The sequence below is a fragment of the Phoenix dactylifera genome, chromosome 10 (genome assembly GCF_051530095.1).
Source record: "Phoenix dactylifera cultivar Ajwa chromosome 10, Ajwa_hap1_PhDact_Kaust_v1.1, whole genome shotgun sequence".
NCBI classification, from domain to species: Eukaryota; Viridiplantae; Streptophyta; class Magnoliopsida; order Arecales; family Arecaceae; genus Phoenix; species Phoenix dactylifera.
This window is the reverse complement of record NC_143199.1, coordinates 25,210,733-25,346,402: the sequence shown is the minus strand read 5'-3', so window position 1 is coordinate 25,346,402 and position 135,670 is coordinate 25,210,733. Positions and strand designations below refer to the sequence as shown.

At 41.6% G+C, this 135,670-nt stretch overlaps 8 protein-coding genes and 1 long non-coding RNA gene across 18 annotated transcripts; 4 read left to right on the top strand and 5 right to left on the bottom strand.

Annotated features, from left to right (window-relative positions):
- Nucleotides 1-20,159: 20,159 nt before the first annotated feature.
- On the bottom strand, nt 20,160-22,019 carry LOC103699757 (benzyl alcohol O-benzoyltransferase-like). Its single transcript, XM_008781762.5, has 2 exons — nt 21,442-22,019; nt 20,160-21,218 (listed from the first exon to the last, which is right to left on the bottom strand). The coding sequence occupies exons 1-2, from the start codon at nt 21,877-21,879 to the stop codon at nt 20,274-20,276; spliced, it is 1,383 nt and encodes a 460-aa protein (XP_008779984.4). The 5' UTR covers nt 21,880-22,019; the 3' UTR covers nt 20,160-20,273.
- A 470-nt stretch (nt 22,020-22,489) lies between these two features.
- Nucleotides 22,490-44,739, bottom strand: LOC103707460 (beta-amylase 8-like). 4 transcript variants are annotated; one of them, XM_088705652.2, is made up of 10 exons: nt 44,179-44,739; nt 42,937-43,161; nt 42,238-42,312; nt 34,884-35,087; nt 25,966-26,160; nt 25,365-25,529; nt 24,168-24,428; nt 23,449-23,661; nt 23,104-23,326; nt 22,490-22,801 (listed from the first exon to the last, which is right to left on the bottom strand). In XM_088705652.2, exons 1-10 carry the CDS (start codon nt 44,596-44,598, stop codon nt 22,773-22,775), a joined length of 2,010 nt encoding a protein of 669 aa, XP_088561778.2. In that variant the 5' UTR covers nt 44,599-44,739; the 3' UTR covers nt 22,490-22,772. The 4 variants fall into 4 exon arrangements, with proteins under 4 accessions (XP_088561778.2, XP_088561779.2, XP_038971507.3 ...); XM_088705653.2 differs by lacking the exon at nt 42,937-43,161; XM_039115579.3 differs by lacking the exon at nt 34,884-35,087 and having other exon boundaries at nt 22,637-22,801.
- Nucleotides 44,740-48,633: 3,894 nt separating this feature from the next.
- Nucleotides 48,634-49,408, top strand: LOC120103652 (uncharacterized). Its single transcript, XM_039122368.3, has 2 exons — nt 48,634-48,848; nt 48,961-49,408. The coding sequence occupies exons 1-2, from the start codon at nt 48,716-48,718 to the stop codon at nt 49,158-49,160; spliced, it is 333 nt and encodes a 110-aa protein (XP_038978296.3). The 5' UTR covers nt 48,634-48,715; the 3' UTR covers nt 49,161-49,408.
- Nucleotides 49,193-53,612, top strand: LOC103717385 (uncharacterized). Its single transcript, XR_015969386.2, has 3 exons — nt 49,193-49,251; nt 50,139-50,271; nt 53,135-53,612. It is a non-coding gene; the product is annotated as an uncharacterized LOC103717385 (long non-coding RNA).
- Nucleotides 53,613-53,764: 152 nt separating this feature from the next.
- On the bottom strand, nt 53,765-56,103 carry LOC103717386 (uncharacterized). The gene has a single exon (XM_008805747.5). The coding sequence runs from the start codon at nt 54,824-54,826 to the stop codon at nt 54,080-54,082; it is 747 nt and encodes a 248-aa protein (XP_008803969.1). The 5' UTR covers nt 54,827-56,103; the 3' UTR covers nt 53,765-54,079.
- Nucleotides 56,104-59,994: 3,891 nt separating this feature from the next.
- Nucleotides 59,995-61,714, top strand: LOC120104427 (trihelix transcription factor GT-3b-like). Its single transcript, XM_039115582.3, has 2 exons — nt 59,995-60,417; nt 60,932-61,714. The coding sequence occupies exons 1-2, from the start codon at nt 60,088-60,090 to the stop codon at nt 61,499-61,501; spliced, it is 900 nt and encodes a 299-aa protein (XP_038971510.3). The 5' UTR covers nt 59,995-60,087; the 3' UTR covers nt 61,502-61,714.
- Nucleotides 61,715-67,931: 6,217 nt separating this feature from the next.
- Nucleotides 67,932-91,326, top strand: LOC120104428 (peroxisomal acyl-coenzyme A oxidase 1-like). The gene is made up of 14 exons (XM_039115583.3): nt 67,932-68,417; nt 69,041-69,149; nt 73,514-73,575; nt 75,595-75,804; nt 76,055-76,142; nt 76,225-76,387; nt 77,622-77,820; nt 81,014-81,211; nt 84,767-84,898; nt 89,206-89,326; nt 89,535-89,645; nt 90,100-90,169; nt 90,649-90,832; nt 90,925-91,326. The coding sequence occupies exons 1-14, from the start codon at nt 68,280-68,282 to the stop codon at nt 91,132-91,134; spliced, it is 1,995 nt and encodes a 664-aa protein (XP_038971511.3). The 5' UTR covers nt 67,932-68,279; the 3' UTR covers nt 91,135-91,326.
- A 13,173-nt stretch (nt 91,327-104,499) lies between these two features.
- Nucleotides 104,500-109,757, bottom strand: LOC120108697 (uncharacterized). Of its 2 annotated transcripts, none has more exons than XM_039122374.3 (4): nt 109,392-109,751; nt 107,354-107,618; nt 106,736-106,829; nt 104,500-104,915 (listed from the first exon to the last, which is right to left on the bottom strand). In XM_039122374.3, the coding sequence occupies exons 1-4, from the start codon at nt 109,667-109,669 to the stop codon at nt 104,662-104,664; spliced, it is 891 nt and encodes a 296-aa protein (XP_038978302.1). In that variant the 5' UTR covers nt 109,670-109,751; the 3' UTR covers nt 104,500-104,661. The 2 variants fall into 2 exon arrangements, with proteins under 2 accessions (XP_038978302.1, XP_088561777.1); XM_088705651.2 differs by lacking the exon at nt 104,500-104,915 and adding an exon at nt 105,105-105,359 and having other exon boundaries at nt 109,392-109,757.
- Nucleotides 109,758-111,024: 1,267 nt separating this feature from the next.
- LOC120108696 (Oxidoreductase family protein) lies at nt 111,025-124,690 on the bottom strand. 6 transcript variants are annotated; one of them, XR_015969382.2, is made up of 8 exons: nt 124,425-124,674; nt 122,363-122,533; nt 119,986-120,150; nt 119,699-119,863; nt 115,888-116,022; nt 115,379-115,476; nt 111,567-111,895; nt 111,025-111,471 (listed from the first exon to the last, which is right to left on the bottom strand). XR_015969382.2 is itself a non-coding variant. In XM_088705650.2 (8 exons), exons 1-8 carry the CDS (start codon nt 124,611-124,613, stop codon nt 111,424-111,426), a joined length of 1,068 nt encoding a protein of 355 aa, XP_088561776.1. In that variant the 5' UTR covers nt 124,614-124,690; the 3' UTR covers nt 111,025-111,423. The 6 variants fall into 6 exon arrangements, 5 of the variants coding, with proteins under 5 accessions (XP_088561776.1, XP_088561774.1, XP_088561775.1 ...); XM_088705650.2 differs by having other exon boundaries at nt 111,718-111,895; nt 115,379-115,432; nt 115,888-115,985; nt 124,425-124,690; XM_088705648.2 differs by having other exon boundaries at nt 111,718-111,895; nt 124,425-124,677.
- Between the last annotated feature and the right edge of the window lie 10,980 nt (nt 124,691-135,670).

Genomic DNA, 135,670 nt, shown 5'->3' with positions numbered 1-135,670 from the left:
GCTGCTCTCGGCCCGTGAGGAACGCAGGGGGCTCGACGGAAGCGTCAGGGACGGCCGTCGTAAAGAGGCAGAGGGTCGGCAATGTAATCACCTTTTCTGATGAGGATGTAAAGGGGGTTCAGACTCCCCACGATGACGCCATGGTGATCTCCCTCACTATGGCAAACTATGATGTAAGGCGTGTTCTTGTGGATAGTGGAAGCTCAGCTGATATTTTGTTTTACGAGGCCTTCCAAAAGATGAGCTTGTCCAGACAGTTGTTGCACAAAATGTCCACCCCCCTCGTAGGATTCACCGGTGACGCTGTCCCGGCGGAAGGCGTCGTTGAGCTGCCTGTGACTGCGGGCGTCGCACCCGCAGAAGCCACGGTTCGACTCGGGTTCTTGGTCGTCCGTGTTCCCTCGGCCTACAACGCTATCCTCGGGCGACCCGGGCTGAACGCCCTTCGCGCGGTGGTCTCCACGTACCACTTGCTCATGCGGTTTTCCACGGCGGTCGGGATCGGAGAGGTCCGAGGTGACCAACCGACCGCACGGCAATGTTTTCTAGCAATCCTCAAAGGGAAGAAGCCCGTGGAAGCCCTAAGCGTCGAGTCCCTTGATGCCAGAGACGAGGTGGCCTTGCGGCAGGGGGAGCCGGCCGAGGGTGTGGTCGAAGTCCCCCTCGAGGAAGGCCGCCCCGACCGGGCGGTTCGGGTCGGCGCCAATCTCGATCCGGGAGCTCGGGCCCGGTTGGTGGAATTCCTCCGAGCCAATACCGATGTATTTGCCTGGTCGGCGGCCGATGTACCTGGGATCGACCCGGAGGTCATTTCTCACGCCCTCAACGTCGACCCGACCCACCGACCAATAAAGCAGAAGAAGAGACACTGTGCCCCGGATCGGATCCGGGTGGTCGACCAGGAGGTAGACAAGCTCTTGGAGGCAGGATTCATAAGGGAGGTAAGCTACCCCGAGTGGCTGGCAAATGTTGTACTTGTCCGGAAGGCGAGCGGGAAGTGGAGGATGTGCGTCGACTATACCGACCTGAACAAGGCGTGCCCTAAGGATAGCTTTCCACTTCCGCGAATAGACCAACTGGTCGACGCGACTTCCGGATATCAGCTGCTGTCTTTCATGGACGCCTTCTCCGGTTACAACCAGATAATGATGGCCCCACAGGACGAGGAGAAAACTGCCTTTATAACAGACCGGGGGCTGTACTGCTACAAGGTAATGCCCTTCGGTCTGAAGAATGCTGGCGCCACTTACCAGCGCCTCGTCAACAAAATCTTCAAAGAGCAAATCGGCCGGAACATGGAGGTGTACGTGGACGACATGCTGGTGAAGAGCCGCCATGCAGACCAGCACATCGCGGATTTGGAGGAGACTTTCACCACCTTGCGGAAGTTTCGCATGAAGCTGAACCCAGCGAAGTGCGCCTTCGGCGCTTCGGCCGGGAGGTTCCTCGGTTTCATTGTCAACCAGCGGGGTATCGAAGCCAACCCGGACAAAATCAAGGCCATCCAAGGTATGTCCCCTCCGACCAAAGTAAAGGAGGTTCAGGAGCTCGCTGGAAGGGTCGCCGCGCTTGGACGATTTGTGGCAAAATCGGCCGAACGCTGCCAACCATTCTTCAAGGTGTTAAAACGCCCGAAAGACTTCCTCTGGACGGCCGAATGTCAAGCAGCATTCGACCAGCTCAAGGAATACCTGGTGTCTCCTCCCCTACTGTCCAAGCCGCAAGAAGGGGAGATGCTCTACCTCTATCTGGCGGTCTCCCCAACCGCGGTCAGTGCGGTGCTGGTTCGGAAAGAGGCAAAGCTCCAGAAGCCCGTGTACTACATCAGCCGGGTCCTACGGGATGCCGAGATGCGGTATACGAAGGCTGAGAAGATCGCCTTCGCGCTGCTGACCGCGACCAGGAGACTTCGCCCCTATTTCCAAGCCCATTCTGTCACCCTCTTAACTGATCAACCACTACGACAGATCCTCAGCAACCCCGGGAATGCGGGACGGCTGGTGAAGTGGGCAATAGAACTCGGTGAGTTCGACATCCGCTACCAGCCTCGACCCGCCATCAAGGCCCAGGTGCTCGCAGATTTCCTCGCTGAGTGCACGGTGCAGGAGGCGGAACCTAGACCGCCGGAAACGCCCAGCCTCGACCTCCCGACCTGGACGCTTCACATCGATGGGTCGTCGAACCCCGAGGGTGGAGGAGCCGGGCTGGTCCTTACCAGTCCTGATGGAGTGATAGCCGAGTATGCCTTGAGATTTGGATTTCCAGTGACCAACAACGAGGCGGAGTACGAGGCCCTAGTCACGGGACTCAAACTCACCAGGGAGCTCGGCATCCGGCGTTTGAAGGTCTTCACCGACTCCCAGCTGGTGGTCGGGCAGGTCCGTGGGGAGTTCGAGGCCCGGAGCCCGACCATGCAGAACAACGTCCGGAAGGTGCAAGCACTCATTCCCGATCTCGGCAGTGTCGACATCCAGCAGGTCCCCAGAAGCGAAAATGCTAGGGCCGACAGGTTGTCCCGCTTGGTGAGCGCAGAGGCGCACAACTTGTCGAGGGCAATCTACCTGGAGACCCTGGAGGCCCCGAGCATCGGCGAGGCTGGAGCGGTGATGGCGATTGATCCGGAGCCGTCTTGGATGGACCCGCTCGTCGCCTACCTCGCCGAAGGGATCCTCCCTGAAAACGAAGATCAAGCTCGGCGACTTGTCAAGAAGTCCGCCCACTACGTACTCTATGAAGGGAGGCTGTATCGGACCTCGTTTACCGCCCCCCTCTTAAGGTGCCTCCGCCCCTCGGAGGCGGCCTACGTCCTTGGCGAAGTCCACGAGGGCGTTTGTGGATCGCACTTGGGGGCTAGGTCCTTGGCGCACAAGATCATGAGGCAAGGCTATTATTGGCCTACCTTGTTGGAGGACTCAAAGGATCATGTACGGAAATGCGACGCCTGCCAGCGCCACGCCAACGTCCAGAGAGTCCTTTCTGTCCCCTTGGCACCAATCACCGCACCCTGGCCCTTCGCACAGTGGGGAATGGATATCCTCGGACCATTCCCCGTCGCTTCAGCCCAGCGGAAATTCTTGATTGTTGCAATCGACTACTTCACCAAGTGGGTGGAGGCAGAGCCGCTGGCCACTATCACGGAGGCGCAAGTCCGGAAGTTCGTGAAGAAAAACATCATTGTCCGATTTGGGGTACCCCGAGTCCTCATCTCGGATAATGGTCGACAGTTCGACAACAAGCATTTCCGTGATTTCTGCGAGGAGTTCGGGATCGAGCATCGGTTCACATCTGTGTCGCATCCCCAAACCAACGGTGAGGCCGAGGTCACAAATCGGACAATCCTCCAAGGAATTAAGGCGCGAATCGGTCGGACGGGGCAAGCTTGGGTCGAAGAACTCGAGAATGTCCTTTGGGCGTATCGGACCACGCATCGGACCCCTACCGGGGAGACACCTTTCAGCCTAACCTATGGCACGGAAGCGGTTGTTCCCGTGGAGCTCGGACTCCCCTCGCCCCGGGTGGCCGCGCACCGACTCGAGGCCAATTCGGAGCAACTCCGAGGGAACCTGGACCTCTTGGAAGAAGCAAGAGAAATGGCGCAGGTTCGGATGGCGATGTATCAGCGGAGGGTGGCCCGATATTATAACTCCAAGGTCCGACCGAAACTTTTCAGAATCGGAGATCTGGTGCTAAGGCGAGCCAAAGCATCTCAACCCGCGGAAGGTGGGAAGCTGGCGCCAAATTGGGAAGGCCCGTATAGGGTTCGCTGGGTAAACCGACCTGGCTCCTACCAGTTGGAGGCCCTAGATGGTCGAGAAATTTTGAGGAGCTGGAATTCCGCTAACCTGCGGGCGTATTACCAGTAGAACGACAAAGCCAGGAAGACAGTTCGAAAAATATACAATTCTTTTCATTTCAATAATTCCTGGTTACAACGGTGTGTTCGTGTGATTACAAAGAATTCCCAGTAAAACAAGGAAGAGGTGGAGACTCCGTAGAGTTGAAGATCCGGGATCCCGAACTCTCCACCCGAAGCAGCTGCAATCCCACCGGGCGTGGGTGCTTCTCCCCGGAGGCGTCATCGACGCCTCACGCAAAGGACGAAGAGCCGGCGCGGACGAAGAAGAAGTGGACGAAGGAGGAGTTCACACTGCTCCTAGAGGAACGCCACCTCCAAAGGATATTCCGGCCCTCCCCAAGAGAAGGGGAGGGAAGGAATACAAGGGAGGAGAGCGCGAGGAGGCGAGATCCCGGATGAAGCGTCTGGCGCAGAGCTCAATCGGGAGGCGGGGCTGAAAGGAGGGGGGATGTGATCCCGGATGAAACGCCTAGAGCGGAGTTCCGCCGGGGAGAACCTCCTTGTTGATCCCAGATGAAACGGCTAGTTGGCGGAAGTCGCGAGGGGCGCGCCTCCCGTTCCTCCGGCAGGGGTTTCCCAGCCACACGCCGGAGAGGAGGTCCACGATCCATGGCAACCTGAATAGCTCCGGCTTGGGAGGCTCCACCGCACCTGCACTTATATTTATAGCCAAACTGTGGCCCCCCGGTCGTTCCGATGCGGGTGGCTCCAATAAAGGCGGGCGCACCGAATCCGGAGCCGTTCCAGCTCTCGAGGCATATCCTCCCACGATCTCCTAAGCGTCGTTCTCCTTAATTGCATTCTTCATGCAGGACACTCCGGGCGGTGTGTATCCCACGGCCCACGTATCTCCGCTCGCGCCCAGGCCGCATCCGCCTTGAAGAGCGCGCGTATCGCGGCCGCTTAACTGACACTCCTTGCAAGCAGCAACTGGCGATCCGATTTCCCAGGTAACGCCTCAATTAGCATTTAATACCCTTCTGGTGTTCCCCAGGCGACGCTTGGAGAATAGGAGAAACACGATCGTAGCTGGCCACGGAGAAATCCCCTCGAGCGGCAAGCGACAGGCGCGTGGCCAACGAGCGGAATTTCCCGAGGCTCGGCCCTCGGATGCCAGGCTAACCCGATGATCATCCCGGGAGCAGACTAGCCTGAAGCCCCGACCGGTCGCCTCGGCTTGCGCCAGCCTTGGCCGACCAACGAGCGAAATTTTCCGAGGCTCGGCCCTCGGATGCCAGGCTAACCCGATGATCATCCCGGGAGCAGACTAGCCTGAAGCCCCGACCGGTCGCCTCGGCTTGCGCCAGCCTTGGCCGACCAACGAGCAGAATTTCTCGAGGCTCGGCCCTCGAATGCCAGGCTAACTCGATGATCATCCCGGGAGCAGACTAGCCTGAAGCCCCGACCGGTCGCCTCGGCTTGTGCCAGCCTTGGCCGACCAACGAGCGAAATTCCCCGAGGCTCGGCCCTCGGATGCCAGGCTAACCCGATGATCATCCCGGGAGCAGACTAGCCTGAAGCCCCGACCGGTCGCCTCGGCTTGCGCCAGCCTTGGCCGACCAACGAGCGGAATTTCCCGAGGCTCGGTCCTCGGATGCCAGGCTAACCCGATGATCATCCCGGGAGCAGACTAGCCTGAAGCCCCGACCGGTCGCCTCGGCTTGCGCCAGCCTTGGCCGACCAACGAGCGGAATTCTCCGAGGCTCGGCCCTCGGATGCCAGGCTAACCCGATGATCATCCCGGGAGCAGACTAGCCTGAAGCCCCGACCGGTCGCCTCGGCTTGCGCCAGCCTTGGCCGACCAACGAGCGGAATTCCCCGAGGCTCGGCCCTCGGATGCCAGGCTAACCCGATGATCATCCCAGGAGCAGACTAGCCTGAAGCCCCGACCGGTCGCCTCGGCTTGCGCCAGCCTTGGCCGACCAACGAGCGGAATTCTCCGAGGCTCGGCCCTCGGATGCCAGGCTAACCCGATGATCATCCCGGGAGCAGACTAGCCTGAAGCCCCGACCGGTCGCCTCGGCTTGCGCCAGCCTTGGCCGACCAACGAGCGGAATTTTCCGAGGCTCGGCCCTCGGATGCCAGGCTAACCCGATGATCATCCCGGGAGCAGACTAGCCTGAAGCCCCGACCGGTCGCCTCGGCTTGCGCCAGCCTTGGCCGACCAATGAGCGGAATTTTCTGAGGCCTAACCCTCGGATGCCTGGCCTAGCGCCGGAAGAATTTCCTGAGGCCTAACCCTCGGATGCCTGGCCTAGCGCCGGAAGAATTTCCTGAGGCCTAACCCTCGGATGCCTGGCCTAGCGCCGGAAGGATTTTCTGAGGCCTAACCCTCGGATGCCTGGCCTAGTGCCGGAGGAACTTCAAGAGTCAGGAGTCGGCGAGACGCTACCAAGAGTTAAAAAGAGGAAGGACGACAGTGAAATGAGGAAACACTTTGTTTGCATTAACTTTCGTTGCATCAGGGCCGAGACCCATACAACATAGCAAAACGCCAACATACAAAGAAAAGAACAAAGAAAAAGTACAGAGGGTCAGCTTGGAGGAACCCCTGGATCGGGAACGGCGAGCACGTCCGCGAAGGGTAGGGAGACGGTTGGAGAACCGGCAGGCAATGGCATCGGAGGGGAGTCGAGGAGGGAGACCCCACTCAGGTCAATTCCGGGGTATTTAATGGACACCCTTGCCAGGCCTTCATCGAAGCCTAAGGCAAAGGAGTCGGACCCCGCATCCGACATGTCACGGATGAACTCGGCGGACTGACGATAGGCCTGTACCGCCTGACGCCCGATTTCCGTGCTCTTCTCGGCCAGTGCCGCCTCCGCTCGCTCCGTAATCTGAGCTTTCGCCTCCATGACCTTCGCCACAATCCGGTCGTCCGCCTCGGAGGAGACCCTCAGCAGATCGGCCCGAGCCTCCATGCGCTTCGCCTCGGCAGCAACGCGAGCAGCCTCGGCCTCCTCCAGGCGCGAATGAAGCTCCTGGTTGCTCGCGCGGGACTCCTCCAAGGCCGATTCCAATTCGGCCAGCTTGGCTTCAAGAGATCGGGCTCGGTTGCGGGCGTTGTCGGCTGACTGCTGGGCCTTCTCCCACCTCTCCCGGAAGTCGGCAGGCTTCCGGGACTGCTCTTCGGCCCGCTCCTACGCCTTCCTGATCTCGCCTTCGAGACCCGAGGCAACCTTGAGTTGCTCCTGAGTCTCCAACAGTTGCCTCTCGAGGGCGGCAAAGCCGAGTACCCGCTCTTCGGCCACCTGGAGCCTCGTCTCGACGTCCCTGGTCGTCCTCCCCGCCGCAGCCTGGCCTCCCTCCTCTACAGCTTTCAGTCGGCTCTCGGCCCTGGCCAGAAGCCTCGCCTGTTCCTCGTGGCTCTCCTCCAGACGGATCATGTACTGGGCGAACTAAGAGATAGGAAAAATGAGGGCGTCAGGCGGGGATCAATAGAGCCTATAAATGACGAAAGCGGCCAGAAGAACACTCACCGACATGAGACAGACGCAGCTGGCAGCTCCGACGTCAGGGATCCCCATCTGCCGGACCCGCCTACGGTCACTCTCCAGCAGCACCGTCTCGATGAGGTTTCGGGCGCCGGCGAAAGTGAAGGCTGACCCCGACTTCGCCCCGGAGCCGGACGGTGGTTCTGCGGCCTTACCCTTACCCATTGCTTGGGGGAGAGTCGTGCCGACCGTGCTCGAGGTGGGGGCCGCTCCAGAAATCGACAGGGTCCCGCTCGGCCGGGGCCTCGGCGCGCTCCTTCTCGTATCATCCGAAGCCGACCGAGTCGAAGGCCGGGCTGGGGACCGATCGCGTCCGACCCGGCCGTCTCGGGCGCGCCCGGGTGACGCCTTCGGAAAAGCGGTAGTCTCATCACCGGAGGGCTGATACGGCGTCAACTGTCGGTCCAAGCTCGCGGCGTCCCCCTGACCGGTGGGTCCGGACCCGTCTGTCGGCGTCGGAGTCGCCTGTTGGCGGGACTTCTTCGCCGGTGGGACCCCGCTCGGAGGAGTCCGTTTCTTCCTCCGGACCGCTTCCAGTAGAGACGCCCTACTGACAGCCGTCGCCTTGTCCGACCGCATGACGTCGTCGATTTCTGCAAAAAGGACGAGATGGTCGGAGACTGAGAAACTGATGGAAAGAAGAAACGAAAGAGGAGAAAAGAGCTAAAAAAGAAGTGGTGGCGGGCTCACGGTCGGCGGGGACCGAGCTCAGACCGACGTTCACCAAGGCATCCTCGGAAATAAGGCGGGCCACCCGAGGAAGCCGGCCCTCGGCAACCAGCCCTCTCAAGACGGCAACGCCATCGGACTCCTCCCTCGACAACCTCGATAAGCCGATCGGGGACTTCATCGGCGTCTCCCAGGTTGCCCCGATTCTCCAAGAGGGATCTACGTCAATGAAAAAAAAACGCTCCTTCCAGCCGTGAATGGAGGAAGGAGCATCCTTGACGAGGCCGCACCCTCGCCGCGCCGCGAAGCACCACCACCCTCTGTCCCGGGGGTGGCCGCTCAGGCCGTAGCATTCCCAAAAGACGTTCAGGGTGGCGGGAACCTCGTGCATGCGGCAGAGAACCTGGAAGGCCGTCAGGGTACGCCATGAGTTCGGCACCAGTTGCGTCGGCGCCATTCTTAAACCCCGAAGCACCTGCACGACTAAGTCCGAGGGGGGAAAGCGGAACCCAGCCCGAAGGATGTCCTCATTGATGGCGACCTTCCTTGGAGGAGGATGGGACATCCTCTCCTCAGGCCCCGGGAGCGTAATGTTGCAGGCTTCGGGAAGGTGGTACCGGGCCACGAACCTATCTAGGTCTTCAGGGACCAGCTCCGACCGAAGGCGGTCCGCCCTTACTTCGTCCATCCCTAATGGCCAGTGAACCTACGGTCAGGACGGGGTCAAGAGGGGGGAAGGCACCGGAACGACTGGAGTACACTAACACGAAAGGAGAAAGTACGGAGAGCCCTAAATTGAAGAGTGGGGCAACTCACCGGAAAGGGAGGAAGAACGGCTCCGAGAGCGTCAAAGGAGGAGCGAACGAACAGTTCGGCGGCAACGGCAGCGGCACAAGGGAGAAACTTGAAGATGCCTGTGAAAAGAAAGGCGGACGGGAGAGGGCCCCCGGTTAAATAGGCGGAAAGGCGGGTGACACCTCGGTGACGCCAGAGGACGCCTGGCTGCCGAAAGTTTGTTCGCGCCCCAAAGGCGAATCGACGCCATTAAGGAAGGATGTCCGCCGAAATCCGCAGACCGCCAGATCAGCGACAACTGCCATACGCCATAAAGAAGGCGGAAAGCTCGGAGCGCGCGCGCCTTTCCGAGGGATGGCGGCAATCTCAAAGCATCACTCCCTTCACCCGTTCCCCTCCTGGTTCCAGGCTCGGGAGTGGGGGGCTACTGTTACGGGGGAACTTAGCCACCATGCCCCACGTGACCGGCACGCGCGCCCAGGAAGACTACGGCTGCCCCTTGATCCAGCAATCCGACCTCGAGTCGGATATCTTCAGCTCCGCAGCCCGACCCCGAGTCGGCTGCCCCTTGATCCAGCAATCCGACCTCGGGTCGGATATCTTCAGCTCCGCAGCCCGACCCCGAGTCGGCTGCCCCTTGATCCAGCAATCCGACCTCGGGTCGGATATCTTCAGCTCCGCAGCCCGACCCCGAGTCGGCTGCCCCTTGATCCAGCAATCCGACCCCGAGTCGGCAATCTCTCGACAACAACAGACTGTTCCTCTGAGGCACGCCGCGGCCCCCTGCTCCACTACTCCCTGCAACGGCCGTATCCGGCGCTGCCCCACGATCCCCTGTAACAGCCGTACAAAGCGGAGCTCCACTATGCCCTGCCATGGCTGTACCCAGTGCTGCCCCACGACGCCCTGTAACGGCCATGTCAGTGGCAGCCCCATCGTGCCACACGATGACGAATCCCCGGAAAAACCCCCCAGCCTGATATATATGAGGCTGGGGGGGAAGGGGGAGGGTAAGATATATCTTCCAGAGTATCATCTCACCTGCTACCTTCTCCTTCTCCTTCTCCTTCGATCTCCTCTGACTTGATCGTCGGAGGGCCCCCACTACTCCGGTGGTGGTGCGAGGCTTGCTTGCAGGTTTCACGGCGGAGGGCGGAGCGCAACCAAAGCAACTCAAAGGGAACCCCGTTCACACCGCTGTGCCAATCGTTCTCAGTTTGGACCACCAGCAACAATTTTAATTAAGGTGAAAGCTATGTGAGAATTGATTCACCTAATTTGGGCAAGAATCTGGTGATGAAATCAAGTTCTTATCTTGCTGGGGTGATTGCCCTTACTATGTGCAGATTAATTGGTGTATGTGTATCAAGCATGCATTCACACTTTTGTAAAAAATTAAAATCAAACAGTCACCACAAAAAGGAAATTAATTTAAATAAGAAAGGTTAAGAGGTTACCAAAGAGAATTTTCCAGCAATTTTTTTTAAGCAAACCTCTACAGCATTTCTTTTCTAGTAGTTCCCTTTTGATCGTCCCAAATTTTCTCCTCGATTCTTGATCAAATCATACAAAAAGAAAAATCCAAAAATTAGTAAGAGAGAAAAAAGGGATAAGTAAAGTAACAAAAATAGAAAATATTTTTATTATTATTTTTTTTAGATATATATATATTATTTTATTTATTTTTTTTAAAAAAAATTTTATGAAAAGAAAAACAACTATGCTAGCAATCCCCGGCAACGGCGCCAAAAATTGATAGTCAACTTTAAAGACCACGCAATAGCACGTATCTAGTAGGATAGTGATTACGGATATCGATCCACAGGGATTGGGGTATAGTTGTTTTCTTAAAAATAAAAATTTTTAAAAGGCTGAATTTGTGAAGACTATTAAACTAAGCAATTTAATAAAAGAAAATGCAATTAAAATGATATCAGTTTGAGAGAAACCTAGGGCAAGGAATTCACCATTAACATCGGAACAAGGGTTATTTATAATTTATCTTATTCTTGGATTAACATGCAAATTGGCTACAAGCCTAATAAGCATTCGAATAGAAATTCACAGAAGTAATTTGGGCATAATCCATCTTCAGTTGGCATGAAATGTCTACCCTAATCTAAGGTGGTAGCAAACTGCATCTTCCTTAAGCATGGACTATCTTATATCTACCTAGTGATCATGAAGAACAGTTGTACGAACATCATATTTAAAATCACAGAAATTAAATATGATTCAAAAGAAGATATCCATTAGAAATAATAAGTTCATACAACCCCAAGAATATAAAATAAAAAATATAAAACCCGTGTCCCTTTTGTTAGGGCTGCATCCAGCCCTAGTGAGAAGATCAGCCTTCTATGGAAAATTGAACAGCTGCACTGCAGGGGGACTTCATAATGATTGGCTCCTTCCTCCCGTCGGCTCTCTCCTCCCTTCTCTGTCTCCCGTGAGAACTCCTCCGAAGGATGAATGGGATTCACCGGATCCCTTTGAATGGTTCCAAAAGAGAATACCCCCTCTGTTCACGTCTGGGCTTTTTATAGGCTGCAAACTCCCTCTTTCCTCCCCTGTTTCGAGTGCAGATAAGGATGAAGATGTGGTGGGATAAGGATGCGGTTGTTAACTTGATGTGGCTGAGAAGGAATCCAGATTGGGATGAAGGTGGATCACGGACGACAAGGATGATTTGTTAATACAAATGCTGGGAAGTTGGGGAGCAGAGGATGCTGGGAAAATCCGGAACGTTCGGAAAGCTCATCCCGCCTGACTATGGGATAAGGATGAAGCTTGGACGTGGAGTGCGGAAGAAACAGGAGAAGATATGTAATCCGAATGGGAGAAAATCTGGGAGTATTCCGGAAGGGAAGAAGCTGGGAATTCGGTTGGATTGGATGATGGGATGAATCCGTAGATGATTCGGCTGATGGTTGGGAGGAAACCGTGGACTAAGTTGGGATGCTCACGGAGGAGAATATCATGGGAGAGACGTTGGGAGGAGCTGGATCTTACGAACGGATTGAACGTGAAACAGGGGAGATAAGTTGGGATCTCGACTGGAGCTGGGAAGTCTGTGGGATTAATCTGGGAGTTTGGATTAAGCTCAATCTATTAGACGTTGGGAAGATCTCGGAGTAGATGATGGGTTGGTTCAGAAGCAGAGGAAATGGGCGAAGAAGATGGGCACAGGCGCAAGGGATTCGAAAGAGATGAAGCTACGTTCGGAAGATGAAGATAAGATCCACGATGCAGGGGAGAGAGAGCTCTTCCGTGATGCTCGAGGAAGGAGTGCTGGGAATAGGGGAAGTGAACCAGACGCTTGGGAAAAATCATGGGATTCGGCTGGCAGTTTAGATGAAACAGGGGATTCGGAGAGAGGATGCATGAGGTGCTGGGATTCCGTTCGTGGGATATTGGGAAGGATGCGGATGAGATCCTGAGATGGCTGGTTGCAAACGGGATTAGATTTGTCCCTTGGAGTTTGGTCACGATTGGCTTTGTTCATGGGATAAGCGTGGGATTTGTTGATAAATACTGAACGGTAATGAAGGGGATATGAGCTGGGAAGAAGAAGCTTGATCGCAGATGATTCGGGAGGATATGGCTCATGAACGGGATGCACGGAGATTCGTGAAAGGAATTTGTTCGGGATGAGCTCAATGTTGGAAAAGAAAATTAGGGTCGACTCTAATTGGTTGGAAAGATCCAATTCATTTGGTGCATGCGATTTGGATTCAGGGATTATCCCAGATGAATTTGATTCGACCTGCATACATTAGATGGACCAATAAAATCAAGCAAAATCGAATTATTTTTAATAATTCAATGATGAAGGGGAATACATTTTCTTATGTTAAATTTAAAATATGTGCAAAGAAAATAATGATAAGTGATGTGTAAAATATTTAAATATATACATTATTTAGTACTTATCATAGTTCTAGTCACATATTCATAATTTCTTAACGATCCAAGAATGCTACATAATCTCATGTGGAGTTTGTGTAGCTTTGATATTATTAACCGTTGATATCTAGTAAAAGATTATACATATACGGACATGTTGGGTTGCATAAATAAAATATGGAGATTTGCGAAGAGTCATGAACATCCAAAAAGAGAATTCATCATTCCTTAAGAAGGAAAGAATATTCAAGACTGTGTTCCTTACAATTGAATTTGAAACCCAACGGGTACAATTTTAAGATATTGTCTAATTCAAATTAAATAAAAGAACACACATGTGAATTACTAAAAGACAGTCTTGTGGTGGTTCCATATCAATTCAGTAGTTCATGTGGAATATTAGTTGGTGAAGAAAATTATGTGGAAATATAATGTGACAAGAGATACTCGCTACATGTTTTATTCTTTGGGTGAGACTGTAGTTTGCAAATAGGCATAATTGCAGTTGCCAAACCAAATTAGATTTTGGCTTACCAGAGAAAAGAATATCCCTAATGGATCCCACGCAACATGCTCATCCTCTTACTAACTGGCATCCAAAAGGTCGTAATATGAAGAGTCATATTATGAATAATCTCTTACTATTCATTAGACGAATGTTACTAAATTTGATTAATTTTTCATTCATTACAATGGAGTGAATATGGTAGACTAAACATTAGTATATGAAGAGACATGAATAAGAGAGGTTTCATTATAATGAATGCCATTGAATGAGATTTCTATTATGAATAGTATCTTACTATTCATTAGATGAATGTTACTAAATTTGATAATTTTTCATTCATTACAATGGAATGAATATGATAGACTAAATGCTAGCATATGAAGAGACATGAATAAGAGAGGTTTCATTATAATGAATGTCATTGAATGAGATTTCAATATACTTCCTCTATTAGAAAAAAGAAGAGAGAGAGCAAGTAGAGATGATATACGAGAATTTTTTTCTCATGAATTAAAAGGGATAGCAAAAGTTGTAGAAGAGGCATTGCGTGTGAACTTAGGAGGACTTTGCATTGTGAAGTCTTTTGTGAGTAATATCATCACTAAGGTATGTCCTATGATCACATAAATCCATGTACATCAAACAATGATCTAGACTCCACCAAATTCTCATATTATGAATATGGATAAAATAAAATTATTTTGAGCAAGATTCAAAATTCTGCTGCAAACTATCAATGGTATCAGAACAAGGTTATTCGTGAATAATTTTTGAATTATTCGTTCGTTGATTTTTGTTGATATAATTAGATTAGACTCATTTATCATATAATATGTTTCTTTGAATGTTAAATTCATGCCTTGCTTTGTATATCTAATGTGATCTTATTTTATTTGATTGAATGAGATTGTGATTTAGAAATTCTTTTAGTTTATATGTATTTGGAATACATTTTTGACTTGTGTAGCATTGCAAAATATGATTTTAAGAATTACACAAGTTTAGAGGTTTTTTTTTTTTATGGTGATGGATTTGTCTATAGGATAAACTAAACATCTATATCTAATTGTATGACAATTATATGTCCCCTTATTTTATTATATCAAGTATGGAGATCGAGATATAATCCTATGAAGATATTCTCTAAAGGTCTTCCATTGTTGTTAAATAATTGTGATGATTTTAGAAATGAGTCGATGCTAAAATGATAAGACTTATTTCAAAGAATCATTGTTACTATTTATTTTATTGGATAATAAATATGTCATGGCTAGTGTGAGCTGCAACTAAAATGGGGTTGCTACCTATAGTAATATGATATATTTAGACAAGGAGTTTGTACTTGAACAATGGGAGTGTGACAATCTAAAATGATAGTGGTCAACTCTGATTGGAGGCCAAATTATAACATGAGTCCTTTAATTGTTATTGGTAGATAAGTAGTATCTACTTCTTGTAAGAGATTTATATATCCTAAAATGGGTTATTGAGTTTTCTGAATAAAGTTCATGTTACTCACAAAAATATTTTATGCATATGAGGGAATTATTGTTGTAAGAAATAGTGAGTGCACCATTAACGTTAAAAATAAAAAATCCCAATTTTAATGGTTATATGCATGTATATGTTGTAGAGTTAATTTTTCTTTTATCTTATTGCATTGTGATGTAGATATCATGTCCAACTATACTCCTTTAACAAAGATGTTGGATAACAATCGTTTGAATGGTTCAAACTATAGTGATTGGAAAAGAAATCTGAATATTGTACTTACTTCTGAAAAATTGAGTTATGTGTTGACTAATGATGTACTCAAAAAACCCGAAGATAATGCTTCCCAAGAAGCACTGGATGCTTATGAGTATTGAAAAGAATATGATTCTTTGGCAAAGTGTTACATTCTTGCTTCACTTGAAAATAAATTTCAAAAGCAGATTGAAACTTTGCCAACAGCTAAAGAAATGATGAAAAGCTTGAAAGAAATATTTGGGCAGCAGAATCGTTCTACAAGGCAAAGTGCTATGAAGTCACTTATGTCTACCAAGATGCTGGAAGGAACACTAGTTCATGATCATGTCATGAAGATGATAGTATACATTAATGAATTGGAATCCCTTGGTTCTGTTATGGCCAATGAAACTAAGGTGGATGCCATTTTATCCTCACTATCTGAATCGTTCAATCAGTTTGTATTAAATTTCAATATGAACAATTTGGTGGTGAGTCTTCAAGAACTATGTAATATATTACAACGTGCGGAAGATTTGATGAAACAAAACAAACCAATCGTTATGGTATCTGAAAGAGGACTGTCCTCTAACCTAAGTCCAAACATAAGAAGAAAAGAGACCTTAAGAAAGTCCAAGATGAACATAGGAAGCGAGCGAAGAAGGACAAATCAAATGATGCTTACCATCATTATGGTAAACATGGTCATTGGAAGAGAAATTGTTTCCAATACCTGGCTTTTGATATTGCATGATTTTAGAACTAAATTATGAAACAGAGAACTAATCGAACTTCGACTTTGCTATGTTAAGGACCCCACCAATGGGGGCAGATAAGTTGGCAATTGACTGTCCTGAAGGACTTACCGCAAGAAGATTAGTCGGTGTTGATGACCCTGCTACAGGTAACATGTGGTCATAGTTCAGGATCGACAAGATGAATTGAATATTGGAAAGAATCCGAATTCGTGAAAAGAATTCTAAGAATTTAAGAAAAGAGTTGATTTCTATCTTAGTACTGCATATGCATTTAATTTCTGCATATTATTACTTGATTTATCTAGCTAGAGTATTCATTACTTACTGGGCTGTTAGCTCATTATATAATTTTTTCTTATTTTACAGATTCTGAGAATTAGCCTATCGGGGTTTCAAATTGGAAGAGCAACTAAAAGGATAGTGGCACAAACTATCTTAGATTGAGATTTGTTTAAGTTGAACTGTTGTCTTGGATAATTATTATGATTGTTAGGCATTGCAAGGTTTTGTTATTTAAAGAACTAAGTTTTACATGTTAGTAGTTTATCGTTTCACTGCGTATTTAGAATTGTGAGACTTTATAACTTGAGTTAGTTAATCAAATAAGGTAGCATAATATCGATTTAATTATTTCGCTGCATATTTGTGATATCACGTTGAGATGCCTTGCATGCTCGTTGGAAAAGCTCCCTATGGGTGTGCGGTGGTTGCCGCGACCTCGGGCCCGCGATTTCGGGTCGGGGGCGTGACACCCTCCCTCATACCAGCCAGAAAATCTTGGACTGGGAGTCTCGGAGAACACTTCCCCTAAGCAAATCGAAATCCCCTTGGACCCCTTTACTCCCCAGTGGCCAGTACTGCTTCCCCCTCCCTCATCGCTAGAAGATCTTGGACAGGGAGTATGGGAGAACACTTCCCCCAACCCCAAACAAGTCGAAAATCGAAATCCCCTTGGACCCCTTCAAGCCTGCTCGTGTCCTGCTTCAGGTGCTTGCCCCTCTCCACTTGATCTTTTTTTTTCTTTGCAAATGTTAAAACATTTTCAATTCAGAGTACTCTTAAATCATAATTTTTACTAGTTTAGTAGATCATATTACTCTGCTTCAATTTGAAATTTTTATTTTTCAAACCAAATTTCATTACTATTTGTTAAGTTGCCTCTTTCCCCTTTGTGGAATAACAAAGTGATCTAGTCAAGTCTCACGCTTTCAGATGTTCTCATCACCTAATTGATTCTTCAAATCTCTAAGTTTCTCATCATCTTCATTTATAACTCGCTGCACAAAAAAATAAACATGTCAGGATTGACATTTTATCTGAATATGCAAAGATTACAGTCTGGTTAGATTAATAAATAGGTGAAGAAATATTATGGAAGCTCTCAGTCTGGGCGACTTCTATCTGTACAAATGACACTCATATATCTGTACAAATGACACTCATATACTGTTTGAGCGACTTCTAAAATCTAAAACTACTGTCCATGTATCTAGTATCTACATACCCTGCATGCAGTGAGTGATCTTGCTTTCCTTTCCAATGACTTCAGAGTTCAGAATGTAGTTGTATTCTGTGATTATTATCAGTTGCATGCAGTGAGTGATCTTGTTTTAGCCTTCTGTGATTAGTCACTTAGTCAGTTGCCTCTATCAAGTCAATGTCCATCTACGCCAATGTCATGCCTGTTTTGACTGTTCTTATTTATGCTTCGCATATCATTTAATTCACTATATCAGTCTTTTGTAAAATTAGTAGCACCTATTAAACAGTTGGACATATTCAAGCAGATAACTGTGGAATCAAGAACCATTTTTCGGCTAAACAATTTGTTACCTTCTTTTAGTTGTAATTGTCTTAAGCATCAGTTAAAAATTGTTTCGTCTCAAGCATTGGATTTTTTTCTTTATTATTGTTCTTATTATAAGAAGTTGTTGTTTCATCCATCGTCCATACCTTACATCAGCAGACTTGAAAAACCAACCTATCAACTGGGAAGTCATTGTCGACGTCCTTATTTAATTCAGATTATTAGCCCTCTAAGTTTCTCATCATCTTCATTTATAACTTGCTGCACAAAAAAATAAACATGTTAAGATTGACATTTTATCTGAATATGCAAAGATTACAGTCCGCTTAGATTAATAAATAGGTGAAGAAATATTATGGAAGCTCTCAGTCTAGTTTCATGACTTATTAATTTTTTTTTTATTTTTTTTTAAAAAAAAGACTTTCTTTAGTGGGTTCGCCTTAGGTCTCTGAATACATTGGGCCGCCCCTGCGTGTGAACTTAGGAGGACTTTACATTTATGAAGTCTTTTGTGAGTAATATCATCACTAAGATATGTCCTATGACATGAATCCATGTATATGAAATAATGATCTAGGCTCCACCAAATTTTCATATTATGAATATGAATAAAATAAAATTATTTTGAATAAAATTTCAAATTCCGCTGCAAACCATCAAAAAAGGCGGACGTTCCCTCCCTGCAGGGGAAACTCCTCCTCCTCTCTACTGTAAGGATGCCCTCCACCACATCCTCGGTGATGCCATCTCCAATTCTATCCAATCACCATCGCCAGCCTATGCGCGTCGAGTCTTCCTGAATCCCATTACCCTTACTTTGGAGTCTGTGCTCAAGCTCATCTTTCCGAATCCCATCACCAAATCAAGCGTAAGATTTTTAGGATTTGTGCTTTTCTGCCAGCGAGATTTTAGAGAAGGGTACTGTTGATTGAAGGGTTCGCCTGAGAATAGGTGATCACGGGGTAGGAATGGACAAGTAGAGAGAAAGGGTTTTGCAGCATTGAGGGAGGGTCTGGAGAGGGAGGTAGAAGATCTGATTGTACTTCTTGCTGGCACAAAATATGAAAGAACCCAAAAAGAAAAGAACTCCGATCAAATAAATGATATACCAAGGGCATTTTCATTCTATAATCACTTCGTGCTGCGATGTGATAATCATGTGAGTTGATGATTATAGTTTCTTACGGTTCAACTTTTCATCCATAGCTTTCTTTAGTTGACGTGAGTTGATGAAGTCTCGTGGCCGTGGTTTATAGTTTCTCACAGTTCAACTTTTCATCCTCAGCTATCTTTAGTTGACGTGACTTGATGAAGTCTCTTAGTCGTAGTTTATAGTTTCTCTTGCGAATGAATGAATCATGGACGGTCTTCACGGTCGACCAACTAAACGCCCACTTCTTATTTGCCAAACACTACCATGCCATTCGCAAGTCAGTCGCTGTTCCCCCAATGGATTTATTGACTGTTGATTACGACTGGGGTTGCTCCATCCATAGCTTCCATCCTTCAGTCTGACCACAGTTGGTGGCAAAGATAAGTCCTCGGCTTATTGGAATTAAAATGCCGTTTTGACCCCCCCAAAAAAAAAAAGATAAGACCTCGGCCGGCAGCCCCGCGGCCAATCAGAGTGTAAACATTTTCTTAAATAATGTTTTCTTGACTAACCTTATGGTGAGATACTGACTTGCTACAATGGTTCCAAACTTTATTTCGAAATTCATATTTCTAACCACATCTAGATCATCTACTCTACTTTGACAATTTACCAATTTTTATGTTTACATCTTCAATATGATCATATTATACTCAAGGGTACTTCTTATTATCCAACATCACATTTAGAATAAAGAGTTTTATCATTATTTCCTATCTATTTGCAGCAAGTTGTAGTATGATTCAACGATCGCATACATTATTGTTAGTAATTAGTATTGTAAGTTAAATATTCCCTCAGATAAAATCGCTAAAAATTTTCTCGTACGCGTACCTTCACTTGTCTTCATCCATTAATATATTGTAAAATTATAATATCAAGCTGATCCAGCCGACATGCCTGAAAGATGATCTACATTGTATCAAAAAGAAAGCTTTATGGTCCTCTGGGTCCATCAAATTTGTCTCCAATTCATAAACAAAACTAAGTTATATCATGATAATGATATAGGTGCTTTTGGAAACAAAAATATGCACATAATTAATCTAAATCTTCTGTTATGCATCTTTCCACATCCGATGAGATCTCTCTAATGCCCCAGATGTATAATTTCTCTTTGACAAACTTATTTCTCCTCGACTTCTTTCCTTTCTAACAACTTCATCCTCTCCAATCTTAATTTATCTCCCATTTTAAGTTTTATTTTATATTTTATTTATATTTGATATTATTTATTATTTATTTATTTTTACTATGATGCGAGCATGCCCAAAAAATCAAAGGTTTTCCGATTTCGAGTTGAAGCCTAATCTTAAATATGCAAGCACGTACAGATGGTGTAGAACAACTCTTTTGCTAACTATTACCTTGTCAAATAATCACTAAGTTTACGGCGGGAACCTCCATTAAAATATTACAACACCAAGAACAAATGGTTTTGTGTTTTCACTGGAAATGGTCGGAACGGTCGAACAAATCTAATTCTGCACATATCCAACTTTCAGATTAAACTCTATCAATACGTGGACTCAACGAACAAATAAACCTCACACCGATTCGAGAGACCTCGCGCGAAGGTCTCGTCGTTACATGGGATGGCTAATAATGGATGAATATATTATTAATATTGGTATTGTTGTGGTAAGGATCGAAGGCGGGCTCCTCCGTCAAGCTCTCCATCTCCATCTGGAACCTCTCCATGGCGGGTCCCGGCAGACACATGGGCACCAGGATGCCTTCCTCCCCCTTGTTCCTGTGCCAGGTGTAGAAGCTGGCCACACCGGGGACGGCCCCGACCCCAGCACTGGCGGGGCCGCCGTAGACCCCCTCCCCCCAGCCGAAATCCACCGCCTCGAAGCCGGCCCGGGTCACGTCCGACACGAGGTAGGTCCGAGCCATGGCGAAGTGCGGCCTCCCGCGGAGCACCATCAGGTCCGCCACCGACTGCATGTACTCGTCCGTGACGCTGGCCTTGGCCTTCCTCACCAGCTCCAGTGCGTACCCCAGCGGGCTGCGGCTCAGCCTGCCCGCCGCCGAAGAGGCCACCGGGAATGCGAGCGCGTTCCCGTAGTACCCGGACGGCAGGGGCGGGTTGCGCCGCCCGCGGGCGTTCACGACGAAGAGGACGCGGACCTCGTCGTCGGGGTCGTAACCGAGGGCGGCGGTGCGGCTCCGCCAGACGGACGCGGTGATCAGATCGAACCTGGAGCTGGTGGAGCGCAGGTGCGGCGGCGCGTGCTTCCTCATCGCGGAGATCTCCTTGGGGCCGAAGAAGAAGGAGCGGTTCACCATGTCGGCCGGGGGGGAGGTCGTCAGCACGTCCGTGCCGGCCAAGCACTCGTACTCCGGGTGGGCGTGGGTGATCCGAGGGGGGCTGCGGGCGTTGAGCAGCTCTCTCTCCCACACCGGCGTCAAGGTAGGGGCAGCTGCACCGCGCGCCATCTCCCCCAGGCCTGTGAGGAACTGCACCACCCCCGGCGCGTCCACGAACGTGTGGTTGATCCGCAGACCGAAGATGAAGCCTCCGCATTTGAGTCGCGTCACCTGATCACGCATAATTAATTTCAGGAAGAGTAGCAGGGACTATTTAGAGCTCGCTCATTGGTTTCATGGAGGAACTCAACACCCTATCATTATCATTTAATTTGTAGTCATCTGCACACTTAACACTAATGTACATACTTATATTACTTCTTGCATGAGCTTCCAGTGCGTTCAATCTTTTTATATCAACCTCGGCATGAGCTTCGAAGATTTAATCATGTACCTGAATAAAGAGCAAGGGGCGGTCGAGGATGCTTCCGAAGCTCTCCGTATCGTAGAGCAGCTCCTCTACGCAAGGAAAGGGTGGACTGGGTGCATGGCCGAAGTCCTCGAGCCGGACGTCGGCGTCGGCCTCCACGAACACCACCCCTTCCCCGGTGCACTCCACCACGAGCTTCCTCCCGGGCCATTCCCGGAGCCGGCCAGCGATGGGATAGTAGTGCACGAGGACCTCCCCAAGGGTCTCCTTTATGACCGTTGCCGGGTCCCGGCCCTCCTTGGAGGGATCGTTGCGGTAGAAATGGATGCCAGAGCTGTAGAACCTCAGGCCTTCCTGGTCATCGATGTCCGAGAGGGGTTTGAACTCGTGCGGTGTGGACTTCGCCGGTGCAACGAGCACGGGCTCCCTCCGGCACACCGTGAAGCTCAGAGAGGATGCCATAACGGGGTTGCTACCTTAATTAGGAGGGGTTTGGGCTTAACTGCTGACGCTGAGAAGTTTGATTGCCTGGAGGTGGGAGGTGATGCGTGCTCCGAATCTACTAACTGCTTGTATTTATGGAGAGGAATTGGCGTGGTCGGGTAGGTAGAGCCATGGCTATTTCGACTGTAATTTTGACACCATGGCTTGGGCGTCTGCATGGAAGATACGCGCTAAGAGCACCACGTCAATGTGTTCTGATTGCTTTATTCTAGCAAATTATCGACGTCCGACTCGGTCGGGATGCCGGACTTGCTTTTCTGACCCGACTGGATGGGAAAAAGATGGTCCACCCGCGTGCCCGACCTTTCGGCTTAGCCCGGTCATAACGGTTGGTAGTATTGGTCCCGTTACGTGAAACATGCCCGCGGTTTTGAAGACATAAAAGATGCTGAGAAGAATTTTCAGTAGGGTTTCGGACAATAATTATTAAGAAATTTTAAGAAACTATTGTAATGACACTGAAATCTCCCTACCTATCTATCTTTTTATACACGCGCGTATGTATGTAAAGAGCATAACTCATAAAGAGCATATTCCATGCTCCGTTTCTAGAAAAATCCCAAGGACGGGGAAAAGAAATTTTCCTTTTGGTAGTATAGATGAGTAACTTGAAGGTACAACATAATTCCATGTTTAAGCGTCCTCAAGGAATCATGACAATATTTGGCTGGTAGAACGGAGAGCATCAAGAAATAATTGGGTTGATTGAATTACAAGCTTTTCAGGGCAGCCAACCAATATCAAGGATTGCACACCTGCAGGTGCTGTCGACTGTCATTACATTGGCAGTTAACTTTCCGTCTATCACCCTCCTTTAACCGCAGACAATCTGAAATATTGCAGCATGGAAATTAAGCTTGGACGTCACTGACAACTTCCCCTGCAGATCAATTGCTATCAAGTAAGGTTCTAAGTAATAAAAGGGAATTTTGTGCGCATTTTAAGTGCGAAGGTGAGATAACAGAGGTTAGTAAAATTCTAGGAGTGGGAAATCATGTGCCTAGAAATGCCTATTGCTAGCTGGCTGTTAAAAGTTAGACTAAATCCACCTAAACATAGAAGAGAATGAATGTGGTGACAGACGAGAACCGAATAACCCTTGCCATTTCTCAATAATTCTGACTACAAAAGCATCATATGCAGGGGGTTCCAACCACAGCCAGGATAGGCATCAGATCATACCATGCATGCATTTGATGAAACTGTCCAGTTCTGAGAAGCACATTTCTCTTTCCACGAATACAGGAGTCAGCTGTTGGTATGTGAAGAAAGAGAGGTGGCGATGGTCTGGATCATTTCTCGGTTTTGCATTTTCTATGATTCTAATGTATGTCTCTCGATCATGACATGGAAAAGTGCTCTGAGCAGCTACCGCCAAACCACGATCCCACGCAGAATTCATCACCTAGAAAATTAAATGCAAATTAAAAGCCATCCTTGATTCATAGCAGAAAAGGACTTACAGCACCCAGAAATAATGAAATGGCTGCAGAGATCCAGGAGAAAAGAATAGAAAATGGTTGCAACCTGCCAACTTAAACCTTCTAAGTCAGCCAATGCTTCATCACTTTCCTGAGCAGAATGCGGTGGCCCATAGCAGACAAATTTCATAGTTGCAGAATGTTTCTTGAGCATGTCAAAGATAGGAGAATAACCATCTTGGTTTGTAGGATTATAGAATCCTGCTGTAAGCTCTGCAGCATGGCTGGCAGTCTTGTACCACCAGTAAACAGCTGGAATCTGCATTAGTAATATAGTTAATATTATGCTTCCACAACCAAATTTCACAGTGGTCAGCAAAATATTTATGTTGGCTTCTACAGAATAACTTCGAGATATGATACAGGAGATTGTTTTCCCATGGATTCAGGTTAAAATTGACTCACACAGCGAATGGTGCCACATATGACAAGCATTAATCCATATATTTTAGGTCTTAATTTCTATTAATTTAGGAATAATCAGTTGGTGTAAACATTTTCACGCCCTTAAAACATATTATCAAGATATCAAATACATTGTAGCATTTATCAGTCTACTGTAGATGTATTTACTATTAATGTGGCAAGTAGCTTTAAATAAAGACCTGTGGATGATTAAAATATAGATCCCAAAGCCAAATGCCTACGACTTCAAAATGATCCAGATAATAAGCAATTAAACAAGCTTTACCAGATAAATTCCAGTAAGAGAAATGAGACACTTAGTTCTCTAGTAAAAGGATTACCAGAATAATTTAGAGATACCTTTACAATTATTTGTGTCCCTTCAAATGCAAGGTTTGCAAGCGATAATACTTGATCTGCATGGTCTATGAGGGTTTGTGCATACCAATGAAGGAAAAAGCGTCCATAGTAGCCGTCATAATCACCTCTATCACAGAAAAATCCAGTTTCATGTGGCCTTGAATTATAATGCCCAGCATTGTCAGCCCCCCTGGCCCAGAATGAATGTCCACGCGACTTTGCTGCTCGTCGCAGATTCTGCTGCATGTACTTGTCATAGCACTGCCAAAGACCAAATCAATGAAAAAAAAATAAAGATAACTCCAGTTTCTGATTAATACTTCAATATACTTTTGTAATGGAATACAATCCACTTAAAAAGACTTAAATCCTTTAATAAATTTTACCAAATATTAAAATCAAAACAATATGTTGAAATCTTATTCTAGGTGATGGTGTCTGTTTTTTCAATACTTTACGACTCACCTAACAAGAGCTTATATATGTTAAATGACTCAGAGGACATCTAGATGGTCACTCCACCGTTTACTTTAGTATACCTTAGGCATCTACAAGTACAATTTGAATTTTAGAAATGGAACCACTTCCTAAAGCTCTAATAAACACTCAACCGAGTTTCTAACCAAGAAGATATGGTTGTTTTATGTGGCATTAGCCTTTGCTATCTGTCAAACTTTATCCATGAGTTCAAAGAAGAAATTCTTTTTATCTGTTGATTACTTGACTTAGTTATGTTGTGGCAGGAGTTGGAGTATGCTCTAAGATCTAGTTGTAGTTACAGTCACATTGGCCTTGTTTCCTGGATGGCTAGGATTCATTATAGGATTGAGTTCTCTACCGGCAGGTAAACCTAATTATAGAGAGGATGGATCTAGCTCTTTAATGTGAACTAAATATTACAGAATAAAGTTTGTAACTGTGTATATTGGCTATCTTTTGATCTTTCCAATTACTAATTCATCTACAGTCATTAGATATCTGGTTTTGTGAAGAATTCTTGAATGTATGATAATGGGATTGAATTCTGTAATTTGTCTTTGCAAGAAAGCTTTAGTAGGAGATTTCTCACGGATTTTTTTTTACACTTGTCATGCATTTGGTAGAAAGTTATGAAAATTTAATAATTCTAAGGAATAACTAATCAAAATATTCACATAGAGGAGAAATAGAAATGAAGGTTAACCTTAAAACAGATACCTGAAACTCACCGATACCAGGGTACCTCCATCCAATTCTTTCTGGATGTGATGGGTATTTCAACTCCCCTGAAGCACCTAGTCCAATTTCAACAGCAGTAATGAAACCCTCTTCGAATAACTTATTGAATTCCATACGGAAGCTTCTCATGAAGTCAAAGCAAACCTGCATAAAATAGATTCAAATAGCACAAATGTAAAGACTCAAAACGTGTTCAACCTATCTACACCCAAACAATGTCATTTTATGTTAATAAGACGTCAAAATAGCCAGCTAAGAAAAATTGCACAAGTACAACATAAAGCTTAGAACTACAATGAGTGCAAAAATTATGATGGCTTCTTATAGAGGCCCCATGGCAGATGAAATAAAAAGGAGTCCATGCAAGCAGGTTTGTGGTAGCAAATAAAAATACAGAAAGAACATGCACAGATATGAAAAAATGCAAATAACAGACATCTACTCCTTATATTTTAATTAATCAGTTTAAGTTTCTCTTTCCATTTTCCTTGGATCAAATTTCAACCAAGAAAAAGAAAAATTAATAGAACCTACATGAAAAGATATATCAACCGTAAGTACAGTAATGGTAATCAAATACCTCAATGCCAGTTCTTCCTTTTAATACACGTTCCTTGTCAATACCCCAAGAAAGACATTCTGTGTTCCTCCTCCCTTCACGATCTGTGAAAAATATATCCTGATTATCTTTTCCAATCTCCAGAACCCACTTTGGAAGGGAAATTGGCATTTCACCAGATCCATTTCCTCCGCACTCATGAAATGCCATTACAACCTGCAAAAGTTTAGAAAGAGAAAAGTTACAAGCAATTTAAGGATATTCAGAACATGCCATCTATGGATTTTTAGATGAAAAATTAAAAATGATTCAGTAAAAAACATCAAAGTAGAGAACAATCCATTTAATGATAGGAATGTGTTTACACCAGATAGCTAGCTATCACTTAAATGTATGCTTGCTTACATCACTCTGCTCTAAATATTATGGACTAATAGAAAGTAATTTTTCATTATTTTTGTCTCAAGTTTATTTTTTTTCTTTTAGACAGATTTATTTCTTACAGAACAAAACAATAAGATATTTTTATGCTGAAAACAGCATCAGTCATATTGACTAAGGGTTTTGAAACATATTAGCAGGGTTTTTTTTGTGAGAGAAAAGAACATATTAGCATTCATTAGTGTTCATCCAAATAAAGGTTTGCACTTGCATTATTTATTTTACAATGGACTAGAGATGTAATACACAGACTAAATGTTTTGATGATTATGTACTATAAGAACAAATTTTATGAAAAAAATACACTAAAAGCACTTTAGTCCATATAAATTGAAGAAGGTGGGGTGGGCAGGTTGGGGGAAGGGGGAGTTGAGGGGTCATTTTTATGGAGTTTCTGCGAATCTTTTCACCTAATCATCAACTCGATCAGGTTTCTTTTTGACTAAAGTAATAAAGCACAGTGGGTCTGTCTTTGACCTGATGGTCTCTTCTGTTACTAGATTTCTGAAAACAATTTCAAGTCCATCACAACTTACTTCTTTTTTCCTTATTTTAACCATTGATGATGCTTCTTAATAGAACAACCTTCTCCAATGTTATATGATCTAGCTATACTCACACATGAACATGTCCAATATCCCATTTCTACTGTCTCAAACTCTGGGTCTGTTTTTATCTTTACATGTCATAAGAGTCGAAGGACTGAGGTTCGCTAAGTGTAATGTTACGATCCCCTTTTAACCTGCATCACTTTCAGTAATTAATTCATAGCAGCTTGATCTAGAAATTTGAAATCCTTCTAGTAAACATCAGCCTCCTTTGTTACCACTAAATTAATTTGAATTTGCTGTCCTCAATCTGTCAATAGTAAACTGTGGCAAAAAAATATTTTTATATTGTTCTTCCGATTTTAGTTCTTCTATCATTTAATTTAATTTGGCTTTTTGATGGTGCAGTTGCTCTAGTCCAAAGACTCTTTAAGTGGACTGATTTACCAGTCCATTGCAAGGCATAGGAGTCCCATGGGAAATATGACATGGGTTATAGAAGAAAAGTCCTACATACAGTCATAGACTCCTTTTAAGTCATAGCTACACAATAACATTTGTGTATCCAATTTTCCTCATCTTTCCATTCCCCACTAAGAAATTTTCTTCACTATTTTAGAACACTTGCAAAGACCACCTTAAAAATATCCAATCCTCAAAAATACTTTTCTCCTTCCACTTTCAACTATTAAATTCTCCAAGAGTGACTATAAAAATGTTTTGTTCCATATTTTTCCATATTCGTGTCATAAGGAAGCCAAATGAGGCATCGGATAGCTGTACACATGTATCTTCGATGAAGATCACCAAATATGCCATGTATTGAGGGGTGTGTCCTTCTCGACGGACAGTACTCACACAGTTCAATCCCATTCTAACCTAAAATTTTTACATTGTCTAATTTATATATCTTAATTAGTTGAACATAACATTTTCTTGTGTATATCTTTAAATCACCATTTATTCACAAGGGAAAACCTTCTCTCAAAATGTTGCCATTACTATTATATCATCTGTTTATTTCTAAAGGTTTTCTTTTAACATTTTCATTATGGGGTTAAATGTTGTATTGATTTTTTTTATTTTGACTGCTGTGTTTTGGATGCTTCCTGACTATGTTAGCCTTAGCCATTTACTATATTTCTCAACTAGATCCTCTTTCCAAAACTATCATCCATCATGTTGAGGAATAGGTGTTTCGATTAGCTGACAGATGTGAGTGTTTGTTCTAGGATCCACGTTTTTCCCGCAATCATTAAATCTTCACCTCGATACTTCAATGAGTGGTTGCTTGCGATTCTTCATTTTGTGTGCTAATGTGTTGACCTAAAAATATTTCAATAAGCTGTTAGATGTGGGTGTTTGCCCTAGAAGCCACATGTTTTTGCTATTTTAAATCTTCATCTCTATGCTTCCGAGAGATTTCTTGCTGCTCTTCTTTTACTATGTATTATGTGCAAAACAAAAAGTCAAAGGAGGAACCTCTTAAATTCCATCTTGCAGTGTGAAGGTCCAAGTTCACATGCCCTATGTTCCTCCTCCACTCCCCCATCCAAAAATTTAAAAAAAAAAAAAGAAAAAAAAAAGAATAGCCTTCTTTCTTTTAAACATTTGGAAACATCAAATGTCCTTCCTACCTGTAAATGTTGGATATGCAAACCCAACACCAATGCTTATTTTACATTTTGTTTTCCATGTAAATTATCCTGGAGTGGTGAGAAGAGACTCGGTCACCACATCGTAGAAGAATTTATTCATCCACTTAGTCTACAACAGATAAGATATAATAATTAACTAAAAACAATGTGAATTCACATAAATTCAAATAGTGGGGCTAAACGTTTTCTAATTCTTGATTTTGCCAAACCTTAGAGTGCTCCAGCATTCGTAACATTCTCCTCATGAAATGCCCCAACCACCACCAAACGAAGTTGTCCAATATGTTATGTTAAATTTCAAAAAAGGGGTTTGTTAAGATGCAATTCAGTAAACCATCCAATGTGGATCTAGTGCATCATGGCATAAAACATGCAAATCAAGATCTTTTCATTGGTAGATCAAGAGTTCAATATTTTATTGTTCACAGATAGAGCTGTTGGGTTATCCCTCCTATGTTGGAGGAGACTTAGCCCAACAAATGTGGGCTAAATTAATTAGTTTTAGCCTATTTGGTTGGACTATTTTTGGCCCAAAACGTGAGGCCCATTAGGGCAACCTTTTATGTTGAGAATGCAGGGTATGTGAGCCGTCTTCCACGAATTAAAAATAGAGGGAGGCAGGGGAGAAGATGCAGAATTGATATTCAGCGCGCAGTCTTGATCAAACGACGATCGGGAGGTGATCCGTGGTCCGATCGAGCTGAAATTTGGACAGAAGGTTCGCAACACGTGGTTCTTCAATCTGTACGGTGTGATCGCCATTTGCAGTCTTCTATCATAGTCAGATTTTTTCAGAAACGTGGCTGCTGTTTATGTGAGATCTTCTCAATCTTTCTCTCTTATAATTGATGTTTGCCAAGAATATTGTTCTTGAGATTATGTGGTGATATATGCCTCTAGTTTTGGCTAGAGAGAACAGATTGTATACCCATTATTTGTTGATAGTGGAAGTTTTTGGGTGGACTACGGTCCCGTGGTTTTTACTCTCCACATTGGGGAGGTTTTCCACGTAAAAATTTGGTGTTCCTTTTGTGTTTTTATTTTTCTGATCAGCTAAGTATTTGCGAATGCCTTGATATATATATATATATTAGGTGGATTGGCTCTAGTTGTTTGTTTTCTAACAGGTTTACACAAGGTGGGAGAGTTGTTGATTCCGTTGTGCTTTAATTATCTTGTTTGTTGTTACCTCCCAATCCCAACAAGTGGTATCAGAGCGAGGTTGTTGAATTGTTTTATCTTGTGTGAACAATGGAAACAAATACTGCTAGAATGATTAATCTGAATGGTACTAATTATCATACATGGAAAGAAAAGATGGAAGATCTTCTCTATGTGAAAGGTTATCATCAACCGGTATTTTCTACTATGAAACCTGATGATAAAACTGAAGAGGAGTGGAAATTGCTCCATCGACAAGTGTGTGGATATATCAGGCAATGGGTAGATGACAATGTTTTGAATCATATTAGTGGAGAGACACATGCACGCAGTTTATGGACCAAGCTTGAACAATTGTATGCCCGAAAAACTGGAAATAATAAATTGTTCCTTATAAAGCAAATGATGTCCTTGAGGTATCAGGATGGAACTCCTATGACAGATCATTTGAATACATTCCAAGGGATCATTAATCAATTGGCCACAATGGGTATCAATTTTGATGATGAGGTACAGGGATTATGGCTTCTAGGCACTCTGCCGAACTCGTGGGAGACAGTGAGAACAACATTATCTAACTCAGCCCCGAATGGTGTTATCTCAATGGATTTAGCTAAGAGTAGTATTCTGAATGAAGAGATGAGACGAAAATCACAGGGTTCCTCTTCACAGTCAGATGTCTTAGTTACTGAGACGAGGGGGAGAAGTAAAAGCAGAGATTCGAAGTACAGAGGCAAGACCAGAAGTAAGTCCAATAAATTCGCTAATGTTGAGTGTTATCATTGTGGTGGAAAGGGGCATATCAAGAAGTATTGTCGGAAGCTGAAGAGGGAAAACAAGCAAAACAAAGATACAGATAAGAAGAAAGATGATAATGATAAAGATCAGGTTTCTATTATTGAAAACTTTCTTATTGCTTGTGATGTTGATGTTGTTAATCTTGCATGTCATGAGATGAGCTGGGTAGTTGACAGTGGTGCTTCTATTCATGCTACATCGCGGAGGGATCTCTTTTCAACCTATATAGCTGGTGATTTTGGGGTTGTAAAAATGGGAGATAGTGGCATAGCCAAAGTTGTCGGTGTAGGCGATGTTTGTTTAGAAACCAACAATGGCACAAAGTTGGTTCTTAAAAATGTGAAACATATTCCCGACATCCGTTACAACCTACTTTCTGTGGGTAGACTTGATGATGAAGGATTCTGCAATACTTTCTCTGATGGTAGATGGAAGCTCACTAAAGGAGCTTTGGTTGTGGCTACAGGTAAAAAGCACTCAACTTTATACTTGTTACAGACAGGGCTCTCCAGAACCACTATCAATGCAGTGGAGAATGAAGATACAGTTGAGTTATGGCACAAGAGACTGTGTCACATGAGTGAGAAAGGCTTATCGATGTTGGCTAAGAAAGGACTACTACATGGAGTGAAGAGTACTCATCTAAGAAATTGTGCTCACTGTTTAGCAGGTAAGCAGAACAAAGTTTCCTTCAAAGCATCCCCTCCTTCCAGAAAACCAAATGCACTTGATCTGGTGCATTCAGATGTTTGTGGTCCAATGAAGACAATGACACTTGGTGGTGCTCGTTATTTTGTGACATTCATTGATGATCAATCAAGAAAGATGTGGGTTTACACCTTAAAGACAAAGGATCATGTATTGGATGTTTTCAAACAGTTTCAGGCCTCGGTTGAGAGAGAAACAGGGAGAAAGCTGAAATGTATCCGAACAGATAATGGAGGAGAATACTCAGGTCCATTTGATGATTATTGTCGAGAACAGGGTATTCGGCATCAGAAAACACCTCCGAAGACACCTCAATTGAATGGTTTGGCAGAAAGAATGAATAGGACATTGGTGGAGAGAGTCAGATGTTTGCTTTCACAAGCAGGGTTGCCAAGATCCTTTTGGGGTGAGGCTTTGAGTACAGTTGTACATGTATTGAATCTCACACCTTGTGTTCCCTTGCAGTTTGATGTGCCAAACAGAGTCTGGACAGGTAAAGATGTTTCTTATGATCATCTTCATGTCTTTGGATGCAAGGCATTTGTGCATATTTCCAAAGATGAAAGGTCCAAACTTGATGCCAAAACTAGACAGTGCATATTTTTAGGGTATGGTCAGGATAATTTTGGGTACAAGTTTTATGATCCAGTTAGCAAAAAGCTTATTAGAAGCCGTGATGTCGTGTTCATGGAAGATCAAACCATACAGGACATTGAGAAAGCAGATAAGACAGAGCCACAGTATAGTGATGACATGATAGACTTGGATCCAGTTCCTATAGCACCAACACCAGTGCCAGAAAATGCTGATGAGTTGCAGAATGACCAGCCAGATGCAGTTGATGTGAATGAAAATGCTCCCATACAGACTGAAGCAAATAATGATGCTGATAATCAGTTGCAAGAACCAGATGTTCCAGCTCAACTAATTAGGAGGTCTAATAGAAATAGACAACCTTCCACACGGTATTCAACTAATGAATATGTGCTACTTACTGATGGGGGAGAACCCGAAAATTATGAAGAAGCGATGGAAGATGAACACAAGAAAGAATGGATTGAGGCCATGAAGGATGAAATGAAGTCACTATATGAAAATCACACCTTTGAGTTAGTAAAGTTGCCTAAAGGCAAAAGAGCTTTGAAGAATAGGTGGGTGTACAGAGTGAAGCAAGAAGAACACTCATCATGTCCACGGTATAAAGCTAGATTGGTTGTCAAGGGATTCAGCCAAAGAAAAGGTGTTGATTTTAATGAAATATTTGCTCCAGTTGTGAAGATGTCATCTATTCGAGTTGTTCTCGGTTTAGCAGCTAGTCTTGATCTAGAGATTGAGCAGATGGATGTCAAGACTGCTTTCCTTCACGGTGACTTAGAGGAAGAAATTTATATGGAGCAGCCAGAAGGTTTCGAGGAAAAAGAAAAAGAGGATTATGTATGCAGATTAAAGAAAAGTCTTTATGGCTTGAAGCAGGCACCGAGACAATGGTACAAGAAATTTGAGTCAGTTATGGGGGAGCATGGTTACAAGAAGACAATTTCTGACCATTGTGTTTTTGTGCAGAAATTTGATGATGATGATTTTATTATTTTGTTACTTTATGTTGATGACATGTTGATTGTTGGCAAGAATGCTTCTCGGATTGATAGGTTGAAGAAGCAATTAAATAAGTCTTTTGCTATGAAAGACTTAGGGTCAGCAAAACAGATCCTTGGCATAAGGATTAATCGAGACAGAGATGCTAAGAAGTTGTACATGTCACAAGAAAAGTACATTGAGAAAGTGCTTCAGAAGTTTAATATGAACAAAGCTAAAGTGGTTAGTACTCCTCTTGCTACTCACTTTAAATTGAGCACTAAACAGTGTCCTTCTACAGATGAAGAAAAGAAAGACATGCAGAAAGTTCCATATTCTTCAGCGGTAGGAAGTTTGATGTATGCAATGGTGTGTACAAGACCAGACATGGCTCATGCAGTTGGCACAGTTAGTCGTTTTCTTTCAAATCCAGGAAGAGAGCATTGGAATGCAGTGAAGTGGATTATGAGATATCTTCGAGGTACGTCCAGTTTGAAACTTAGCTTTGGATGTGAGAAACCTATGCTAGTTGGTTACACAGATGCAGATATGGCTGGAGATGTTGATACTCGCAGATCTACTTCAGGTTATCTAATTACTTTTGCAGGAGGAGCCGTGGCGTGGCAATCAAAGTTACAGAAGTGTGTTGCACTTTCTACCACTGAAGCAGAGTTCATTGCAGCAACAGAATCATGTAAAGAGTTGCTATGGTTGAGAAAATATATTGAGGAGCTTGGTTTCAAGCAAGAGCACTATGTGTTATATTGTGATAATCAGAGTGCTATCCATCTTGGTAAAAACTCTACCTTTCATTCAAGATCGAAGCATATAGATGTGAGATACCATTGGATTCGAGATGTTCTGAGTTCTAAGCTGTTGGAACTTGAAAAAATTCATACAGATGACAATGGTTCTGATATGTTGACGAAGTCTTTGCCAAGAGAAAAGCTTGAGGTATGTCGATTGATCTCCGGGATGGTGAATCCCTCTACATAGTCGGGAGGGGGAGATTTGTTGGGTTATCCCTCCTATGTTGGAGGAGACTTAGCCCAACAAATGTGGGCTAAATTAATTAGTTTTAGCCTATTTGGTTGGACTATTTTTGGCCCAAAACGTGAGGCCCATTAGGGCAACCTTTTATGTTGAGAATGCAGGGTATGTGAGCCGTCTTCCACGAATTAAAAATAGAGGGAGGCAGGGGAGAAGATGCAGAATTGATATTCAGCGCGCAGTCTTGATCAAACGACGATCGGGAGGTGATCCGTGGTCCGATCGAGCTGAAATTTGGACAGAAGGTTCGCAACACGTGGTTCTTCAATCTGTACGGTGTGATCGCCATTTGCAGTCTTCTATCATAGTCAGATTTTTTCAGAAACGTGGCTGCTGTTTATGTGAGATCTTCTCAATCTTTCTCTCTTATAATTGATGTTTGCCAAGAATATTGTTCTTGAGATTATGTGGTGATATATGCCTCTAGTTTTGGCTAGAGAGAACAGATTGTATACCCATTATTTGTTGATAGTGGAAGTTTTTGGGTGGACTACGGTCCCGTGGTTTTTACTCTCCACATTGGGGAGGTTTTCCACGTAAAAATTTGGTGTTCCTTTTGTGTTTTTATTTTTCTGATCAGCTAAGTATTTGCGAATGCCTTGATATATATATATATTAGGTGGATTGGCTCTAGTTGTTTGTTTTCTAACAGGTTTACACAAGGTGGGAGAGTTGTTGATTCCGTTGTGCTTTAATTATCTTGTTTGTTGTTACCTCCCAATCCCAACAAGAGCAGTCATTGTTCTATACTTCTATTGAAGCTACTTATGTAGGACAAGGCTTCCGATCATCTAACACCAACATTTACTGATACAAACTTTTACACACAACATAATTGCTAGCTATCAATTTTGGTGCCAAAAGGACTTTTGATGATGGCATTAATAGATAAACCTATAATAACACATTTTAGCAAAAGTGCTGATGAAAAGCAAAAATATGAATAGAAATTTTGCACAGGTGTACGTCATAAATAATAACAAGCATTTTGAAGTCTGACCTGCAATTTCAGCTCAAACTCTCGAATGATATTAAATAGGTCTCTGTAACCAGACCATTCATATTTGTGTGGACACCAGCCTTCCACAATTCCCCACCAACAATCTACAACCACTCCATCAACATTTAAAGACTTCAGATGCCTTAGTTCTTGTCGCGTGGCTTCTGGGTCCACTAGATGGCAATAACTGTTGATAATGCTAGTCTACAAAAGTTGCAACCTAGAATTGATTACATGCAATCTAGAGATGGCAAGCAAATTTAATATTTTATCATGGAAGTAAATTGTCAATGGTGCAATTTATAAAGAGGAGAAAAAAAGGAATGATAAAGGAATGCCGGGAAATGATGGGATTCAAGAAGTATTTCCGTTTATAACTTGTTAGTAGCAATATGGAAATAAAAGCATACACTTTGCAGAAAAAAGAGCATTCTTGTGGCATGCGGGGGATCTCTCTCTCTCTCTCTCTCTCTCTCACACACACACACACACACACACACACACACACATGCGCGCGCGCGTATTTCGGTTTATAACTTGTTAGTAGCAATATGGAAATAAAAGCATACACTTTGCAAAAAAAGAGCATTCTTGTGGCATGCAGGGGATCTCTCTCTCTCTCACACACGCGCGCGCGCGCGCATTCTTCTTATGTAGCCTTGCAGTTTCAGGTTTTGGGATTGCTGCTTGTGCAAGAAAGACTGAACAAATTAGGGCTTTAAGGAGACAACTTACGGTCACATCCAATCCTCCGCTGCCATGAGTGAAGGATAGCAATATCCATAGATTTGTTGCCTCGGTGCTGGACAAATAATTTATATTTCAATGTATTTTCCCAAATTTTTTTATTCAAGAATTTGGCTGATGATTGGGAGTCATTGTTGCTATTACTTTGTCAAGTCCTGCTTTGCCTGGATTAGTTTAGTATCAAAGCAAGTTTCATGCAACTTGTCTTTTTGTGAGGCTCTAATTGCAAGTTGGATATCATTAATAGAGAAGAAATTCCTACTAGTTGAATGAGTTACAATCTTCTTTGAAAACAGGTCTTTTACAAGATGGCAATCACAAACTTAGAAACAAATTGATTGTGCCACATAAAGATCCACACAATATTTGGCACTCGCACACCTACAAGTCGAGCCTCATTGGACAAGCATTTAACCTATCATTAGTGTGGTTAATAGTTATATTCTCTGATAACTAGGAAATGTTGGCAAAACTACAACCTCCAAGACAATTGCTGCAATAAGCAAATTTCAGTTTCAATCCAAGACATGTTGTCTACATTTGGTGCTGTATCACGGCAAGAGAATGCGGCGTTAATCAAATTTTAGGGTTTTTCAATCTTACATACTTAAAGATTCACATGAGGTCTAAAGATTAGTAATATGATTAATCTAAGTTGATTTCAAAATTCTCAATACTTCGAGTATTAAACAGTAAGAAAATCCTTTTGATTAGGAAAGACAATGTATTAGTCATTTTGGAGTCCTATTTAAAATAAATTTCGTTAGAAAGAGTCCAAGTCTGGTAATTGATTGTATTCTGTTGGTGGAAAAATGGACCACCCCACAAATGCAATTATAGCACCCAAATCCGTCAGCAAGCTCGAGCTCATCCAAGTGATTGGGCTCTTCGGCTCTCAAGCTCATCCGAGTGATCGGGCTCTTCCGCTCTCGAGCTCATCAGCCGAGACCAGAAGGCCGAGACCAGAGAGCCGAGACCAAAAAGCCGAGACCAGAAGGCCGAGACCAGAGAGCGCCGACCAGAAAGGCAACCCCGCCGAGCCCATGCCTTAGCCAAATATCCAATCTCCGCCTAACCCTCCAAAGGATCTGACAACTAGATACACAACTCCACTACAACCTGCCACCTACCGCTATCTCTGAGCCGTCAAGGCACAAGATCCCCGCAGGTATTTTGGCACGACCTATCATTAATGCATGAGACTTCCTCAAGTCTCCAGAGCCCTCAGTCATTTAATGAACACGGCTCAAGACGATCTCCGGATCACTGAACCATCAGAGCGTATGGCTCTCCCTGACCGCCGGTTCACTCGGCAATAAATGCACTTACCATCCACGAAATTCAGGCCCACTACGGCCGACGGTTCAACCACTCCAACGGGTCTGATCAACCGCGACAACTCCCTGACTCCGGCCTGATTCGGCCTTATTCTCCACTACGCCATTAATGGGCCAAATCGTGCCCAATTATTACAAAAGAGAACAAACTCCTCTGTCACCTCCCAGGTAACATAAAATCCTTCTATAAAAGGGAGCCTGGGAGGAAAGAGAGGGGGACCCGAAACAAACACAAGTAAACAGCACAGACACAATTGAGCTTAATATTCTCTTCATCTTCTCCACATATCTCTTCCTTGCTCTCTCCACATACTAGCCCCCTCTGACTTAAGCATCGGAGGGCCGGCGCCGGAAAGCCCGGCCACCGGCTTTTTTGCAGGACTCACACCCTCCAGGAGGACGCCACCAGCCGGCGCACCGCCGACCACCGTCCCTGCGGCGGAGCTCCTCCTCCCCTGGTTTCGCGGCGGCCCCCGGGTCCAATTTCCAGCAACAGTTGGCGCTAGAGGAAGGGAAACTAAGAAGTAAAGGGGCTTCCAACGCCTCTCGACGTCCTCCACTTAGTCCTGAACACTCTGTCCAGAACTCGCCACCTCCGGCCGAGTCAACCCCTCAAGTTCGGCCGGAGCAGTTTGATGCCCTGGTGCAACAGGTGCAAGCCTTGGCTACCGCTGTTCAAGGCTTGCAACCCAGGGGCGTCCCGACGGCACCGCTTCCTCCGGCTCCAGTTCAACCGGAGCCCCCTACAAGCGGGCTTCCCCTTCGAGTATCATGCTCCAAGTCCCAAACGCTCAGTCCAGAATTCACCACCAAGATCTCCGGTAGATCAAGTTCCACAAGTCCAACTCGAGCACTTCGATGCGCTAGTGCAGCAAGTCCAAGCGCTAGCCATTGCAGCCCAAAGCCTGCAACAAGTGGAGGCCCCTCCTGTGCCACCTCCACGGAATCATGTTAAGCAGAGGAAGAAACTTTCTCCCGACTCCCGAGCCATCTCGAATCAGGCATGGCTCCCGCTGCAACGACGTATGTGGGGGCCACCAGTGAGAAGTAGTAGTCCAAGTCTCACGTCAACGAGTTGGGGAGAAGGAGAAATAAAAGCTGAGGTCTGGAGAAGGAGAGTTATGGAGCTTTAAAATGGGATTGTAAGCCTCTGTGACAAAGGGTACAGCCCCATTAAATCCCATTATCCTTCCAAGTCTTCTGTCTTCCGGCAGCAAGCAAGAAACCAGCATGTACTCCCTCCTTGGGACGGCGCCTGCGACATTGCTCCCCTTTCAGAGCGTCGCCATCACTGAAGCCCCCGCCAAGCTCATGCAGACCGAGCTCAGAAACCCGAGCGCAAAACACCTCCTAGAAAATCGAGCCAAAGAAGGCCAGTGCTGAATCAAGTCCTGAGGGACTTCGAAGCTCGAGAGCCATCAAAATATCTCCAAAAGGTACAGGACACCATTTTGGCTTCAAATAAATTTAATATTTTATCTATTTTCAGGTTAACGAGCTCGGCTTGTGCTCCATCGGCCAACGAGCTCGGCTCGTTCTCCTACCCTGACCACGGTCAAGATGCCCCGAGACGTCGGGATGCCCCGATCCGTCGGGATGGCTCGAGACGTCGAGATGCGGTCTTAAGTGACCAGACGAGCTCGGCTCGTTCTCCATCGACTTCCACCGACGAGCTCGGCTCGTGCTCCATCGGCCAACGAGCTCGGCTCGTTCTCCTACCCTGACCACGGTCAGGATGCCCCGAGACGTCGGGATGCCCCGAGACGTCGGGATGCGGTCTTAAGTGACCAGACGAGCTCGGCTCGTTCTCCATCGACTTCCACCGACGAGCTCGGCTCGTGCTCCATCGGCCAACGAGCTCGGCTCGTTCTCCTACCCTGACCACGGTCAGGATGCCCCGAGACGTCGGGATGCCCCGATCCGTCGGGATGGCTCGAGACGTCGAGATGCGGTCTTAAGTGACCAGACGAGCTCGGCTCGTTCTCCATCGACTTCCACCGACGAGCTCGGCTCGTGCTCCATCGGCCAACGAGCTCGGCTCGTTCTCCTACCCTGACCACGGTCAGGATGCCCCGAGACGTCGGGATGCCCCGATCCGTCGGGATGGCTCGAGACGTCGAGATGCGGTCTTAAGTGACCAGACGAGCTCGGCTCGTTCTCCATCGACTTCCACCGACGAGCTCGGCTCGTGCTCCATCGGCCAACGAGCTCGGCTCGTTCTCCTACCCTGACCACGGTCAGGATGCCCCGAGACGTCGGGATGCCCCGATCCGTCGGGATGGCTCGAGACGTCGAGATGCGGTCTTAAGTAACCAGACGAGCTCGGCTCGTTCTCCATCGACTTCCACCGACGAGCTCGGCTCGTGCTCCATCGGCCAACGAGCTCGGCTCGTTCTCCTACCCTGACCACGGTCAGGATGCCCCGAGACGTCGGGATGCCCCGATCCGTCGGGATGGCTCGAGACGTCGAGATGCGGTCTTAAGTGACCAGACGAGCTCGGCTCGTTCTCCATCGACTTCCACCGACGAGCTCGGCTCGTGCTCCATCGGCCAACGAGCTCGGCTCGTTCTCCTACCCCGACCTCGGCCGGGATGCCTCGAGACGTCGAGATGCCCCGATTCATCGGAATGCCCCGATACGTTGGGATGTGGTCTTCATTGACCAGACAAGCTCGGATCGTTCTCCACCGACTTCAGCCAATAAGCTCGGCTCGTTCTCCATCGCTGGATTTCTCTGCCGACGTCCTCAAAGAACGGACCCCGAGCAGAGGAGCGTCTTCAGTCGCCTCAGCGTAAGGACGCTCACGGTACAAGGTACCCATTTATTTAATGTTTTTACATTATCTTACTTATTCTTGGATCTCTCTGCCGACGTCCTCAAAGAACGGACCCCGAGCAGAGGAGCGTCTTCAGTCGCCTCGGCGTAGGAACGCTCACGGTACAAGGTACCCATTTATTTAATGTTTTTACATTATCTTACCTATTCTTGGATCTCTCTGCCGACGCCCCCAAAGAACGGACTCCGAGCAGAAAAAGCGTCTTCAGTACCAGGTACTCATTCAATTAATGCCTTTACATAATCTCAATTATTTTCATTCTTGGTTGTTAATTACCAACGAGCTCGGCTCGTTCTCCATCGACCAACGAGCTCGGCTCGTTCTCCATCGACCATCGAGCTCGGCCCGATCTCCATCAAACATCGAGCTCGCCTCGATTTCGGCTTGATCGCCAACAGACAAGGCCAAAGAAGGCCGCTGAGTCAACCTGGAGCGCTTTAACTCCAACTGCATGAGAGGTACAACCTACTTGGCACGTACATCTCTATACATATTTGGCTATATTACAGGACGATCGACGACTGGACTACTTCCTTCGTCCGAGCCAAAAAGCAGCTCGAACTCGGAAGTCGGGGGTAGTGTTGGTGGAAAAATGGACCACCCCACAAATGCAATTATAGCACCCAAATCCGTCAGCAAGCTCGAGCTCATCCAAGTGATTGGGCTCTTCGGCTCTCAAGCTCATCCGAGTGATCGGGCTCTTCCGCTCTCGAGCTCATCGGCCGAGACCAGAAGGCCGAGACCAGAGAGCCGAGACCAGAAAGCCGAGACCAGAAGGCCGAGACCAGAGAGCGCCGACCAGAAAGGCAACCCCGCCGAGCCCATGCCTTAGCCAAATATCCAATCTCCGCCTAACCCTCCAAAGGATCTGACAACTAGATACACAACTCCACTACAACCTGCCACCTACCGCTATCTCTGAGCCGTCAAGGCACAAGATCCCCGCAGGTATTTTGGCACGACCTATCATTAATGCATGAGACTTCCTCAAGTCTCCAGAGCCCTCAGTCATTTAATGAACACGGCTCAAGATGATCTCCGAATCACTGAACCATCAGAGCGTATGGCTCTCCCTGACCGCCGGTTCACTCGGCAATAAATGCACTTACCATCCACGAAACCCAGGCCCATACGGCCGACGGTTCAACCACTCCAACGGGTCTGATCAACCGCGACAACTCCCTGACTCCGGCCTGATTCGGCCTTATTCTCCACTACGCCATTAATGGGCCAAATCGTGCCCAATTATTACAAAAGAGAACAAACTCCCCTGTCACCTCCCAGGTAACATAAAATCCTTCTATAAAAGGGAGCCTGGGAGGAAAGAGGGGGGGGACCCGAAACAAACACAAGTAAACAGCACAGACACAATTGAGCTTAATATTCTCTTCATCTTCTCCACATATCTCTTCCTTGCTCTCTCCACATACTAGCCCCCTCTGACTTAAGCATCGGAGGGCCGGCGCCGGAAAGCCCGGCCACCGGCTTTTTTGCAGGACTTACACCCTCCAGGAGGACGCCACCAGCCGGCGCACCGCCGACCACCGTCCCTGCGGCGGAGCTCCTCCTCCCCTGGTTTCGCGGCGGCCCCCGGGTCCAATTTCCAGCAACATATTCTAATATCTTGATTCTATTAAGACAATATTTTGAGTCAATTAGATGTCTTCTTGTATAGGTCCAAGGGAGATTTTAAAAAATTGTAAGTGAAATTCTTGTGGTGGATTTCACCTCTCTATTCTCATCTGTTCTTCTTTTACTTCTAATGATATATAATTTCCTCTTTTTTTCTTCTTACTAACCCTATCACTAGAGCTACATTAAAATGAACCTGAAATTTCATGAACCTATGCTGAGTTTTGGAGTTGAACATCCTGCCCAAGTAGAGGCCAAAGCCACATCTGACATGAAAGTGAGTGCTCAATGAGAGGAGAATGGTGCAATATGTAGAGAGATGGATATGGACATCTGAATTTGAGACCTGGGGATTCAAATTTTAATGGAAATGTAAACACTTAATTTGCAAAATAAGGTCATCAACACATGCTACTCACCTACCTTCTCTGGAGGTGATTTTTGCCATTACAGGTTCTTTCTGCTTACTTGTGTAAGAATAGCTATACAATGTACAGTTCTGAAAAGTCAACAGGCTGGATCTATCCAATCACTCCACCGGAGTGTACAATAGGTTACATCTCCATAGCTTTGTTCGAGTGCATTTTGTAGCTCAAGGAAACGGACAGTTTCATATGATTTGCTATTCATGACGTGGTTCACATGAGATGCATGAGAATAGTTTTGGGAATGAAAGTTTGGGACATTAAGTTCACATGACAAAAGACGAAAGAATAAATGCTGGAAGAAATACTCTACATAATGGTATTCCATTGTTGCAGGGAAAAAAAAAATCAAAAGAAGATGGCGCTGGCTACTTACAGGAAGCATTGCATAAACTGGAATATATGGAGTTTCACCAAAACCACCTTCACCCTCTGCAGAATCCCGCATCAACTGAAGTTTAACCATCAACAAAAGTAAAATATGTTAGAATGTAAAACAAATTCTAGGTAATAGTATCCACATACATCATCAAAGGCCTGGGGCAGAAGGACAGCAGTTTGGCTCCAATAGTCAGCAGTAGTTTCTAACAACATATAAAAAAAATAAACAAAAATCATCTTGTTGATATAAGTCGGGGGCAGTGTTCAAGTTTCAGACATATTAAAGTAAGTCATTTTGTAGGCTCTGGCAAAGCCTGCATGATTGGATACAGCTTGCTTTTATGTTGTTAATGTTGTTGTGAACATTGCATTGAATCATAAATTCTATTTCATGTTATTGACCACAGATCACAATCAGCATGTTATCCAAAAGCCAACCATCATCAGGCCTGTCGAGGTACTCGAGCAATTCAAACTTTCTTTCATGAGGCCTCCACGTGCAATATTTTCCATCATATGCTTATTGTCATAAAACAATAAATTTGCTTGTACATGGAGGATATTAATTTTGCATATCAGCTGATTTTGAAATATTAAGATGACATGAATGACTGGTGCATATGTTTGTGAACACTTCCAGCTATTTCCGCCCTACCAATATCAGTAGAAGATGCAAAACTGCATGTTCTTCTACCTGATCAGCTTCCACACACTCTGGTGAGTTGATAGGGCTGGCATTTGCACATTTCTCACCCCTTGCATCTCTTTCTGCAACAACCACTGAATCAAGAGATGCTGGGGATAAACTCTCATCAATCCTGAGAAGAGATGCCTGAGAGTCCAATGACGCTTTCATGGAACTGTTCTTCAAAGAATTGGTGGAGAGGGGGCTTTCAATTGACCTAACAGGAAATGGTGCCTGCACACAGATGATTCACCCGGTAACAACCATGCATGCAGAAAATGAAGTAGTATACATTATCCAGCCCAAAAAGGTTGTCCAGAATAACATTGTTTGATCGAGTAATACTAAAATAGTTAGCATTGATAAGCCACAAAGAAGTAGCATATCCCGAAACTTCTTTTACGCTTCAAACATCACTCAATGAGCAACATTATTAAGGCAATGGAAACAAATCCCACAGGGTATGTTCCATAATTTTGACAATAACAAACAAGTTCTGGGTCAAGTAATTTCTGTAAATGTTCCGCCAAAAATTATCGCACAAAGTCAAAGTACTGTGGCACAAGTTGTTTTCTATGAATGACTATCTCTAGCCAGCTTCCCGTTTACATCCTATTCCAACTTATCAAAGATTCACTATCAGTCTCCATCAAATGATTACCTTATCATGCTGTTTCCATTATCTCACCAAATTCAACAAGTGACCATCTAACTATCTACAAGTTTTTTGACTCTAAACATTTTATTGGAGGAAACAAATCTTTAATTAATACACAGTTTTTATTCCTCCCAAGAATAGCCCAAAATGTATCCATTTACTACTAGTTCGGATGAAAAGAAATGAAAGATTGTTGGCTTCTCCTTGAAACCCAACAATCAATCTAGTCATATAATTCTTGAATTTTTTTTAACTTGCAAAAAAAAAAAAAATTGTAACGATCCTGTAAGGATAAACTCAAAGTTATGCCCCGCCAGTTTTACAGAGGAACCTATCAGACCCATCACGATATAATCCACATCCAGATTAAGTAAAAGAAGGGGAAAGAATTCCTCCTGTCCCTCAATAGGCGACTGAGAGAAGGAAAATGCAACCCACCAAAAAAAAAAAAAAAAAAGTCTTTGAGAATCTCCGTTTCATGTCTTCCTATGTTGTAAAAACCCCGCTTTACAACATAGAAAGACATGAAGCTGAGATTCTCAATAAGTGATATTGTACCGAAAGAGCGAGAGAAGGATGAGGGGAAAGCATACCAGTTGCGTAGGGGGGGGCGGAGGATGAGGCGCCGGGGCCGCGACGGCGACCGAGGGCGAGGGCGAGACCGATGAGGGGCGGTAGGTGGTGCCGTCGGGCTCGACAATCCATCCGGCCTCACGGGCGAGGGCGGCGAGGACGTCGTTCATGTCGGCGCGGGCGGGGAGGAGGAAGTTGCCATACTGGCGGAGGCCGGCGAGCATGCGGCTGGTGATCGCCCGCCGGTGCCGCTCCCGGAGCTTCGTCCGCTCCTTCTCCTTCTCCCGCTCCTTCCGCCCCTTCCCCGAACCCCCCGCGGCTGCCGCCGCCGCCGCCGCCGCCGCGAACCCCCGTGGGCGGCGCTGGGGCGGGGGCTGGGCGTACTGATCGGAGCTGTGGTCGCTGTGCTGCTGCTGCTCCACGTCCTGCTTCACGTTCATCGCTCGGCGCTCGCCTCAAGTCCAAGCCCTCCTCTTTCCCCAATCTCAAGTCCAAGTCCTCCTCTTTCCCCTCTCCACCATCTCTCCGTTCTTATTACCGATGGAGAGGGTTTTTTGGATCAGAAGAGGGGAGCCCTTTTTATAATTCTTTATTTCCTTTCCATATTTGTGTGGGATGGCATTTTGTCGTTCTGACCAGAGCTGCGGGTAATGAGAGGGTGAAAGTAATGAGAATGGTGTGATTAAACCGACTTTGCCACTTGGCCTGAGAGTAATTGGCCAGCTTGGGGATGACCAGCAGCAAGGGGATGAATCATCGATGTAAGTCATGTATGAGAGGGATTTTGTTGGATGGTTCATGTGCTTTGGATTTTTTTTTTTCCTTTTTTTTAATGAAATAGACCAAAGCCCAGATTTATTAAGAAAAGAAAGAAACCAACTCTAGGATAAAAAAAAAAACAAAACAAAAACAAAAGTATCATTGAACGTAGCAGCAATTACAGTATTTCAAGCTTAGTAGAAAACTTGTTTCTGCTCCTCCATCTCTGTGGAGTATTTTGTCTCTTAACTTAGAAGGCAGTGCTCATGCGAGACCAGTATGAGCTGCTGATGTAAAAAAAAAAAAAAAAAAAAATCTTGTTACAAATTCAAAATTAAAAATCTTGTACAGTGGGGTGTTTATAATAGAGTTAGAGCTCTGGCTCAAACCCGACTCAATTTTAGATATCGAATGAAGTTTTATTTTGTCTGCGATTTATTTTTCGACACAATCTAAGCTCAGCCATGTTCGGAAATTTTTAGACCAAATTCGGCTTTCCGGCTATGGTGGTTCTAAACAGCATTGGATCCTAAAATAATCTATAGTTAGCGTAGGGACCTATAAATCATTTTATGTTATCCCCTCCTACTACTTCTTTTCCTCGTATTCAATGCAACCAATGTTAACCACAAATATAGAATTGCCTCAAAGGCCTACATATTCTCCACTACCACTACCTAGAAAATAGATATGAGTAGATTGATTCCAAACCTTTGAACAGGTGAACAAAGATAATGGAACACGGTTCTCAGAACCTTCGATTGGTTTCCAATCAGCCTAGCTATTATGGTCTTAATCTTTCCTCCTAGGATGTTTATTATTATCATATCCTAAAGGCAATGACTTTGCTGATGATCATATTAAACAACTTAAGCTTTTTTTTGGCCCACTTGATGTTCGGATGTGCTTTCTCTCAAAAGAAATAATGGATGAGATTCTTAACCATTAAATATTTTTCTTGCTCCACATCCATTGAATGCATTGGATCCAATCAAAACTCTGTAGTTAAGTGTGCTTGGATGAGAGTAGTAGTAAGATGGCGGCCTTCTGTAAAGTCCTTGTGTTAGCACCCCTTTTAACTTTTATCTTGCTCTATATCATATATTTCTTTGAACTTTTCGTCGTGCTTTTGGTGTTTCCTTGAACTCATCTCTTGGTAGATTCTTGGTTTTTCGCACATTTTCATGACAAAGGGCATCTACTTTAGCTCCTATAATGATTGAAAGTCTACATGCGGATGATATAAGGACTTCAGGAGAATTTTGAAGGAACTAATTGCTCGAATCTTCAAGAGTAAGTCTTAGACGATCATGGTGGTTTTCATTGAAATCAAGAGAGATGTTCTTTTGGGCTTTAGGCATTAAGGATTGACTTGGGACAAAATTGGGTGAAAATTCAGGGTATAGAAGATTCTACATTAAAAAAAAAAAACATGTCATGAATCTCCGATCTAAGCTTGTGAATCTCTTTTGAAGCTTGGCCTATAACTTTAACTTTTATTGCAGCTTCTTTAGTCAGCTTCTTGCTGCCAAGTGCTGGCTTTGATAGGTGGTTTCATGCCTAGCTCCAAGGTTTTTTCATTGGTTCACATTACTTTGATTCTAAAAGAGCAATGCCATATAAACTGCTAAAGGGTCTATATTTTCAAATGTTGTGTTTGGTAAACTCCACTAAAGGAATGTAACAACTTGGAAAAATGGTGGATTGGGACATATCATGTGAGAGGCCATAGTGTGTGAAACATTCTTGCTCACACTTGAGTAACCTGTTCGGAATTCATGGATCTTAAACTGAGCCTCTTGAAGAAGTAACCTATCTAAATCTGCAAAAAATAAACAACAGTGCCTTCACATTATGCTAATTTAAACAAGGTATTCATCTAAAATTCCAAAATATACTCATGTTCATTTGCTCTTCTTCTTCTTCTTTCTCCACAGTATAAATTTCAGGCTCAAATACTTGAGGATGTACCATGAAGGACTCGAACTTAGAATCTTCAATTGCTATGCAAAGCAATGTGACTATTGGGCAAGCCTCCATTCACATTTATAGTTTCGATTTTAACACAAAGCAAAATTTGGCTTTGGTTGTGTGTGGACTGTGCGGATGTGTTTAATTCAACATCAGCTATACACTAGATAGATTTTGGTTATTTATGCAGGATCAAGAAATACAAATAATACCTTCTAGCTAAATTTTATAACCGAGCTAAAAATTATTTAGCTTTTAAATGGTTTTATCTAGAAGACAAATGCTTTATTAGGAGTTTCAAAATTCAATGGTTGGTCTAATGCAATTGTCATTTTCTCAGGTAGAAATTATGACTATGTTATACATGTTGACATGCCTTGCTAAAACTTTTGCTTGTCCTACCTTTCAATTAGGGTGCAAATGAGCCGAACTAAGTATCAGGCTCCACAAGCTTGGCTTGTTAATGTTTGAGCTTGGCTTGAGCTCAAGCTGCAATTGACTTAAGTTAGATTGCCGAGCTTTTATCAAGCTGAGCTAAGCTTCCTTGTATCTTTGTACCCATTTGAGCTCTTAAAGGTTGTTTGAGCTTGCTTATTTTCAAATAACCTAGCTGAGCCTCAACGAGTTGTCGACGAGCCAATTCTGGAATAACATAAAAATCAAGTAGGGTCGAGGTCAACATGCCCTAGCTTTTATGTTAAGGAATAGTTTATGACAACTTTCCTTTGGTGTAGTTATACCTCTCGCAACTAAGTTTGACCAGCATAATTAGTATTCCTTAGTTATGTCTCCTGCTCAAGTTATGGCAAGCATAAGGCTTAAGCCTTATGCCTACTTTACGCATGAACCAAATGTCACCACAAACAAATATCCATATTTCTTATCATATGCATTTTGTGCGCCAAATACTAGTAACAAATATTAAAAAGGTCGTGAAGAAAGACGCCACCTTGAGGTTTGGAAGCTAGCCCACCTTCAAGTTATAAACAATATTTCTTTTTTATGTAATTATTTGTCTTTTTTTTTAACTTGTTATTAGAGTGAAATAGAAGAGAGACTTTCTTAGATAAGGACAAGGCTGGAAGGGATTGCTGGATCTCCTAGCGAGGATTATTTTATTATACTAAGCGACAATCCAATGTGTGGCCCAAAGAGAAACAACCAGGAATATGTACATAGGCAAGCCACTCTAGGCTTAAGTTCATGTTTTTATGTAAAACTAAAAAATTTAAAAATATTTTTTGACTAATCATTTTAAATAAGATCTTGAATCATAATAAATAGTATTAAAATAAATTTAGCCATACAATACGTGTCCATGGAGGCTCACCGCAGAATGCAGAATTATTATGGTGCTCGTGATTACATTTAAATAAATTTAAATTTTTAGCTTAAAACAAAATTTAGGAAATTAAAAAATTTAAAAAATATCTGCCAGCCAGCTTTTTTTTTATAGATGGAATCTCCTATTGTAACAGCAATATGTAAAAAATATAATTTATAATATATTTTATAAAAAAAATGAACAAGCACGCATGCATGCTGAAAGAATTTTCTTTTTCAAAAGTATTAATTAAGATTTCCGCTATTAATGTTGTTGATGGTGACATGGTCCGAAGATAAATAAACCTTCAGCCGATCATAAATTCATCATCTCGAATGACCTAAGATGCCGACACGTGGTACCGCACTGATCGTCCTCCGTCCATCACCCTGCCCCTCCCCTCTATATGGAGGGCCGCTCTCGCCCCCCCAAAATCGCCCCTCCTTCCCCCAATTCCAACTGCGCGAGCGAGCGAGCGAGCAAGCGAGAGAGTAATAGGGACGATGGCATCGGCCGGTGGAATCAGGGGCTTCTACCGGGAGAAGAAGAAGGGCGGAGTGACCAAGCCCTCCCCCAAGCCGTATTCCACTGCCGATCCGGCCTGCTCTCCTGTCCTCAAGTCCGCCCATGTCCAAGGTAAGCAGTACACTCCCTCCTCGCGATCCCATTCAGTTTCCATCCAACGAGTTAGCGTTTGATTCGTTCATGCTGTTGGCGGCGGTGGTGATTGGGATTGGCGGAAAAGCAGGGCAAGAGAAGGAGGCGGAGGAGAGGCTGCGGGAGTTCGACATGGACATGACCTACGGGCCCTGCCTGGGCCTCACTCGGATGGAGCGCTGGAACCGGGCGGCCGTCATGGGACTGAACCCCTCGCCCGACGTGGAGGCCATCCTCCTCAAGTGCTCCTCCTCCGCCGCCCTCGAGTGCCTCTGGGAGGGCCGCGTCTGAACCAGTGAATCGATAGGTTGCTGTCTATGTAGATGGTGAAAGAAGAAGGAGCTGCTCCTTTTATGTTTGTTTTTTTGCGTCGGAGAGAAAGGTGCATCCTTTCGTATCCAGTATCCACTTTTAGCTTCCTGTAGTGTGGCTGGGCTTAGATGAAAGTCTTGACTTCCGGAACAGAAACTTCATTTCTGTACTACAACTATCTTTGCATTACTTGAATCCATCTCTCTTGTTGCTGAAATGCTGAGAAATCTGGGAACCTATGAGCGCGTCATCTGGATGCATCTTTTCTCTTTCCGTCACCGGGGAAAGAATTGCTTCCGATCCCTCCAAATTTGTTCAAATTAGGAACCTTAGGGCCTCGTTAAAATGGAGTTGACATCTGCTCCTATTTTGATTCATTCAAATTGAAAAATTTCAGGCGCTGATCCAAAATGGTGAACCGGCATTGCTCTGAAGCCGCCTATATGTAGAAGCCTGAGAAGCATTCAGCGGATTCTCGTGTTTTTTTTTTGTCTAAACCCAATGATGTCACAAAGCAAAGATGAAGGATTCCGGAACAAGTAAACACTATTTTCAATTGTCTCAACAATTGAATCAGAATGAGAAATAAAAATAGATTCGAGATGAGACAAACAAAAGAGGTTAGAGACGGCTCAATAAATGTCTAAGGGTTTCCCTTCGAACTCTGTCAGAATTACCCAACTTGAGTTATGAGTACGAATGAGATTTCTTTTTTTCTGTAAGGAAGAATAAAAAAAGACTCAAATCATAGTCTAATTCATGATTTTATGGATCCATTTGCCATTATATACATATACAGAAATTTAGAATCCTTTTTTTTCCTCCTTGATGATAGCATTGTGTAGATTCTCACTAGAAGAGGTGACAATGGGATCATTAGCTATTTGAACCAAGGAACTGGCTATTAATTAGTTAATACTTAATCCTGTTCTCTCTTCGTATTTCTTTTGGGTGCAGCACAGTGAAAGGGGAGCTAATGACTTGTTCCAAGCACCTCAACTCCAATTTGTTTTATGCGGCTCTAGGAGGATTAGGCCAGTTTGGTGTCATCACCGGAGCTAGAATCGCCTTGGAGCTGGCACAGACAAAGGTAATTAGCTAGATCAGCATGAACCTTTTTCTTGTTTTTTTTTCTTTTTTTGTTATTGATAGGCTTGTTCGGAACGAAAATGAGCTGAAATTGAGCAGGCTGTTAAGGCTGCACTTGTAAACAAACTAAGTCCAAAATTTCTGGTCCAGCCAACTTGTTTAGTTAGCTTAACAAGCTGAGCTTGAGCTCTCCTTTGGTGCAAGAAATCAAGCCAGTTTGGCATGAGTCCAATTTCATAAGCCTTGTCTACATTTTCTAGGAAAAAAAAAGCCTTCTCTATGAGTTTGAGGTTATTTCACAATGTGATTGCTTGGAGGTGAAGTGGGTTGGCTTGGTTTGCTCGGATTTTGAAGCCTTCACCGGGGATGAGGAGTACCTCACATCCCTCGGTGGGAGTCCAGGAAAGAAGAAGGGATGAAACTATTTGGAAGGATTCCTCGTTACAAGCAGAACATTTATATATGATTAGTTGTTATATATTCTGGTTGTCCATAGTCAACTAACATTTGTAAGGCTTACAATGTTAAGCAATAAGGGGGTTTAAGAAAGCAAGAAGCATGTAATAGAAATGAGAATGTTCTGATGGATGCGGTAAAATTAGAAAGGATAGAGAGAAAAAAGAGTATTATAGAGGAATTACAGAAATTAACCTGAATTGAGGACAAATCGATAGAGTAGCAGATAAGATAGTATGGACTTGTACAACAAAAACTTGAGGAGGCTGCCATAAAGAGAGGTACCTGAGTCATTGTCTGGAAAAGGAGGGAAAGACTGAAAGTACCATAGGAGTTGAAGAAGTTGGGAAATTGCATAAAGCAGAGTTAGCCTTCAGTAGGAAAAATTGGCTAATGAGAATTCATAAAATGACACGAAGTTGACTAACATGTAGGTTGGAAGCCTTTTTCTATTAAGCATTCGTTGAAACTCATGAATTTCAATTTTCTTAAATGCAAAGCAGTATTGTAGATATGGACATACCTGACATAGAAATGTAAGATGTTTCTATTTTGTATGTGCTTCTAGCTGGATGAGAATGCTAATCACATATGTTCTCAAGACTGTAATAGCAGAGTCAAGGATGAGCCTGTTGCTCATGTTATCTATGCCGGTTGAATCTTCAGGCACAAATCCTTATCTTGGTTGACAAAAACCCAAGGATTATGCTGATTCAGAATCTGGAATGAATTTGCTCAGTGCACAAGCCATTTAAAACAAGAATCATAGAATAAAGAAATCTAAAATGACTAAATATCTAAATAAATTATTTAAATTTTTTTTTGAAAAAAAGTACATCAATGAATGTACCAATATTACTTGCATGTTCTGATCCTAAATGTCTAGTATATTTATCAATCTTTGAGGTGCACAAAAATCCCTGGTAAATTATTCATCAGAATATACACCCTCCAATCTTAGCTCATAGGAATAGTGACTTTTTTCGTTTTAGGACCATCATATGCAGATGCCTATGTTACATCATCGAATACTTATGTTGCGGAAATAAAAGGTCTGAACTTAGTCCCACATCGACTAGATAGCGGAGAACTCTATTTCTTAAATGAAGGGGGGCTACCCCTTTCTCTTCAGAGACGCCTTTTGTGGGGCAAAACCGTGCGTGGGGAAGAGACTATAACCCCCCCCAAAGCGGACAATACCTCTGAGGAGAAGCAGTCGCTTCTGCTGTCTGAGCCTGGTGGGGACTGAGCTCTGGGGTTTGGAGGATACCCTCGGCCTCATCAATGGTGCTTTCGTTGATAGCCCTTGACCCCGGCACAGACCCCTCCGCTGGGGAAGGGGCTATGTTGTGGAAATAAAGGGTCCGAACTTAGTCCCACATCGACTAGATAGCGGAGAGGTCTGTTCCTTAAATGGAGGGCGGCTATCTCTTTCTCTTCAAAGGCGCATTTTATGGCGCAAAACCGTGCGTGGGGAAGAGACTATGAAACCCCCTCCCTCCTAAAGCGAACAATATCTCTGAGGAGAAGCAGTCGCTTCTGCTGTCTGAGCCCGATGGGGACTGAGCTCTGGGGTTCGGGGGATACCCTCGGCCTCATCAACCTATATGCCATCTGATATGGTTTCATAGGCAAAAAGTATTCAAATATTGCATATAAAGTACCGACTCTAGTACACACCTGTATCAAAGTCTCCAGTCTGAATGTCAATTACATAGTCGCAAAATTTTGCGAAAGAACAGGGTGAACTCCAATGATCATATCTTCACAAGAAAAGAACTAGAAGGGAGAAAATTATTAGACCTCTATTATTGGAAATCATTATCCTGTAATATTCATCTAATGGGATCATGAGGCTGGAAAGCACTACTTTGTGACTCTTGACCAGTCAAAAATCACAGTTAAATCATGATTAAATCATGAAGGGATGCATAATTCCTTGTTTTCTATATTTATTATATAAAGTGGCTTGGCAGGTTTGGACCACCCAGCAGGTAACAGGAGTTTGTTGCGCGAACTTTAAAAGTGAATTTGCACCAAAACCATTTCCTGAATTTCTTGGAGAATCCATGTAATGAAGGTAGTTTTGTGGTTGAAGAAGAAAGGCACCTCTAAATGGACAAACAAGCTAAGCTAATATTGAGAGAATGACAAAATAACAATCATGCTAATTTCTTTGATAGCTAGAGAACACCTAAACTCCAACATGGTTTTGGTTTCAGTTGTATTCAGCTGTCAATGGAATACTTTCAAAATTTTATTCCATGTTTGTTTTGAAGGTATAAATTTGTCTGGATATTAGATGGCATCACAGAGTTTGAAATTGGACCAGTCTTGCTGTTATAGTCTCAAGCCTTTGAAAGTAATGCAGGCATTCTCTGTTCAATCATTGTTTTCTCACTTTGCAGGTGGATCTTGCACCTGGAATGATACATGTTCAATACATGTTGATGTCCCTGGTGATGAGTTACCCGAAAGGGGAATTGGATAAGATTTAACAACAAATGTTAAATACCTGGGGCTCAGACAATCCCCCTTGCTATAAAAGATCCAGCAAGCAAATCTGCTCCTGCTTATGCTTTCTGGCAGGAAAAGCTGCTCAATTGCATGACACCAGTAAACCAATAACACAACCAGCTGAGTCCATATCATAATTCATAAGAGCTGATTGAGGGAAGAAAAATCTGAGTAGAAAGAATTGTGACCAGGAGATCAATGAAAACCCTGCTATGAATTTGTTGCAGTCCTCATTCTCTGAAGTCTCTTTTTGCATCAAAAGAATGCTCGATTCCTGGTTGTAACTCTATGTGTTGCATTGAGCTGTATCAGGGCAGAACTTCATAACATATAGCATATCTGTTTTCAATAAACTATTTTGCAAAGAAATATAAGCATAGAAGAAGGGAAAAGATAATATGGGTGACATTTAATGCCACATATTATTTTTTTCAGTGCTTGCTCTGCAAGAATTGGTAGAAAATTGTCAAATTATTAAGCAGCCTGAAAATTAAGAGATATATGAAACAAAATCACTATGGTGATATTCAATACCAAAATCTGATAATCTTTTCTTCTTCTTCTTTTGAGCAATACCAAGATTTAATACAATTAAGCTCTCGATGCTATCAAAACTCTCATAGCAGGAACATCAATATGATGATTTATGTTTCATCATATCCTTGCTCGCTCTAAGAAAACAAAAATTTGCAGTATATATGTGTATTTATGGTATTACAAAGCTAACATAGAAGGGGACGCATGCTATATATAGAAGGAAACTGAACATTTTTCCCAGGTTCTCTACTGCCAAAAGAAGGAAAACTAGCTGGTATCTCATGAGACGCCGGACCCATTCACTTGAGCTCTTCTTCGTCGTCGCTCAGCAACTCATCGATGGCGGCCACATTCATCCTCGCCGACGCGTGCTTGACCAACTCCACCATCTTCTCCGCCTCCCGGCTCGCCTTCTCCTGCTCCTTGAGCGCCTTCTTCAGCTTCCGCCGCTGCTCCTTCATCGAGAACGTGCCCATGTCCGAGAGAAGGTCGTCGCTCCTGCCCCAATCCCCACTCTTCCCCTTTCTCCGCTGCACCCTCTTCGGCGACAACACGAAGCAGCACCTTCCCCGCGGCGGCGACGGAGAGTCTCTCGGAGAAGCGAGTGATATCGAAGGCGACGAGGCAAACCCAGTTGCTGGCTCCGGCTTTTTTGAATCCTTCTCGGCCTCTGGTTTCGGGGGAGGAGAAGAAGAGGTCTCGGCTTCTTCGGGCGGCTTCTTCTCCTCTGGCTCGCCGGAATCGATTGATGGGTTGGGGACGCTCTCGCAACGGTTCAAGCTTCGGGGTATGTTCTCCTTCCCTTGATCGAGGTGTCGAGGAGGGATTCTCGACTGCTGCTGCGGATGCTGGGGATTGGCTCCGGGGAAAGATTTGAGCTTTCGGAAGCGGGATTCGAGGTCGCCGGGGAGGAGAGAGGAGTCGGAGAGGTGGGAGGTGTTGAGGGCTGCGACCTGCTCGAGAGTGCAGAGATCGATGGCCTGGGAGACGATGGCATCGACGGCGTCGCGCTCTGGGGAGGCGAGGTGGGAGAGGTATGAGGCCATGGGGGAGAGTGGGGAAGGGGAGTAGGGTTTGGGGTGGGAGAAGGATTGGGGAAAGGGACAGCAGCAGAGGAGCGTTTTGGGTTCGTTCTTCCTTTATGTCAAACGGCTATGCCGTCTTTTTCTTAGAGGAATAAAGGAGGAAGGAACAAACGGCTCCGCTGTCATCGCCACGGCATGCTGCTTTCTATTGGCTGCGCTTTTGACCGTTGGCATTTGGGATGGCTTTCCTTTTTCATGGTTGAAAGGGTAGGTGCGATTTTAGCTTAAACGGACGAACCGCATGGAGTTTAGAAGGATCCTGACACATCGAGCATCATTAATCCAAGGTTTTAAAAAATATATATTTGAAGATATTAATTGTAAAATTTGTTTCAAGAAAGTAAGAAAGGTAGCAACCAAGACAATATCTCAGGATATATCCAACGATGTCATGCATATCTAGGTAATCTAATCAGGTCTCGTAGCGAACTAAATTTTTTCATTCATCCATTTATATCCATAGTCAAAAGTTACCCTAGATCTCATAGCACTCTCAAGTCTCAACTCCATCTATACAGTCAATATTCGTGGATGTCCGAAGAGGTTGAGGATATTTTCGCCATTAGGCTAGTAGGGCTGGCTTGGTGGAGGATTTGAAGGATTACTTTAGAATGATTTGAAAACTTGAGATATAAGTTTGGAACTTTTTAAAGTTGGGAAAGTGCTTCTAGGACACATTTAAAATTGAGGGGATGTTGCTATAATTTTTTCTTATTCTTGCTTGCATACTTCTCCATGTTTATCCTAAAGTTTGTTTGTTCTTTTTTTATTTTTGGTACATCGGCTCCTCACACCAAATATAGATGAGTACAGCCAAAAAAATAAGAAAAAAGAAGTTGGCCCAGCGGGTGAGGAACATCCATCTGGTTCATCCAAATAAAATATTCAGTGTGTTGCACTGCGTAAGATGCCACCTAGTTAGCAGCTGAGTTGGCCTTGCGATACACATGCGTGCCCTGAAGGATCTGCAGTCCCTTGCCATCCACCAAATATCGTAGAGCAGGAAGTGTCTACCCAACTCGGAGGGTCATCCACAAATCTCTTCGATTATCGCAATCGAGTCGCCCTCCAGGTGTATATACTCCGCCCCCAGAGCGCGCCTCGCGAAGAAAATCCCCTCTCACGCCACCCGTAGCTCCGCCTAGTGATAGAGGTGTCAAAGATCCGTCGATCGCCAGCCGCCACAAACCTAGAATGGTGATCCTTGATGATGAAGGCCACACCCCTTCTCACCTTACTCAACAACATTGTCATCAAAATTCACCTTAAGAAAGCAAAAGGGTAGGGGTTCCTAGGAAACATAAACAAATCTGGTCGCTGAATCAACTGGATAGGAGACCTAGATGTCCCTAGCCATCTCAGGGGAATTGGATGTAACACTGTTGGTGAACTCCGACACATGGAGTAGGGCTCTGGCCGCCACCAGTCTCGGGCGTAGCCACCTATCCTTGAAGATCCGAGCATTTCTATCTAGCCAAGTATGGTAAGCCAGATAAGAAAATCGGGTTCCCCACTCCACTATGTCATGCCTCCTCACAGATGCCCACAGCCGCAAGAGAAACACCTCCACCAGGGACCTACCCCGCTCGCCGTCAAAGACGATCCCGGCGCTCCGCCAGACCTAGGACACACGTGAACAGCAAAAGAGGGCATGGCAAATGGTCTCCTCCGTTGTAGGGCAGGACCCGCACATAGGGGGATCCTCATCCCCTACTTGCCAGCACACCATCAATCGGCAGACACCCCTAAGCTACCTTCCAAATGAATAAGGCGACGTGAGGGTGTATGCGCACTCGCCAGATCCAAGGTCCCTCAATCAGCCGTACCAAGGCCCTTGCTGCAAGCCCTCGAAGGTCATGGGCGTGCACCCTTGGTCTGCCAAAACTGCTCCAGACCCTCCTATCAACCCTCTCTTCGGTAATGATCGACACAACCAGAACTCGCTTAGCTAGTGCCTCTCCAAAAACCTCTCGCACGAGATCTGCATCCCACCTCCACTCCCCTGGGATAAGGAGATCCCTAACTCTGCATCTCGCCAGCTGCACCGAGTCGAGGAAGGTCGGCCACTCACTGAGCGGCATCACTGCCAACCACCTATCCTCAGGGATATCCACTAGCCGCCCATCACCAACCTTCCAACTGGTCGCCTCTAGACTCCGGGCCCCGTGTGCAGATCTCCCTCCAAATGAATAAGCTGCAGCGGCTGGCGTGAAAGACAGAAGTCCCTATCGGCTCCCTATACTTGGCCCTCATCAACGATCCCCACAGACTGTCTGGCTCCAGAGTAAACTTGGCTGCATGTCTGGTGGTAAGTACCTCGTGCTGCTCAAGCAAGGAGTAGATCCCGAGGCCCCCAATACTCGTCGGCTGACAGATCACATCCCAAGCAAGCAAGTGCATGCCTCTCCCTCCCCCCCCCCCCCCCCCCCACGCGGACTCTAGAGGAAGCTCGGAATGAGACGCTCCATCGCCCTCAACAGAGCAACGAGGACTATGGTATTAGAGAGGAGATATATTGGGACCGAGCTAAAAACGGACTGTACTAGAATCACCCAGCCTGTTATGGATAGAAAGCTCGTCTGTCATCCCTACAGTCTGTGCCTATGATATGCATGTAAACTCTGTTTAGTTTTTTCCTCCATTCAATATAAATACATGTATGAAACTTAACAAAATTAATTAGACACACATATCATATAATTAAAAATAACAAAGAAAGGAGAAACTCATTCTAGGGGCTTGGCCCAAAACATGCTTGGAGTTGGGAGCTGCTTTTGACTTAAAAGCCCATCGATATGATGAATGAAACCACTAGCCTGTGAATGGTTAGATGCGAGTTGGGATCCTAAATAGTGCATGTTTTGCACTTGGACAGATGACATGTTGGACATCTTGGAGACGAATGGATGTTGCTCATCTTCGAACCTGCATTATTTGGCATGCCATCCAAGTTTAGGACGATTGGGGGATGGGCAATGTGTCACCTATCCAAGCATGTTGCAGTACAATACATGCACTGTAAAAGATCCAAACCAAATCAGATGCTACAAATATCCTCTACTTCCTCAAGATCAATTTTGATGACAGTATGTTAGAAAGAGGTGATCCGTGTGAAACAGATTTTGTCATCCGAAATGCCAGTGGTACTTTTACGACGGCAAGTGGTGTTAGGGTATTTGATACCATAGTTCCAATGGCTGAGTTGCGTATCTACATACTACATACTTCACAGATTTATTTAAATACTAATTCTATGACAGTTATCATATGCCTTTCTAATTTGACAAAATTCATCCACTTCTACAGGATTTCTGAAGAGTAGCACGATTACCACTATCTATTGAGATTTCGTATATTCATAAAGAAGTTAATAGTGCTACTGACTGGATGGTAGTGACGAATCACACAAAATTTACTCTATGCAATTTCTCAACAGATCTTTCTATATAATTTTCTAATATTTTATTTTCAGACTCTACGAATGTATTTTTTTTGATTTAATTTAAATTATCCAATTTATCAAATAAAAATGCGACCAAAGAGCTCGGTCAGTCTTGGTCGAATGAATCCTTCTCTATATTTTGGCAGATTACCGACCTTCAAATCCTGGCGTTTAAAGCCGCAATTTCACCGAGCCTTCCGCACCAAACATACGAGTCTTCGTTTCCAAACTTCCGCTTCTCACCTTGTTCCGTGTTCGCACCCGCATTCCCACGTCGGAAGCGGGCGTTCACACCGCTTCGGACGACGCGGTTTCCCTGGTGTGGAACCGGACAAAAAGTCGCAAAAATACAACTGTCAGTAAACTACCCAAAATGCCCCTATATTTATTATTATTATTATTATTATTATTTTCTAGGAGTCATTTTTGATGATATAAGCTGTTAGGTGAAACTATCACTTCCTTGCGGACTAATATGCTAAATTTGTTCATCCGCCGCTCCCACCCAAGGAGAGAAAAAGCTTTGCTTGTTATAATGTTTTTCTTTGGGTGATTTGTAGTTTGATTTATTTAATTCCACCAACTGGACCTGCCCTGGTTGCTTTCCATGCTAGTTTGATAAAATAAAGAGTTTCAGTTCAATTTTTGATACATTCATTATTTCAAATCTCAATTGAATGATAGAAGCTAGTTAATTTTCTAAAAAAAAAGAAAGAAAAAAAAATAAATATATTTATTTTTAATGAAAATCATGCTTGTTGATATGAACTTATGTTCATGAAGTACATGTATAATCGCATTAACACAAAGATTTGATTGTTATACTTAAATAGACTTTTTCTTTGTCACATTTGCCGCATGCTAACCATTATATCTTATTTTTGTAAAATAGAAATACATATGAGCATATAAGAAAATATGAAAGAAGTCTCCGAAGTACATTTAGATTTAACATAAGTTCATATGATTTATTTGCTATAGGAAATAGCGCTTGCAAGAGCTACATTTACCATTATTATTATTATTATTATTATTATTATTATTATTATTTAAATGCATGTGCGTAAGAAATGGTTGTATGTTTGTTTAATATGATAATCAACTATTCGAGCCACAAACTTGTTAGGAAGGATAAGAAGAGAAGACCATTTGGTAACAGCTTCTAGCCAAGTTTGACAATGGTTCAAGTATTAAAAGAAAAAAAAAATAATAACAAATACTATCTCTCTTTTGTAGATATGTAAGTTAGATTGAATCCTAAACAGTAAACATAAATTTACTTATATTCAACTCAATTCATGATAGTGATAAGAATATTGAGAAGCAATTTGGATTGTGCTTCAACTAATCCATCCTCCTTCCTACCTTTAAACATGCCTAAATCAACAGTAGGCCATAGCATGAAAACACCATTCTTGGTGGATGAGACGTGCATCAGAAAAGGCGACCAAAATTTCAACAAATACGTCACAATTGGTTATGATTTTTTTTATTTCCTTTAAGTCCTTGCAGGGTCCTTTTCATTGAAAGAACAGATGAGACGACACATATTAGATAATCCGTAAATTATAATAACAAGAAACGGTAATGGTATTTTTGTAATTTTATACAATGACCGTCTACTTCTTCTAGAATCCGACAGGTCCTCCTCAGGTATATAGATACGAGAACCATGGTCGAAGCAATGTCCCAATTGAAACTCTCCTAATTACGAGAAGTGGAAGATAGCAATAGGAGAGAAGAAAGCTTCGAGGCCAAGGTATTTTGGAGGCGCAGGGAGATGATGGGAGGAGGAGGAGGAGGAGGAGGAGGGGATGGGGATGCCATGGGCGGGCGGATGGCGATGATGCCGCCGCAGATGAACAGATCTTGGCAGCAGCAGCAGCAGATAAGGATGGGGAAGGAGGAGAGGGTGGCGCAGGTACAGTGGAGCGAGCAGGAGACGAGGGAGCTGATCGGTTTCAGGGGGGATCTGGAGCGGGATTTGACGGTCGCGCGGTGGAACAAGACCCTCTGGGAGGCGGTGGCCGCCCGGATGAGGGAGAGGGGCTACCGCCGCACCCCCGACCAGTGCAAGTGCAAGTGGAAGAACCTCGTCAATCGCTACAAGGTTTGTCTTTCTTTCTTGCAAAATTTTCCATTTGTTTATGCGCTTGCCATCCATTGGATATTAGACTATTAGGTTAAGATTGGTTTCCTTCAATGTCTTCCAATAGAAATCGAGCAATGTTCTTCTTCTTGAAGATTAGAATCGAGTTTCTGGAAGGGTAAATTATTGGACCGGAGGAGCAATCGGCAAATGAGGCGATGGGGCATCGCCAAACAACTTTCTTAATATTTTTTCCAATTTGACTATTACAATGTTGAGATTTCAGAGCAGGACTTTGGAAAAGGGCCAGAATAAAGATTAGTCTGCTTTCCAGGAATAATGATCTCTAGGCAAAGAAAACGCTCATTGTTACCAAAAAAAAAGATTTTTTTTTTTTTCATTTAGGATTCGGAGTTGGTCTCAGTTTATTGGATTTACTTGAACTTTTTGTAGAACTTTTGTGTACTGATGGATGTTCTTCCCTTTTGAATTCTGATATGAAAGGATTTACTTGTTCCTGGGCTTGCTTCCCCAGGATACAGAGACAGCTGATCCAGAAAATGGCAGGCAATGCCCATTCTTCGAAGAGCTTCATGCCGTATTCATGGAGCGGGCAAGAAACATGCAGCGCCTCCTCCTGGAGTCTGAATCCAGCGCCTCCCCCTCGAAGAAGAAACTGAAGAGGCTCGGCGCAGACCGATCCTCCGGTGAATTCTCTGAGGATGATGATGAGGATGATGAGGACAGCGATGGCGAGCACCCCTCGAAGAGCAGAAAGAAGAAGGCTGATAAAGGGGCACAGCAGCAGCAGCAGCGGACAAAGGCATCGAGCAGCATCCATGAGCTGCTGCAGGAGTTCCTTCAGCAGCAGCAGCGCGTCGAGGTCCAGTGGAGGGAGGTGATGGAGAGGAGGGCCCAGGAGCGCCGGGCCTTCGAGCAGGAGTGGCGGCAGTCGATGGAGAAGCTGGAGAAAGAGAGGCTGATGCTGGAGCAGGCACGGCGGGAGAGGGAGGAGCAGAGGAGGATGAGGGAAGAGAGCCGGGCCGAGAAGAGGGATGCACTCCTTACCACCCTGCTGAACAAGCTCATTCAGGATGACTTCTGAGGGTGGCTGGGATTGTTGGTACTGTTTGCTTGGTCTCTGTATTTGTCTGGGGCTTGGAGTTTCACAAGTTGTTCTTGAGGAAGTTCAGGCTTGTGCACAGGATCATTTGTATGGATTTTTATGCTTATACACATAGCATAGCATAGGTGGGAAGTTTATTTTTTTCTTGTTTTCGAATACTTTTGATTGGAAATGAATTGATTTTACATGTAATAGCCTCTTGTCTTGTGTCATTCTTCTGGACTTGCATGTCAGTTTATGTGGATCTAACACAGAATTTGCATAAAATCCTGGTTATGAATCTCCAATTTTGGGACTTAAACTGCCTGTAGAATATTTTGGGATTCCTTAATCCCTGCTGACTTAAAACTCTTTGGAAGTTTTTGATAATCTTGATACCTGGGACTTCCCCTTGTGAACCAAGAAGAAAGAAAAGGAGAAAACATAACAACCACTGCTCCAACAAATGACTTGCAATGTTATCTACTTGTGATCCAAGTATATCAAAGAATCCAAACTTCTTTCAGGAAGAGTGAGTTTCTGATTTCATCCATTAGTCATTGATATGGCATTTCACTATCCTATATTCATGAAATATCAGTCTTAATGTTCCACCTTAACAAAGCCAGCCAAATGTCTAACTTGGCATCATCACTTTCTAATCTCCATCCTTCTGTGAACCTGTGAACCTGTATCTTTTCTGCCATCTAACAATGGAATCAACCACTCCCCTTAAGAGACTCTCCAAGATGGACTCTATACGATCCTGCCAACATATACAACACACTGTATACTTTTGCAACTCTTAAGAATTTCAGTAAAGTATTTACAATTTTCAGTTTAGGTGTGTTTTGTATCTAACTTTGTAGGTGCGTACCTCCTGCATGGTGAGTTACTATTGACGCAAGTATCGAATTGTTTCTGGTTCTGCTTAAGACAAATCAAAAGGAGAGATACGAGAGGCAAACAAAAGTTAAAATTGAGCCATACAGTCATGGAAGATTTTAGGTACATTCTTAGTTATGCGTACATCAAAGAATTTGCAGGGGAAAGATGAACATAAATATGCTTCTTCTTTTTTTCGGTTGAACAAACACAAGATGCATTCATCTGTGGACCTTGAACTACTCTGTTTCATAGCATATCATTTGTGCTTGCACTCTGTAGAAAAAGTTGATAAGTTGTGTGCTAGGTCTTTATAATTTGAAAGGCAACTATTCAATTCGTTTAGGTTCCATGCTGCACAAGTTTGCAGATACTTGGCTCAAGTGTCTAACATGAGAATCTAATTTAGACATGTATCCAAGTGTCTAATTCAGCAAAAGAGGAAAAATAGAGATACAAAGAAATAGGAAAAAAAATTAACTAAAATATATTTTTTTTATCAAATAAAATATTAGTCAAGATTATTTGTAAAGGCATTTCAACATACATGTTTCTCGTCCAAACTTCCAAGTTATTCTAAAAAAATACAAAAAAATAGTATTTTGCAAAGTCATTAAACATACCTTTATTCTTGAAGAATCTCTAAAAAAACAAAAGCTCATTTCTAGCATCACACACTAGGGCACATTCAATTAGGATGTGAATCAAAATTGTTTCCATTTTAATCGATCTGAACTTGCTCGGCCAACTGACACTTGGGCCAATGGCATTTGGCTGTATTGATGAGCCTGCTACTAATCCTGCTTACAAGGTTGTTGACAAATCTAAGGTTCCATGCAAACCTCAGGACTTATGGTGGACCAACATATGATGCGAAACATATTTTCAGACCACTTACAATCATATAAGGCCAAAGGGGCTTTGGCATTTCTTTCGTGATTGCAATCCCCACAGCATTTTATCAACTGCAAACCCATGGAACTACTTCTTCATCCTAGATTGTCCATTCAGTGCACCCCTTCCATGCAAACTACATGATATGCTAGTGAATTGATAGTGATCATCCAGTAATAGGTAGACTTTTTGCTCCAGTCAATTTAGTGAAAAAGGCTAAGCATGGTTTCGAGTTATGCCTTTACTAGGTTAGGCCATCTCGATTCGGGATTTAGGCCATCCAAGATGCACCCCACCATAAAAGAAGATAGAATGGGTCACCTACTTCCCCTTAACATAACAACCACTGCTCCAACAAATGACTTGCAATGTTATCTACTTGTGATCCAAGTATATCAAAGAATCCAAACTTCTTTCAGGAAGAGTGAGTTTCTGATTTCATCCATTAGTCATTGATATGGCATTTCACTATCCTATATTCATGAAATATCAGTCTTAATGTTCCACCTTAACAAAGCCAGCCAAATGTCTAACTTGGCATCATCACTTTCTAATCTCCATCCTTCTGTGAACCTGTGAACCTGTATCTTTTCTGCCATCTAACAATGGAATCAACCACTCCCCTTAAGAGACTCTCCAAGATGGACTCTATACGATCCTGCCAACATATACAACACACTGTATACTTTTGCAACTCTTAAGAATTTCAGTAAAGTATTTACAATTTTCAGTTTAGGTGTGTTTTGTATCTAACTTTGTAGGTGCGTACCTCCTGCATGGTGAGTTACTATTGACGCAAGTATCGAATTGTTTCTGGTTCTGCTTAAGACAAATCAAAAGGAGAGATACGAGAGGCAAACAAAAGTTAAAATTGAGCCATACAGTCATGGAAGATTTTAGGTACATTCTTAGTTATGCGTACATCAAAGAATTTGCAGGGGAAAGATGAACATAAATATGCTTCTTCTTTTTTTCGGTTGAACAAACACAAGATGCATTCATCTGTGGACCTTGAACTACTCTGTTTCATAGCATATCATTTGTGCTTGCACTCTGTAGAAAAAGTTGATAAGTTGTGTGCTAGGTCTTTATAATTTGAAAGGCAACTATTCAATTCGTTTAGGTTCCATGCTGCACAAGTTTGCAGATACTTGGCTCAAGTGTCTAACATGAGAATCTAATTTAGACATGTATCCAAGTGTCTAATTCAGCAAAAGAGGAAAAATAGAGATACAAAGAAATAGGAAAAAAAATTAACTAAAATATATTTTTTTTATCAAATAAAATATTAGTCAAGATTATTTGTAAAGGCATTTCAACATACATGTTTCTCGTCCAAACTTCCAAGTTATTCTAAAAAAATACAAAAAAATAGTATTTTGCAAAGTCATTAAACATACCTTTATTCTTGAAGAATCTCTAAAAAAACAAAAGCTCATTTCTAGCATCACACACTAGGGCACATTCAATTAGGATGTGAATCAAAATTGTTTCCATTTTAATCGATCTGAACTTGCTCGGCCAACTGACACTTGGGCCAATGGCATTTGGCTGTATTGATGAGCCTGCTACTAATCCTGCTTACAAGGTTGTTGACAAATCTAAGGTTCCATGCAAACCTCAGGACTTATGGTGGACCAACATATGATGCGAAACATATTTTCAGACCACTTACAATCATATAAGGCCAAAGGGGCTTTGGCATTTCTTTCGTGATTGCAATCCCCACAGCATTTTATCAACTGCAAACCCATGGAACTACTTCTTCATCCTAGATTGTCCATTCAGTGCACCCCTTCCATGCAAACTACATGATATGCTAGTGAATTGATAGTGATCATCCAGTAATAGGTAGACTTTTTGCTCCAGTCAATTTAGTGAAAAAGGCTAAGCATGGTTTCGAGTTATGCCTTTACTAGGTTAGGCCATCTCGATTCGGGATTTAGGCCATCCAAGATGCACCCCACCATAAAAGAAGATAGAATGGGTCACCTACTTCTAACGGTCAAAGCGAGCCCTTTATTCAATTCTTCATGGCAAAGTAGCTTGGTTACCTATTCCATTAAGAACCGCAGATTTTTTGGTCCATCGCATTCATGCATTTATGATCCATATGACTGTATTGATATTATTGAAAGGTGTTCTATTTATTCCCGTCTGATACCTAATAAAGCAAATCTTGGTTTGGCGGTGGAATGCTACACCTTAGATGGCGAAAGTCCAGCTGCCAAAGGCATCACTAGCTTACACTTTGACCCGAGTAGCATAGGGCAAGTGGAATCCGTTGCTTACCTAATGGCAATATTACACGTTTGATCAAAACTCTCTATGAAAGCTTTGATCTCTTGATGGCCATATTTGTTCGTGGACTGTGTACTACATCAAGCATATTTTGGCTGATTCCAGCCATTCTATGTATGATCTTAATGGATACAAGAGGTCTGAAGCAAGTGCATTATTTGCGGAGCATCGAGTTCGTGCACGGTTGCAACATGATGACAGTCTAAGCTGATTGCAGTCGAAGCTCCATGACCATGCCTTAGAAGTGATATCAAACTCTTCTCGCCAGAGCTATAGCCACATATTGATAATACATGCGAATGATTTGTAGAGTCTTTTTCCTGAACACTCCTAGAAAATGCAACATATTGGTGCAAGCTCCAGGGGATAAACAAGAGACCTTAGGGAAAAAAAAAAACAAGAAAAATCTTAGCTTAGGAACTATGGTGCGGATACTGGACTCCGAGAATCCAAATCCCTTAGTTTTGAAGTCTTTCAGTCATTATGCTCTATCTAGCATAAAGCAAATGTCTATGTAAGCTTTGTAAAGCAAACCGATATAATAAGAAAACTAAAACTTCTGTTAATATTTTCAAAAAATCCTACCATAGAGACTGATAGGGGTTTTTCTTAGTGGAGACTGATACACTTGGATACTAGTATATATCATAAAGTAGGCCAATGAGCCAAGATATGATTTGATTTGATTTTTTTTTTTTTTCACTTCACCCATTCTAAGCCTGGCTCGGTCGTTCATCTAACGAGTCAGATTGGGACTAGGTACAAGTGGTCTACTTTTGGTTGGGTATGAGTTGGGCCCTTGGGGTTTCAGCCATGGGCTAAGCTTAGCAGACCTCAGCTCAGACCCATGCAATATTTAAATGGCCTTGTTCTTCTAAAAGTTTTCCCACGTACCCTATTATTAAACACGAATGACTTTGCCTAAGAAACCTCGTGCTGAGGGCTAAATATAAGACACGGGCAAAAGTTCTACTTTTTTTTTTCCTCATCCCACTACAATATGATCACTTCCAACTATAGTAAAATAAATATATAATTAGTTCCTTTTGATATAGAGGAATGAAAAAAAAGCACTAGTTAGAAGTGCCAAAATTTATATACTTCACGTATCAAATAAAAATTAATACCAATATTTGGATAATCATAAAACTTCATGCTTCTTTTCACATGTTTTAAGAATACTTTTCAAATAGTAATGACACTGAGAATATGAGATTGAAACCTTTTTTTTCAACATTCTTGCGACCGTGAATTTTAAAAAATGGCAGAACCAATGGAAAAAGAAAAATAATGCAAGGCCCAACCATGTCATCAAACACGTTCCCTCGGCGAGGTTGCAAGGTGGGATAAAAGTGTGATTATTTAACAACGTTTAAATTGCACGAAACTTCTTGTGCCTCATCCTTTGTCCTGCTAGGAAAATTATTGAATGTTGGTACGATGGTTGAGCCCTCAATTATTGGTCAAACTACCGAAAAGTAGGTGGATTTATTAGACCGCAACCACCCCGCCCATTGGATCAGTGAATTCTAAACTGTGAGCGATGTTGACCAGCTGCCTCACCATGAACGCATGCAACCCAATATACATCTCTAAGTAAATTAATACATAATTTTTAAGATATTGTATTCACCAATCCACATTACATGATTAATAAAACACACTCGTTGACTTCATAATATATACTATAAGCTTATTTGATACACATCCAGAAGTGATGTATTATATATCTTCAGGTAAATCGATACACAATTTCAGAATTTACTTTTTATCAGTATACACTATATAGCTAGATGATATACACTAAGTAAATTAGTAATCTAGCAAGTCAATATACATTTTTAGATAAATCAATACATAGTTTTCAGAACATAATGTTGATTAGCACTGGTACATAGTTTTCTAACTTTATCTAACATAAGAAAAAAAAAAATATATATATATATATATATCATTTTTTAGATTTTATGAACTTTTAGGTGCAAAAATCCTAGAAATTAAAGAGAGGTTTGGAGGAGGAGGAGGAAAAAAAAAACTTAGGAGAAGAAGAAAGACTTTACGAATGGGATAGACGGCTTGATAAGAAAAATGATAGATGGAGAGACTTGATGAGAAAAAAAAAAAAATGAAACCATCTTTCTTTATGGATGTCCTTTCTTGGCACGTGTATTTTTTTTAATTTTTTTTAAAATTATGGGATCAATAGACTTAGTTGACGAGAGGAGTTTTGTCTCCATTTGACTTTTGACTTTTTTTTTTTTAGTTAATTTTTATTCTCATATGGCAATCCATCGTTCTAATCTATCCAACTTCTATATTTCAAATATTTGAATTAGATAAGATCTAATATACTGGATTGGAACAGAGTTATCAACTCTTCTACGATCAAAATGGATCAAAACAGAATTACCACTTTATAATTGGAACCACATGATCGGAATATTCCTCAGTTGTTGTAACCACTTGATCACCGCGCGACTTCGTTGCGACGAAGATTACTTTTGGTACCAACATGGACCCAGTGGGACTTTGACCGGCAGCCGTTCGTCAGAGCTCCTTTATTGGTATATTCCGTGTGTGTATAAATACGGATCGAAGCTGACATTGGGGGAAGCCGGCTATTGTTGGGCTTTGTGTTGTCAAGAAAGATTGGATTTTTCTCGGTCTGAGAGAGATTGGGAGAGGAGAGTTGGGGACGATGGAGGAGGTGGATCACCTGGCGCACGAGAGGAGCAAGGCGCAGTTCGATGTGGACGCCATGAAGGTCGTCTGGGCCGGATCCAAGCACGCCCTCGACGTCGCCGATCGGATGGCCCGCCTCGTGGCCAGCGATCCCGTGAGCCTCTCCATCGCCTTTTTCTTTTTTCGGTGAATTTAGTTTTTTTTGGGTTTTCGGAGTGATTTAATTTATCCGCATCGGTCTTTTTTTTTATTCAATATTCTGATCGATCTTGATTTTTTTTTTTGATCTCGGTGTTTTTTCGTTGATGAATTATAATGTTTTATTTGGCCTTTTAGGGTCAATTGGGAAAATTTAAATGTAGCCTTTTGTTTGGTGAAATACGATTGATTCTTTGATTTTCTGAAAAAAAATCCGTGTTTTTTTCGTCTTTCTCTGTATAAAATTCGACTTGGGCATTGGATGGGTCTTGTTGCTTCTGGTTGTGTTCTTCTTTTAGTATTATTTCAAAAGATCAAGGATTGTAGATGTGATTGTTTTGTATATTGTAGTGTACACACACACACAAAAAAAAAAAAAACTCGAATTATATTCTTCGGTTTGCTCCTTTTAAGTGTTTTTTAAACACTCATATGAGATTTTATAGGAGATTTTTGTTTCTTTTTGATGGGCTGCAAACTGTGAAAAATTATTAGATTTTTATTCTAGTTTTGAATTGGAATTTAAGGGCCTGGTCTTTTGTGAGATCTTGCTCAAGTGATGCTATTTTGGATATCCAGGTATTTCGTAAGGATAACAGAACGATGCTTGGGCGGAAGGAGTTGTTTAAAAACACCCTGAGAAAAGCTGCCCACGCATGGAAGCGCATCAACGAGCTCCATCTTACTGGTATATATTTTCCCCCCTGGTTTCAGCATTTTGACAGCACGCCACTTTTCTTTTCCTTATAACACTAGTAACTCACATTGAACATTTTCAAAAAATCTTAGGATGTCTCTCTGAAATGATCATCAGCCTAGCTTGTTACATGGGTCCCCCTTCTACATTGTTTTCTATGCGTTAAGGATGGGAGATTGTTAATATATATAGTTATCATGATACATATTTGTAATTTGTGGTTTGATCAATGTCTATTTCTGTTCAATTATTTTTTCAACAGTAGGCAGTTTTATTAGCTCGAACAGGATTTTTTTTTTTCTAGTGTCTGTTGAGTTGCAGAAGATTGGGCAAATCTAGCTTGTTCTTTATCCTTCATTATCTGGATGTCCTATGTTTAAGACAACCTTCCTGCTCTTGTAGTTAATCCATTGATCAAGATGAATTTGGAGTTGGCAGAAAGGGGGACTAGACATGTTCTCTTGCAAATATTTCTTTTTTGGCAAGCGATATGAAATGCTAAAACAGCACAATAAGGTTGAGTATGAGTTATTTTGCTAAGAAAGAGTAAATATTTGTATGTTCTGTTTGCAAAATGGATAATGGGAGGAAAACAATAAAACAAATGATCGCAAGATGATGTTTCAAAGGTATGAGACTTTTTACACTTAAAGTAACAAGACGTTTAGGGAGTGACCAAAAACAGATTACATCAATCAGAATAGTTCAGAACTTCAAATAATACAAAATCAGCAGACTTCATTGGCAATTCACCCTTCAAATTGAAAGCCATTCTTGGGAGACTACCATCTGCAGTGAATTTGTGTTGCCTGACTTGATCAATTCAATGCTTAATATCCTTTTTAACTGGTACCTTTTTGTGTAATATTCAGTGGATTGTGAATTTCTTATTTTGCTTATATTAGTTCAGATGCTTCTTGGAAATGTCCACCAGACAGACATTTTGAAGATTTTCTTTTATGAAATTTATAAATATGATTATGTGCAAGAGGCTCACTAATATCATGTAAAAGGTTAAATATTTTGTTGAGATCTTTGAATGCTCCAGTAACATTTCCTTTTCTCTCCTTCCTTTTTGGTAAATAATTCTCCAGTACAGTTGATTATATGTAATTAAATTTTAAAAAAATAACCCACGTGTGGTTTGTTATGAATATGTATGTCGATAATCATCTAGGGTGTTGAAGATGGAAGAGAAGGCTGTCACGCCCCGAGCCCGAAGCGCGGCAGACGCCGCACACCCACACGGCGGGCCGCACAGGCGTGCAAGGCAGCAGATCATATCAAAGCAGATACAGCTATTCAAAGATGACATAATTATTTAAATTGTTCAAAAGCGAACTTACAAAATTTCAAAATAACATATGCCAACATAATTCAAATGTCCAAACTAAACTAACTAAAATGCCAATAACTGAAGAATCATCCGAAAATCTAACGCACTCCCCAATCCCGTGCGATCAAGCCTCTGGATCTGAAAAATAGAGAAAATAAAATAATGAGCTACACTAGCCCAGTAAGCAACAAAATACCCCAAAGTGGGGTCAGAGCATTATCAGATCAAATACAGGATAATAAAATAAATCATAAATAACATTGTTTTACTATTTTCAAAACTTATTATCATTTTTCCAAAAACTCTGATACCAGAATCTCAACATAATAGGCTACGGCCACGTAACCCAGTGGCATGGGTTGCACAAGGTGCCAAACACCACTATTATTATGCACCGGTGGTACGGTGTCCAAATACCACTATTCTAGTCACCGGTGGTACGGTGTCGAAACCGGTTCCTCACAGATTACAAGTCGACAGGTCCAACGTATAATCCCCATTGGCGGGGCCAGAACAGAACAGATCATAGCCATGCTGAGAATGCATATATATATATAAAAATATATTTCATGGATTTCAGAGCATATAACATGATTTTCAAATAAAATTTAACATGTCTGACCCATTTTACTGAATGCAAAACATATATCAAAACAAAATCAGTTTATTAAATAATTCAGAAATCACACTTGAAGTATTAAGTTACTTACCTCTTCTCGCTTGATTCCTACTTCAGGGAGACGGATCAGGTTCACCTGTTAAAGTTTAATTAATTTCTTGTTAATTTCAGACTAAGCAAAATTCAAAAATAATATTATTGGATATGGCCCAACAGAGCCCAAAGTTGGCCCATAATGGGCATGGCCTGATAGGGCCCATATCGGACTCGGCCCAATGGGCCCGCATAGACTCGGCTAAATAGGGCCCCCATGGTTGGCTTCTAATTGGTTCATTTCTGCAATAAAATTTATTGCAGGGACTAATATTTAATTACAGGGTAATGTTCTATAATAAGACTTGAGTGAGAGGACTAAATAACTATTGTTGGGGACCTTTATGTAATAAGTCTTTCCTATAGGGATCAAATACAAATTACTGAAGATCTTATTTCTGAAATAGCATACTGCCAAGGGCTTAACTGCAAATAATCTGTTTACTGGTCTAATGGGTTTGGGTTTCGGGTCCCGGGTTTCGGGTTCGGGTTCGGATTTCAGTTCAGGTTCAGGTTCAGGTTCGGGTTCGGATTCTCGGGTTTGATCTGGGTTTTGGGTTTGGATTTTTTTTTTTAAACCGGGCCCATGTTGGGCCCACAGTGAACCGGGCCCAGATCGGGCCCACTGTGAACAGGGCCCATGTTTGGCCTTGTTCGGCCCGTAGGGTCATCTTCCTCCCCCATTCCCCCCCATGGCAGGGGAAGACCAAGAGGGAGAGCGGAAGAGGAAGGGGCGGCAGCAGCGGCGGCGGGGTGGCCGGAGGCCACCCCTCAGTCGACGGCCAGCCGGCCACAGTGGCGGCCGGCGGTCGTTGCGGTGGCTGGGTCGAGATCAACCGAGAATGCTCTCGGTTGATGGGGCCAAAACAGATGGAGGAAGAGGGCTTACCGGCGGTGGCAGAGGCGGCGGAGGGATCTCGGCCGAGGGAGGCTCGGTCCGGTGTCAGGCGGCGGCGGCGACGCTTGAACCCAAGGAGATGGGTCTCAGAACAGGGGGTGGCCGCGAGGGGGATCCGAGCGGCGTTCGGTCGGGAGGGTACACCGGTCGGAGAAGAGGAGGAGGGAAGGAAGAAGAGGAGGAGGAGAAGCTCGGGATGCCCTAGGGGAAGGAGTAGATGGGGCTTTATAGCCCCATCGTAACGGTTCTCCGCCGCGAAAATCGCGGCGGTGGGGCGAAATCCACGGCCGCTCGTGCGGCCGTGGGGTGGCCGCGGAATGACCGCGGGGCTGCCGCTTAACGCCTGCGGCGCCCCGCCCTCGCTGCACCCGAAGAAGCCGGAGGGGATCGCATCTCCGATCCCCTGCTCTGGCCCCTTCCAAAAGAGGAAGACGGGGCTGAAGTCGGCCGGGGCTGCCGACTTCAGCCCGTATCTCACAAAGGCTATCAAAAACCATCTCCTAAACTTTAAAGTGACCGTTTAAATAGTTATACGGTGCTTAAACATTTAACTAGTGCTAGTTTAAATTAAGTGGTCATTTGTCCTATTTAGTCATTTAAGCATCTGGTTTAGCATCTAAGTGGTTGTTTTTTCAATCAGCTTAACCATTTAGTTGGTCGTCTTACTAATGATTAAAACATAATACTCTATTATTATTTTATTATATTACATTCTTTTGAATAGTGCATGACTGATTTTTCCCTCTTCTTTTCCTTCAATTTCATCATAATCACCACCATCTTCTTCACGAGCAATAACGATAACTTACAATAGCTTTTAGTTGGATTATTTGATATATTTGTAATTGTGTCAATTAAGATACAAGTTAACTAGGTTATCTAATAGTCCATTTAATCATACAAAACTGTTTAATTGCTTAAGGACGGGATAGTGTTTGACCACTGGTCAACCATCTTGACTACCATCATTAAAGCACTTCATGGCAGTTCCTGTAGCTGCACATTTAGTCCAATTATATTTCTTCTAAGACAATGCACAATTGTCAAAATCTGAGTTGCTTTCATGTTTTTTCGTCCAGTTCACTAAGATTCTTATATTGTTTTCTTCTATTTGTGTATATGTATTTATACCATTGCATTTCTAGTAACTTCTCTGTGATAGTTCTTGTGTCATTTAGAACTTCTATGTTTCTGGAATGGAGGTAGTAAAGCCGTCTATTTCAATGGCTCATGATATTGATCAAGTTTTTTGTTACAGGACATCCAATTTTCCCAGGAAGTTTACTTTTTAACATTAATTGCAAACATTTTTGCTGTCTAACTATTGTCACATGTGACATCAATCCTCTTTTTCTGCACATATCTTCCCTTATTTTATATAGTAATGGTGCATTGTTTTGTTGTAACAGAGGAAGAGGCATCAATGTTAAGATTATTTGTGGATGAACCTTCTTATGTGGATCTGCATTGGGTATGGACCTCTGTGCCTTATAACACTGTTGTGGATAATACTGCCAAAGACTTATGTTGATATATATATATATACACATACATACATATACAGACAGATGACTCATTTTGATGCTATTACAGCTAGACATTTTCTTACAATAGTTAAATTACTGAAAGTTGTTGATGTTATAGCCATTTAAAATTGTCTGCTATTTTTAGGATACTTGGTTAGATAATTAGTATGCTTTAAAACCAACCACTTTACACTGGAATTAGATATTATACTCTGTCCAACGACTTTGAGTTTATGAGACATGTGCCATCTTTCCATACATGATACAATTTGGAGATGTTCATTGCATCACAATGCAAGTAATGGTGATGAACCAGGAGAATCTCTAGGTTTTGAGTAAGCAAGATGACAATGAGTGACTTTACTTTCTTGTTGTGCTTCTTAGCAACTCACGTCCCCCCTTCTTTAATGAAGAAATTTGGGTAATGTATTCTTAAAATTAAGAGAGCACTCATGATTGTTTTAACCCTTAGGCTACAACAAGATAAGGAAAGTGAAATACCACTACTATGAGATATTGTGAAGTTCTTCAAAATGTTTGTTGGTTTATTCTTCTTTTTGGCTTTAATCATAGGCAGTTGAATATCCTCTCTTGAGCTCTTTGCGTTATGCTTGATGTCTATGGTGGATCTTATTAATAGTTGCTCCTGTAATGTTCCTTGAATCAGGGGCAGATCTGACAAAATTGCAACTTAACAATATATCATGAGCTTTATGGAGACAAAAGAAATGCTTGTATATGCCATAATAAGCAATCTGACATTGAGCCCTTTCTATGCCATCAAGTATCATCAGGAGCTGCAATTTCTTGATTCTTCGATCTAAGTGTAGGTGAATTTTGGAAGGCTGCTCTGTTGTGTGAGCTTGTGAAACCAATTAGGCATGCATCTTAATTTTGCAATCCGCCTTCTAGGTTTTCATGACAAATCCTCTTTCTTAAAGTTACTTTTGCCAGAACTTTACTAACAATTCAGAGGGTTGGTCTGGTTGAGAACTGGTTGCAGATTGTTCCCACTTTGATAAACCATGCATTGATTCATAAGCTTGACTCTATCTAGATTGGATAAAGATTATAGGTTATTGCAGAGTTAATCAGAAAAAAACATGTGGAATCTTTTGGAGTATTAAATTGTTGGCAGCCATGTCTCTCTAGGTGCTTGTTGTTAGAAAGATTTGGATTTATTTGATGTGTCCTCTCTTTGTTGAGGTTTTACTTTCACCCCTATCTGCTGGTCACATGTTGGTCCATGTGTCCAAACATATCTGTTTATCACTGGGATCTCTTTTTCTGGGGTGATTAATTTTTACTTGGTCTTTTGTTCTTTTGCTTGGTTTTAGCCTTTTAGGGGTCATTGGACTATTATGTAATCTGATTTAGGCACGAGGTCTTCTCCATGGTAGATCTTATCGTATCATAATTTGGGCCAAATGGATGAATGTAGGTTCTAGATTTATTGTTAATCCATAGGTTTCTTCTGGTGAACCATAACAGGTGAGTCCTCAACCTACTTGAAGGAAAATCTAAGAAAATAGATGGAAGGAGAAAAGATAATAAATATTATTTCTCATAAAACCTGGCTGCCACCTGCTGATGTTCTTTGAGAGTCCCAAGACTTCTGTACTTAGAGGGTTAGGATACTTCCACAGAACCTTTTATGAGGAATAATTAAAAAAGAAAAAGAATAAAAATAAAAATTCAACGGCTTCACTTATGCATAATGATCTTAATTAATGAGAAATGTCATGCTGTTACATGCTGTTTGACAAGCCTCTATATTTTGTTAGAATTGCTCAAATATATTTTGTTGGGGGTCAACTTATATGTTACCCTTTGGTTCATTTGTATTTGTCGTTGTCTTTACATAGAGAATCTTGGTGATTCCCACAAGCAGGCACATAAATCCTGATGGTTAATTCTCTGTACTTTTTTTGAGCCGACTTACATTTTTGTGAATTTCTTTACAGGGCATGTTTGTTCCAGCTATAAAAGGACAAGGAACTGACGAGCAGCAGAAGAAGTGGTTACCGCTGGCCTATAAAATGCAAATAATTGGCTGCTATGCACAGACTGAACTTGGTCATGGTTCCAATGTCCAAGGCCTTGAAACAACTGCAACATTTGATCCCAAATCTGATGAATTTATCATTCACAGTCCTTCTCTAACTTCAAGTAAGGTGAGTGATAGTTGTAATAAGACCTTTTTGGTCTTATACTGATCTTCCTAGGAGTTCAATGTTTGTTTCCTCTCGATCTACTTTAATGGTGCCTAAAGGATTTCTTGCCCCAATACTTATCTCTGCTTGTTTTCCAATTGGTTTTGGAAAAGGATATGTTTATGCTAGTCCATGATAATGACTATGCTGCTCATTAAATGAACATTCTTGCTATGCCTTCTGATGTTCATATATATCATTGCATGAGCAGTGGTGGCCTGGTGGTTTGGGAAAAGTTTCTACACATGCAGCTGTTTATGCTCGTTTGATCACAGATGGAAAGGACCATGGCATACATGGTATTTTGCTCACATCTTGTTTGTTAGATAATGTTCAAGTTGGTTTTCTTTATTCATCGTCTGAAAAATCTTTACTGCCCAGGTTTCATAGTCCAGTTACGAAGTTTGGATGATCACTCACCCCTTCCTGGGATCACCATCGGTGATATTGGAACAAAATTTGGAAATGGTGCATACAACACAATGGATAATGGTGTTCTACAATTTGATCATGTGCGCATACCAAGAAATCAAATGTTGATGAGGTTTGTTTAGCCTCTTCTTTTCTTGTTTTGCCTTTTGATATATCTATATCCTTTTCTTTTATGTTTTTGGTGTTGTAACATAGTCATGATTTTGTAAGTTGGACTCGAAATCCGAGTTTCTTCAATCCTATATGCATGTACTCTTTTATCCAATTGTAAACTCAGCATTTGAAAAAGTGGGGAAGAATATCCATGTAAAAGTATGACTAATTGGAGGGAAAGATTGACATTTCTTTGTAGACATTTGGCTTTCTGAATAATTTCAGTACTGACTGCTGCTTGGCGTTCTGGCCTCGTCTGCTGCCTGAGATCTAATTAAAGTGATCTTAGGTGTTTTGGAAAGTTTGATTTGTATAAATGGAAATTGAAGAAGCTGTAGAAACATTATAGGCATGTAATATGTTTATAATTGTCCCACTAGTTATTATGAAGCCAAAAGAGTTGTTAGCATCTTATCATCAAATTCCCATAACACTTACACTAGGCAAGGAGAAGAAGACAACATTCACTACTAAGGAATGCCAGTGTGAGTTGCTACTCATACCTTTTGGTCTAGGAACAAACTAAGGAATGCCAGCGTGAGTTGCTACTCATACCTTTTGGTCTAGGCAATGTTCCTACCACAATGATATTATGCTTCGACATTCCTGTGCTCTTCTCTCCACTGACGTCACTCATTAATAGCCAGGCTTGGTAACCTTGGTATTAAGATAAACCATCCATGGAGACTGAATAGATTATGGACGTTGACCAGACTATAAATAGAGATCATACAGAGACATGAGCTATAAGTCAGCCAGAAAAGATACAGGCAAAACCTTGGATCAATGGTCATTACTATATCCATCTTTATTTACTAAGACTGCTAAGATTGAAAATGCGGAATCTCCTATTATGCCGTAATTTGAAATTTAAGATGTTTTTATATCATTGCATCTGAATTTATTGTAAGCTGCACATGTACTGTGAAGTGCACTGAACAGTTGGTAACTTGGTACTGTACATATCTTGTAAGCATTGTCCTGTAGAAGGTTTTCATTGGCATTATTGTAATTTGAATACTGTTTGGAGGCCAACAAGCAGCCTCTTGTAAATCTTCTCCATGGCTCCTTTAGTTCTTTACTGAGCTACAGCTGTCCGAGTGCCCTAAAATTACAGATGCAATAGCTCGCTACTCGACTTTAAAAAAAAAAAAAAAGGAAAGCTGGGTTTACATTTTCAACAAATGCTGCAGGGTTTCACAGGTTACAAGGGAGGGAAAGTATTTGCGCTCTGATGTTCCATGGCAACTACTTTATGGGACGATGGTCTATGTGCGTCAAACCATTGTGTCAGATGCTTCTAAAGCGCTGTCTCGAGCTGCTTGTATTGCTGTCAGGTATAGTGCTGTCCGCAGACAATTTGGCTCACAGGATGGTGGTCCAGAGACTCAGGTATTAGCTCCCTGGAAGTTTCCATACAAGTTAATGCTTTATCAAGAATGTAATGAAGTTTATGCACTTAGTTGTATGAATCTAATTTGACCTTTGACATCGTCCTTTTGAACTTCATGCACTACTCTTTATTTGTATATTTCCTAGGAAATGAATTGCTGTTCTCCTCTCCTTCGAAATTTTCTGGATAAAACCTTGTGTCTCATCATTTTTTTTGCCTTGACTAGGCCTTTATTGCATGGCTGATGGATCATGGAATCCCTTAGAATCTGATTCTTTGTTTCTTCAAAAGTTTCTAACATATTTTTTTTACTGAAAATGATATTTTTTGAATTGCATGGAAGATTTTTGCTGGAAAGCTCTGGCAGTAACTTTCAAATCCTGCTTTTCAGGAGACATGACTTACAAAATTGTAAAACTCTAAAGAAATGTTTAGTTACAAAACCCTCGTAATTATGCCAAAGATAGAAACAAATAATAGAAAAAAAAAGCCTGGAAGAGGAGCATCATGTGTAGGAAGGTGTGCATTAAAGGGAGCATCCTTTTAGTTACAAATAGAACCAGAGTTTATCTTAATTACATTTTGATTATACATGTAATACTCTTTATGATAGAATTACCTAGAAACCCTTATTGTAAAGGAAAGACTCGTAGGTTATCACATGCATGAGGCTAAGCTATGTAAAAGTACCACATAATAACCATAAACAGCAAACACTGTCCCATTGCTTCTCATTGTTTTGCAGTTGGTCTAGTGAGTCATCTGCCATTGTTTTCTGTGGATTATGTTACTGTTCAATGATTAGCAGATAGAACATACTGAATTATAAAGAAAAATGGAAACTGTAGCCGCATCAGACCACTGTATCTTTCAACATGTCCTGAATTCTAAACTACAGCTATCTCCAATCAAATTTCTATTTGAACTATAACTGGTTGTAGATATTAAGTTACACTTTGCATGGGGTTTCATGAAGAGTAATTTTCTTTTATTTGTAGCGACATCATCTCTTACATGATCTGCAAGGGTGAGCCTTTGCGGGACAGTAAGTTTGCTCACCATTGTGATCTGGAGGTCATAGTTGCAAAACACAGAAAGAGCCTCTCTGCATACGGGGGTAAGGCGCCGCACATCTGACTCTCCTTGGACCCCACAATGGCGGAAGGCTTGTGCACTCGGCCTCCATATGCCGTACATGATCTGCAAATGTAAACCCTACACTAGAGCTTAGAGAGGGCTTCAGAAGTTTATAAATCAAAATCTACAGTAGCCAGCTCGTTCAAGTTGAATTAAGTCCATAACCTAAACTGAGGTAAAATGTTCAGACTTCAGGTACCTTCTCTTTCTTAGGGCATGAGGTGAATTTCTTGACCTAGAAGGCTAGAAGCCTAGAACCATCTAACTGCTGTCTAATCTTCATGACCGGTAACTCGACCACCTTGCAACATTAAATTGATTTCATAGAATTATGAAAATGGCTGTAACTACTTATAAGAAAACTCAAAAGGCCCTCATCTTTCAAAAATCTAAGCTAGCAGCCTGAGGCTGTTCTCTGCCAATAAGATTTCCAGATTCACCATATATCGAACTTTTAGGTGCTTTATATTATTTGTGTTTTCTTGCTTTCTTAAACTTGTAGATGTTTTATATTATTTGTGTTTTCTTGCTGTCTTTAGCACCAGTGTCTCATGACATGATGAGTTGATGACTTAGGCTGGGTTTTCAAGGACAAAGCAGAAATAAAAAGAGTGTAAGGAGAAAAATTGTTTCTCACAAAAGATTTTCCCATTTAGAACCTATCACATAGTATCTTGGTTGCAGAAGGCTTTGAAAGGAGATCCAGGGATATTCAAGGATTGTAGGCTATAAGTTAGAGACATGGTTTCTGGGTCATGTTTCGTGCAGATTTTTTTTTTTATTTGTAGATAGGCACTGATTTTTTTCTCCCTGAAAAGAGAAAAGAGAAGGATCTGAAGATTTCTAACTTGGTTAGAATTTCTTGAGAATTATAAGAAGATCTAATTTAAGAAATGGATGAGAGGTTTCTTACTAGTCCTGCTAGAAACAATTAAGTTTAGGTTCATATCTGTTATCAAATCTGATGTAGAAGAGTATTTAATTGCTAAATAATGTTTCAAAACTAATATTAATACCAAGAAAACAGAATAGAGGTGGATTCATTACATAAAGGAACAAGAACATATAGGGGGAGGGCAAGGTACGCCATCTCGGTACCGCACTCTGTACCAGTGCCACACTAGCACAGTGTCGGTACGGTATGGAATTTTTTTAGCATACCGAGTATCAGTACGCCATCCGTACCGAATACCGCTACCGAACCGGTACGGTATGGTATGTTCCGTACCGTCTGGTTCGGCCCACTACGTCATATGATGAGGGAGGGGGTGGGGGTAAGTAGGATTGATCATGGTTCGGGATCTATACTGAAGATGTACATCAGGCTTTAATAGAAGTAAAAGAACTAGAAGGGAGAAAGGTAATGAGAGAAGTGAACTGAAATCATTTATGTTCTCCTTTTATTCATTATGTACACCCTTGTATGCATGTAGCATGTTGAGGGCACTTCATCTTCTAAAGCATGTTTGGACAGAAAATGACTGGCTTTGTCTTCAAAGTCATGGGCCTCTCTAGAGCATAAAACAACCTAAATCAAAGCCAGATGCCTGGTTTAGTTATATAATAACCTCTGGCACGTGAGCTTGAATGCACTAGTACAAGCTCTTCCTCCCTGAGTTATGAAACGATGCCGATGAAAAGAAAACAATGGTCTTGGAGATACTTAAATTTAGAATAAACAAATATAATCTTTGTGAATATAAATCTTTGCTTTAAGTAAATTGGTAAGTATGAGGTGATATAAGGTACTTAATCATAAATGTTGGGTGTAATTTATGTAAATACTCATTGGTTTTCAGTAGACAAATTATAAGAGAGAGGACCAACTAGATGAATGCCAAGTAACTGTAATCCAAAAGGCAAAGAAAGGAAAATTTGGACCTAATCTATTTAATTCTTGTTAGATTCTTGTTGCTGATTGGTACTTTCCTTTTCCATTTTACATTTTGAGCTACTAAGAGATGGCACTTGATGTTGTTGTTGGTAATCTGCATTAACTTTCTAGTACAAGCATCATATTATTTGGCTTTTATATCGAGACTTTCTTTATCACAGGTCATTGATTACAAAACTCAGCAAAGCAGGCTCTTCCCATTGCTGGCTTCAGCTTATGCTTTTAGATTTGTGGGTGAGTGGTTGAAATGGCTATATGCAGATGTCACTCAGAGACTACAAGCTAATGATTTTTCAACATTGCCCGAGGCGCATGCATGCACTGCTGGTTTGAAATCCTTAACGACCTCTGCTACAGCTGTGCGTAACTCATTTACTATATGTAGCTAACATTCATGCTGCTTTTGATTCAAGCTGCTTTTGATTCCCACCTCTTTTGCGGTTTCAGTCTCAAACCCTTTCAAGATTTGCCAGAGATTATTTATAATTTACACCATTAGTTAATCTATGGGTTTCTGATCTTGTTTTAAAAAATTTAAGAACATTTAGTTTGTTGGGAAATGTACAGCCCTTTGCATATGGTTCTTTTGACTGGCTAGCCTTAAGGTTTGTGGAATAGTTGATTAGATATATTTCTTCATATATTTAAATAACTTATGAAGATCAACAAGATATTTTCTTTTTTATGAAGAGATAAATTCATTTATCCTTTATGCTTAGCAATCTTGCAAAAGGGTATAGCTTTATACTAGTCTATCTAGGTCAATAAAATGCATCCGATGGTCCATCATTTTTAGTCTGAACTCTGAGGGTTATTCTTGGCGTGTTTTACTAATTGAGCAACCTGAATCAGCTTTATTTCCCTAGTATTTAAATGTTGTGAAGTCCATCGAATCTTCAAGCAATCATATAAGCTTTTTTCATGAGTTTGGTCTTATTGCCTGCTGTTGGTTAACATTTCCAACTGTGCAAAGAAAAAAATTATTTGAAGACCAGAAAACTTCATGACTTTTGAAAGGCTTTATGTTTTGCTCTTGAAGCTGTAAAATGTAGAAGTCAATACTATGATGGCATTGTTAGTTGTTATCATGGAATTGAATGGAGTTGATAATTGCTATGGTAAAACTTAAATTTTTAAGAGGGTGCAGGTTTTCGAACATATGAGGTAAAAATCAGCCCTTTTCTTTTGGTAGAAAAATCAACCCTTTTTGAATAACAACTGTTACATTTTTTTTGCAAGAAATCTATTATTAATATATAATTCTTCAATGTGATGGAAAAATTGTTAATTTATTGAATTATTTGTTGTTTGCAAGAAATATATAATTCCTTGATGACATCTTTGGCCCTACGCTGGTGTTGGGGCTGGGGAGGGAGCTATTAGCAACGTGTTTGGCCATGAGTTACTTAATTGGTTATCCATTCAAAATTTCGAATCATCATGCTTCTTCATTAGACTGCTCTAGGTTTATAAGCATAGAACCTTGACTCAGATTAGGTATATCTTGTTACTTGTCATGATAGAAAGTGTTGACCTGATCTCCTTAATTAGTTTTCTACTAAATCCTGCAACTTGTTTCAATAGTCCCACTGTGATATTGATTGTTTAATTTAGGTTCGTTATATGTCGGAATCTTGATTATAAGTTTTACTTTCTCAACCCTCGGCCCCATAATTAATTTCTACTCAATTTACCAGTGTATTCACCTAGATGGTTGAAGTGGGGAAAAAACATATCGCTTCGCCTTTGTCTTCAAAAACTCAACAAAAATATGAGGGCCTCTTACATGCAAACTGAATGTGCCATGAAGTCTCTAATGGATGAGATTAATTATAATCCATATGGTGATGCTTGAAGCAATTTACACTTTTAGATAGTCCACAAAATCAAGGGCCTATAATGGGATTTGAATTCTGAGGCATAAAAATATTTGGTATCAGGTTATGATGGATGAGAACATGGTTAAACTGTCATGCTTCAAGTTTTCTCTTTTTCTTTTAGCTTTTTAGGCCTTTCATTTTTTCTTATTAAAGATGTTTCCAACTAAAATTATATTGTGCTCAGATCTATGGTTAGATTGTTTTCTCAATAACATGAACAAGTAAATAGGAAAATGTGTTTTGTCTTGTGTTACTTGGACACCTGCATCCAGCTACAAAATTCTCTGTCGAATACGCAATCAGTTGGATACATATTGGACACTTGGATACTTATGAAGTTCTTTTGTAGCCACATTTAAAGATTGCAAGAAAGTTGAGCTCTTTTGTAGCCACACACACACACACACACACACACATATATATATAGTTGTGTAGTGTGTATCCCCCTTTGTTCCAGTCATGCAATAGATGAAATAAATCAAAAAGTGGATTTATATATATACATATATATATGTATATATATGTGTATGTATATATATACATATGCACACACACACACACACACACACACACATATATATATGTATATGTATCTATATATGTGTATATATATACGTATATATATACTTTTATATGTATCTATATATATACGGTGTATGTATGTATGTCTGTGTATATATGTATGTATCTATATATATATTTATATGTATATATGTATGTATGTTCATGGATAAATATCAAGATTCCATTCTTATATTCGTGCCCATGCAACACTGTGTTTGTCCTTTTTATAAAAGTAGTCTACAAAGCTTGCTGCATGTTAACATTTTAAAAAATATGAAAAGTTTGATACCGGTGAAATCTTGAAGCGTAATGTGACCACCACCATGTGCTGAAATATAGTATGCTGTAAACAAAGTCCTAACAAACTGACCTCCAACACAGTTACACAGAATTCCATAATCTCCACAGTACCTGCTTTGGATACAAAAGCTCCAGTTCACTGATTCTTGCTATCCGATGCATAATAGATGCCATAGAAAGATGTCCACCATCGAATGCAAAACCACAACACTGATAATATATATATTATCACTTTGTCAATGAGCTTACTACTGTCTTGTCTTGTGGATTTGTGTGTTAAGAATTAAATATATATGTGTTACAAGACAATAGTTACACAGGTAGTAAGCTCATTGACATTCAATTACGAGGAAGAACAAGTATATAGCTTTCCTATGAACATTCTGCAAGGACCGAGAAATGGGAGGTTACAATTGTCTCCTGTCATGGGTCTCTTGTGTGCATGTGCAGATTAAATGATGTTTCATTGCATCAATGATGGTTGTACTGCATACATGGAGCAAGTTCATCAGTGAAGATGATCTACATAAATTTTATATTCAAATACTAGAAAATAAGATATAGGAACAACCACAGACTGGTGAAGGACGATGGTGGCATGCATGTTAGTCTAAAGTGGCTTGTTAAGATTTAGGGGTCCCACTAATCACTCTGAATATAGAGGGTTCAACTCTGGTTAAAGATATGTGCCATTAGAGTTTCAGATTTCTTTTTTACAATCGGTCAACTTGATATCAAGACTATCAAATGGTATTGCATTCTTGACCAAGGCAGCATTGAACAAGAGGAGCTTGTCATGAGACATAAAACACATATTGTTGTCAATCTATTTTAAGAAAAGGGCCTGAGTTGCTCACACAAGAGGGGAGCAAGTTCTACTACATGGTTCCTTTAGAGTTGGAAAGAGATTTAATGAAGAGGAAAAAAGTCAAGTTGCATATAGAAACTTTATTTTCTCCAAGCTAAAAAACCAAAGTAAAACAGCAATTACCATTGTTACATCTTCTATCAAAGTATTGTTATATGCACACTTGATGAAGTTAGAACCTCTTTGCTTATTCTCATTCATCCTCTGCTCTCTGTGCTGTATTTATCTGCTTAATTTCTCTCTGGTTTTATGTATTTTCTTGGCCCTAGATATGTATCTTAACCTTTTTATTTTTATTGCAGGATGGCATCGAAGAATGCCGAAAACTATGTGGTGGTCATGGTTATTTGTGTAGCAGTGGGCTTCCTGAGTTGTTTGCAGTATATGTTCCTGCCTGCACGTATGAAGGAGATAATGTTGTTTTACTTTTGCAGGTCAGGGTATTATTTCCTTTTTTTTAGAGTTTTCATATTTGAACAATTCATATACTTGGTGTGATTTCTTTACTCTGTTTTAAAAGGTTACATATTTTTATAAGATAGTAGTCAGCTAAGATTCTCTACCCTAAACTTTCTGATTTTTTGCTTTCTCTGAGACATAAAAGGGGTAAAGATCAACCTGCTTAATTTTATGCTACATAAAGAGTTGATCCTTTGCAATCTTGGTACTGATGTTTATTTTATAGATAATAGTCCAATTATGTGACTATCTTATCAAATGACCATGATCACGTCTTCAAGTAGTGGACTGTGCTGGTCTGGTGCTGGCCAGTACATAATATGCCAGACCAATATTGGCATTAATGCAGGGTTGGCATGACACCCTTTATTTTTATTTTTTTAAGTTAAAAGGATTTTTTAAATTTTTGAGTCTTTAATATTCGTTGTGTAGTGGAATGGCTCGACATGTGCCATGTTGACTAGTGACCGACACTCCCACCAGCACCAATACTTGAAACCTTGTTATCACAATATTATGCACTAGGAGAAGTTGATCTTTTATTGTTGAGTGCAACTGACTTAGCAAAAAAAGGATAGAAGATATTGTGATAGGGTTACTAAGTTTTTAAGTAACATAAATTGTTTCATTGATGATACTTTGATTCCGTATATTTTTCAAAATAATCATGACCCTTCAACTGGCAAGTCAAAACTTGTCTTTGCCTATTGTTTCGACAAAACCCAACTTCATTGTCAATGCTAGTCATAAGCCTGATTAAAGGCGGAGGATTGTTGTTAGCTAGGTAGATGATAGTGAAGAACGCGTTAATTTATGAAATACTATTCCTAGATGATATAGATGAAAATTAATCTTCTTGGCTGATAACCAAGGTGATAATGGCTCATTTTCAATTAATCAAACAAGACTGACTTTGATTTTCTGGGATTACATATGTTGTTCTTATTTTTTCAACTTAAATTACATCATTTATCTACTCATACTTGATGACCAGTATAACATTTGCATTTATTTTCACCTATGAAAATATGATGCGGGACAGTTACCTAAAAATTGATGAGGTCTTGTTTTTATTGACATCAAGGCCTTTTCCCATCTATTGAAGGCTCACATAAAAAATATGTTTTGATTGATGTCTTTTCAAGAACCATATCCCTTGCGATCATCAGCTTTCTCAAATCCTTAACTTTAATATGCATGCATATTCTTGTAGCCACCCTAGAAATGTGTTGAAGACTTAAACACGCGTGCGCACACAGGAAAAAAGAAACTAAAATTTTGCCCACCCTTGAGACCTATATTCTTGTTGCAACATATTTGCCAATAAACAAACTCCATACTAACTTAGTCTATGATCAGAAGATCCTTTCAATTGGCCAGAATCCCTTATTTGAATGAAAATAAATCTTGTGGAATATTTGACAATACATTTCGTACCTTGCTAAAAAACCGATCCTTGTTTACGCACCACACATTATTTGACCAGATTAAATTTCCATCTCGATATATTCCTTAAAAAATGTGATCCATGCTGATTCTTCCCCCAACTAATAAAGAGATCTTAGAGGGACTGCCACATATGAAATTGAGCATAATTTTGCAAAGAACCGCCCTACTTGTTTCTTGAGAGGAAATGGGAAACATACTTAACATCATTTGATTGAATGGTTGCCTCAGCTCCTAGTTTGAAGAAAACCTCCCCTTCAATTGGCCTTTTTTCACAAAAAGCATATGTGAGATAGCGAATCAAGTTTTTTCCTAAGATTTCGAATAGCTATCCCAAATTCAGGTTGTTTATATTTTGCTTCTTCCTAGGAGAAAGACAAGCTACCCGGAGATCGGATGGGCTATTGGCGACGGTCGGTCTATCGATGTGCTGGAGGATAGGTGGGTGACTGAGGTGCCGCTTTGCTGTATGCCGACCATGGTGGATACGACGAGATTAGCAGGATGGAGGGTCAGCGATCTATTGGATGATGAGGGGGGTCGATGGAGGGAGGAGTTGGTCCGGGAGGTATTTGGGGAGCAGTTGGCGGAGTTGGTCTTGGCCCGAGCGGCCCCTACTGGGGGGGAGACGGATAGGCTAGTATGGATATCGACGGGGCAGTCACGAGTGCGAGCTAGAGACCTTCATGGATTGATCAGCAGGGAGCCAGCTCGACAGATTGAGGGTCGGTGGATATGGAGGATGCGGGTTCATCCGCAAGTGGCACTCTTCATCTGGAAGGTGGCTTGGGGCTGCCTTCCGACTAGGAGTTTGTTAGCTCGGCGTGGTACGAGAATCTCTCAATGTTGTGAGGAGTGTGCAGATATCGAGGAGACTATGGAGCATGTTCTTTTGCAGTGCCCTAGGGCCCGAGAGATATGGAGGAGATCACCGGTTCCGTTACCGGCCTCGGTGGCTTCAACGCAGGACCTGATCCATCTGGTGAGAGGTTCCATGCGGTGTCCTAGATCTGTTGAGGCAGGAATTTTTGTGGCGTACCTGTCCTACCATATATGGTTGGATAGGAATGCCGACCTATTTGAGGGAAGGAGGTCGCCCTCGAGGATGGTGGTAGACCGGGCGATGCTGCTTGCGAGGGAGGTTATTGGGGCGGCTGCGGTAGTCACTTCTGGGTTGGTTAGGGACATCTGGGGTGCTCATCACGCTGTTTCAGCGCCACGATTTGTCCTTGTTTTTTGGGCACCCCCACCCCTTGGCTATCTCAAAGTGAACTTTGACGGCAGCAGGTCTGTGAACGGTATGTGTGGAGGGGTCGGATTTGTGATCAGGGACCATCTCGGTAGGATGATAGTAGCAGGAGGGCGGCGCACGCCAGGGCTTACAGTGGTTGGAGCAGAGTTGCAGGCAGCCTGAGAGGGTATATCCTATGAGAGGCAGGTATTCGGGACCGAGCGGGTGCACCTCGAGGGTGATTCATCGGTGGTGATTGATTGGGTTTAGGGAGTGGATCAGTTTGGGGATGGCCACCCCCTCATCCGAGAGTCCCGCAGGATGACTCAGATGATAGCTGACTTTCAGGCGGTACATGTGTTTAGGGAGACGAACCGGGTAGCAGACTGGGTCGCCTCCTTTGTCGCCCGACATTCCGGTGGTTTGCTTTGGACATCTGCATCAGACGTCCCTCCACAGTTGTACTTTTTACTTCCTGTGATTTGGAAGGCTGTACTCACATTCGAGATATATGAGATGAGTAGCCGTTTTTACCAAAAAAAAAAAAAAGAAGACAATCAAACAATTTCCGGTCATGGTCCTTGTGGATCAGATCATCCATATAAGATATATTCTTCATGTAATTTTTTAGTCAAATGTTATTGGAACATTTATATGGTGTTCTCTGTAGAAAATTTTGGTCTACCACCATTCAGTTGAATTTACACAAGGAGTGCCTCATTATGTTGTCAAAATTAGGGTTGAAATCATAAATCATAAAGAGGTTTAGATTGGATCTAATTGTAGGTTGAATTACGGATCATAAGATATTATCTGATTTCTTTTGAAAATTTTTTGGAATATAAAAGAAATGTGAATTAAGAATAAAGGGCATACATATAAACATTTTGTTTCCGCCATCAGAAGCCCATATCTATCATATCTAATGAAATAAACATCACATCTGTTATTCAAGATATTTTCAACAACCTATCAATTCAGTTATATTTTAGTTGGAACTTTTAATTTAAAAAAAAATAACACAATGACATAAAACTAAGAAAATTTGTCTTTTTTTTTGCTCGATGAACTCGAAAATTACTTTACTTTTTAAAAGTTAAAACTCTAATGGACTTGCTAATTTTACATGCTTAAGTTTGAGGCTTATTAGTGATAAATAAGTAACTCCAAAGCCATGCAGTCAAGTAAAAAATGGATTTCTGTGTGGTTTAACACTTAAATAACATGAGCATTAGTTGGATCTTATGACCCAAAGGATTGCACAAATTATAATACAAATCTAGACCTCATGATAGTAACAGGTCCTGATCAAAGGATGAGATCCAGCTAGTCTATGGCCATTTTGTTGCAGATTGTAAGATTCATATCATGAATCATATGCATTTAATAACAGCATGCCCCACATTTGCAAATGACTGCACAAGTGGGCTACCTCCTTTATAAAAATGATACACAATCAAGTCCTTAGAAAATTATGGATATTTAGTGATCCCTCTTTCTCTCTCAGAGCTTCTGAGCTACAAACACTTTGTTGGTTTACAATTCATGTTTTCTCCTTAGCTGTCAGCCAATACAATCCAAACTGATCCTTTTGATGATTTGCAGGTTGCAAGGTTTCTTATGAAGACTGTTTCTCAGCTTGGGTCAGGAACACAGCCTGTCGGAACCACAGCATATATGGGGAGAGCACAGCACTTAATGCAGTGCAAGTGTGATGTTCGTGGAGGTAGATCTTACTGCAAAATTTAACATATTCTGATATACTTAAAACTGAGAAATTTATTGGTAAATATAAGTGCATTGGGAGTTTGAGATGTCGATTGCTTGTGAAACTTAGCTTACTTTTACATTGTAGATGACTACTTTATGTCCAGATTTTATAAGTTACACCTAGTAGCACTTTTAACCTTTAATTTTGCTGTCTTGTTGTGCAGCTGAGGACTGGCTGAAGCCTTCTGTCATACTGGAAGCATTTGAAGCTAGAGCTGTTAGGCTTGCTGTAAATTGTGCCCAAAATATAAGCAAGGCAGCAAGCCCAGAAGAAGGTCTTTACATTCTCTATGCTTTTGAATTTTCTGGTCAAATCTACGTTTCAGTCAGTTTTCTTTCTTTAATATTTTATGCCATCACATAGGTCCTAGAATTAATAATGAATGATGGTGTCAAAAAACAGTACAAGATATTGGATTTTGTTTATTGCAGATGCATGTGGTGTTCCCAGCATTTTTGGTGAAGTTGCTTGATGCAGGGTAGCAGAATCTAGAAAGATGGGGATAACTAGAATTTAACATTTCCCTTATATCATTTCTTCCACTGGAGAAATAAATAGCTAGTTTCCTACTTCTGTGTCGAATGTTGCTTCTTTCCCCAGTGTCTCAACTATGATCTACAAAAGAAAATCCCAAATATGAGCACATGCAATAGTTCCATGGCTCTTCTTTTTCAAGTTGCCATGCTACAATTTCACATTCTTTTATTGACATCATTTAATATATGCAGGTTTTTCTGAACTCTCTGCTGATTTATTGGAAGCTGCGGTTGCACACTGCCAATTGATTATTGTATCAAAGTAAGTGTTTCCTCCACCTTTTCCAAAGACCTAATACCAAGATTCACAATCTCAATACCAGACCCAATTCCGATACCATGCTGATACAGCATCAGTACGCTCGGTACAACGATTAGTTCAACATACCGAGACTCGGTATATCCCCTGTAGCAACTCTTGGTTCGATACCAGTATGGTATAGTATACCCGATACAGGTTGGTATTTACTGGTATGGCGAGCATTGCTTAATACAAATAGTATAGATATAGTGTGGAAATCTTTTTTCGACAAGATCAAGATGGGCATGATTTGGTAATAGGGGCCTTCAAAAGCCCCAATAATTGAGTGGCTTGGGCTTAATGCTATACATAGTGTTAGCAAGCACCGCCAAACTCGTACCTTAAGCATTAAAGAAAACTGTGCCTCTACTGGTTCTTCTATCTTGCTGTAATCATCAGGTCATAATGCCTGTTATTTCATGGCTATATATCTATTTCAGGTTCATTGAGAAGGTCCAACAAGACATACCAGGACATGGAGTCAAAGGACAACTACAGTTTCTCTGCAACATCTATGCACTCTCTGTGCTTCACAAGCATCTCGGTGATTTCCTTGCAACTGGGTGCATCACATCCAAGCAAGCTTCCCTGGCCAATGATCAGCTCCGGTCTCTTTATTCCCAGGTCAGCTTAGTAATTTTGCAAAAGTTTTCCAAATTGTTCTTGGAATTTTTCCTTGAGAAATATATTAAATACTAAGTCATGGTGCCTTGCAGATCCGGCCTAATGCTGTTGCACTTGTTGATGCATTCAACTACACCAATCACTACTTGGGGTCTGTTCTTGGTCGCTATGATGGGAATGTGTATCCGAACCTCTATGAAGAGGCTTGGAAGGACCCGCTCAATGACTCAGTTGTGCCTGATGGATACCGTGAATACATTCAGCCTGTGCTTAAGCAAAAGTTTAGGGCATCAAGGCTGTGAAGGTGCATTCTCAATCAACTGAAGTTTGTCATGTCTATCTAAGAGTCAGCAATAGTGACTAATTATAAATACTCCTGATGGCCAACTTGGGAAATCAATAAAGTTCAGGAATGAGTCCTTGGATGAAAATGTAGCTGATATTGGTATTGATATGATATCTGTTTGGAGCCATGATGGCACACATTGGTTGAACCATTTTCGTTACAAATTACAGGAGGTTTGTGGTTGGTTAGGTAAGTCGAAATTTTCATTGGATTAGCAAGTTTTTTATGAGATCAGTTCCTCGTGGATCATATTAGATGCTTCTGGTTCATCTTCAACTGTAGTCTAAATGAAGCATAGTTTGAATGCGATGTCGCTGACTACTATTATTGTCAGGAAGGAAATCTAAAATGAGTCAACTTTAAGCTTCCCGGTAATCTATTATTGCATACCAGTATCATCAGCACGACCACCCTAAGCAGTGCTCTTGTGGCTTGTGATATTTTCTGTTTGATGCTTATGTTGATACGTGGTCATTCCATTAAATGACTGAATGGTTGGAAGTCTCGTCATAAGAACGTTAAGAATTGTAGGCAATACTTGTTCATCTCTAAAATTGCCTAGTTAGGTTCCAAAGCTAGAACAATAAGTTGAGGTCAACATCTTCACTTTTTGTGAATCCTGCAATTTAAATGGTAATGACGGAGTTCATTGAAGGTTCTTTCAAATGAATAGAATCAGAAAGTTTGTTCCTATGAGCAAATAAGGGGAAAGTAAGATCAAGGATGTTTTTCACTGTGAGTCTTGTTCATGATGGCAAACTTAATGACTCGTTCTTCTGTAAGTCTGGATAATCTGCTGTCAATCTTGGTAGAATGCTACAAGTGGGAATTGTCTGTTCATGCAGAGGAGTCTCTGAAATTTAACTTTTCAGCATTATGTTAACTACTGAGAGAAGCTCTTAAGCTTTTTATCACAAGCAAGAAAGGTTGTTTATGTGAGAACAGGCCCCAAAAAAAGCTGAAGCCGGCAGGACTAGTCCTGCACCCCCCCCCCCCCCCCCCCCCCCTCCAAAAAATAAAATAAAATAAAATAAAATATAGAACAGAGGATCGTGATCTCTGCTCGTGCGTTACGGAGGCGGAGACGCCGCGGCCTCTTGAATGGCCTCCGATCCCGCTCAACCGTCGCGAGCATTACGATGGTGAGCGAGCCACGGCCAATTCGAAGACCGCCTATTATTAATTAAAAAAAAGAAAGAAAGAACCCGAAAGGATCACCAGTCCGGGACCCCTCCCCTCACGGTTTCTCTTTCCCCTTCTTCCTTCAGGGTTAGGGTTTCCTGAACCCACGTTGGTGTCGCCGGAGATGGTGCTCGCAGCTTCCCCGGAGCTAGGTAAGCCCTTGATCATGTTATTTTTCCTACTTTCCTCTTCCCTGTTTCTGAAATGAAACAACGGAGGGACTCCACGGCTCTCGGCCGCAGCCGCTGCCAGCTCTCGAACGGGGGCTGCAGTCAGGCCAAAGTCCTGTCCCCTTCTTTCTCTTCGGTAGGGCAAAGGGCCTCGGTGAAGGGAAGATCGGAGATAGAAAGAAAAGAAGAAGAAGGAAAGAAGGAAAGAAAGAAAAGGAAAAAAAGAAAAAGAAAAAGAAGAAAAAAATATATAAATAAATAAGATAATAAATAAATATAAATAAAATAAAATAATAATTAACTATGTAACTGTGCATGGGCGGAGCTAAGGTCTTTTCGAAACTAAGTAGGGCCTTGTAGATTAGAACAAAACATAGGCAAAACTATTTTTAGAAACCATATTGGGCCATGGGCTTGATCCAGCAATTAAATCAAGCCATGGGCCTGAATAAAAATAAGCCCAGTAACTAATCAAAAATTTAACCAGGCCATGATTAGTTGGGCCATGGGCCTGACAATGAAATATGACTTTGAATGGGTTGTAAGATGAAAAATTAAAAGAATATTAAAGAATTTGAATTAAGGAAAGGGGGTGATTATATAGAAATAAGATATAATAATTAGAAGTGGAAAAATAGTAGAAAAAAGAAGAATAAAGGTTAATAAATTAATAAAAAATTGAATGAGCAAGTAACAAATAATATGATTGTTTATGATATTGCTTGATGTTAAAGAATTATCATCTAAACCTAGAAATTGGTGAGCAAACTGAGGTAAGTGATCCTGACACAAGCTTATTACTTTCAAATACATGAACTATTTGAATACGAAGTTGTATATTACTAATTATGTTTCTCAAAAATTAGGATCAAGCATATGTAGCAAGTGATACATGATTTTGACTAAATGACATTCATCATGTTTACTATATTATGTACACTCGATTTATGATGATATAGAATGTTCCATAAAAGAAAATGAAGTTTGTAGCATGATCATGAACTTATACATTATGATGCTATTATTCATCTTTCAATCTATTTATGAAGGAAGATTTATGAAAAGCATGATATGTGATGTGGGGTCGGAACCCCGACACCAGCCCGCACACCGGGCGAGCAGGGAAAGCATCTGCGTCCTCCCCGAGGTATTGTCCGCTCTGGGATTGCCGCTTCGGGTCTGCGGGAGGTCGCCCAGGGTCGTGGCCCAATGGCAGTCCCGAGCCCTGACGGCGCGGGGGTCCGCGGAGGTTGCCCCCTACCCTCACGGTTTTGTCCCAAAAGGTGCCTCGATGAGAAGAGGTGTTTGCACCCCCCATTTAAGGCACAGACCTTTCCGCTGATTACCCGATGTGGGACTAAACTGGGAACCCCATCCCACAACACAGCCCCCCCAGCGGGAAGGTCTGTGCATGGCCGGGGCCCTTCCTCTAGCGCCATCTGATGTGGGGTCGGAACCCCGACACCAGCCCGCACACCGGGCGAGCAGGGAAAGCATCTGCGTCCTCCTCGAGGTATTGTCCGCTCTGGGATTGCCGCTTCGGGTCTGCGGGAGGTCGCCCAGGGCCGTGGCCCAATGACAGTCCCGAACCCTGAGCGTGGGGGTCCGCGGAGGTTGCCCCCTACCCTCACGGTTTTGTCCCAAAAGGCGCCTCGATGAGAAGAGGTGTTTGCACCCCCCATTTAAGGCACAGACCTTTCCGCTGATTACCCGATGTGGGACTAAACTGGGAACCCCATCCCACAACACAGCCCCCCCAGCGGGAAGGTCTGTGCGTGGCCGGGGCCCTTTCTCTAGCGCCATCTGATGTGGGGTCGGAACCCCGACACCAGCCCGCACACCGGGCGAGTAGGAAAAGCATCTGCGTCCTCCCCGAGGTATTGTCCGCTCTGGGATTGCCGCTTCGGGTCTGCGGGAGGTCGCCCAGGGCCGTGGCCCAATGACAGTCCCGAGCCCTGACGGCGCGGAGGTCCGCGGAGGTTGCCCCCTACCCTCACGGTTTTGTCCCAAAAGGCGCCTCGATGAGAAGAGGTGTTTGCACCCCCCATTTAAGGCACAGACCTTTCCGCTGATTACCCGATGTGGGACTAAACTGGGAACCCCATCCCACAACACAGTTGGCGCTAGAGGAAGGGCCCGAGTTGCTGCCATGAAACTAAGAAGTAAAGGGGCTTCCAATGCCTCTCGACGTCCTCCACCTAGTCCCGAACATTCTGTCTGAAACTCGCCGCCTCCGGCCGAGTCAACACCTCAAGTTCGGCCGGAGCAGTTTGATGCCCTGGTGCAATAGGTGCAAGCCTTGGCTACCGCTGTCCAAAGCTTGCAACCCAGGGGCATCCCAACGGCACCGCCTCCTCCGGCTCCAGTTCAACCGGAGCCCCCTACAAGCGGACTTTCCTTTCGAGGTCAGGACTCTCAAGTCCAGGCCTCCCTCTGGAGAGAGCATCCAGTCAGGGGCCATGGAAGATGGCCACAACCTTCAGAAGCTGAGTCGGTTCCAGGGCAACCTGCACCCGAGCGAACCGCTGCAGCGATCCTCCAGAATGATGAACTCGACAAAAAGGTCGAGAAACTGGAGCGCCAAATCCAGGCACTCCACGGGAGGAAATCGGGACGCGATGGCGACTTCGAGTTCACCACGAAGTCGCCCTTCTCCCCGGAGATTGAAGATGAACCGGTTCCACTACGGTTCAAGATGCCCCAGGTGGAGCCTTACAACGGCAAGGCTGATCCACTTCACCACCTGGAAAGTTATCGGGTCTTAATGGCCCTACAAGGAGCCTCGGAGGCCATGATGTGCAAGGCTTTCCCAGCGACACTCCGAGGACCAGCCCGGCTTTGGTTTACCGGGCTGAAGCCGAGTACTGTCTCCTCTTTTGAGCAGCTCGGCAGACAATTTGCTGGCAATTTTGCCGCCAGCCAATCCCAGAGCGGACAATACCTCGGGGAGGACGCAGATGCTTTCCCTGCTCGCCCGGTGTGCGGGCTGGTGTCGGGGTTCCGACCCCACATCAGATGGCGCTAGAGGAAGGGCCCCGGCCACGCACAGACCTTCCCGCTGGGGGGGCTGTGTTGTGGGATGGGGTTCCCAGTTTAGTCCCACATCGGGTAATCAGCGGAAAGGTCTGTGCCTTAAATGGGGGGTGCAAACACCTCTTCTCATCGAGGCGCCTTTTGGGACAAAACCGTGAGGGTAGGGGGCAACCTCCGCGGACCCCCGCGCCGTCAGGGCTCGGGACTGTCATTGGGCCACGGCCCTGGGCGACCTCCCGCAGACCCGAAGCGGCAATCCAAGAGCGGACAATACCTCGGGGAGGACGCAGATGCTTTCCCTGCTCGCCCGGTGTGCGGGCTGGTGTCGGGGTTCCGACCCCACATCAGATGGCGCTAGAGGAAGGGCCCCGGCCACGCACAGACCTTCCCGCTGGGGGGGCTGTGTTGTGGGATGGGGTTCCCAGTTTAGTCCCACATCGGGTAATCAGCGGAAAGGTCTGTGCCTTAAATGGGGGGTGCAAACACCTCTTCTCATCGAGGCGCCTTTTGGGACAAAATCGTGAGGGTAGGGGGCAACCTCCGCGGACCCCCGCGCCATCAGGGCTCGGGACTGTCATTGGGCCACGGCCCTGGGCGACCTCCCGCAGACCCGAAGCGGCAATCCCAGAGCGGACAATACCTCGGGGAGGACACAGATGCTTTCCCTGCTCGCCCGGTGTGCGGGCTGGTGTCGGGGTTCCGACCCCACATCAGGTTTATGAACTCTGAGATTGCCATGTACGACCCTCGTCAGCGGATTATAGTAGCTCGGCATACGACCCTCTTCCTCTCCAGCGGATTATAGTAGCTCGGCATACGACCCTCTTCCTCTCCAGCGGGTTATAGTAGCACCGCATGCGGCCCTCGCCAGCGAGTTATAGTAGCTCGGCATACGATCCTCGCCAGCGGGTTATAGTAGCTCGACGTACGACCCTCGCCAGGGTTATAGTAGCTCAGCATACGACCCTCACCAGCGGATTATAATAGCTCGGCAAATGACCCTCGTTAGTAGGTTATAATAGCTCAGCATATGGCCCTGTCATGGATAATAATAGTAACCATAGTTGTACTACAATCCAAGAGTACAGTTTTCAAAGCTTAGAATAATGCAACGTTTTATGATGCACATCCATATTTATGAACTTGCATGATTGGACATGCATTGCTTTATGACATGTTGTGGATATGTTGTCTATGAAATGCTCCAGTTTGCTATACTGTTAAATAATGCATTGGTATTTGTAACAACTTAGGACCTCACCCAAAATGACTAGCTGGAAGATATTATTTAGGTTCCTTAATCCTATATAAATACCCAAGATCTACTCAATGAATAACCGATGTGGGAGTAAACACACTCCCGCACGGGTTCTCACATACTTCCTCCATTTAAGCTCTGACGTCTTCGTCAGGCTAAGGATTCAAATCCGTTCAAATCTAATCACAAATATCACGATCAACTCGTGGTCAGCCCCAATAGATTTGTGCTGCAGTGTCCCTCCAATGGATCCATACTGCAGTATCTTCTAGTCTACATAGGTTATGGGTTGGGTCCGCTCTGATACCATTTGTAATAACTCAAGACTTTACCTAAAATGACTAGCCAGAAGGTATTATTTGGGTTCATTGATCTTATATAAGTATCCAAGATCTATCCAGCGAATAACCGATATAGGACTAAACATATGTCCGCACGGGTCCTCACAGTTTAAAATGTTAAAATTAACTGCAACAACCACGTACCCTTAAAATAACGTAAAAGGATGAACTGGGATTACCTCAATGGTCATTACCTTTTTTCTTAGCAACTAGGGGTTGAGTTCGAACTTTGTATGCTGCACCCCCTGAATGTTGAAGTGTATAGTAACTACATGGAATTTCTCCTTTGCCAAGGTGATGCTCTTGCACTTACGCTCAAGTATGCAATTACATTAAACAGTCAATATTAACAATTCACCTCAAAAATTACTATGAAGGATCCCTTGATCCAAAAAATAAGGCACTTTGTTGTATTTTGAGAATCAGTAAATTTGAGATGAAACCTGTGCATCGACCATGATACCTTACATCATGTCCTTGACATAGAGCACACTAGCTTATCTGTCTCAGATGTAAGTGGAGGGTCATGTTGTCCAATAAGAAAATCATTCCATTGCAATTAGCTTTATATCAGGATAGACATGTTCAAATTCAGAAGACTTGGAGCCCAAACAGTTGTTTATAATTTTAAAAACTAATTAACTTTTCTTGTCAAAATCATTACATTTAGTAATCAATTATTCTGGAAAAGGTTCTATGCTAATAGTTTAACCTAAATGTATTTGACATTGGAGTCCTAATTAATTGGTCATGATATAGCATGACTTAGAGGATGACAGTGCATATGTTCTCTATGGTCAGGCAAAGACAGAAATAATGGGAGACTGAATTGCAACACACAACTAGTGTAGGAATAAAGGGAGCGTTGGTTCACTTCACATCCATCATATACAAGTTTTCTTTTTTTTATTTGACTCCTTTTCATTTCTAGCAATATGAAATGCCACTGTATTTGGATATCTTATCTATTTTTTCCGAAAAAAATAAATGTCCGTAAAAAGATTTTCAGTCCAACATATACGCATTAGTAATTTATGATACATGCATCATTTTTTAAAAATAAGTGGAACGATAATTGATGCACATGAAAGTAATGCTTCACCTTTTAGAAAAGCAATGCATTTCTTACAAACTACTCAATTACCATGCATACATTTTAATAGGAACAAGGTCAGTTGCAAAATTCTAATCATAATAATAAATCTAATTGCAAAGTTGAACGTAGATCAGTCGTTCCAAATTGAGATTCACAATAAATACAAGATTGACTCATTACTGCTGTGATAACAGTCTACTTTTCACATCCATATAATCCATTTTTTTATTTTTTAGATTTTTTTTATTTCTAGTATCAAAATGTCATCGTGCCAAGATATCTTATTAAAATGAATCTTTAAAAAAGTTTTTCAGTTTTGTATGTGTGCATCCATAGTTCATAATACATGCATTATTTTTAAATATATATGTGCGTTAGTAATATCCACCACTCGTCATTAATAGCCTTATGGAATGGTAGAGATCGTTGTAGGTGGTGAGCAATGGTGGTGGAGATCATAGACAATGATAATAAGCAGTGGTAAAGATTGTTGATGGTGATGGTAGTGATGAAGACTGTACATAATAGTGGATGGTGATGGAGATCATTAGCAGTAGGTGGCTGTAAAGATCATCGATGGTAGTAGAAATCATCGGTAATAATAGGTAGTAGTGGAGATCTTCGGCGATGATAGTTGATGGTAAAGGTCGTCGATGGAAGTAGATCGTGGAAGAGATCATTAATAGTCATGGATAGTGATGGAGATTATCAGAGATGGTGAATGATGGTCAAAATAAGAGCGGTGGTGAGCGGTAGTGGAGAACAATAATAATGTGGACAACTATGTTGATCACCAATGATGAGGATCACTAGTAGTGGTAGACAATGGTGGTGAGGTGGCGGTAGAGATGGGCACTGGGCCGGGCCGCCCACGGCCCGGCACGGCACGGCATGAAGCGGGCCGTTCCTGGCACGGCCCGCCAGCTACAGTGCCGGGCCGTGCCTGGCACGGCCCCTTTGATAGGGCCGTGTTGGGCTAGAGGTTCCTGGCCAGCGGGCCGTGCCAGGCACGGCCCGCTTCGGGCCTGGGCCGGCACGGCCCGGTCTAGGCCCGCGGGCCAAGCACGGCACGGCCCGTGGGCCAGCACGGCACGGCCCATAAGGGCCTGGGCCGGGCTGGCACGCGAGCCTGGCACGGTCCGGGCCTGGGCCCGGCTCGGCCCGATAAAATTTTTTTAATAAATTAATAAATATTGAACACTAAGAAATCTTGATTTATGAATATAAAGCCACCTTAATGGTGGGGGGTTTGGCATAGACCCCTACCAGTTTATTAATTTAAATCAAAATGGTACATGAAGGGAGGTTTGGACCTTGGTCTGACCTCTAGATTCTAGAATACAATAAGAAACTAAGAAAGGGCCGAGGTTTGGACCTTGGTCTGACCTCCAGAATACAATAAAAATGTACAATTATAAAAAATTAAGAAATCTTACTAATCATCAGTGATTCAGTGAATCAGTATTCACTCTTCAGTCTTCAGTCTTCAGTCTTCAGTCTTCAGTCTTCAGTCTTCAGTAGTGTTTGTATCATCATCATCAGAGGATGTTGTATTATGTCCACCTTTATCTTGAAGTCTTGCCTCAGCATCCAGCCAATCCTTGAAGCAGAAAAGCATCTCCACCGTTTCGCCCGTCATCCTACTTCTCTTTTCGTCAAGAACACGCCGACCTGCACTAAAAGCGGATTCCGATGCTACCGTGGACATCGGCACAGCTAAAATATCGCGTGCAATTGCAGACATAACAGGATATTGATTTCTAACACTCTTCCACCAAGATAATACATCTAGATTCTCTATTTGATTTTCATCATATGCAGACTGAAGATCATTTCGTAAATAAAATTCTAGTTCACTACTTAAAGATGAAGAAGATGAAGAGGAACTTGAAGCATGTGTGTGTCTTCTCTGTGCAATGAATGAAAAAATAGATGACGAACGAGAACTACTAGAAGGAGGAATAGAGGTTTGTATTTGTGTTCTAGATCCACGAATTTTTTCATCATATATAGCATAAATATCATAAAGAAGTTGTCTTACCTCATCTTTAGCAGATTCAGCATCTTGATTCATATTTTCAGCGTATGCATCAAGTAAAATTAGCACGCCATTTAATTTAACTCTAGGATCAAATACAGCAGCTAAGTTATGCATAGGACATATCCTGTCCCAATACTCATTCCATTTAGATTCCATTAGGTGAATAATAGGCATTAAAACATCATCATATCTATGTTCTGCAAATTTTTGACTAATTATATATGCTTGTTGTAAAAATGAACATGAAGTAGGGTAATAAATACCAGAAAGAACATTGGTAGCATTATAAAAACTAAGCAAAAAATCTTCCAAAATTTTTTCTTTATTCCAATTAGTTTCAGTCAATGTAAATCCTAATCCACGATCATTAATATATGCACTTAATAAATTTTTATATGGGTATGCATCATGTATCATGCTATATGTGGAGTTCCAACGAGTAATTACATCAAGTTTAAATTTTTTAAAACGTTTACCATGATTTATGCATAATTTCTTAAATTCTTGAAGTCTTGATCTAGAAGCATGAATAAAAGAAACTGCATTTCTAATTTTTGAAATCACATCTTGAATCATGCCCATGCCAGCTTGAACAGAAAGATTTAAGATATGACATGCACATCTAATATGCAGTAAATTTCCATCTAATATGGGATGCAATGAGTCTTTTAATAATACAACAGCAGAATTATTATTAGATGCATTATCAAAAGTAATAGACATAATTTTATCATTAATATTATATGAACATGCAGTTTGATAAATTATATTTGAAATTTGTTGCCCAGAATGTGGAAAATCAAAAGCACGAAAAGCAAGAATACGTTTATTTAATTGCCAATCATTATCAATATAATGAGCAGTAATGGCAATAAAACAATTACTACCTACAGATGCTGACCAAATATCAGAAGTTAATGAAATTTTTACATTTAAAGTAGAAAGTGTTTCAATTAAATTTTGTTTCATTGCTAAAAAATTGGTCATAGCTACTCTTCTAAATGTACGCCTACTAGTTCTTTTGTAAGCAGGTTGTAGGTTTAATTGAACGTATTCTTCAAAATTAAAAAGATTCACATAAACTAAAAGGTAATTCATCCTTAACTATCCATTTTACAAGTGCTTTTCTTTGATTTTCATGATTATATGCAAAATTACCTACAAGTAATCCCCCTTGTATATTAAGGCTACTTTGAGTTTGAGCATGAGAATCATGCATCCTATGACTCTCTTGATGTCTTTTTAAATGCCCTGTTCCCCCACTACTACTACAACTATAAAGTTTGGCACATTTTTTACATTTAGCTTTCCAGACTCCCTCAACCATAACTCTATCAAATTCATTCCATACAGTACTAGTCCTCTTACGAGAAGAGGTTTGACCTTCACTCGGTTCACCAGTTCTAGAGGAACTAGGAACAGGGGGTTGGGGATTAGTTTCTTCTCCCTCAGAAACAGGAATGCCAAACTGACTTTCCTCAAAAGATGACATATCTATGATTAATTCAAAAAATAAAAACTAACCGCAAGGAGGAATTGAGTAGAGGGTCGGAGGGCAGAGGCAGAGCTGAGATTCCGAGCTTCCTCTTGTGCTCTCAACAGAAGCGACCTTCTCTTCTCAACAGGAACCTCCTCTTGTGTAGCACTTGAACAAACTAAAAATTAAATTGCTAGAAGAGCACTTTAGAGGAGAGAAATAATAGCAGTAGAGAAGGAGAGAATGAGAGGTTTGGTGTGGTGAGAATGAGGGAGGAATGGGCTATTTAGGGTGGTTCTATATACACCCCCCTATTGCTCAGGACACCCCCCAAAAATTAAAAAAAATTAAATACTCTCTACACCCCCCCATTTGCTAAGGACACCCCTAAAAAATTAAAAATTCCTAAATTACCCCCCACCCTCCCCACCCCCTCACCTAAATTGCTCTCTACACCCCCCAAACCCCCCCCCCCACCCCGCTCTTCCCCTCCAAAACACCTCGCCAACGCCCAAAACCCCCCCGTTCCCCCTTCTCCCTCTCGTCGCCGGCATTCTCCCGATCTCCGACCACCTCGCCGGCTTCTCCCGGAACCACCTCGCCGGCTTCTCCCGAAATTTTTTTTTTCACGGTTCGTGCTCCGTTCGGCACTGGATCGCCGAACAAAAGGCTTCTGTTCGGCTGAACAGTGCCGGACAGAAGCCTTCTGTTCGGCACTGTGCAGCCGAACAGATCTGTTCGGTTGAGGGTTGCCGAACAGAAAGCTTCTGTTCGGCACTGTTCAGCCGAACAGAAGCCTTTTGTTCGGCGATCCAGTGCCGAACGGAGCACGAACCGTGAAAAAAAAAAATTCGGGAGAAGCCGGCGAGGTGGTTCCGGGAGAAGCCGGCGAGGTGGTCGGAGATCGGGAGAATGCCGGCGACGAGAGGGAGAAGGGGGAACGGGGGAGGAGGGGTTTAAGGGGGGTTTGAGGGGTGTTTTTTTTTTTCTTTTCAAAACGAAACGGATGAGGAGGAAGGGGGGTGTATGAGAAAATTTCAAGGGCAATATGGTAATTACACTAAAGGTTAGTTTGGGTATTTTTTTTTTGTTTTTGGGGGGTGTCCTGAGCAATAGGGGGGGTGTATATAGAACTACCCGGCTATTTATAGAAGCCCAAAATTTTTTTTTCCCAAAATACCCCTCCATTCAGCCGTTATTGGACTGTTGGGAGGGGTAAAATCGACTTTTTCCCGAAAATAGCCGTTGGAAACGGCTATTTTCCCTCCCCCTCTCCAGACGGGCCGTGCCAGGCACGGCCCGTTTAGAGACGTTGCGGGCCGTGCCTGGCACGGCCCGTTTGCGCCCGTTACGGGCCGTGCCTGGCACGACCCGTGCCGTGCCGTGCCCGGCCCGGCCCACCAATAGAGGGGCCGGGGGCCGGGCCGGGCTGGCCTTCCGTGCCTCACGGGCCGTGCCAGGCACGGCCCGCTTAGAATTTGGGCCCGGGGGGCCTGGGCCGGGCCGGCCCGGCACGGCCCGTTGCCCAACTCTAGGTGGCGGGTCGTGGCAGGTAGTGGTAAATATTAAGAGAGAAAAGGATTTTCTTTCCCTTTCTTTTCTCTTAAACCACCATTATTTTTCCCCATATTTTATTTCATTTATGTTGTTTATTTTCATCCCATTCCCTGTCTATTCTACCATTAATTGCGATAACATGGCCAGTGGTATTGTGGTCAAAAAAAATCAAAATGACCTTCTTACAAAACCAAAAAAATAGCTATTTTTGCAAAATATATTTAAGAAATTGCGCCTTCTCTATTAACAATGCTTGATGAGTTGCATTATCTCATTCTTGTCAACTGTCACTCCTTGCTCTAGGAAAATGTCATCCATTTTCCATTCATTTACATCTCGAAGATCTTAATTTTGGCTTTATAATGAGTGGGCTTTATGTTTACACTCACTCTTCTGAAAATTCACACCATCTGTCTCCCTATCCAAGTAAATTAAGCATATTCCCATATTCAGATTTCATTTATCTATCTTTATGACATCTTTATTTAAGCGGTAAACAGAGGCAGAATTATAAAGAAGAGCTGCATGACATGTCATTCTGCAACCCGTCTGCAGAACAATGGAGCATCACTGTTATGCAACTCATGTTTGGATGGAGGTATTTCATTTTGATCAATACTATATACACGAGGAAGCTGGTAGAATCAAATGAAAATATGCTCCCATATTTCTTGCAGTAAATGATCTAATATCCAATTCATAGCTGCTTCAATGTAATCTTTTTTTTCAAGAATGAAATTTTATTAGAACTGTCCATATCTAGTTCATCCTTTAAAACTTTATCATATCCCGGATCTGATGAATGACAAGCCACCAGATCCTGACTACATGTTGACCAAAGCATAGTTCCTGTTATAATTGTAAATTTAAACATGTCTCCACATAACCGAAATAACTAAAAAAATTTGGTGACTTTACTAGTTCTTCAAAGAGAAATCACCAAAATACAAAACTTGGACAATTTTTTTTTTTTTTTGACAATCTACCCATGCATCCCACAGATAATTACTGATGTTAACCGAGTGCCCCGTTATGAATCCATTGCAAGTTGAGAACATTCTTGGCTTTCATGGGCAAAATCAATACTCTTTTTTCTGAACTAGGATGGGAGAAATATCAGCTGAAACCAGGATGATATTTTCAATACCAACCCAGAATTGCATTGGTTGACACCCTCAAGAAAATATGTATTTTTTATTTCAGACTTTGAACAAGAACACTGGTTGTTTTGAAGGCTACAAAAGCAATACACACACAGACAAAGGGTTCTGATACATTCTTATAAACATAAGTACAGACTAGAGTTCAAGCATCAACTCAATGGACAATCAGGTTCTCTGGAGTCGTGTCACGACAACAACAATTAACACCATGACAGATAGCATAAATGAGGATCTTAGCAAATCGTCAAAAACACCCATATCTTTTTCTCTTTCTCCCGGGTGAAAGAGCTCATTCACCAGCATTGTGATCTTGTCGATGCATTCCATTATCTTGATCATGGTATTCTCCAAGATCCACCTTAGAATTCTGGTATTAATGTCAGGGCCTCCACTAGAGCTCTGCGGTTCAGTGCTTCCAACTGCATATCAAAACCCATGTTTAAAATTTTGCTATATATATATATATATATATATATATATATATATATATATATATATATATATATATATATATATATATATATACACACACTTACAAGTAGAAGACTAACAAGAAGGTGGCCAACATATTTGTGTTGTACTTACTAAAATTAAGTGCAATATACCTCTATCATGCAATGTAGCAACAGTGGTGAAAAATAGAGTCTTTGAAAGCTCTTTGAAAGAGAAGAATACATGACTCACCAAGCTACAAAATCAACAGTGTAATGCGGTAGGTTTGAATCTTAAATTTCGAATTTATTACGACACCAGTGCAGAATGCTCCCTTGCATACTGCACCAGATGTGCATCTGACCGAACACCTAAACCCAGAGAAGAACCAATTCCCAGGAGCATATCATGAAACATGGTAAAATGAAAACCTACGATATAATCAAGATCATAGCTTTAGAGATCAATATTAATGCACAATTTTATGTCAACTAGTTAATTGCATAATGCCATTATCTGAGCACAGGAACTGCTCTGTCTAAGTAGTACTAGACTTCAAAAGAAATATGCATCACAAGTCCTTAATATGTGCAGGAAAACTTGCAACTCCGCAATTAAAGTGAATATGATTTTCCTTCCTATGTAATTAAATAGATTTTCTAGGTGTGAAATTGCAAGTTAACTAAATATGTAGCATTTCATTAGGTTATATTAAATTTGTAAATTCACTTAATAATCCTGTAACTGTAAATATGGGAGTCCAAATATGTCATGTTATCATTAATAAATGAAGAACTGATCTTTGATCGAGTTCAATTCCCATTACGTTTAACCCTTGTCCTAGGATCTCTTTCTGCTAACCATTGCCACCTGGTTCAGCCCATGTTAAAGTACCTGGGCCTTTGCCTTCAAAGCATTCCAAGAGAACTCACAGCAAGAAAGAATAATACTGACTCATCCCAGAAATTGACAGGATATTTTCTACTTACATCCATGTATCCGATGTTGATGATTCAATTTAAAATGCATAACTATAATGCCAGTATAAGCGCACATCACATTTGAACCTCAAAGAGAACTGATTGAGGACTACATATCACAGACCATAAAACTCCAGAAACAGATTTTAGGATAGCAAAGAAGGCATCTTATATTTTATCGTGACTTTGTTGCAGTTCTGATTCCATCTACTGGGTGATTTCTACAAAGTCCAGACCTGCTATTTCAAAGAAGACATTCACTTCTCTCCATTTAATTAGGCGGTTTCTTTAATTTACTTCTTTCGAGACAAACATCAATTCTTTCACCTATCTCAACATGTAAAAACTGAATTGGCTATGATAATGCATAAGAATTTTCTCAGAGAAAACATGACATATAAGCCAAGCAGTTATTAGTCAAAGGGAGATACTGTGAAGAAAGTACTAATATTGCTTGGCAAATAGTCGTTAATACTGAGATCCCACCCCCAACCATTCCAGAATAAAAGAGAGAAGGAAACCTAGTACTGGAACGTAAGTCAAGAAAAAAGTTGAGAAATTAATTAGTGAAAGAATAAACATGATTTAGTTCTTTGGCATTATCATAATGAAGTTATGGAACTCGTGATAAATTAAACTCAATAGGTATTCTTGACAAATGCCATTTTATCTAAACATAGAAAAATTGGCAAAAAAAGAACACATGATCTTTTGCTTTTCTGTTATGGAAAGTAGAAATGAAAAAATTTCAGTATAGAATATCATTGTTATGCAGCATGAACTGGCAAGTTAACTATACTAGCTAATAAGAAAGTGCTTCCACAAACCTGCAGAGAATGATTTCTTGAGTTCTTGTACAGCCCTATTTCTCATAACTGCATCCCACACAGCTTTATCAGATGACAAAGAAACAACCATCCTCTGTAAAGAAAAAGAAACCAGAGAATGAAACTAATTCATGCATACAACTGCATAACTCAAGAAGTAAATAAAAAAATGTTATCCTAGACAAAAATCTTCACTCATGCTTCAGGGTAAGCTTGGCAAATTTAATTCACCATTTGCAGCAGTTATAATATTGAGTAGTACACAAGACACTAATAACTATGTTTTGCATAGAATTACGGTAATTTATGGTAACTTGACATAGAATGATGTAAAAGAGCAGAAACTATACAAATAAATGATTTTCTCTCTAACAGTATGAAGAACTGCATTACATTTGATATATTTATATTTTCAGATGATGTAATTTAATTGAAGAATTTGAAGGCGCAACTATAGATGATGCATTATAAAGAATAAGCTCTAACATAAAAATATAATAATATTCTGCAGGATAACTAAAGAAAAGGGAAGACAAGCATGAATGGCAATAAAAAGCATCCAAACACTACCATAAAGAGAGAAAATGAAAAGAAAAGAGTATGAACTCCTAGTGTTACCTGAACAGATGGATTTGACTGCAATAGGTCAAATGCATTGATAATTTTTTCTCCTCCTTGAGATTTAAAAGCTTTTAAGCTATTAAAATGCAGCGCATGCTCCATATGAAGATGTGGTGCTTGCTCAATCCTCACTGATTCTGGTTCAGCTGAACAATCTTTCTGCATTATGTCAGATGAAATAGGCATTTCACCAACAGCATCCTCCAGACAACAACAAATTCCATCTTTAAAAGTATGGCAATGTGTCGCTTGAACAAATAACCTACAAGAAACAAATTATTCCACAAATATAGCTATTGTAGAATAACAGAAGTCATCAGCATGCAAAAAATTTTGATAGGTAATGATTCGCGGATCAGTATGAGGTAGTTACGCTAGCATAAGAAATCTTCAAACAAATGACCAAATATGTAAGAGAAAATTATCCAGTTCTATTCTCATTTGAAATGAACCATGTATGTGATGAGCTATAGTGAGATCTGCTGTTTATTTTCCAGAAAAATAACCGAATCATTCTGTAGTTTAATTCTATCGTAGTAAGAAGTGGTAAGATACAGACAAGATGGCACTCCTCCATCTAAATGACTTCTCAGATACTGTCCTCATCCATTTGTACATTTCATGCATGTTTATTAACAGCAGTTGTCATTATCTGTTAAAACTTGCCCATTTACTGCATGTAATTACCTGAATAAATTGATAAATTACAACATATGCTTAGTTTTTGGCACACATGTTAAGTCCCTTTAGATTGGATTCTGTACCTAAGATCTAAAGATAACTAAAATGGGAGTTCAATGCCAAAGAGTAAAGAAACTTGAGGGAATTAACCATCAAGGCAGCAACCAAGGATCACAAACTCTAACTGCAAATAGACTTAAAACATGCTCCATTAGATTCATCTAAACATGAGCATTACAAGAAAGAAAAAAAAGACAGGCATAAAGATGATGTAAATGAAAGGACGTATAGTAACTAAAACAACAATCTTCGTCGACTTATCATAACGACTGAAGCATGACCATGTTGCAGTTGTGCCACTGACAGTCTGACATGTCAATTTTCTCAACTTAGCATAACAGCCCAATCATTAATCAGATAAAGAAATCAAACCAAATACTTGTGATATCCAATATATTTAAGTTTAATGGTCATCTGTAGGCAGCTTTGAGGAGTCAGCTCTGTTAAGAAATGCAGCAAGTTGCTCCTAAATTCTATTTATATGCAGAAGACATTTGTCGAAATATTCCTGTAGTTACTTGGGGCTAATCAACCTTATGTAACTACCATACCTTGTTTAGTCCTCCAAATTATCATATCAAGCCCCACCATAAACATTTGCAAAACATTTTGTAAGTAGTGATCGATGCAAAAATCATAGTCACAAGAGTTTTTATTCAGGAACAATTTGGTGTGACATAATGATTCCGAATTCAGAGAAAAAAAATCTAGCAAATTTTGCCAGAAGTTGGGAAACAGTTCGGAAAACCAAACTTAGACATAAAATAATAAAACTAACACAATTAAGTTTGCTAAAACATTTCTATATTTACTTGCTTAAAAATAAGTATAGGAGAGTATAGGAGAGACAAGAATAACAAATGATAGCAAAAACATCCCCGCCTACCAACACTTTATGGTATCACTAGTTTGTAACACATAAAAGTCTCTTAAATCACTCGTGAATAAATCATAAAATTCATGTATAATCCTATAATAATTCAGTTGTAGATTGGTTCCTTTTCGGAGATACTTCAGAGAATCGCTAAGCCAAGAAGAAAACTGAGAATAGCTTGAGAATTTTTTAAAAAATTCGGAGAATATTGTATCTATGATAGAAGTTAGAGTATGTAACCATCGGGACAGACATGCTGTGACAAATTATAACAGCGCCAATTAACAACAAAAAATGGTTCCAGCAATCATTAAACGATCGTCACAGATAACAGAATTCGAACATCAAAAACGAACTATCTGCATATCCAAATAGAGCGTGAGGAGGGGGGGGGGGGGGACAAAAAGAAGAAGAGTCTACTGATTGAGAGCAGAGACGGCCGCCTCGGCCTCCTCCCTGGATGGAGCCGGCTCGAAGACAAGGTGCCCGGCGACGGCCAGCTCCCGAGGGTGGGAGTGCCAGCTCGCCGCCGACGAGGAGGTGGCGACGGAGGGGGGAGGAGGAGAGGCGGAGGAGATGGGGAGGATGCGCGCGGGCGTGGCGGGCGTCGCGGCGCCGGCCGCGGCCGAGAGCACGCCCTTTGCGGCGCCCACCCCGACCGCGCGGCCCATGGGACGGAGCGCGCTGCCTCCGCCCATTCCGGGTCTCGTCCCTCTCCCTGCGTTACTCCACGGTGGTTCGATTTATCTTGACATGGTTTTGGATGGGGTTTGTGGATAGGAGGCTTCTTTCTGCTGATTTAATAGCGCAAAACAGTGGCGTAGCCCAAAGCCTTTGAGCTCTAAGTTGAACAAATAAGGCCCATAGTACTCAAAACTTTGAGGAACAAATACAGCCCATCATTCCTCGCTTCTCAGCCAAATCCAGAGTTGTGTTCCAGACCAAATTCAGAAACTTTGATCATGCAAACACAACACATCAATTTGATTAGTGAATCTGTTTGAAACTAGATTGTTTAGATTGTGACTTTTGGAGCTATTTTTTAAATTTCTGTTGGGAGGCTATTATGCAGGGGGGGGTGGGGGGGGGAAGTGATTCCTTTATCAGCAGATATGGTATGCAGTGCTGCATGCTATTCTCAATTGTGATAAAATTGTTATTCAGAGATATGTTAAGCCTCCAGTTTCACACATGTGAACTGATAGGCAAGCTGCTACTAAGAAGGTAATTGGTTTAACTTTTAATTACCTTCATAAAGGTTGATCGTGGAATTTATGATTAGTTTATGGCTCTCTGGCCTGTCTCGAAAGTTTACTCACTGATTCTTCTTTCTGCACCCTTTTTGTAAGTATACACTTTTGGCAAGTTTCGAATCATTCATTTTTGCTTCTAATATAAGGATATGTCATCTATCGTGTTCGTGTATCACTCAACTCAAGTTCCAAACAAACAAGAGGTCTGTAGCTGAGGAGAGAGCAGGATGGAAGTTGGGAGGTCTGAGGGTTCTGAACTCATACTGGGTCTATTGAGGTTGGGAGGAAAAGCGACCCAAATAACAATATCTTTACACCATTGATGGTCCAAGACTTTTATTTTGCTATCCTGCTATGAGTTTTCTTGTTCCTATGCTTGTGCACTTGTTGTGCTAAGCCTGAGAAGGGATTTGACGGTATCATTTTTGTAGGTTGAAGCCTCTTCATTCCGAGCTCAGAATTTGCGATGATGATCCGGCGCTTTACAAGATGTTGCTTGTTCTTAGGAAGAAAACAACCACAGTCAGGGGCTGGAAATTCCATAATGTTCATACATGTTATAGTTATGGATGCTATTCTGTATGGATTTCAAATTTGGGATATTTAAAACTCAGTCTTATTGATGTTCTTGAGGGTTAGTTATGCTGACAGTATTTAACAATCCTAGAGCCAGTCTGATGGTGGGTTTCCTTAGGATCATTTACTAGAGGATTATCTGTTATCTAGAATTCGAAGATCTAGTTAACTTGCATCTTTGGAGACAGTTCATCATTCTATCATCTGAAGTATCTACCATCATATTATCAACAAACGACTTTACTCCAAGATTGCAATCCTCTCTAGTTGTATGATAATTCAGTGAGCAAATGATCCCATAATAAATTTAATATTTACATTTACTACCAAAGTATGGCCCACACTGAGCTCTGCAAAATTTAACATCTAATAACACTCCTCCAGATCCTCGAGCATCCTCAGATACATGTGCAACCATTTGCATCTCCTATATTCTGCTCTGGTTGTTTTATGCCATATAAATCCCTGTTGAAGCATCAAAGCCTGCAACTTTCTGTGGGTGAAGCCAGCCTCACCATTTCCAACCTTTTAACAGCAAATCATCCTTGCTATCATGGCTCTGCGAGACTTTATACCATATTCCCTAGCCATATATCTTGAAAGGTATACTTTTGCATGGATGTTTACTCGCAGCTATAAGGATTGATGTTTGAATTACATGCACTGATATCCTGATACAGTGAAAGAAAACCAGGTGATGAAAAATATCCTTAAAGTTGATACGCTTAGTTGAAGTGATGAACTGGAATCTGGAAAAGAAAGACACATTTATATGTCATAGAGTGGAAGAAGCAGCATAACCGGACTACCCTCGAGAACAAAATACATGAAAGCATCATCATTTGGGACAACTGTTCCCTTTCTGTTGGAGAGAATAGTGAGAGACAGATTTTGAATGTTAACTAGATTGACAAGACCTCTTCCATGGTAACAAAACGGCCTTTCTCAATTGAAAGTTGACCTGCAACACCAATGGCAACGGAGAGAAACCCGTCATTCAAGTCAACAGCAGGGGCACCACCACCTTGAGCTTTGACTGCAGACAGGAAGTTTAGGTGTTCTAAATAGCTCGATCCATGATGCAGTCCGTCATATCTGGAGAACACAAACTATTTAAATCATTGGAGGCTATAAAAAAAAAAGGAAAAGAAGAGAAAAAAAAATAAGAATAAATGAACCACATCAAGCCATTCAGAATCAAAGTCATGTTAGGATATGAGAATGATAGGTTGTTGCAGAATGGAAGGCAATGAATCTTATAAATTTTTTACATCTTGACATGTTTAAATTTTATAAATTTAGTCTGATATAGCTGGCATGAGTGTGCTTTCACCTGGTTCAAAGATAATTTTATATTGCAAGTGGGTGTTCTATCAATATCAATAGTTAACCTCCACATCTGCAGTGCAACAACTGCTATTGTTACTGGCTTTAACAACTCTTATTGCAGAAAAGCTTGAGATCCACATCATCCTACAGGGAAGAACTTTAAAAGCAACACCCGGTGCCACTGGTTCTTTCTTACATGTTCCCAGATTCTCATCCATCTACCTGAAGATCTAGCATATGATACAAATCAATATCTGCCTGAAATCTCATGTAACACGTCTTGATATCATAACCATTCAGCTGATCCCCTAAACTTTTCTCAATGTTGATGATCAAATCCTGCCTAACCATGCTCTAATGATCTGGAGGCGTGGATGACAAAGATTAACCTGCTCGGTCCATGGTGGTAGAAGACGGAACACCAACTACTGTGGAGTGTCGCGGGTGTGCACACAAAGAGAAGAGAAAGGTCCGCTGGGGTGGCTCCGGCCGAGCCTCCTCCGATGCTTAAGTCAAGCAATGCTTTGTAACAACAACGTGAAATAGCAAGAGAATAAAAAGTATCAGAGTATAGTGATCTTCCTAGATCGTTAGGCCTTGAGTATATAACCTGGAGTACTTGGCCCAGAGTGCTCAGCATGGGAGCTCAGCATTGGAGTGCATCCTAGGAGCTCGTAATGGGAGCTCGGCCTGGAGTGCTCAGCATTAGAGCACAGCCTGAGAGCTCGGCCTGGCTCTAGTCAGATGCCGCAGGTCCCAGTCTCCAGGGACTCGCATCCTGATCACCAAGGATACGCGGATTACAAGTGCAGACTGGGAGCTCTGCTTGGAAGCTCGCATGGCTCTAGTCGAATGTCGCGAGTCCCGGTCCTAGGGACTCGCATCCTGATCAACAAGGGTGCGCGGACTGGGAAACCTCCAAAGACTCACATCCCGGTCTATAGAGACGTGCATCCCGTCTACAGAGGAGATAGTGTGCAAGAATGGCTATGGAAGAGGAGCTGGGTGCAGAGATAGCCACAAGAGCTTGTCACCATGAGAGCTTGTCGCCATGAGACCTTGAGAGCCTCTCATTGAGAACTTGTGCTTGGAAGCCTGTGGCTGCTCGTTTTCTCCCCCTTTCTCCCTCCCTATGCTCCTCCCTCTGGCTTTGTTTATAAAGAGGAGGGAGCATGGATCCGTCATGATTTGGGAACAAAAATCAATAGATTATCGTATCTTCCTTTCTTATCTGTGGACCCCGCCAAGGATTCGAAAAGATTTGAAATCCATTTTTTTTCAAAATGCTCGCTATATGTCGACCTGTGATGGGTGGATTAGATTTAGGCCACATCACTCAATATGCACTAGAGTTGTTTACTGATCCCTACTTCTTCCTTGTTTACAGTTACAACCTTTGACCGGTCCTTATCTTGCGCTGTTCTACTAAATACACCACACTCATGGCAACCTAGTATATCAAAAAGAACTATAAAGGTTTGACAGCCCATCCATCAATTTTTCTGGTTACCAGATAGTCTTCACCATTACCCATCACAAATCATGAGGCAGCCTCATGGACAGGCCAAAATATTATACCATGAAAAGAAAACATATCACCAATTATATACCAAGTACTTAGATTATAACAAATTTTGGCCTGGATCTCTTGATCAGTTGGGCTGCATAGCTCTGTCCAGTTAACAACTAATTCCAGGCCCCCATCCCCCTCTTTTGTGTTTCATTTTCTTAGTAAACATGACTGCGCATGAAGCTCCACATAAGATATCATGTTATGTTCTTGGGTTACTATCTTACAATGGTTTGACATCATAAATTTGAGAAATAAATAATCCTCTTCTCATCAATCAGCACTCTATCATCTAAAACTAACATCCACATCTTTCTAAGCAGCAGCAGCAAATCCACCTATGATTAGTGTAAGAAATATGGACCCCGTGTAAGTCCCCATAAAGCATAACTAACTGAAAATTTACTAGTCTCACCAAAATTACTCCTAATGGTTGTTGACACCCCAAAATATGCCTCTAACAATTTCAAAATACCTTCTTCTTTAATGCCTGCCAAAGTACCTCTCTAATTACTCTATCACATGCACTTCTTAGTGCCACAAACAAATCCCGCTTCCTTTCAACATCTGCTCCATTCACAATTGCTCCCGTCATATAAAATAATATTTCTTGAAATTGACAGTGACGAATTTTGTTAATTTCTGGAAATTTTCATGTGCTCGGTAAGAAAAAAACGAAAGAAAGAAAGAAAGAAAAAGGATGACAGCAGCACCACCACATCAAGGTGTCCCTCAATCTGAACCCTCTTTAGAGTATGGGCTGTAAGCATCCATCTCGAACGTGCGAATCCTTGTTAAGCAAATCATCTTGCTGTAGAGGAAGATCTTAAGCCATCGACACACACAAGTCTCAATTTTCAGTCCCTCTCACAAGATTATGAAGGTAAGAGAACAACTCTGTTACAACGATTCACTGCTTCTCCCACAATCATGGAGAAAAACAATATATCGGTTTCTTACTTTCCCTAATTCTGCAGTTGTACAAATCAAATCCACTGATATACCACTTGACTACCCATTTGACTACGACAATGCAGATAGGGGGAAAAGCTGAAGTAATAGCCCAAGAAAAGATAAAGAAAAGTTAGCTGGGTTCTGTTGTAAAGTATAATTGGACTTAGTTAGCCGCACTTACATATAGAGGCCCTTCTTTGGATAAGAATAATAGCATGAAGGTCCAAATGGGGCACCTAAGAAAACAGCTAGCATAAGCCTACATAATAACCAGCGTGAACAAACCTGCTGAGCAGCCAGTAAGTTTACTGCACTAGACTTTGCTGTATTGCCACTAGTGTGCGGCCACCTTGTCAACCAAATGAAGGGCTCCTTCTTTGATTTGAATATGCAATTAAAACGTTACCTAAAAGCAAAATAAAGTACTTACAAACTTATATTAGAAATTTATTGGCTCTAGACTGTGACCAGCTAGATTAGACTTTCCAGATGAATCAAACCATTGATTCTGTGGTATGGATTCTCCTTTATATATACTTTAAGAGGCTAATTTACATCATTATTAAGCCTTATTCTAATGGTTCGCTTGCTATCGAGCCAAATTTTAACTTCTCAACATGCAGAATTATCGAGAAAAAAATACTATTGCACTTCAAACAAATTTACAAATCAAACAGAAAATGTGAGCATAATTTATGTATATAATAATAAATGATAATACATACTTGATTCGTTCATCCTCTGCTTTTATTGTCATGACTCCAGCCCTCCCTGCTGCTCTGTTGCCAACACGCACAACACTCTCAGGAACAAAGGCCTCACCCTGTAAGCAAATTCTGAGTTGCTCCTCAGTAGAAGCAATATATAATAGTACAAATCCCACTCTTTTTTATGCGTATCGTTTTTTTTGTGTGTTTGAGAGAAATGGTAGGAAATACCAGCACACATTCCATGAGAAATGAAATGGATAGAAAAGGAGAGAAACAAGAAGAAAAAAACACTGGGAAGGAAAAATAAAAGAAAATCAAAAAGGGGAACTGGATTATCAAACATCATTACATTGAGGATTAAAAATGCAATGCCAGGACAAAGGGAACTAGTTTATCAACTAAATGCTGTGACCAAACTAAGACCACTCAACTAGTGCATAAATTGGCAGCTGATAAGAATATGTGCTAAAGGATTCTTATGAAAATTCAAGATCAATATCTTAAAGTCTTTTGAGTAAAATTACCTTTCCAATGTCACCAACAACAGAAATTTCTTGCTCATTTTTACTGCCTTCAGCAAACATGCAAAGGTCAAGCATGCCCCGAGAGCCATTATCAAATTCTACAATCACATATGCATTATCAATGATATCTGGTACCTATTTGAAGAGTTGAATTGTAAGATATAATGATGCCTGAGGATAAAGAAATATCATTTTGAACATGTTAGATTGTGAGCAGGAGAAAAAAAGGTTGCCGAACATACTGCATTATGAAGCAGGCATGTTTCTATGAAATAGTAAATATCAAAGAGTGGTCCTGAAAGAGTAGTAAACCACTAAGACCCTGCACATAGGAAGTCTCCAGTATTAAACTGATAATTTCTTTTGCTTCAGAATTACATTTAGAGATTCTTTGATGTTATTCCTGCAGTCAAAAGAATTCCACGCATGAAAAGGAAAAAAGAATTCTGTGAAATATCAAGCATATCCAATCATATGTGACAACTTTACCGCCTGCAGAGGACTAGCATATCAGTTCCTTGCCAATTCGCAGCTTTCATTATTTAAATCTACTCGGAGTGTCATGTGGATTCCTAATGCACCAATAGAAATCCTAGTCCTAGGGGTAGTGTAAGCCTTCGAAACCTAGGATTACAGCCTATGATTTGATGAATAAGAATTATTTTTAAGTTTATTCTTTAGTGATTCTTCTCATACGATGCTCACTCTATAAACCTAAAGGTACCAACTCTATGACCGCAAGAAAGGAATTTGGTTCTGATTGGAGGTGGTAATCCAGCAACTCTCAGGAATCATCAGTGTTAAACCCTAAGAAGATTTGAGTTAGCGAGTCAAAGACAAAGGGTGCAAACTCTTACAACAATGATTCCGCCAAGCCTAAGTACAGATTTGATTTCCTGGATTAGAAAACCCTAATCTTCATTTTGTACTTGCCTTCTTGGGGTTCATTTATTTAGAAATACCAAAGAACATTAGTTCTGTATAGATCTTACATTTTATTAAAAACAAAGGCTTCCACCACGATAATTTGATCGAGCACACTTGATGTCTAAATACACATGCAAATTTGATGCACTCTGAGCGGTCAAGTTGATAAAATTGCTCCTAACTGGCAGCAATTGCTAGTAGTGACCATCACATATGTCTAATCATGCTTTATGGGTTCAAAATACATACAAACTATGTAGATCTTGCTTACAATTCATGATATTTTCATTAGGAAAAACCTTAATGTATATAAACATACAGATATGTCAAAAACTTTTTTCTTTTCTTAAGAAAAATGGATGAAGCCTTCTACTCTGTCAAAATGAAATATAAGAACTGAGCCCAAAACCTCAAAAGAGGACGACCAACCCAGCACCATCTCAATTAAAGGTTGAGCATCTAGTTCGGATGGATCAGAAAGCCATGGAGGGCAACAACATAGCAGACAACAACACAACAACACAAACACGTGACTGACTCAGACACCCAAGCCATAGGAGGGCACAACAAGGGCCAAGCCAAAACTCAGATGCCGCAAAGGGCTGTAAAATAGTGGGCACCTAACAACAAGGATTCAACTAGAACATCCATGCCATGAAGGGCAACAACATGGGTTGGTCCCAAACTAGATGCCACAATAGGCTACAACACAATGGGCAACCACACAGCCAGGCCCCAACATGGAAAACAAGTTGGCTAGGCTCCACAGCAACTTGAGACATCGACACAACACTCATCAGCAACAACATGGGCCAAGCTCAAACATTCAAAATTCCAACTCAACGAAGAACTTCTCAAGCTGCACACACAATTGTGCCCCTTGTGTGCTGACTGCAACAACAACGAATTAGATTCCTAAGAACTCTCATAGGCCTTCAGGATTTCTAGAGATACATGCCATCAACTTCAAGTAGAGATCCTCCTAAGATCAACTAAAGTATTCTATAGAGATGTAATCCCTCCCCAAACAACACCATACCAAGTCTATAGGCATCATCATCTGCCCCTTCCCCTACATCACCGCTGGTGTCACTGCCACCCACTTCCTAATGATTATTTCCAGTACCAACGTCAATTGTGGCTCCTTCCGCAAGCACACCCCACTGCACTTAGTGCCGCCAGGCACCAGCATCCATACCACTAGTGAGATCAGTCTAAGGGAAGGATATTGTGACCATCAATATCATTGAGAGTATCAAATGAAGTGGATCAGGAACGAAGATTGATGATCGAGACTATGGGAAGAGGAAGGTCAGGATGGTTGCTCCTACCAGAGCCACTCCAAACGCCATGGCTTCTACCATCACCGATGCTGCTGCATGAAGCACAACCCCGCTCCGTTGCTAAAACCCAAACTAAACCCATTTGAAAATCCAAGTAAAACAGAAAGAGAGGTCAAGAAAAAGGAAATATGCGAGGAGAGGAGAGAGGTGAAAGGTCCATAGATGACTGGCCAGCCAAAAGGGAATAGCTGCGTAGGGATTTAGTTCCCTTCCTTGGGCACAAAAGAAACCACCCCTTTTCCCAGAGCTTCTCTCTCTAGAAAAGCTAGAAAGAGAGGAGCTCCCTCCATACTATTTTACAAAAATCTCAAACTTTAATTTTAAATTTTTATTTGTGCACAAAAGTTTTCTGACAAGGTGAAATTCCTTCAGAGAGTTTACCAACTATAACCTAGTAAGTATATAATGCGTAAACTGTCTCCAACTTAGCCCCTTGTAATCTTTGACTAATAAAGTTCTGAGTACTCAATTGCTCCTCCAACTTACTTTTCTTACTCCTCGTATTTGGTCTTCCAACAACAATCTTGGGTATGTAGTCTAGTGAAGCTAAGTACACTTATGAGAGCAGCCATACTCTTCATATAATCATCCTCAACCTAGCCCCGCAAGCAACCAATGTAAAGTGATAGAAAAGATCCAAACTAATTAGAGGTAGACTACATGCAACCTTATAAAGAAATCAGTTCAATTTAGGCACTTTTTATTCTTTAAGAAACATACTTCAATTTCCACTCCTTGTCTGCAACGTTTTATTTGAGGAACCTGTGCGAGGCACCAATATGACCATACAAGAAGCTTATTCCAGATGTATGATCACTACTACTACCGATAACATTTTACACACAAGATGTACATCAGGGGGAAAGTTACGAAAATCATTAATGAAAATATTCATTGATATCTAGTATAAACTATGAATAATGATGTTTCTCTTCACTAAAGAGGATGTAAATAATGATGTTTCTCTTGACTAAAGAACATGGAATCAATCAACAACACATACTTAATTGAAATAATTTGACCTAAGGATTTGATGTAATAATGCCCAATGCAATCGATGCCTACAATTAGCTAGATCACTACCAATTCCTCGATTGATCCAGAAATCAAGAACATATCTCAGACAACCTATTAGATCCCCAAGCTCTGTATTCAGGATAGATAATAACAAGACAGACGAATTTCTGATCTCCAACAATGTTCCTATTTCATTAGTGAAGGTGAGAGGAACTAAAAGGATTGAAATAAAGATTGAGAAAAGAGATACAGAAATCAACCCTCCCTCTTTATCTTACCTTTTTTATGAGAAAAAAGGAGTAACTGCATACATGTCATTGACCTAGTATGCTTGTATGCAGCATTATTTAATCTATACAATACATCAAATGCTTCTTTACAAAACTCTTAATCAATGTCAAATGTTCTCTAAGTGAAATATATATATATATATTCTGTATATACATAAATCAAATACTTGTCAAACTAAGCGAATTATTGGAACAATAGTCAACCACAGGAAAATATTTAAAAACAAAGCTGACCTTTCCATCATAGATTTCATCCTTATGGTTAACATCCATAGACCCAGAAGCCATCACACGAACTGGATTTGCAGCTGCAATCAGCCTCATTAAATCAAAAAAGTGGCAGCACTTCTCAACCAGAGTCCCCCCAGAATTAACATTAAACCGATTCCAGTTGTTGACCTATATGAATATAGCTGTTAGAGTATTTAGATTTTTAAGAAAACAAGATGTACTGAAGACACCATTTCTTTTCTCAGAATTAGCCAAGCACAGATTAACACATACAAACAACCTTATCGTACCTTAACCAGAAAAGGAAAACGATGTTCACGGATTGCCACCATCCTAACTTGCCCAAGTGTTCCACTTTTAACTATCTCAATTAATTTAGCCACAGGAGGCATATACCTGTACTCCAGCCCAACATGCACCAGTATCTCAGGTCTCTGTTTAGCTGCATCTACGACCTATGATGATCAACACGAGGACATTATCAGTAGTAGCCCAAAAAAATTTCTTGTTCATAGAACACGAGGACAAATATAAGCAAACAAAATATGGAGTATATACATGTAAATGCCATAGTATTTAACAATAATGATGATCAACACTGAGAATACACATCACAAAACAACATTATCAAAAGATAAGTGCTGATTTTCCATGAGTGATTTTATTTGTGGTCTTTTAACTTGAGGAAGCTACTATGTATTTTTGTTCTAGTCTACTCACTTTAGGGCCAACCTCCATAATGCTTGAAGTACAACTGATGGAGCACACCCAGTGTTTAGCTTTAAGTGGAAGTAGGATTACCAGTAAGAAAGCCATCAATGACACTTTTCTATGTTATCCTGTCAAAATCAGATGTAAAATCTTGGATCAAAAAGTTTTAACTGTTTTTCATGAGAGCTTGGATCCACGGGTATATATGTTTATATATATGATTCATGAAATTGATTTCTCATGGTTTAAGTTTACGGATGTCAGTTCATGTCATTAAATTATCTTGTGGACAATTTATGGATAAAGTTATAATGGAAAGCTAAAATGTCGAGCATAAAGGAGCTCTTTAAAGAACTTCTTTTTCCAGTGGACTAGATAAAAAGAGAACATGGGGTGTCTTTTATGATCAATTTTCCATATCTAAGTTCTGACCAGTAAGGGTACATCCTTCTAGGAGTCTCAAGCTGACAATGACACACCCTCCTCTCTATTAAGTATTGCCAAGCCACAAGGCCAGATTATCACCATCATTTGTCCAATCCCTTTTTCTCCTTATGTGCATTAGTAATAAATAGAGGTAAGAACAAGAGAAACACAGGTGTGAAGACAGTAATGCTTTGAGGATTGTGAATTGACTACAGCAGAGTTTGCAGTCTAAGAAGGCTATAAGTGGTTGTTCATCACATCACATTCGTCCTCCTTCAAAACTAATTATGGTATACACGTTGAATCTAGCATAGTCCTTTTATGGATATATGAATAATTTCCATGTTTCAGGGTTTTGACCTAATCATGCAGAGACATATCACATGTAGCATCTCCATCCTGATGCATAGTGTATATAAACTGAGAAAACATGTGACATATGGATATAGGATTGCATATGATTACATATGATATAAAAAAGAGCCATCATTTTCTATTCTTTTACTGTGCACCAAACTCACTGTGTTCTTCATTTTCGTGATATCTCTTCAGTAAAAGAAATTTTATCATAAGCTGGATCTTAGTTACCTGAAGTATGAGCATATGCAGGGCAAGTTAAGGTGCCAGTGTAAGGAGAAGAAGATCTCTCCGAAAAAAGGAAAAAAGGAAGCTCTAAGGAAGCAGGTGCCAAAGTGAATTCCCTGAGAAATCCCAAAATGGATGCGGTATTATGGATTAAACTTCCCTGCTGCTAAGAGCTGGATGCATCCTTTTAAAGCATTCCCCCCATGATAAAACTACAAAACTAGAATATTTACACTTCTGGTATGAACATTTCTACAGCCTCAACTAATGTCCAGATTTATCACAGATTATAGTATTTATATTACATGGTACAAGAGTTGAAAACTCTCTCAACATAAAGTTGCACAGACTGTAAGACACCATATAAATTTTCCTGCAGAGCATGATATTTGAGTAGGTGGGGATTTTTACTTCAAAAAAGTCTTCCGGAGTCAGTATTATTTTTCTGATGAAGATTGCTTTTTGAATAGATCAATATCAATTTTCTTAATAGTATTCCAAATATTTTTAAACTTCTAAAATTCATGAAAAAACATGAGACAGGGGGCCTTATATCTTTTCAAAGAAAAAAGCACAGAATTAGTTTTCAGGAACTTTATGAAAATTATTATTTTATGATTATGCTTCTGTTGATTCCAACAAATTGATATAAACATAAAGCTCAGTGGCTTCAAGACTCTTAGTTAATGCTGAACAACATGATGCATCCTTCAATCTACTAATTTACTTCATATCTTTGCGCAACAGACCCAACAATCAGGCAACATGTCTAAACAATGACCTAAGGAGTAACATAGAAAGAGATCCCTGAATTAAATATATTATAAGCTAAAATATACACCAGTGGAAAATTTAAGGCAATATGAACAACAAACAACATAGAAAGGGCTGCCAACATTATGTGTATAATGTAAGCAATTCATAGACATAAAATTTATAGCTGACCTTTCTGCAGTCCTGAATGGTAGTACAAAGAGGCTTTTCCACAAGTACGTGATGAGGTCTGGGATGGCTAATTATATCCATGAGAATCTCAAAGTGAGTCATGTTTGGAGATGACACAACCACCACATCACAGAGTCCACTGTCTAGCAGCTCACGGTGTCCTGAGAATGTCTATATTGGTTTCTAAAATTATTAAAAATTGCAAATCAAAAATAACAATCTTGTAAGAAAAATTCCAGCATCACAGATTTCCCTTGGCATGTGATGACCCTAAAATCTATTCTATTATTAAAAGCAAACTCTCAAGTGGTGCATGAGGCTTTTTTCAGGAGTGTGCACGTCTCCATACATATGCATCGCACAAGGGGAACACTGTTATTTTATAATAGAAGCCCATGCTTAGTCACAAATACAATTTACTCGACTTCATATATATATACTTACTACTTAGATTCAAAAAACAATCTAACAAAATTGCATGGTGACAGCACTAACCATCAAGTTCAAGAGATCAAACTAATACAAAGTCTCATAATTGAAAATGGGACTAGAGGTGCTAAAACATAGATAAATATAGGAGTATTAGTGCTGCATGATTTTCCATCCATCCCAACAACCTGAAAAGCCCCTTATGAATGAAATAATTACAGTATATGGTAGTTTAATAATGAGAAGAAAACTCTGACAACTCATGGGCCAAACACATCAACATGGTCTGACAACAAGTTGCTGCAAGGTAACTAAAAGTTAGAATTGGTTAGCAGATTTGTAGGCCATAACTGAAAAACTCTTCAACCATGATGAGGCTCTTAAAAAACCCATTAAGCATATGTTCATGCGCCATGAAGCAAGAATATCTTCTTACTCTTGTGGATAACCTCCAAAGTCACCATCTCCAGTTCTCTGTATCAGTTCAAAATTTTGGGGTAGGCAGGCACGAGCATGATTATGTATAGCAAAGTGCCATATGCAGCATGCTCTTAAAATTAGCCTGTTTTGTCATGCTGCATGAAGTTTGGCATGCACTGATGGAACCAAGTTTTCCTTTAAAAAAACAAGGTACCATCTTCTTGACATGCTAATTCACGAAATCCAAGGCAATTAACTACAAGCTTGGGGCCAATAACTTTTTAAGGATGCAGAAATATCTTAGGAGAGACCAAACAAGATCATGAACACCAAGAAATCGAGCCGCAATATGCCCATGTCCATGAGACCCCCTCCTGCCCTCTTTGCCCACCTCAAGGTCAGAATGCAGCCTCTGCAGGGGATGCAACTTTGCAGATAGGATGGATTTAGAGGGTTGAAGGAGATCTAATATCAATCAATTTGCTAATGGACCAAGTCCTACTGCCCAAGTTCAACTCTTAAGCTGCAAAGATCACACCATGAAGCTTAAAATGGAATTCCTATAGTTCACATGTGACATCAACATAATTGGAGTATATACATATATAAATATATGCAACAAGGACTCCTTGTGATACAATATTCTAGTAATAGCCCATTTGAAAAAACGTGAAAGGATTTGCTTATCACTAGTAATAACTAACCAACTTTTAGGGACTCAAATTTGATCAAATACTCTTTTACGAGTACGAGTTAGACACAGCTTAGGAAACATTTAACAATAATGCTCATACAAAAGTTTGTGATTCATCCAATTCAAATAACACTTGCAAATACATGGCAAAGCTTTTATCTTTGATCGAGTCTGTGAGATGAAATTCCCATATTAATTCAAAAAATTCAAAAATGAAATTCCCATTATAAAAAGCTAATAGCAACTAGTCCTTGAATCCCATTATAAGTACACTCCAACTACCGAACATACCCTCACCATAAGGTCTCAAACTGGAAAACAATCAAATGGTGTATAAAAGTAAACTGGGGAGAGAATTTATCCGATCAAAGTGCTCCGCCTGGAATAAATCGCATGCACCGGGCAAGCAATTCCAGGATAACTTGTACAAGTATTCCCAATTCTCCAACTCAGTGGAATAATATGGATAGAGCGGACACAAGGTTGATATGCATGTAAGAGAGCAAGAAGTTGGCATACCGTGAGGGGGGGCAAATGGAGGGAACGGGCGAGGTCGAGGGCGAGGTCGAGGGAGGGAGGGTGTGGGTCGGCGACGCACGTGAGGGCGGCGCCGTCGCCGCGGATGTGGGAGAGGTTCACCATGTGCTCCCTCCCCATCATCCCCGCCCCTACAATTCCGTACCGAATCTCTTCCTTCCCCATCATCATGCCTCTCTCTCTCTCTCTCTCTCTCTCTCCAGAAGAAGATGGGGTTCAAATAGATGCCTAATCTGATGACACGATGTAATTAAGGCGAGTTGAATGGGCTGGGACTGGCCTCTGACGTTGAGCTTGGCTTGGGGCTCAAAAGGTGGCGTAGGCTCTCTCATCAGAGATCATGAGTCTACATTAGTGATGGCAGATGCCAACAAATTTCCGATGCCTCGGTAGTATGTGCTGAGCTCAGAGCCACCTGAAAGAGCATCTCCTTTACCTGACAAATGCTAGATGCAGACCGGCTCATCCTCGAGGGCGACTCGGCCACAGTGATCGATTGGGTCTGGGGTAGAAGTCGTGTGGGCGAGGATAGTCCGCTACTTCTCGATATTTGCATATTACTGCAGGAGTGTGGCGCCCATTAGGCCACACGCATCTATAGAGAAGCGAATGGTGCAACTGATTGGATTGCCTCCTATGCAGCCCACCACTTCGGAGGCTTTGTATGGATAGAGCGTGACAGAGTGCCGGGTTCTTTATCTGATTTGTTGTTTTCTAATTTTGTTGGCCGCATCCACACCTGCAGGATGTAAACTGCTGTTATACCCAAAAAAAAAAAAAGGGTCTAACCTGACATGGTGGTTAAGTTCAGGTTAATGTTGTGCTACATGGTAATGTTTGATGAAGTGAGGGAGTGGCATATCTAGGAGTTTTTTTCTTCTTAATTGCTGCCTGATGAGAATGTGTTAATGGAGCTGGCCACCTCCGAGCTTAATGATTGTCATTTCATGGAACTGTCGAGGAGCGGTAAGCCCACTTTTACGCATAATGCTAAAAGGCTTCTTCATGTTGTTTCTCGGAAACTAGGATGGCCGGTCAAGTTGGAATATGTTGTCGATTCCTGCCATCGGTTTGTTTGGTGGAATTGTTATCATATGGAAGGAGGATTTAGGTGATGTTGATTCTCTCTCTATGTCTGGAGAGGTGGCTTGTGGAATTATCTTTGATAGCAAAAGCAAACTAATTGGATTACATGCATTCCCAACTGGTTTTGTCACTACTAATTGGAGCATAATCAAGGATAATATATGTAAGCCTATCCTTCACTTCTTTGACCCTGGGTGTATGCCATCTCTTGCAAGACCACACTCATTTGCTAGATTTCAACGGTTGCAAACTATAGTGAAGATCTGCAAATTTTCAACTCATCAGTCTTTACACCACGCTATACAGAACTCTTAGAAGAATTTGTGAATAGGCTCGAGTCTCTTTTATTTAAGATTAATTATTGCTCAAGACCAGGCTAGGTTCTTTCCTCTAGATCAATATGGAACAATATTTGGCTTTCTCATGAGCTCATTCACTCAGCTTCTTCGTAAAGCCCCGGCATTTGAGGCTCAGATGGTGATTAAGTTAGACATGGCACGTGCCTATGACCGCATGAAGAGGGATTTTGTTTGAAGTGTCTACTCATCTTAGGGTTCCATCCACAATGGATATCATGGGTCATCCGATGCACATCCAGTCCTAATTTTCAAGGTCCTTGTTAATAGATAGCTTGGACTTCGTCGAGGTTGTCCTTTATCTCCATACTTGTCCATTATGGGTCAGATATTCTTTCACAAGTCCGTCACACAAAGATGTCAAAGGGCGGAATGAGTTTAGGACCTGATAGCCCTGCTTCGCCACACTTTTTTTATGCTGATGATTGCTTATCATGTTCTAAGGCAGACCTTAACCAGTGTAATGATCTCTTGACAATGCTTCCAAGCTCCTAGAGTTTGGTTGGAAGGAGACTTCCGCACTATATTTCCTGGATTCAATGACAGTTTTTCTAGAGGGCAAGTCTCCTACCATCCGATTTTCCAGGGCATTTGGAGAATGTCAGATGAGCATGACTTAATTTGGTTTGGAAACTATCTGCTAAGTTTTCAAATCTTATATTGGCTGATGATATGGGCATTGTATGTGTACGGAACTGATTTCATTCCTTCTTCACCAAAAATAAAAAAAGAAAGAAAGAAAGAAACAATCCAGCCACCTCTGCTTGAATCAATGCAGCCAGGAGAGAGTTTCTGATAGCCACGATGATATCCTCATTAATCGATCAACTGTTATTTGTCCAGTTTAATCTCTGGACTCTAAACTGATCTTACCTGGGGATAAAGTAAGAGTCATTACAATGGATAATAACAGAGAGATAACAGCTTTTCTGCTCGAATTATTATTCACTTAGCCTCAAAATATATTGAATAATATTTACGCATGTTCCTTTCCATAGATTGCATTAATAAACCATATGTCTCATTTTTCCTAAATATTCATATATGCATTTCAAACAACTATAAATATTTATTAGTAGGAAAATACTCCAGGATACCCAATACATGAACAAAAAGTTTATTGAGCCCGTAACTACAGATTTAGCAACTCCATAATGAACCACCCCTCATGTTGGGCAGCAAATCCTGCATCAATCTTTCACTAACAGTTTGTATTATATTATTTCAAATAATTTTCAGTACATCACTAAATTTTTTATTCATATTTGTAATCATCTAGAAAAAAATATTGATAAATATTAGCACCCGATTATTATTTTTATATATACTATTTTTTGGGGTAAGGATAGGGATACACTAATATTGAATCATTATTTAATATTTTTTCTGCCCTATTGTTTGCTGAATAGAGAAGATGTTTTTAAAAGCTAGCTGGGGATTTCAATTTTAGAAAGAATTCTTTGTATAAATATTCTTCTAAAAATTTAAATTTACGTGAATACCCTTTTAAAATTTATATCTATTTATGTACCCTAATAAAATATTATTTTTATACAAATGTCCCTAATACAGCAGTTCTTCTAATACCGTTAATAAAAAACCATATTTATTTTAATAAAAAAAATTTGAAATTATTTTTTATTTTCCATCGTGTTCGTCTTATAAATATTTTTTTTTTTTACACATATATCTATTAAGAATATTTTCGTCATTTTAATTTGAAACCGTTAATTTTTTAACGGCATTAGGCATGGGTATATGCGCAAAAATAAAGATAAAAAAAAGTTAGAATAACAAAACAAGTATTTTATGAAGGTATACATACAAATATCAATTTTGAAAGGGTATTTATATAAAATTTGATATTTAGAAGAGTATTCATGGAAAAAAAATTCAGAAAAACACATTTTAATAATAGTTAACATGTTAAATTATGGTCATTATCAAAAAAATTTTGCATGCAATGGCCACTACAATGTACTTGCTGCTAGATAATAGAAGCCATTTAAAATAATATAAAGAGAGACCCTTGAAAGCTGAAATTGTTTAATAGCGGAGACATTATTATAATTAAACCTCAGCTCAGAATTACACAAAGGACCCAGCCTAACCAATACAAACCTTTTCATAACACTTCAAATTAGACTGACCCCACAATTATCCCACCAATCCCCTTGTGCCACATCAGACGCATTTAGTTTAGCTACAGCCTCGCCCCACTTGGAAATATGCTTCTTTGAATCCCGGTTAGATGAAAATAAATTATATCCTACACCGCGTGTACCACGAGGTCATGCACCATGCCAATTGTCTCATCTTCTTTTCATAGTCTTCATTCATCGTGTACTCATCTCAGTGATTGAACCACAGAAAAGAGATGAGCTGCCTGGCATGGTGCACGGCTATATTGGTGTGCACAGGATATAATTTACCCTAGATGAGTAACAAAAAAGTTACCCTAGATGAGTAACAAAAAAGTTTAATGCCGCAGGACAAAACAACACTTGCTCGGCTTTTCATTTGCACATGGATAAAGATGGACACGCTTGAAGTGCACCAAATCATGTTCCTACTATTCGAGGGAGGGCGGAGAGGAGACCAAAAGGAAGAAAGTGGACTGTAATTTTCCAGCCACAATGACTGTCTATCATTTGAACCATGCGTGGGTTTATGAGCCATGAGTTGTTCTCCATGACCTTGACGTGAGAGGAGGCTCCAATTACCAGCGTGGTGACAAAAAGAGGAAAAGATGAGCATGGTGCATCATTAGCATGTTTACTTTCCAAGGGTATCCTATCCAATATGAGAAAGTTTGATGGAAGAGCTCAATATATAATAATGCCAAGGTTTGCTTGTGAATTAAGTGATGAAAAACCAAAAATGATGGCGTGCAATGAATCAAATATGCCAATATATGCTGTGCCGGTACTAGACTCCAAACCGATTGCTCGACAGCATGGGTTGGTATGGCCTCATGTCGTGCTGTGCTGGCCTTGTATAGACACAATAGAAGCGGCGAAAGAGAGGGAGAACATGAGAGAGAAAAAGAGAGAGAGAAGAAGGATGCCGAGGAAGGTTGGCGGAGAGCCAACAAAGGACCAGAAAGACACCGCGCGGAGGAGGTGGAGGTCGAAGAGCCGCAGAGGAGGGGCTCCGCCTCTGGGTTCGCCAACTTTTACTTAAAATTCGTAAAAAAATAAAATGGGCATCTTTTGGGACCCTGTTTCGAACGAAACATGGGACCAGAAGCGGAGCCCCTCCTCCACGGCTCTCTTGCCTCTATCTCCTCTGTGCGGCGGCTCCTCGGTCTTCGTCGGTAGGGCGAGGTTGGTCTCTCTCTTCCTTCCTCCCCCGCTTTCTCTCTCTCTATTTCTCTTTTTTCTTCTCCTCTTCCCTCTGTCGCTGATCTCAGTTTCATTGTTGGAACCATCTCGGTCCGCCGCTGTTACGACTCAAAACGTCCCAAAAACCAGGCATTTTAAAATGGTTAGCCGATCATGAAATATACCTTATAGGTCCTACCATTGTTGTAATTCTTCATAGTACTAATACTGAAACATTGCATAATTCCCTTTCCAGGTTCCAGTTTTTTGGGTTAGAAAAAAAGCTAGTTACGGTGGTCGGCCTTCAAAATTAGTGGCTATCTGGCATGGGAATGAGTACAAGCTCCCATGGTTGCCACTGCAAAGGAATATGCAGCAAACAGCATGCAAGCAGGAAAAACGAAGTAGTGGTTTGGAAAATGATTATAAAACTAGTCGATGAAGATCTCTCGCTGTGTTTCCTAATTAAAGGTTGGCCTAGGCAAGTCCAAGTGGATTGAGTTTGGAGAGTGAAGACACTTGTACCATCAATCCATGCACCTAACAGTATATCAATCAGAATTATAAGAATTGGAGCATAAGTGTTTATAGTATTCACCAAAGTTTAGATTTTACATGTAATTCAGCAAAACTGACAATCAAATTAGTATTGACAACAAGAAAAATAATGTGAGGTAATGATCATGGAATCCAAAATATTTCCATGGTGCTAGACGATTAGGAGCCGAACGCTTTTATTAATTAGGTGTTAACAAGGGGCAGATCTTCACGTTCTATATGTCAAAGCACAATGTATTTTATACTTGAATTAAATGATAAGAATGTCAAGGAAAAGCATAAGTTAGGTATATCTCGGAGCCGTTCATCACACCGCCCAGGTTGCATTGCCATCATCAACAATGAGAATATTTAGCCAACCAAGATGTTCGAGGGTGCACGAGACTGCACCGTAGAATACCATGCATCTCTAGATAGCTACCATCGGAAAATGGACGGCCATCAAATAATATGTATTGCGTATGACTTTGTATGTGTCATGTTTAATGACCGCCTATCTTTTGATGATTGCCATCTATAGCTGCACAACACGCCGCTCATGCACTAGAGAGGATCTGTGCTCATATTTGGTGAGGGTCTATATTTTTTTTTATTTTTTATTGTATCACATCTCTTTTTGTATGCAAATACCATCATCTACGTTCAGCACCACCGATTTGATACCCACACTTTGATACCGATGATGGCGAGAAAAGATTAAGTTCCTCCTTTCTTCCCTTCTCATACACATGTTTTTTTTAATAAAAAAATCATCCAAAAAACATCTGCTTTCTTCTTTCATCATCGATGATAACGGATGAAGCACTGACGGCACTAGAATAGGATCCATGATGACAAACTACTATGTAGAGTCTTTAGAAAATCCACCTCTTTTTTCTAAAATTTGGATTTGCCACTATAAAGCGTGTCTATTAGTGTATTTTCGCTTGAAAATAGGAAGCAAATGGAGTTAACGACTCTTTATGGCACATTTATCAACTACATGTATTTGTCTATTAGATCAATCATGCATAGGCTTGTATTTTTACATATCCTAACGCATGAAGATCCATCAGAAATTTTGTGTGCGCGTGTTGAATTACTGCACACATTCACAAATGGTTGCAACCATACTATTTTGTGATATCTAATGTACTTTTCTAGTTAGAAACAGTAGACGAAAGAATAGCAGTTGATCGATCTTGAAAACCCTATAATCATAAAATATTATGAAGCTTTATGTTTTAAAACAAAACTTTTTCATTGTTTTATTGGATTGATGAGCTACATCTCATGTACATATACATGCTCGACAATCTTGTACTATGGGTAAAACTAATTTCTCATTCAGATAACCATCGTTAGACATTAAATGGTTATTACACAGAGAAGGTTTGCAGCAAGACAAGTTGAAGAAGGAAAAAAAAAACCCAAATATTTGTCTAAGCTTTTGCTCACATGCATACAAATAGACGATTGTCATGCTCATCCATTCGACAAAACTAGGGTTGCACACATGCCTCCTGTACAAGTGAGAAGAAAGAAGTAGAGCAAAGAAGGGGAGGAGGATGAGAGACTAAAAAATTATTCCCACTACAGTGTCGACTATGTTATACGAGCGAACTCTTAATCATAAGCTCTGCTTTTGCTAATAAATAAAATAAATATTTCTAACTTCAAATAAAAATTAAAATATTTAGCATTCCTCCTTTCTAATTACTCGTGTAAATGAACAATACTTTACACGCCTACTTTGTAATTAGATAGATCACACAATGCCACATTTATGTGGTTGGTGTTTTTTTTTTTTTTTTTTTTTTTTTGCTTAAAGCGGGTGCTTGATACAATGCGTGTACGAATACATCCAAAAAAGTCAAAATACAACAACTCGCAAAGTACTAATGGCAGCTCTTCCTTCCCTGACCAAAAGATGTACTCTGAGTGGTGGGCCGCATAGGCAGCCACCCAGTCGGCCGCCCCATTGGCTTCTCTGAATACATGCTTGGCCTGGAAGGTCCTTCCATCTCTCATCATCGTCCCTATGTCACGGATCAAGAGGCGGTCTGTGCCGTCACCCCTCGACCCCCTCTGAATCCATCCGATAACCGTGGCCGAGTCGCCCTCCAGAATAATCGAACTGGCCTACAGCACCACCCGCGCATGATGCAGATCCGCCCAGGCAGCTCGCAGCTCTTCCATCGGAACCGACGTGTCAAACAGCTAGCAGCCATCTGCTGCCACCATCATGAAGTGCGGGCTTCGTATGACAAAATCTACACCACCCTACGTACCGTCATTTAGCATCGATCCGGCGAAATTGTTTATGAGAAAACTTGATATTGCTTGATATTTACAAATGCCTTCATGGAAATTTGTCCAAGTACTTCGGCAACCGCATGGGTCCATAACCTGCAGGCGCGTGTTCACGTCATCACCACGCGTGTGACACGCCGATCACGCCTGTGGGACCCTCTCTCGTTCACGCCTAATGGCACGGCCCGCCACTGGCCTCCTCACACGTGCACCAACGTTGCTCCGGATAACACCCAAAAAAAAAAAAAAAAAAACTAGGAGGAGAAAACGTGACCCTACCCTAGGTGGGGGGTGCGATGAGCCTACGGAACCACTTGAGTGGCGTTATGGAAGGCGTCGCGGTTGGTGGACGGGGCTGGGGGAGACCGGCCGCGGGGCCCACCTCCGGTTAAAGGCTTAAAGCAAAAGCGGGCCCGGCAGGGAGGAAAGCGAGGCTGTTCCGCAATCATAACGTACCCCACCATCCGGCGGAAGCGGCCATAACGACTTTCCCTTTTCCACCGTTTGGTCATTACTTTTTCCGTCACTCCCGGCATGATCCTCCCTCCCTGCTCTTCTCCGTCCACTCGTTAATGTGCTGTCACCCCAGCACGCAAGAGCCCCATTTCAATACCGTTAGTCCGTTACCTATATTTATTTTTTTTGGGAGAAAAAAAGATAAATTATCCATACTCTATGTGTATGAAACATCTATATTAGTAAAAAAAACAAAAAAAATAAATGCTTATATATATCTCTCTCTCTCTCTCTCTCTCTTTCTTATCTTCACATATTGTATATTCTATTGTGTTACTTTAGGGATACCAATAGGTTGGATCTAAATCAAGTAAGCTATTATCCACACTCATTCTATGCTTGCCTTGGGATATAGTGGGACGGGTAAAATCAATGGACAAGTAGAGTTGGTTGAAACTAGAAAATCAATTTTTTAATATAAATTTATTTTTTTAATTTAAAAAAGGAATTCGTAAAGAGTTATATATATTCTGATCAAATTTGGAATAGATTTTATTATTTTCTATACTCGTCGCAGGTTAGATAAAATTTATCCTATTAGAGGCGGGTTAGATCATGTACCCAATGGGATGGAGTAAATTGACATTCCTATATTTTGCTGTGTTAGGACCTTTACTTATTTCTTGAAACAGAATGGAAATGACATTAGTTATTTGCTTAAGACTACCTAATCAATGGCCATATTTACCTAACATAACATGAATTAATAAATAATGATATAAATTTTTTAACTATTTATAAAATTTAAGTATTTATTGAAACATTGATAGAATACTAGTTACAATACACATGTAGTTGTATACGGCTGCAAAAGTTTTTAGTCTAAAATAATTTAATAAGACCTATATTGTAAAAAGATTTAAAAATAATTAATTTATATAATTATTTTCTCTAGTCATTATATTTATATCTTCATCTCCAGAAGTATCTTATTTTTTAAGAAGCCTTTGAAATCCCTTCCTCACTAGAAGTCTAACATATTTAGGCTTTCAAGAAAGAAATCTATTTATGACATTATAAAAATATTTCATCTTTTTAATAGAGTAATCTGATTAGAGTCATTTTCAAAATTAAGAATTTCGAGAAGCAATCTACTTTAATATAGTTTAAAGATAATAGTTTATTTTATATAGTGAGGGCCATTAGGATTACATAAATTGGGACTTACTCTAATTATAATACCTCTCTACTTAGCAATCAAAACCATGGATTACACAATACATGGCATCACAGAGATTTGAGATCTAAATACCTATTTCCATTTTGCTCTCAAGAGTACATAAGTTACAACCTTTTTAGATAGCATTTTCTTTATCCATACCTTTATCAAGCTGTATTAGCTTTTGCGTCAGAAATAAAGTGAAAAGCTAAGAGGGCATAATGGGTAATGTGCCCGTCCCAGGATCCTCCATTTGGACCACGGAGATCACGAACAGAAGAGCATAGAACGGAATAACCGAATTGTTCATTAAAAGGCCGTACAGGAAAAGTACTCACATGACAAAAATGACCCTAAAACATTAGAAAGTTACAAATCCTCAAGACAAGCTTACAAATGGAATCATTTTGTTCTAATAATTTTATCGTGTTGTGTTCCGCCAGGGACCAGTGGGTGGACCGCGGACTACGGGAGGTTTGGAGAGCCGTGTGATCGAGCTGACTCTGTGATGAATCACCAATCGTCGGCGGATTCGGAGAAACCATCAGAAATCTCGTGGGCCAGCCAAAAACTCTCACCTGCACTCGGTTCCCCATTTGGCCCGCAACGATTTAAGAAGCACTGCTTTTAAGCTGTAAAGCATAAAAGATGTTTTGTTTTTGGGGTTTTAAGTGGAGGATAAAGAGTAAAAAAGAAAAGCAAGGAAAGAAAAGACAAGCTGATTTAGTCAGTTAGGCTTCAATCTGAGAGAAAAAAAAAATAATCCCTGGCCAATTAGTGTCCTTGCATGTTTCAGGAGATACTTTAAATAGATCCTGTTGGATACTTTTCCTTACATCCGTGGATGTGTGGGTTAACTTAAAAATATATTTATTGGCAAAAGGCCATTTTACTGCAAAGAAGTTTGGTTTGAAAGATCTAGAAGGCTAGCACTGGAAATAGCCAGCACTTAAATCCAGTTCTATCCAAATTTTTTTGGTTCACCCCAGTATTACTCACTTGTTTGACTATTGCTAAGTAGTTTTTAGATATCAAGCGGATCTCCCAAGATGATAATCTTAATATAGCCGATTTACCCTCTTTTGTAATCAGCTTCGCTACGGTACCTCCTGCTCTAGCTAATTGTCCATCATTTCCAAGTGTGATTTCTATAAGCATGATACCTTTCCATTCTTTGTGCATTAAAGATGTTACACCTTCTAGACCATTCATAAAGATGAAGTGCTTAGTAGCTTGGAGAATAGGTGATAAAATTAATCACTGCATCATAAAATGAATTCATTCTTTAGAGTCAGGAAGTTTATTGATTTTCCATGGATAGATGTTGAAGTTTGGAGGTGCGGTTACCATAATTATTTTGAATGGTGCTAAGATGACATGGGATATATGTACAGAATTTGTAATACATGCAATTTAAAACAAAATAACGATTTCGTACCTTCATTAAGAAAGATCAATAAATAAGTGCTCATAAAATGACCACAAATAGACATTGTCTTAGATATTATCTAAGCTTTTCTTTTTTGCTTCATAATTGTGCGGTTATTAGTAAAGATACTCAATATGAAGCCCTCAACTCATGAGCGGGGGGATATTATATATTAAGAAATTATTAAAAAGATACTAAAATGGGTGTTAAAATGGAACTATGAAATGAAATGAAATGCAATCTAAGCTTAGCTTCTCCCTGCGTCTTAAAGGATATTCCTTAGAGGAACTAGGGTGAAAAAATTGTTTTAGTTTTAGTTTGATTGCTAGCTTGAAATCTAATAATGGAAATTATCTCAAAAAATATATTCAAAGGTATTGATGGGCATCAAAATCTTGGTAAGTGTCTTGAATCTTTTCATTATGTCCACTTCTTAGTTTCTTTTCATGTTGCAATAAGGAGGAACCCTCCAAATCTAATTTAGTGATATAATACAACACATCTTAATA

Bases quoted from the DNA above. Each gene is read 5' to 3' on its own strand.
- LOC103699757 (XM_008781762.5), bottom strand. From the start codon at position 21,879: ATGGCATCCTCTCTGAGCTTCACGGTGTGCCGGAGGGAGCCCGTGCTC. The intron at 21,219-21,441 runs GTACATGATTAA...ATGCGTGATCAG, and splicing joins GCCCCTTGCTCTTTATTCAG to GTGACGCGACTCAAATGCGG.
- LOC103707460 (XM_088705652.2), bottom strand. From the start codon at position 44,598: ATGAACGTGAAGCAGGACGTGGAGCAGCAGCAGCACAGCGACCACAGC. The intron at 35,088-42,237 runs GTAAGTAGCCAG...CAACTTTTGTAG, and splicing joins CAGTTTATGCAATGCTTCCT to ACTAGCATTATCAACAGTTA. The intron at 24,429-25,364 runs GTATCTGTTTTA...GGTCTTTGGCAG, and splicing joins CTGGTATCGGTGAGTTTCAG to TGCTATGACAAGTACATGCA.
- LOC120103652 (XM_039122368.3), top strand. From the start codon at position 48,716: ATGGCATCGGCCGGTGGAATCAGGGGCTTCTACCGGGAGAAGAAGAAG. The intron at 48,849-48,960 runs GTAAGCAGTACA...GCGGAAAAGCAG, and splicing joins CAAGTCCGCCCATGTCCAAG to GGCAAGAGAAGGAGGCGGAG.
- LOC103717386 (XM_008805747.5), bottom strand. From the start codon at position 54,826: ATGGCCTCATACCTCTCCCACCTCGCCTCCCCAGAGCGCGACGCCGTC.
- LOC120104427 (XM_039115582.3), top strand. From the start codon at position 60,088: ATGATGGGAGGAGGAGGAGGAGGAGGAGGAGGGGATGGGGATGCCATG. The intron at 60,418-60,931 runs GTTTGTCTTTCT...TTGCTTCCCCAG, and splicing joins ACCTCGTCAATCGCTACAAG to GATACAGAGACAGCTGATCC.
- LOC120104428 (XM_039115583.3), top strand. From the start codon at position 68,280: ATGGAGGAGGTGGATCACCTGGCGCACGAGAGGAGCAAGGCGCAGTTC. The intron at 73,576-75,594 runs GTATGGACCTCT...ATTTCTTTACAG, and splicing joins CTTATGTGGATCTGCATTGG to GGCATGTTTGTTCCAGCTAT. The intron at 90,170-90,648 runs GTAAGTGTTTCC...TATCTATTTCAG, and splicing joins CAATTGATTATTGTATCAAA to GTTCATTGAGAAGGTCCAAC.
- LOC120108697 (XM_039122374.3), bottom strand. From the start codon at position 109,669: ATGGGCGGAGGCAGCGCGCTCCGTCCCATGGGCCGCGCGGTCGGGGTG. The intron at 106,830-107,353 runs GTAACACTAGGA...TTTTCTTTACAG, and splicing joins AGTCAAATCCATCTGTTCAG to AGGATGGTTGTTTCTTTGTC. The intron at 104,916-106,735 runs GTTTGTGGAAGC...TTTGATATGCAG, and splicing joins CAAGAAATCATTCTCTGCAG to TTGGAAGCACTGAACCGCAG.
- LOC120108696 (XM_088705648.2), bottom strand. From the start codon at position 124,613: ATGATGATGGGGAAGGAAGAGATTCGGTACGGAATTGTAGGGGCGGGG. The intron at 120,151-122,362 runs GTCAGCTATAAA...TGATCATCATAG, and splicing joins CCATTCAGGACTGCAGAAAG to GTCGTAGATGCAGCTAAACA. The intron at 111,472-111,717 runs GTCTTGTCAATC...TCACTGTATCAG, and splicing joins GTTTTGTTACCATGGAAGAG to GATATCAGTGCATGTAATTC.